This window comes from Corvus hawaiiensis, chromosome 4 (assembly GCF_020740725.1).
Source record: "Corvus hawaiiensis isolate bCorHaw1 chromosome 4, bCorHaw1.pri.cur, whole genome shotgun sequence".
In the NCBI taxonomy this organism is placed as follows: domain Eukaryota; kingdom Metazoa; phylum Chordata; class Aves; order Passeriformes; family Corvidae; genus Corvus; species Corvus hawaiiensis.
In genome coordinates, this window is record NC_063216.1 from 60,207,670 (window position 1) to 60,351,848 (window position 144,179).

At 38.5% G+C, this 144,179-nt stretch overlaps 3 protein-coding genes across 9 annotated transcripts; 2 read left to right on the forward strand and 1 right to left on the reverse strand.

Moving 5' to 3' along the window:
• Positions 1–9,359: 9,359 nt before the first annotated feature.
• On the reverse strand, positions 9,360–43,745 carry MOV10L1 (Mov10 like RISC complex RNA helicase 1). Of its 2 annotated transcripts, XM_048302649.1 has the most exons (27): positions 43,584–43,745; positions 39,393–39,574; positions 36,186–36,342; positions 35,678–35,790; positions 34,689–34,879; positions 32,483–32,623; positions 31,355–31,596; positions 31,026–31,221; positions 28,321–28,515; positions 26,090–26,204; positions 24,465–24,642; positions 23,793–23,863; positions 23,324–23,415; positions 22,547–22,605; positions 21,878–21,993; positions 20,748–20,775; positions 19,431–19,609; positions 18,770–18,916; positions 17,934–18,055; positions 17,038–17,137; positions 16,479–16,643; positions 14,925–15,098; positions 14,013–14,162; positions 12,238–12,345; positions 11,407–11,544; positions 10,521–10,612; positions 9,360–10,010 (listed from the first exon to the last, which is right to left on the reverse strand). In XM_048302649.1, the coding sequence occupies exons 1-27, from the start codon at positions 43,660–43,662 to the stop codon at positions 10,001–10,003; spliced, it is 3,540 nt and encodes a 1,179-aa protein (XP_048158606.1). In that variant the 5' UTR covers positions 43,663–43,745; the 3' UTR covers positions 9,360–10,000. The 2 variants fall into 2 exon arrangements, with proteins under 2 accessions (XP_048158606.1, XP_048158607.1); XM_048302650.1 differs by lacking the exon at positions 28,321–28,515.
• A 3,261-nt stretch (positions 43,746–47,006) lies between these two features.
• Positions 47,007–63,595, forward strand: MLC1 (modulator of VRAC current 1). Its single transcript, XM_048302144.1, has 13 exons — positions 47,007–47,073; positions 47,590–47,727; positions 48,396–48,579; positions 50,683–50,772; positions 52,784–52,837; positions 53,007–53,108; positions 56,615–56,716; positions 57,600–57,671; positions 58,095–58,211; positions 58,931–58,987; positions 60,108–60,230; positions 61,662–61,829; positions 63,029–63,595. Exons 3-13 carry the CDS (start codon positions 48,400–48,402, stop codon positions 63,101–63,103), a joined length of 1,140 nt encoding a protein of 379 aa, XP_048158101.1. The 5' UTR covers positions 47,007–47,073; positions 47,590–47,727; positions 48,396–48,399; the 3' UTR covers positions 63,104–63,595.
• A 6,930-nt stretch (positions 63,596–70,525) lies between these two features.
• On the forward strand, positions 70,526–117,738 carry IL17REL (interleukin 17 receptor E like). Of its 6 annotated transcripts, none has more exons than XM_048302313.1 (17): positions 70,526–74,853; positions 90,802–90,829; positions 97,072–97,221; positions 97,974–98,083; positions 99,908–100,022; positions 102,058–102,102; positions 102,937–103,076; positions 103,345–103,416; positions 105,628–105,682; positions 106,335–106,498; positions 108,813–108,857; positions 109,511–109,568; positions 109,896–110,041; positions 112,573–112,632; positions 113,664–113,721; positions 115,768–115,822; positions 116,811–117,738. In XM_048302313.1, the coding sequence occupies exons 1-17, from the start codon at positions 74,752–74,754 to the stop codon at positions 116,836–116,838; spliced, it is 1,431 nt and encodes a 476-aa protein (XP_048158270.1). In that variant the 5' UTR covers positions 70,526–74,751; the 3' UTR covers positions 116,839–117,738. The 6 variants fall into 6 exon arrangements, 5 of the variants coding, with proteins under 5 accessions (XP_048158270.1, XP_048158271.1, XP_048158269.1 ...); XR_007203298.1 differs by lacking the exon at positions 115,768–115,822 and adding an exon at positions 116,031–116,094 and having other exon boundaries at positions 70,528–74,853; positions 108,810–108,857; XM_048302312.1 differs by having other exon boundaries at positions 70,528–74,853; positions 108,810–108,857.
• Positions 117,739–144,179: the final 26,441 nt, after the last annotated feature.

The following is a 144,179-nucleotide window of genomic DNA, read 5'->3' on the forward strand; positions in this document are numbered from 1 at the left end:
TTTGTCAGTCATGTTCCATGGCCTGGAGTACCCCCCCCTGCAGCCACGCCATCCTCCAGACACTGTGGAGCCATTACTGGTCATCCCATGTCAGCGAGGCAGTACTGTCCCACCTACCATGCTGTGTCTTGTTCCGCTGTCCCTGAAGTGTTGACGGATGAGAATGCAGCATTCGCCTTGTTTGCCAGATTTATCGTATGCTCTGTGTTCAGTCTCCATACTCAATGCCTTCACATAATGTCAAAATGTCCCTCTGATCCACTGTCCCAAACCACAGCTGCCAGCAAACACAACCAGGCCCTGCAAAGCCATATGCCTTGGCAGCCCAACAAACTTCTGCCCTTGAGCCTGCTACAAAAAACCAAGTCTCACAATGCACCACAGGAACGTGTCCTCCTGGGAGCAGTTCTGCACTCCCATGGCGGAGGGTGGATTTGCTCCTACCAACTGCCACAAGACTGTTAGGCACAGCATGACCACTGGGAGCTGCTGACTGCAGCCTGTTAGGCATGGCAGCATGCGTGGTGCCAAGGCAATTTACTTTTCTCAAGCTTGGCACCCACATGTGCAGATGTGTGGATACTTGCTAACATCTACCTGGCTTGTAAGGTCAATTATTTTTTGTATATTGAGTTGTGGGGGTCAGGCAGCCTTTCTCACATCTTCTGGCAGATAATGCCTGCATATCAATTTGGGCATTGGCCTACCCACAAGAGATGTTCCAGTGTAAACTGAATATGGTATTGGAAGGACCTTAGTGTCCAGGAACTTTGGCTGGTGACATTCTTCATTTTATATCCCAGAAAAGGTAATGAAGAACCAGAATACAATCTTCAGTGGCTTCTGCTGTCTAATGTTTGCAAATGGGCATGTACAAATGGAGATTTCCTAGCATTAATTTCTAGACATAGGCCTATTTCCTCATGGATGCCAAAATACACATGTTCAACAAGATTGGACAAAAACTCCTAATAAAACCAGTGCTTTGCCAAGTTTATAATAAAGCCGTTTTTAGTAATAATATGGCAACAAAGAGAAAGAGTTAAACTATCTGGTTTTACTATTCAACAACTCATAATCATCTTTTCCCCTTTGACTATAGCTTATACAAGAGTATTTTGGCTTAGTTTCAGCTCAGAGATTTAGAAGTGACTGAAGTAAAGAGCTGAGAATGAAAAAATTCTTGCAGCATTTCTCAAAAATATTAGAACTCAAATATATGTGAGAGTCAATTCTTAACAGCAATGAGCAATATCAGAGCCACAGATAGTCCCTTATGTTTCACAGCTGAAACATGTTTTTGCCCATTAGAACTGGCAGCAGCAGCAGGCAGCACCTACACTGCATCCTGCTCCGTTTCTGACAGAAATGCACAAAATCTGCCACAGATGAGACTCCTCACAACTTCTACATGCACACTGCACCTATTACCTGCCCAGCCCAGTATGGCCTGACCAAGTCAGGTTTGCTGTGCACTAGCAGGCTCTCTGCTACAGCAGTGTTTGTATCTGCAAACACAGCATCCCCAGCACCAGATCTCTTTGTCCCCAGCTGGCCTGTACCTTTGTCTTCAGGATCCCTGCATTTGGCACTGGTGAGGTTGCACCTTGAGTCCTGTATTCATTGAGGTGCTAGAGCAAGTAAAGAGAAGGGCAACAAAGCTGGTGAAGGGTCTGGAGCACAAGTCTGATGAGGAGCAGCTGAGGGAGCTGGGGTTGTTTAGCCTGGAGAAAAGGAGGCTAGGGGAGACCCTATCACTCTCTACAAGTACCTGAAAGGAGGTTGTAGCCAGGTGGGAGTCAGTTTCTTCTGCCAGGTAACAAATGACACGACAAGAAGAAATGGCCTCAAGTTGTGCCAGAGGAGGTTCAGATTGGACATCAGTAAAGATGTCTTCATGGAAAGGGTTATCAAGCATTGGAACTGACTTCCCAGGGAAGCGGTTGAATCACCATCCCTGGAGGTATTTAAAAAAGCTGAAGATGTGTCACTTCGGGACATGCTTTAGTGTTGGACTTCAGCAGTGCTGGACTCAATGATCTTTACTTTTCCAACGTAAATGATTCTATGATTCAATGTCCAGAAGCTGGGTTTGAACCATTGCTGTAACTGAAGTGTCCAAGGCTCAGAAGTAAGTGACAAATTGTGAATTCCTTCTACTCATTCAGTAGCTTTATCCCAGCTTTTGACAAAGCTTAGTAGCTCATGTGCAGTATGGGACAAAGGCAAGAATCCTGTCTGGCCTGAGAAGGAAGGATCAGGAACCAGTACCCTTGAATCTGGAGGGCTGGGCAATGTCACACAAGGTCATTAAGTGTGACTGTCATTTTTGCTGCCAGCATCTGTGTTATCTAGGACTATTTTAGGACTATCTCTCAGAGCATCCTATCCTCCTGTGACTTTGAACTAAGTAAAATTACAGTTCAAAACCTGAATAATAAACATATTTTCTGTAATTTACATCCTCTTGAATAGGTCTACTGATTTTATGTTAAAATGGTGTGTAAGTAAATTTGATGCTTAAAATTATCACAAGGCAAACTAAGCTGATAAATAATACTGAAATAATATGAATTCTATCTTGATCCTGAGATAGTAATTATTAGCACCCCTTCTACAGGACAAAATTGCAAACATATTCTCCCAGATATGTTGCAAGGAATTTCTGCCTGCTTAAGACAGTTTAGACAACATTAACTTTTTTAAATTAACTTTGTCTTATTTCAGATTATTGAAGAAACATTCTTCTCTTCATGTTCCTTTGAGGACACATTTGAACAGTAGATATTCAAATTAGGAATAAGAAAAAAATTACCATAATTGTGGTCAAATGCTGGAAGAGGTTGCCCAGAGAAACTGTGGACTCTGGATCCTTGGAACTACTAAAAATCCAACTGTACATGGCCCTGAGCAACCAGACCCTGTTGGACAGGCTCAGAACAAGGGGGATGGACTAGGTGATCTCCAGAAATCTCTTTCACACTAAACCTCTTGTATGGCCTTATGTTACAGAGGTAGCATTTCATGTCTGTCTTACATCTGGAAAGATGCCCAAACCCAGAAAGCAAATACACCTTGGGGATGCAGTGTGGTTAAGTGCTGTATAGTAGCTGCAAATCATGTTCCTCTATTCCTGGCTGCAAACATGAGCTTTGTAAGGCATGTTCCCCCTAAGAGCTATTAGGGTGAGATTACATGCAACACATCTAATGAAGAGCTGGATTCTCATCTATCAACATAACAGGTTTTTCTTGAAATCCTGTGAATGTAGCCTTGGGCAAAACTTTTTAAATTCATGTGGTGTTTTGTTAGCTTTGGCAAACCTGCAGGTACCGATGGTTACCTCCTTGCTTCTATAACCCGACACGCTTTATTTTATTGCCCCACATAGTCAGCCACATTTAAAAAGTGGAAATTAGTAAAGCTAAACCACTGCACATGTGCTTGTAAATGGTCTGCATTTGTGCATGGCTTAGCTGGGTGCTCTGTAATCTAGGTATAGTAATGTGGAGGTCTCCAGGATTATCCTGGCTGCACTGAACTACTTACCTCTGACTAGCAAATATCAGTGGTTGCATCATTTCTCATTATTTCTCATTATTATTTATATTATGAAATACTAATTTTGACACAAGCCCCTATTGCTAGAGCATGCCTAAAGCTATAAGGAGAAGTTATGGATCAAAGCCATTTTGTTTGTCCGGACAGAGACAAGAGGCAAAGTTTCTTATACAGACTTCGAACAGATGAAACCCTGAGAACTGAAAAGAGGAGACAGTGGACAGGGGTGGTAAAGTTGTCAGTCATGATGCAGAAAATAAAGTTACACTAAATTAGCATTTTCTTCGGAAAGTAGCAGGAAGATCAAACCAATATATTACAGTAAGGGGAGATACTTTATATCTCCTCATTATCTACTAGAGCTTATTAAGAAATAGTCATGTGATTAGAACAGTCATGAAGAATAGTCATGTCCCCACCATATTAACGGAAACAGCTAGTCTGGAATCCATTTATTAAGGACTTAATTAAAAAACAATCTCAATAATTTTCAACCCAAACAACTGCTTGAACCCTGAAGAAGTTCTATTTAGACTGGAAAAACCCCACCATTTTACATGGGGAACTATGGGCCACATAGTCTGCCCTGAAGAGAAACTGCAGAGATCACACAGTGTAAGTATCACAGCTAATGCCAATCAACAAGGAAAGGGCAGACACCCTCCTGGTATGAAGGCTGTGGAATGGATGTGCCTTCTTCCTAACCCTGCTAGTGTCAGATCATGTCGTATTTTCTACTGGCAAGAACTGAAAGCTTTCCAGTTCTTCACCATGCTGTAATGTCTCTATAGCCTCTTGTGACTGATACATTTTGCTGAGAACCCAGAGAGAAGAGCAGGAGTTACACCAGGAACCCAGAAAGCCACATCTGAAGCCAACTGTATCAAATACACTTGGACAAAATGACAAATTTGGTTAATATATTCAGAAATAATTACCTGATGTACTAGATTCTTTTGAAGGCTTTTCTAAGATATTAAATATTTATTTGTTAGCTTTTTGATACAGAAAATTACAGCATATGAATAACTTTCATGCTGATTCACAAGCTGCTAGATATATGACAACAGCAGCATGGATATTTGATGGAGAAAGGTTATAGGCATATGTTTTAAAATAAAGCTTCTGCTGGAGCAGAATTAAATTAGGATATAATGATATTTTCACGTAAGAAGAAAAACTAAAAAAATTACAGTCAAGTCAAGCAAGACAGGTAATATCTGCAGAAAATATAATGCTGCCCCTGGGCATTCAGCTGTTTGTGGGCTTGTAGCTGTTCATCATGATCCTAAAGCCACAAAAGGAAAATTAGTCGTTATGATATTAGATCACAGTGTATTTTCTTATATGAATGTAAGAGAAATACAAATTTTTGATTAGTAAAAGAAATGAAACTGGAAAATAGTGTTAAAGGAATGTCAACTAGTAAAACGTGCAAAAACCTGTTTTCTGAACAAAGGAACAAGGTGCTGTATAAACCTTGCTCTGCATCACACAATGGAAAGCAGGAGTGACTCTACCAAAATCTGAAATACATGGCATGGAACTGCTGGCAGCAGGAGCTGGCTCAGGCTACATGGTTTCTTTAAACACAATGCATTTGCAGCTCGGCAGAGGGTGTGCAGCAATTCCTTGCTCTGCCAGGGACAGGGAGGTGTGTGCCTCCCCAGGCGCTGCTGATGCAGATGATGTCAGTGAGGTGGAATAATTGCTGAGGTACCTGTCTCATTCTATCTCTGCTAATGGAACCACTCAGGTGTTAATGGATCAAGATACTGCATACATGTACCACAAAACAGGCAGCAGCTGCTCAAAAATTCGCACTGAAACTGTAATATCCTGGTAAAAAGGGAGAAAGATTCAACGTGTACCTGCCTGAAAGTCATAATTTAAATGTTTTCAGCCCCATGCATGCAAATACACACTGATGTAGAGACAGTGCACTTCCTGAAAACTAAAAAAAAAAAAAAAAAAAAAAAATCATATTACCTCCTGGGCTTTTAATGGGATTTTTAGCTTTGCAGTAAGTGGAGAGTGGAAAATGTCCTTACACAGAGCCTGTATCTGCACTGCATAAAGCAGCTGCATTTCAAAGTATCAAAAATACTCAGTAAGAAAGAAGATTACACAGCAATATACAAACAGTAGCATTAGTCTGCTTGTAATTAATTTTTATTTCTACTATTAATAAATTCAGTAAAAATTAATTCTGCCTTTTTTTTTTCCTTACATGTTCTGCTGTGAGCCACCTTTTTTTTTTTTTAAATCTGTTCTTTAAGTTTTCTCTGGCTAGATTTTTCTATGGTGGTAGCAATGACTCCATACACAAATGAGGTTCATGTACAGGGCACTACCATAGAGGCCACACATGCTTGCAGCACACAATCATTTTAAAGACTTAATTTCTGGATATAATAAAGTAAAAAGGGATAAACTATTGTTACCATTTTCAGTGCAAACAGGACAGAATGTATCTGGGATGACTTACTGCCTGGCTAGCAGTACCTAGTATAACACACTTAAAAAACCCCTTGATTGTATTATTCAGATGAAGAAATCGAACAGAAGACTGGCAAACAGGTTGTTTTTAAAAATGGGTGATAGCTTAAGTAAAATTAGTGAACAGCCTAAGAAAGTTAATAGCAGGTATTTTCCAGCCTATTACCAGCAATTCCTTGGGTCTAAAGTTAAAAATCACCGCATCTGACAAATGTCACGTCTTAAAAGAGGCAACTCCAGCACAACCTCAAGACTACAGAAATTTGGACAGAAGAAACTGCATCACCAGCCAGCAAAACGACAGTCCAGCACATGCTGGGCTTGACTGGCTCCACATCCATGCCAGCACCTGCCCTTCCTGCACAGGCTGCTGTGCTGGTGGCAGAGGTAGGGAGCCTAAGAAAACCAGCATGCTATTTCAAGGATGGAAATACTCATCTGGAGGGCTACAGGCACAGTTCTTTTCTATAACAAGACCTGAACAATCTGCAGAGAGCTCTCCCCAAAACAGAAATGATGCAAGGTGAAAATGCCTTTTGGTCACTATTCTGTTCCACAGAAAGAATGGCTTCATTTTAGGCAGTCTAAACGGAATGTTTGATTTCTTCTTCTGCCTCACATATCCCATCTGGGAAGTTTGCTCATTAATTTAAGGGAAGCCAAAAGTGAGACTTTCACTACCTCATCCTCTTTATTGCCCCAGGGCACAGCTCTTAGAAACAGAATGGAAACCACCAAATACCCTTGACTTCCCAAAAGCTATTTTCAGCAAATTGCCAAGAGCTGACAATATGCATACTTTCATGTTTCTTCCCTCCCTGCTCCCTGCTGCCAGGGCTGTGTATGGGTTTGGCTCAGCTCTCTGTCCCAGCTGGCCTGGCCAACTGCTCTGTGCCAAGGGCAGGCCTTCCAGTGCAGCAGGAACTGCACCTTGCTCCAGCTGGGCTGCTCTGCCAGGTCATGCTGCAGGCCCTGCCACCCTCCCTTGCCCCAGGGCCACTCTGCTGTCAAGGACCAATTGAAACAACAAATTTGCAGCATTAGCACTTGCTCCCTTTTGGAGCACAGTTTTGTCTTTCTGTCAACATGGGACACATTGTTGCTTAAAGTCTCACTATGAGGCACAACACTGCATCCCCTTTCCCCTTACAGCAGCTTCATTGCTCTTTTGGTTGCTACGCACCCTCTAAACCCACACAAATATTGTGATAGCCATCACCTTCCAGGTTGTCAGTGACTGGGATCATCTCTCTAGTACTCATACAGAGACATGTTTTATTGTTTGACAGACAGAGCACCACAGGCTATTGAAGAGCCTGGGCTGGAAGGGACCTTAAAGATCATCTAGTTCTACACCCCTTTGCACGGACAGGAACACCTTCCACTAGACCAGCTTGCTCAGAGCTCCATCCAGCCTGGCCGTGAACACTTCCAGAGATGGGGAAATGTTATATTGTTAGGAATACGTGGACCTCTAATGAAAACACAGACTTCTGCTAAGCATCATTGTACTAAAGGCACATTAACAGAGAGCTCTGTGTTCACACCAAATACCCCAGCTTTTATTGAAGCAAAATAGTTTTTGGGACCTTAGCTTTAGCGTGTGCTAGTAAAGACGTGCCCAAGCATGTTAGGACCTGACACACAGGATATGTTTCATGGACCTTCTGCATTATCACCTGTGTGATTTTATGAAAGAACTGAGAAGCCACAAAGCACCACCCAGCTCCCTCAGCCACCCGCTAGAATAGCACCTTCAGGTACCCATGTGCAGATTCAATGCTACTACTTTTCCTTAAGAGGAGTGCACATGGAAATACTTCTCCATTATTTATCTGTGCAATCATTCCTACTCTGCATTTCCACCACTTCTCACCTTCCCTTAATTTTGATATTGTTTAGACACACATTTTTTCCCGAGAAGTGTGACCCATGAACCACATTGACATACTTCTACCTTTTACATTGTGCATACATGTGTAAAAACAAAAGCAGTATTTTCCTTGAAGATGGTAACTGCATTCTATAATATTAAAGTGTACAAAAGCAAGTGCAAAAGGACCCAAGTTTTGTCCAGGACTTGTCTACATGTGAATGTTATTTTGTACTTGCTCTTTAAACTGAGAGCTCTTCTAAAAAAACTGAACACCATGTATGATAATAAGCATTTGTAATCTGACTTTTACTGAGTAATAAATGCCCAATGCTCAAATATAAATCAAGTAGTTTATTTTGCAGAAACTGATGCCAACATGCAAACTATTACAGTCAAAAGGTTATTAAATTGTAGCTATTAAGTATCACAATCAGTCCTTTGCTACTTTGCCCTGCAGATGTCATGGGAATACTAGTCAAAAGTTCTAGATGGTATCTTGCAATACAGTAAGCACAATCCATCTCCATTATGATCTCTTCCCTGTTCTCTCAAGAGAGCATGAGCACACTAACAAAATCCAAGGTTGGAAGCAGTGGTTTGTGAGATGTGGTACATTCTAACACAATCCTGAAGCAAGAGGTCTTTCCGAAGGCAACTAGAAGAGATCTTAGTTAAACAATTTCTTGAGTTGAATGTAGAATATTGACATGGCATCAGTGCTGGTATTTTCAGCACCATACTGCAACAACACAAACCATCTATCCTGGCCTGTCATGAACGAAAGCAATTTAAGCAGCATAATACAACATCAAAGATACTGGGCTGAATAGTCTGGAGTGCTGCTCAAATGCAGCTGTGACACCCTGGATACACTCTGACAGTGCAGTCTGGGCGAGAGGCAGATCTGGGCACTCCACCCTGTATCACAATAAGTGCAGGTACCCTATATCCTGCCTGGCTTTGATGTTTTACCCCACTTGCCATCTTGTAAGTTGCAGTATCTGCATATTGTGCATTGCAAGGGAAAGAAGCACAGTGCACACCAAGAACAGAAGTGACATGAGAGGACTGTAAACAAGGCAAACAAAAGCTTTCTTTCTTCCTTCATTTGTTTCTCTGTAGCCTATAGTCCTATCTAACACACTTCTGTTTGTTACAGAAAGCCATCTTGTTGTACTGGCAATTCTTAAACACACTGTCTAGTTGTCCAGCTACTCCTAAAGTGCAAGACTTAATCACCAACGAGAGGACAAGGAAGAGAGAAAAATACTGTTTAATGGGAAAGCACAGTGCCAAATTAAGCCAAGAGCAGAAATACTGCTAACCTATCATTTTGTTTTAATTTTGACAAAATAAAACACAATACTTTATTTTATACCTTGTTTACAGAAAGGCAAAACACAGTTTTAATTTTCTTTTTTTCTTTAACTGCCACTTAAGGCATTGCTCTGACATACACCACAGCAGACGGATGGACTGCAGTGGAAACCAAGAACACCCTGTGTGATCTCAGCTGTATATACAAAGGCCTTAAAAACTAGGAGTAGGGTTTTGGCTTAAGGTACTCAGCATCAGTTGAATGGAGACATTTAATGTATCATTCCAGTTCACATCCTAGATATGTTACTGTAACACTCCCACAACAATGACGTGACACATCTACGTTCTTGGGACAGTCCAGTTTTAGGTGGCACTACACAAGTCCAAGAAAACTGAGAAGCTGAAACAATTACAGAATAAGGAAAAGCTTACATAGGAGTCCTTCAATACTTTTCTCCTGATGCCTGAAGGATTCAGGCATCCTGTTCTTTGCAGAGGCACAGTAATACACATTTTAAACACAGAAGCTAGTAAGTTGCCAGTACTATTTTATCTTATAATTACAACTTTTTCACTTCTTTTAAAAAAAAAATCTTGTTTGCAGAAACTTCTATCCATTTCAGAACATATGCCTCTCTCTGAGGACAACAGGCGCTTGATCTGCTCAGGACTGAGTTTCTGTTAAGTGTTAGTTTCAAAACAGATGAATACTAAAACCGTGACTGCATCCTGAATACCAAAAAACTAGTCACACCTGTCAATTAAAGAGAGTCACATAAAAATCTTGCTTACCTTTCCATAAACAACATGATTTTTTGATTATAAAAACTCAGTAGTATAATCTGGTGTATAATACCCATTTAACACTGTATTTATTACATGTTATCAGAAGGGACATACTTAAATCAAATTCCAAGCACTTCGTTTTTAACTACAGTGAAATCACCTTAACCATTTCTGCTGTACACCCCCCCACCTTATGATCATCAAATATACCATCATCATTTGGGGATACATAAGATACCAAAGTCAACAACAGCTCATATTTAATAATTAATACTCAGACTCTCTTATGAGATGGGAGAAAACAGAGTTACATTACATGTCATTATGTTCACATAATATTTACTTAGGAATGCAAAATCCAATCCTACTATGATATCACAGGTTGTTGTATTGATCAATCTTTCAAATGACACTAGCTCTAAAAATACTGTAAATGGATCGATATCTAGCAAGGTTAAAGTGAAGACAAGACACTTACTTCTGCAGGTGTTCCAGCTCTGCGGGGAGGTCACAACCTATATAAACTCTGTTCATTAAACTGTATTCTAACAGTGCACAAAAACAGGGATCCTACAAGAGAAGATTAATATGTAACTGTAATCACGGTGCACTGTGAAGTGAATTTTCAAACAAATTAACATGGCACATGAATGTAAGAGATTTAATAGGACCTCTTCCAAAAACAACTCTACAAATGGTGCAAGCATGGTGTAACATGTGAGGAAGGTATCTACAGCTGCTCTAAATTACATGTAATTACATGTTAGGTATGGGTGAATTAAATTTTTACTCAGACCATTTCTGGAATACTGTTTTCCTTCTTGTTCCTGAAGTAAGACTAAATAATAAAACAAATAAAATAGAATAAAATGAGATATTAAGACAAGCTCAACTTATTCCTGTGAAAGGACCATGCATGAGTTCAAAAGGAGTCCTCTTCCCTGGCACTCATTGCATCAATTGGGAACAATCACTTCTGCCACACTCCATTTAAAAAGTGAAGCAATTACATTTTGTGAAGAATCTGATTGCATGAGTTTATTCGGAACATGCTTACTGGACTTGCAGGCTGCTGGAGAACTTTAGAGGAGGTCAGAGCCTCCATGCTGGAAACAAAAAGGAGCTAGGAGTCTGTATGCACAGAGCACCACTTCCTTTGCGCTTGGAAATCTACTGCATGTGTGCCTGAACTGTCCTTTCGTATGGGAACCCAAGGAGTTCAGATATTCCTAAATGCAGACTGAGGACAATGTACAAATTCCTAGCATATTCTGATGCTCCCTCACATCAGGTTAAACCACAAAATCATTCAACTGCTGTGGCAAATAACACATGCAATTCAAAGATATGAACCCAAAACTTACTTTCACAAGAACGTGAGGGTTTCCCACGACAATCAGCAAAGCTTTTGCTCTAGTAATTGCTACATTAAATCTCTTTGGGTTACAGAGAAAGCCCAAACAGTGTTTTTCATCATCAATTAGGACTTTCTGAGATCGCACCTAAAATTAATTATAGATAGTTTTAGAAATAAAATAGTAAGACCACAACACAGGGTAACTTTAACATATTTCCTTACTCCAACAATCCACTCAGGTGAATGACATTTCACAATGTGTCTTTCAGTACGCCTTCTTCAATAGCCTCATCAGTGTGCTTTGACTTAGCATAGGAAAAACAGCCAAAGCAAGTAGTGTGCTAAAACTATGACTCATTAGATTTTCACCCATATTTCATCTATATTTGAACCTATCTTTGAAAAAAGAAAGTTTTCATAACCTAAATAACGAGTTCTTATAAATAAGAGCATAGTACATACTTAGAACTACTTTAAGAGAGATCCAATGGTGGATTGAAAAGCTATGGTACGATGTGGAACACTGAAAGTAAGCTCAGTACCACTGCCCTCAGGAAAAAAACCACAAGCGAGAAAACCCCAGACTCTTCCTCCAAGCTACAAATGTGAAATACTACTACCATATTTTAAACAGAAAGCAACAGATTTTTAATAATCCAGATTTTAAAGAGCAAAATAACTCTACATGCATGCACTTAATAAGCTCTGCTTTCAAATACTGTGACAGACTGACAAAAATATGGCTTCTAAATTTTCTTTTAGAGGCCTATATCAAAAAGGAGACACAAAGAATTACACATGTAAAAATTCTCAAAAGGACCACAGTAAATTTACATACTGTTGATAAGATGATAACCATGTACTCCTGCCCTTGAAACTCTTCTACTGTGCCAACTTTTATGTCTTCCAAATCAATACTTCTGAGAAGAAATCTAATTTTTTCCACCTACAAAAAAAAAAACAAAAAACCAAGGCAAAACCAAAGGGTTTGAATTTAGTTTTACATTTGAGAGTGGGCTGCTTTAAAACCAAAACCATACCACATATATATGTATGCGCTTCAACATGGCAATGTCGAAAGGAATGACTACACCGAGCTTAACCATCAATCATTAGCAAGATTTTAGAATAAAATAGTAACTTTTCCTACAAGAAAGTATCACAGTTAATACACAACTTAGAGACTACTCCTTCACCTTCTACCATAAATTGAGCAGAAGGCGAGAGATTTTTAGTAGGCCAGATTTTAAAAAGAATAACTTAGATCCTTAAACTCTCTTTTTCCAGTATGCATCATATCCGAAACCATGCACACCACAGACGTGGCAGGGCAAGCAGCTTCCCTTAGCCCATCAAGAAGACTACAAAGATTCCACCTTTGCTTGCCAGATGCATCATGCAGAGTGAAAGGCAGATGTGAGATATGATCTTAAGTACCCTCCCAAACCAGAAAGAGAACAAGGAGTTTCAGGCACTGCGATCCTGGTACATGTGGGATTGCTGTGCTGCCATCTGCTAAAAGCTGTTTAGAGATTTTAACTGAAGTGCTCCAAAAGATTTAAGAAGAAATCATGCCTGACTAAGCTGAAGATTATGGTCAAACACTACTTTCTAATCAGTGTTCCTGCAATACAAAGTGACTTTCTTAATGTGGACCATACTATCACATGCCTTGTATTACAGGCAGATGAAGGACACATTAAATCATGTGAAATCATCATTTAGGGAGTATAAGAAATTCAGTCATATCAATTCTATGAATACATATTTGAAAAAAACAAATGACTGCAAACACAGGCAGGTGCATGCACCTGACCAGTCGGATCGGTACAAGCTTTAATTTGCAAGTGAGGTTTCTTCACAAGGGCTTGGTCTTTTCTACACACCTCCCAGTGTTTCCCCCAAGCCACATGTGCAAGGTTACGAACGCTGAGATGTGAGTACCAAAAAGAATTATGTGCACTGTCCAAAACCTTCTCTGCAACAGAAAGGGGATTAAGTTTATTTTTAAAATGAAAGTAAACATCACATATTTAACACACCTGGATACAAATACATTAAAAAATAAAGCACAGCATTTCAAGTTAATGTTCAGCATTCTCTAGAGGTTTCAATAGCAGTACAAACTTCAAGTCTGACTACAGGACAGCTAAGAAGTCACAGTAATTGTTTCCTCTAGTCTCCTCAAGGCCACAACAAGGTGTCATGCCACCTACTTCACAATAATTCCCTTTTGTTCCAGTCTTCAGTGCAGAGAGTGACAGAATCAGACTGCTGTTCCCAGCTGTTGGATAATAAATTCTTGACTTGCACTCTTTAGTTTCAGCAACTGAAAAATCTCTTCTATTTCCAAATTGGTCTCCTTAATTGCTTGATTTTTAAAACTAAAAAACCAGTAGAACGTCACTATTGCTGTCTTTCTCTAGGTTCAGATTTCAAAGGCAGCACCGTTGATGACTGATAATACACTGTGTAACGTCACAATTTCACACAACAGTGAAATTCTGACATACGCCCTCCTGCTTGAACAAACCACAGCCACCATATAAATACATGAGATGAAATACAGCAACTTTGAAGCTCTTAAGACATCAGACCTGTTAAACATTATACCTGTTTACGATATGGTGCAATCACTCCAATATCTGTCACTGATACTGCAGAGGCTTCACTTTTAGCCAGTTGGCAGCAGTACTGCATTACTTGAACTGCTTCAGTTGGATTAAACCATGAAGGACTGCAACCTTCACGTGTTTCACTGCCCTGTATTAGGGGAAAGGAAATGACACGATGGAGATCAGGTGCAGAAATGACTATGTATTTATTAATAGATTATTCTTATACCTCCTGAATGCAAAAAAAGTGATGGAATGTTATATATAATTTCTTTTCCTCTCTATACACCTTTTCTAATGAACAAGTATCACCTCACAATTTATATATATTTTTTATACATTTATAAATATAATTGATATGACAACATTATTATAAGTATGCAACAAAGGAGTTACATCTCAACTCAGAGTAACATGTGTTAACAAGCTGGTATCTTGCTTTTGTGCAAGACAGAAGAGTTCAAAACCAAGCTTCTCCAAGCAGCAGGTATTACCACTTCTTACTAACTTCTTGGAAGACTAAAGAAACCTTACTTTCCAAGGTACTATTTTTTCCTCTGCCAAGTTAAACCCTCATGATCCTTCAGTTTTAGAGGCTTGTATCCATCCTAACATAGCAAACTCTCATCAAAACCAATCTAAAGCAGCTGATGGTAACTCCATCCTGGTCATCTGCTATGAATTTAAACCTGTATGAAAATGTCTCCACAATGCACCTCAAGAGGCAGCTGCTCAAGTTCTTAGCAAACATTTGACTTCAGCAGTTGTTTCTAAAACCAGATGGCTAGGAAGTCACATTACTTGTGAGAGACAGTTCAATCTTTTTCATGTCCTTTCTAGAATTTATTCTAAAGAAATCAGCAAACTGCTAGCAAGCCTATACAGTTCACTGTATGAACATTTTACATACCTTTATTCCATGAAAAATTAATGGAAATCCCTTCCTGGGCAATTTCCCCCAATTCAAAAAAGAAGTTACTACTGAAGTATCTGCACAAACTTCTAGCTCCTTATGATAAAACAATTTAGATGGCAAGGCAAGCAATGCAGAATGCGACCTGTAGTTCTTTGTGAGTTTAGTGATCTGCAAAGACAAAACCCAAAATCAGTAACTGAAACAGGTAATTATTCATCAGACTTCTCAGAACACACCTACTACCTTACCATCTGCTAGCATTCAGCATTTCTAAAGCTGCCGAAGAACTGTATTCAAGGCAAAAACTGCAGGTGTGGTGTTCTGTAAGTAAAAAGTACACCAAAGCAGTGTTTTAGAAGAACCATCTCCTTCCCCTCCAAAGGGGAAACCAAGAGAATTGAATGTACATGATAGATGAATTGGTCATTCTCCAGTTTCTTAAAACATTTGATCTACAGACATATCATCTTTTTTTAAGGGACAGATTATTTCCATGGAGTTTCCATGGATGTAACATGTTCTTCTGAGGAAGTACTGACAGGCAAAAAGGGAGCATCAGAACAGCTGATAGAAGCTGGCCTTAAGACATCTGAAACTATTTGTCTTTAAATGAAAGAACAGTCTCAAGGAAGCATTCCAGACAGTAATAACCAGCTCAAAAAAACCCAGTGCTGTAGAAAGGATAATGTAGGATATTCCAGTTGAAACGTATCCTTAAAGCCCTCACACTTCCTGCTCTCTCACTATGCCAAATCTCCTTAAGCACTGCATATGGAACACAACAACCAAAGTTTGCGGTAACAGATTTGAGGAGGGCCAAATACCCTCACTTTCACCTTAAATCTGCCATCAGATTTCCTGCCTTCTCTACTTCCATGGTCATCTAGTCATCCTTTGCTCTCAGTTTAATTCTTCGAAATATGTTACCATGAGAATAGGAAGGCATCTTAGGAAGCTTAACATCAGCCCTGTTTTTCAGATTCAGACAGTAATTGAAAGCAGCTCAAACATCTGTACATGTTTAAATACTATGCTACCTCTGCCACTTAATGTGGACTTTAGCTACTTGCCCATACAAGAGTCTGGGGAAGCTATCCTTCAAAGGAAGAGATGATCAAGAAATAAGAACAGTTTCTCTTCTTCCCTTTGTGAAACATGATGTTTGCAAAATTTATCATCAAAGAAGAGATTCTGCTTGTCTTTTTACATTAAAAGCAGAAATTGCATTTTTTCATCTTGAAAAAATAAGTTATGATGGTATGGTAAATGCGGACAATGAAGATGAAAGGGAATTTGAAATTATTGTGCACCATATTTGACTTATACTGCTTAAGAATAGAGGACCCCTTCAAGGAAAAGTTTTAACATGCTGGAGGGCTCAGCATCTTTACTGTTCAGACTACATATGCAAACTAATCAAGCTTTTCTAGAAAACTAATGCTCAAGATAGACTTGTCACTAAGCATCAGGGAGCAAAATCATGGTAAGTAACCACAACTTCTCCTTTTTTGACTGAGCTGAAAAGGGCTAATGGAAAGTTTAACTCACCAATAAAGGATTATATGCTCCACAGGAACCAAAAGCATCCTCATCTCTCTGATATAGCTCTCTTGATGACAGTCTTTCTAGCAAGGACATACTTAATCCAAAAGTCTGCGCAAGTTTCGATTTTATTGCTGGCCCTAACTGCTTTGGATCTCCAACGAGAATTATCTGTATACGAAATTTAAAAACATCCATCTTAGATTAAAACAATTGTTATTGAAACTTCATTTTATAATGACATACACATTTCAGAATTCAGAGATCAATTAATATCTGCTTTCCTTCAAACATTTTTTTGCAAAGGACAGAAGTATGTTTTTGTCTTAAACGGAACGCATACTTTTATTTTGGTATCTTCCACACACTGACCCAGTCCTACCAACATAGACTTGTTCTAGATGTAAAGAAAGTTGTTTTAGTGTAGAGAATTGATATTATGCATGAATAATCTCTATTAAAAAACTCATTACGAAAATGGCTGCTTGCTTTCTACATAATTCACAAAATATGAAAATAAAAAACAAGCTTTTTTCCTTTCAGTAAATGATGTTAAGAGAACTACCTGCCCATCAGCTTCTGAAACCAACCCAACTGGAATCAGACTCTCCGGTTCACTTGCTTGGCCTGCCTCATCCACAATCACATGAGTGAAATGTCCAAGCCTGTAATTAAACAACATTAACCTGAAACAGGGCTCTTTTCAGATTACTTCATTCTGCCACCCTGTGGTTGACCTCAGCAATTCTGTTAACATCCTTGACAGGCAAGTATGCCAGGCAACCCCACAGACACAGAACAAAGATGGGTATTTCCAGAAGGAAATATAGAAAAAACAACTCTGTAACTTTAAGTTCTCATCTTTGATTTCACTTACATACTCTGATATACATAACCCTTAATTAAAACATTGTTTGTACCAATAAGCTTCCCTTATTCTCGGTTTCCTTAAGGTATTAAGTTAAAACAATGCACTTGATATAGCAAAGACAATCCCCAAGCTTTGTTTCTGCCAAACAACTCAAGATAGTAAGGCTTCAGAGTGTCCTTTTCCAAAGGTAAAATCCAAGACAGAGACAACCTTGGTTAATAGCACTTGATATGATTGATAGTTGTTTACAGTTAGTAAAGGTGGCTTGGTAAAAGCCAAATACAATATAATTTTTAGTGTGGCAATCATTTTGAGCCAAAATGATTGTCAAGAGCAATACAATTTCCACTGGTGGCAGAGAAGTTATTGTTTCAAAAACCTTAAACACTACTCAAGATAATTCTTAAATTTACCATGAAGAAAGTTCCTGCTGAAACATTACCAAAAACAAGTGCTTTGCTTTCTTCACAATAAAGGTGCACGCAATAAACGATTAAAACAGCCCAAGTTACAGTTCAGACAGTCTTTAAAAGCTCTGGGGTTTGTGTCATCCAGCCATTTCAGTGATATTCCTATCTATGGTACTGTACCGTGTATTTGTTTGATAAAACAATCCTGCACTGCTGCATGTTGTAACTACAATCCTGGACCACAATGCTTTCTGAATATCATCCCCATCTTTGCAGTAAGGTTTCACCATGTCATCAATTTGCTGCAAAACAAAAATGGTGTAACAAAATGCCAGCCTAAACCAGAATTTTAAAATTTGAATAGAAAAGCTCTCTGAAGACTATTTTAAAAGCTGAGCAAAACACATAGATTTAGACCCATTCATACACCAAAATGAATGAATGAATTAGCCTAAGCAAAGCAGTACATATGCAGGACATCTGTGCTTTATTATAAGGATCAATATGGAACACTGGGATACTTCATATACGTATCTATATATACATCCACACACACATATATATATACACAAATATATCTCTATATATATACACACACATATGTATAAATATATATACATATGTATAAATATATATGTATATATGTAATGAACCCACAATGTATGTGTCCTGCATAGAGATGATGGTTCTACTTGCTTACTTTCTGTCTAAGTAGTCTTAACTTGGACTGATAAAAAACCCAAAAACAACGAATCAAATAAAAAATCCCCAGAATGCCTATTTGCTGCTTGTAGAGTTAAGCACTACAAGAAAGAGGTGAAGATCTTATGCTCATACAGTCAAATTAAGGATTATGATCAACATTTTCCACTTTCTGGAAAAGCTGAAGCAATACTTTGGATCCTCAGCAAGCCTAAGCAGCCTAATAGCCACTGAGAGTTAAAATACTAAATCAGCATTTTAAGGTAAAAATATTAAAATGGAAATATTAAGTGGCAGGTATCTGTAATACTTACCTCTGCTGACCTGAAGGCAGCATTAACTCGGACCATAGTTCCTGGTTTTAAGAGATTGCTCTGATGCAGCCGCAAGCAGATCAGATCTGTTGCAGCATTTGACGGTGCACATACCAAAATCCGACTATCTGGGAGACTAAAATGTATCTATATTAAAGAATACAGATATTAAAAAAAAAAAAAAGGTTATTTAAGAAGCATCAATAGCACCAACATTCCCATTTTATTTCATTGAATATGGAACCCAGAAGAGTTTTGCACATGTGTGATATCCACTCATTCTTCTGCAGTTCAGTAACACTCCTGTCAATGGTCACGACTAAGTCCTCTCAAACTGAGTGTATCCACAACAGAATTAATTCATGGTTATCATACCAATGTATACCTGTGCTTCACGAATACATTATGGACTACCGGAATCACAAGGTAGACACTGTTCACTGAAGTTTTAAAGACAAAAAGACTTGAAAATAAGCCATTCAGAATTCTGTTAATCCATATGAAGATGGGATTTTCCTCCTTCATGGAACTATAGAAAATGATTTTAAAAAGAGTATTTTGAAAACTCCTTGAGAAAAATATATGATGGTACTTACGGAAATACTATAAATGTTCCAACATGGAAAAGACTAGAGATGACTGATTTGTCATTCACCACTACCTGTAAAATAGCTTCAATTACTGTTACTGTTTTTCCAGTTCCTGGTGGTCCAAAGAGAAGATAAGGTGTGGGGCGACATTCACCGCTCAGTATCCTTTTCACTGCCAGTTTCTGTTGCACATTCAGCACAGGATTGAAAAATCCACCATCTCTCTGTTTAAGTGCCACAGTTTCACCAACTATAATCAAGACAAGCATATCTCAGAACTTCACATATGTATTTTTAACATATGTAGATAAAAGCAATTCCAATTCATAATATGCTTCTGCAAATTTTTATTTTCCTTTTGTTGTAACAACTAATGAATTTCTCAAAAATCAGTTTTCATAGAATACCAAGTAGAAAATAAGCCATTAATATTTCCGAAGTGTACTGGCTTTTTATTGAAAGCCAGAAAAGGACCATGATTACATAACCCAACAATCCATAAAAGCTCTATTCAGTAATTTTAGAATCAAGCTCACTTTCTTGTCCTAGAATAGCAAAACTTGAGAAACTTCCAGTAACTGGCACTTTGGGGATGGTACCAGTACTACATGATCAGTCCTCTCTTACAACTGCTGGAATTTTTTTCTTAATCCTGTCTGAATTAGTCTAGCTTTAGCTTTCAACAGCAGAATCTTACTAACCCTTGGACAGAAGTGCATTCTAGGTAATTACTCAGTAATTCTTTAGCACCCTTTTGATAAAAAAATGACACAATTACCCTCTTAGGCATTTCAGTACAGTGGTATTTAAAGTCACATTTTCCAAAAATAGCGTAAGAATAATCTGAGATACTTGAAAAAGTTTTAGCATCTTTAGCGAAGCTTTCCCAAAGATGAAAGACAGCATCCCAGTAACAAACTGAAAACCCTCAGTATGACACCAAAAAGTTTTGAATAAATGACTGGGATATGACAATTTATTCATTAAAAAATATATCATCAGATGCTTGCTCCCCCTTCCCCGAAAGTGTTCAAGGCCAGCCTGGATGGAACTCTGAGCAACCTGGTCTAGTGGAAGGTGTTCCTGACTGTGGCAGAAGGGCTGGAACTAGGTGATCTTTAAGGTCCTTTCCAACCCAAACCATTCTAGGATTCTGTGAATTAGCGATGTTTAAGTAATGCACCAAAAGTCTCCACAGAAACCTCCTGTTAGTAGTTCTAGAATCTGTCTTTAAAAGACAGAGCACAAGGACATGTTAAAGGTATCTTACTCAGCCCTGATTTACTGATGTGATACTTATTATTCAAGCACAGAAAATACACCAAGTTGGCTTGTTTGTAGAGTTACTTCCATCACACCTGTTATGTCCACCTCCCTCGATGTCATACCTTTTGTCTGTTTGTTCTTTTTTTTGACCTGAAAACAGTAAGTGAAGACAAATGCATTTATAACCTTAAGAAGACAGGCAACTATCTTCCCTAATACTTTTGAAGTTGCTAAGCTTTAATTTTTTCCCATTAAATAGAATATCTACTGTTAAGACAGAAAGGTAAGAGTAGTAGATGATGGTGCCAGGAATTGGCATTTTAAGTTTAAGATTTCTAATAGCTTGGCTCTGCTAACATTAAACATATATTCCACAAATATTTTGCAGGCTCAGATGAGGATTTTGAAGCCATGACTACACAACTTGTTTGCTTCCACGAAAGCAGCCACATTCCAGACCACTACACAAGATGCACAGATACATGCATCTTCCTTAGTGGACATGTCCTTTCAGACTGTAGCATGGGAGAAAACTGCTTGTAGGGAATGTGGTGTTGGCAAGGTTCTGGACATCATGCCTCAATCATCTTAATAATACTGATTTCAAACCAGATTGATTGATTACTCCTTGTTGCAAAAGACAAATTGCAGCTGAAATAATTAGGGAATTAGGAAAAAATCTTGAGCGTAAAGGTGGTGAAGCATAGCTTATGCAGACGCTGTGAAAACTCTAGACAAAAGTAAAGAAATGCTGCCCACATCTCCCAAGCTGACTGATTTACTGCTAGTGACAGTCCTGCTTCAAAAAGGAAAGAGAATTAGGCAGCCTCCTAAAGTCTGTTCTAAGAAGTATTTCTACATTTTATTAATACAAGTGGCAGCTGAACCTGGGTAAATCTACTCAGAAGAGGATGATTACCTTCTATCACAATATTATTTCCTGCCACAGTGACTGGACTTAAGTATCTACTCAACAGTAGCTATGAAAACTAGTCTAAGGCAAATCTGATAATTCCCATCACAATCACACATTTTTTTAATACGCACTTTCCATTTTGTTAGCTTTATAGTATCAGTTATCATAAAATCCCCTATCTCCAGGCAGCAAACAAAAACTTCTGTCATCAGAATACAGCTTTGATTCTTTGATACTCCATTATGCAATTCCTTCCTGCCAATAGCTGTACAGTTAGTATCTGTAACCAATCTGAATGAAGGTTAACATTTTAAGGAACATTTACAGAATAGATACCTTACTTTCCTGCTGTGAAGGCTGTTTAAGGCCATCATCAACAGCACAATACTCTGCAGTGTTCTGGGTCTTGACAGCTTGTGGTGATTGTAACACAAGCCTTTCCGGAAATAACACTTCACATTTAGCAGAGAAAAAGAAAGTAGAGAAATTTCAAAGTCACACAAACACTTTATGTTTCACTGATTAATGTTACTGTGATACATCAGCTTAGTCTGAGCTGCCAAAATTGATTTATCAGAACTAATGTGGTAAAGACCTGCATGAAGGTCATATGCATCATTCAACTCAACCACAGAACAAAAAAATCAGTGTTTTTTAACAAATTTTGAGATAACACAAAACATGGCCATTTCACTGGCTATTATTATAGCAGTATGTACGAGTCCTACATTTCTTGTTGGCTCTAACAGTTCACAAAGTTTGCTTCCACCCACCCTGCCTGTGATGGCCAACAGATGAAATAATTTGGACAAAACCTTCACTACATTCAGCATTTTTTTTTCTTAAAAACCAAACGAAAAAGCCCCCAACAACACATGGAAAACTCCTGTAAGAACAAATTACAATGCATTCTTCTCAGTATGCCCTGATGTGAAAGCAATAAAACCCACAAGACTCTGCACACAGAAACTCCTCTAGACAACTTAATAGTCAAATGAAGTGTACCTTTTTCACCCAGGTAGAGAGCTTGCTGAATGGCCAACTGGCATCGCCTGCTAGGAATCCTGTAACCACAACACAGATTTGTAGATTAAAGTAAAAGCTTACATTTTCATATACTATGACAGCACACACCTATGAGGTATCTGGTACTTTTTACTATGCATAAAAAAAAAAGTTTTATATAAAATGCGTATTTAAAAAAAAAAACACCTATTGAGAAATATGCTGCAGAAGTATAAACATCTTTGCTATGGATAATATTGATACACATATTCTCTAGCTTTTCAGTGATACAAAGATGGCCTGGTGTTCAACACTTTCAATGAACTTCTTTACAAGGCTGAATTTACAGAGAAGATTATGTAACTTCAAACAGATAACAACATCCCATGAATAAAACAAAAGCATAAAAGAATGGGTGATTATCACCAGCTATTTTTTTGTCCTGCATAGTCTTGCAACCATATTGTTACATTTTTTAAAAAAGAAAAACTAAGAAAAATACCTACGAACACCTCACCTCATTCCCCCTCATTTCACTGTCTGACATCAGTGTGACTATCTAGAAATGATTAAGATAATAGCTCTTTGTACACTTGTACAGTTACAGAGAAGGACATACTTAAAATCTTGCCAATTTTTTCACTTATTTTCCTCAACACAATTTTGCCATCATATTCACTGTTAAAAGACTGTAACTACCAAAATAAATGATCATATTTTAAAAGTCACTTTACTAGAGGAATCATTAAACGCAGCTTTGGAAGCTTATAAAAACACCTGCAATGAACAAATTCCACATCCATGGGTTCCAAGTTGTAAGTCTGTTCAAAGTCTGCATTAACCTTAAGTGTAACATCTTCCTCACATATCTGTTACAAAGATAAAAAAAAAGTCAGGATAATCATGAAGATTTAGTACTTTAAACATAAAGAAGTACCTCTGAAAGCACTGAACCCCCCATCAACACCAAAAAGTACATCTAGGTTTACCTACTGTCAACATATTACAAATCTAGATTATGTTAAAAGTGCTTTCAGAGCAGGCAAAGATTATAATCTCAAAAGAATAGGGAAGGCAGAGTCTTCAAAAATACAATAAAAATACAAAATCACCATTCAAAATATAGATAAATAAACTTAGCTTCTCCGAAGTCAGGTTAAACTAGTCTGTGACTCCATGAATTACAAGCTTCTCTTATAAAACCTGTGGACCACAGTATTTTCAAGAGGAGAGATACTTTGCTTACCTCAGAAACATAAGCGATGTACTCTATGATATGCTCCGAGTAGATCTGACTTTTCAGTATCACCTTATCACCTAATTGTAAAAAAAGTTAAAAGGCAAAATACTGTTACAAGGAACAGCAACATTTTTACTGCAGCATGTAATTTCTTTTTCTCTTCTGCATGTTTAAATTAGGAATTTGAAGAGGCTAACTTCAGCAAAGTTGCTGTATCCATCAGTACTGTTCTGAAATGCCATATGTAGTTGTATATTACATTTTAAAAGACATCTAGTATTGATGCCATCAGACAACACCTCCTGAAAACGCTATCTTGTTTATTATATTACTTGAAATTCTGAATTTAATTTTAGCTGCTTTCACAGCTTTTTGCTTTTTAAGCTATTGCTACACTGCAGTTTATTGTTGCTGAAAACCTCACTGATTTACATTGTAAAAGAAAAATCCTATAGTGTTGAAACATTTGTAAGAACAGACACGTGCAACGCTGCTTCAGATAGCAGCACCTTTAAGACTGAGACACTGTGTTCCTGTGTCCCCAATCACCTAAATGAGTAACTTTATGCTCAAATATGTGAAAGACTTCTTTAAACAAATGAATAAACAACAGAGTTTGCATTGGAGTGAAAATACAGATCAACATGCTATTTGATTTTATCTCATGTTCATTCCTACCTGGAACCAGGCGAGGTCTGCCCTCTTCTACTCCTGGCACTTCCAGCACTAATAAGTTCCCATTCCTTTTTAAAATAACCCCACTCATGTAGTAATCTTTTAAATCCATTTCTGCTTGGATCTCTTCAAGCCATAAAAGAGTAGAAAAGTTTGCTTTATAATTATCTAGGTTAAGACGCTGAAAAACAAAACAGTATACATTATTGTTGTACACTAAGATATGGAACCCACTATTGCTAATGTTATACAAAACACCTCTTAAGATAGACTGCACAGCAACTGGGTTGCCAAATAAAATACCTAAGTACATGCATCCATACACTAGATAGTATTTTAAACTCCCTTAATAGTCAAAGCAAAATTAGTACAGTCCTTGGAGCTCAAATACAATAGCCACTCAGCTAAAGAGTTAACCAAGTCTCTCCCTACTACAGTGGCAGTTTCAACATCTGAATTCAGGGGCACTCTACAAACTGAGTTCTATGCTCAGTTTATTCCCAGAAAGCGTAAAATCTAAATACATGGACAGAGACAGCTGAAAAGAGAGAGCTATGTCAGTCTTGGCCTTGGCTGATGATTATAAAATTTATGGCAAGCTGAAATAACCTGAATTTTCTCACTCAGAGCTTAATGAATCTCACTGCAGAGGTATTCTCCAACAGTACAACGTCCTATCTAAACAATGATAGCACAGAATGCTTTTTACTTGGTATCTTCTCATTCAAATACAAGGCCAATAAGCAGCACCTTCTGATGCAGACATTTAAGTCACCAGTACCAGCCAGAACTTAAGGTGTGGTTAAAAAGAAGTAGCCATTAATAGCAGGCCTTCAGTGTAAAATTATTTTAAACACTACAGATCTTCTTTCAGAGAGAGGATCACTAACCTATTAGCTTAATGCTGGGACCTCAGGTTTAATGTGAGCTGTTCAGTCAGCAGACAACATAGCCTCTTAAAAAAGTGTCAGCTCCAGTTTATAAGTACTTAAAAATTTACCATTAAAAAAATAGAAAAAAAAAAAAAAGTGAGTTGCAGCAATGTTCTACCAGAAATCAGGGCAAAGTTTTGGAAAAGCAATCATTGTAATATTCTTGTTAAGACTTTATAGCTTTTTTGGGGGTGTTTTGTACGTATTCTGAAACTGCTATACTTGTGGAAGAATTTGAACATGCTGTAGTGAATTAAAGCTGAAGATGCTTAAGAAAACAACTTTGAACAACCAGAAAAGAATCCTCTGTTACTGCAGTAATTTAAGAAATTGTGCTTTCATTTTCTATGAAATAACTGTTCTGACACCTCAAAAAACCCTTTCCAGTGATGCCTAAGAAGCGAGAATACAGAGAAATCTTTGTTCAGCTTCTCTGATGTCCCCCCCACATAAACAGAAGTTATACTTCTACTCTCTTTTCACATTTATGCTTTTGTGGTTTTGTAAGCTTGGATTCTGTAACATACTGAAAACCATGGAATTTATGGGATCCAGATTGAAGTCTAAGTCTACCCAACAACAGAGTTATGTCATCTTCTCTTACACTAGGGACTACACATTTTTTTAAGTTAAGGAAGCTTAAAAAAAGCACCATGTAAGAAAATACTTTTTTTTATAAAAGCTACACTTACATACCTCTGCTAGGAGGGGCTGAAAGGTCAGTATGTCCAAGTGCTGTTCTACACATTTTCTTAACTCATCCGGTATGGTATAATGTGGGAGAAAGTTTGAACACCACCATCTCTTATTTCTAAAATGAAAATGTATGACATATCATTTAGCTTTCTCAAGTAATGTATGTGAAAAACAGCTAATTAGCATGCCACATCACCAAGATTATAAAGCCAAAACACACACACATAACAGACTAATGACTCCTTCAAAGGGACAACTGAGAAGTTTGTTACACTGGGAAAAAAGAGATCCTCTACAAAAATGCTACTCGACACTGCAGGGAAAAAATTCATGTGGCCAAAGCTCAATTGAAGGTGAAGCTGTCCAGCATTGAGGGAGACAATAAAAAGGTTTTAAAAATGTGCCAGTAGCCAAAAGCACCACAGAAACAACATCAGCCCATTACAGGATGAGGATGGTCACCTCACACACAGGGACACAGACAAGGCACAGATGTTTAATGCTTTCTTTGCCTCCATCTTCAACAGCAATGAGGGACTAAGGGGGTGCCAGTTCCCTCACCTGGAGGACCATGACTGTGAGAATGATGAACTCCAAGTTGAACCTGAACTTCTGCAGGATTTGCTGCTCCTGCTGGATCCCTATAAGTCTATGGGGCCTGATGGTGTTCATCGAAGTACTCAAAGAGCTGGCTGATGTCACAAGACAGTAAAGCTTTTCATACTGTCTCTCAGAGCACCCTTCAGGACAAAATATCTAGCCCACAGCTGGATAAATACATCATGTGATGAGTGGGCAACGGCTCATAGGTTGGGCACAAAGGGTTACAGTGAAGGGGGTAACATCTGACTGGTGACCTGTCACTAGTGGGGTTATGCAGGGCTCCATCTCAGGGCCAGTTTTCTTCAACATCTCCTCAAATGATTTGGATGCAGGATTTGAAGGTATACGGAGTAAGTTTGCCAATGATACTAAATTGGGAGGACCTGCTGACTCCTTCAAATGCAGAGAGGTACTGAAGAGAGACCTACACAAATTAGAAAGATGGACAACCACCAACTGTATGTATGACACTGAACAAAGACAAGTGCCAGATTCTGCACCTGGTCCACCTGGATGTATGGAGAGACTGGGGGACAAGACACTGAAAAGCAGCACTGCAGAAAGGGACCTGGGGGTCCTGGTGGATGGCAAGTTGAACATGAGTCAGCAGTGCCCTGGCAGCCAGGAGGGCCAAGTGTGTCCCGGCGTGCATCAGGCACAGCATTGCCAGCTGGGCAAGGGAAGGGACTGTCCCACCACGAGGATGGTGAATGGCATAGAGGAGATGCCTTATGAGGAACTGCTGACTCACTTGCTCTTTTCAGCCTGGAGGAGACTGAGGGGAGACCTCACTGCAGTTGCAACTTCCTTGTGAGGGGAAGAGGAGGGACAGGCACCGATCCAGTGACCAGCGCACAGGACCTCAGGAAATGGCATGAAGCTGTGTCAGGAGAGGTCGAAGTTGGATATTAGGAACATATTCTTCACCCAGAGTGTGGCTAAGCACTGGAACAGGGAAGTCGTCACAGCCCCAAACCTGAGAGAATTCAAGAAGTGTTTGGACAAAGCTCTCAAGCACATGGTGTGACTCTTGGGGTGGTTCTGTGCAGGGCCAGGAGCTGGACTTGATGATCCCTATGGGTCCCTTTCAGCTCAGGCTATTGTATAATAAGTGTTATTCATACAGATCATTTGAAAACACTGTTTCTGCTTTTTCAGATTAGGTATATTTTTATAACTAAGCAAATACTGTAATTAAAATGGAAGCTTATTTGCAAAACTAAAGTTTTGAATGAAAGATAGGAGACATTAGCCAGATGTAGACATTAAAGTCGTGTAAACAATTAAGAAGCTTATTTCAGAAATCTATTTTCAGTTTCCTGTTTTTTTCTTAATAACACAGTTGTTACTAAGTAGATAACTAAGCAACAGTGTTTCATCTTGTTTATTACCACATTACACATTAGAGATCCTGTTCGAAAAATCTACAAAGAAATCACAGTTAATTACTTAAACAACCTCTTCTATCAGCAATGTTCACGACCATCTTGTTTACTATATATATATATATATTTTAACATGTACAGATTCTCCCAGTTTCATATCTTCTTTCTCAGCATTACAGAACAGATATAGCAACACCAAACAGAGCAGGGTTAGGTGTTATTTTTTGCTCTAAGTGACAGTACCTTCTGTGTTTAGGGCCAGCCACTGTTGTCTTCCTTGGCTGACAATCTGGAGTAATTTTAGGCTTTCTTGGAGAAAAAGGTTGTACAGGTGCTATAAGTAATTCTTCTTGATTTGTTACAGTGGCTTCAATATAGCGGCCAACAGTAAAATCAGGAAAGCCAAGCAACAGAAGCTCTTTACTGTGTCCCTGAATCCTTCAAGTAAACAGAAGTTATCTTCTTAAAACCAACATGTTCACACTTCATTTTCCCTGGCCATGAGATAGATTCTCATTTCAGTTACATATGAGAATTGCTAATTTAGGGTAATCCCTCACACTTTACTCCCCACCTCAAGTTCAATCCAGGTATTATAAATAATTGAAAAACCCAACCAACCAATCAACCAAAAAGACCCAACCCAAAACCACAGCAAAAATGTCAACCCTACAATTTCATCAAAAAAAGAGCAGGATTCCTCCACTCAACATACTAGGGTACAGAATTAATACTTCTCTCACAAGGAACATCTTGGAATTACTGCTACTGAAAAAGATGAGCCAGACAGCTCCATCAGATGAACCTGATGCAAATCGTTTCCCTGTCTGCAGCAACAGCTTTGCAGCACCTTGCGAAAGGCTACCCAGAAATGAATCCTAACTAAAAACACTTGGAGAAAGTAAGAAAAACCCTTTAATTCTGAAAAACTTACTTTATTTCTACAAGTGTTGCTCGGGGAGTGACAAACGGGAAGAAATCAGGAGGGAAAGGTTTCTTCAGAGTGTTTCTAAGAAACTTAAGCACAACTACAGTGCAATTCTCTAACTACATGGTCTAACACTGCTTCCATGTGTCTGAAACAAATGTATCCCAGAAGGACTCCAGCTTACCTTCTCTTTCGCAGGAGAGCCACTTCTTAAACTTCTGCCAACTAACACTACCTGCTCAGGTTAAAACTATAGCCTGGTTTTCTCTGTTATAAAAACTCAAACCAGACACTGAAGTGTCCAAATTTATGGTCTAAGTTTGCAGCCTCTACGGTCTCTTAAGTGGACAGCAAACACTTGTTAAGTTCATGCTGTAGCCTTCCATGGAGTTTTGTGTGGATTACTCTCTATTATTAGAGTATTCTAAGACTTTATACTTTATGGCTTTTACAGATTTACAGTGAAATATAAATTGTTCTTTCTACATGTCTATCTCCATTAAGGCAAGCCAGGCCCGAGCTCTTCCAAACTAGAGCTAAATCATCCTCCTAAGAAATTTTCTATCCCTTGCTTCGCTATTTAAAATGATAAGAGAAGTAGTGTGAATACTATTGCAGCATTACTTTGATGAATGAAACCTGGTTTTCCTCTGTCCAATTTTTTACTTTACCATCCTAGGAATCAATGGCAGTGGAACACAAAGTCTGCAGAGCTACAGCTGGAAATAAGTGAAAAGTACACAAATGTAAGCTTTGCTGCATAAGGTTCCTACCCCTACATGAATGAAAGCGCTCCCACAAAGGCACCTTCCATTCTTAACTAAATTAATAAAATATTTTGTACAGCAGAGTATTTTTTGTTTCTGAAGGGTTTTCTAAGACTTGCAAACTACTTCCTCTGTGAATTACATCTTCAGTGAAGAAAGCTTTTTCTTTGTTATTTCAGCATACATAACTTTAATCTCCTATCACAAAAAAGGAAAACTTGAAATCAGGGCATGTAGCAATACAAGATACTAAAGACTAGAAGAAACCTATCAGACGTAACACAGCAATTCCCAGGAAATCTGCATTAGCTCTAGTGCTCATGGAACAATGGATATCCTGCAAAGAATATATCCATCTGTAGGCATTATCTTCACCTCACCGTGTCATTTTAGAGATGTTACCTACTCCAACTAATATTGTTTCATTAACTACTACCATTTTCTTTCAATAAATATTCAGGATCAAGCACTAAAATGCTAACTACTTTCAAAGTCTAACATAGTTTTCCAGATAATCTGCTGATATGTATTGGCTTACTTTACACTACACCATGTACTGGTTTTGACTGGGGTAGAGTTATTTTCTGCATAGCTAGTAGCTATGAAGTATGTTAGTATGGGGTTCTGTTTTGGGTCTGTGCTGAAAAAAGTCTTGATAACACAGGGATGTTTTTATTGTGTTGAAAAGGGCTAACACAGAGTCAAGGCTTTTTCCCCTTCTTATATTGCCCCACCAGCGAGGAGGCTGAGGGTGCACATGGAGTTGGAAGGGGACACAGCTGGGACAGCTGACACCAACTGACCCAAGGGATATTCCACATCATAGGGCATCATGCTCAGTATATAAAGCTGGGGAAAGGAAGAAGGGAGGACATTCTGAGTGATGGCACTTTTCTTCTAAAGTCACCATCATGTGTGACAGAGCCCTGCTGTCCTGGGGATGGCCGAACACCTGCCTACCCATGGAAAGTGGTAAATAAATTCCTTGTTTTATTTTCCTTGTGTATGAGGCTTTTGCTTTACCTTTTAAACTTTATCTCAACCTATGAGTTTTCTCACTTTTACTCTTCCCATTGTCTCCACCGTTCTGCTGGAAGGAGTGAGCGAGCAGCTGAATGGGGATTAGTTGCCAGCTGGGGTTAAAGCACAACATGCCAAGAAGAGAACTATGCCCAGAATGAGGGAACTGTTAAGTCTATTTTCATTACTTGTTGCCATTGTGTTAGTTAGAAATAATGGACAGAAATACTTACACAGCTGTGCATATAATCACTACGAATATTTTTTCACCTGGCGGTATCACAATTTCTGCAGTAATATTGCTGTGCTTAATTGGTTGCTCCACATCATCTTTTTGCTCACTTTCTCCATTTTGTAGATTTTCATCTTTCACCCAGGAAATGTTTTCTTTTGTCCTTGATAAATTTGTATCTTGAAAATTAATTCCTTCTGTAGTAAACACATAACAATAGATTTTGTTATCACAATTTCTATTGCTAACATAGGCAAGTCTTCTCCAACAAACCTAATGGTCTTCTGAGGAGCTAACATTCAGCACTCAAATGTTATCATTTCACTGTACCTGGAATGACTGCACTCTTCATAATGGATGTATGGTTCAATGACTCATATGTTGTTCCTCCACTGTTGTTAAATGAATTAATTTCAGCTTTTGAGAGGTTTTCTTGATTTTTTGGAACAGATAGCAGACATGGTTCTGGACTGTTTTCACCTTTTTGAGGAATCTCAACACTGAACTGCTTGTCTTTCACCCATCCAGCTAATCTGCAGCTGATTAAGGACTGTGGTACACTCCCTTTATTCCTAGAAGTAGTTATGTGATTAGTTGCATAATTAAGTTCATGGCAAATGTTCTTATTTGATTTCTACCTGAAGTCAAATAAAATTGTCTGTAGCACGTTAGCTCACCCTGATTTCATAACTGCTATCAGAAAGAAATCGCACTGCTGCTTCTAACTCATGATGACAAGTACCTCTGCTTTATGTTAATATTCCTAGGTCACATCAACTACCATATAAAGCATATACAAATACTGTGTTTAATAAAAACCAATGGGAGCTTAAAATTCATCTTCAGGTAACTAACTCTAAGGAAAGAACATAGAAGAACAAATAATGGGTATTCACGTGTGTATTCATTTAAGCCTTTATACCCAGATGTAAAAAAGAAAGCACCAAAAAAAAAAAAGAAGAACAAAAAAAAAAAAGAAAAACCCACCAAAACAAAAACCTCCCAAGGATACACCAACATAGTTCTTCAGCATCAAAGTTTACAAAAAAAAAAACCCAGGAAAAAAAAAAATCTGGTCTGCTTTTAATACATGAATATGCACCAGTTATCTTGTTCTAAGATTTTGAAGATGGCAGACTATCTGCAGTTTAAATTAAACACACAAGTAATCTATTTTACTTCAATCCTCGTTCTAAGAAGGATTTTACTAGGATTGAAAAGAGATACAGGATTGGGGAGTCTCAAAGCACTATCTGCAGGATAAATGCTCAATATCAAAAAGGCTATCCTACAGACATTAAATTCAGCATGAAATTCTTTAATTCCATAATATCTGGAGGTTAACTGAAGATCACAAACCACAAGGCTCCAGTAGAAAAGGCTTCTGTATGTAAGACAGGCGAACAGACTGCGAAGTGATGGAAATAAAGAAATCTTCAAACAATCAGAAAGGCTTACTCTATCCAAACGATCATTCGTTTAGATTCCCCCTGCTTCAGAGTTCCAAAGTTAGTCATTCTTGATACTTTCAACTCTCCTTTGTCTCTCATTAAGTCTTCATAAGCTTCATCCATATTACCTCCATTAGAGTGAGACTGTCTGTAAAAATAATTTTAGGTAGCAAATTTTAAACACTAATAGAGACTCAGCAAGTATCTTTAATTTAGCACAGGTTTAAGAAACACTATACCAAGGCATAGTCACAATATTTAGAAAGAAGCAGGTGAGACAGTTCATTTTGTTCATTTATTAGATGACAATTAGATTAACTTTACTAATTTAAGCAGCAACAAGTCTTTTGTCAGTAGCACAATAAACCAGCATAAAACTTTGGATGCAAGACTAAAATGATTGAGAAGTTAACTAATCCCTGATGAAGAGCTGAATCAAATGGTGAGTGAAGTCATTATGGCTCTCTTTGGGGGCTGAACAAAGACACAACAAAGACCAGCTCCTTAGCAGGAGTCATGATTAGCACTGCAGCTAAGAGATAAAATGACTAGACTGGAAGTGTTTCAACCTATGCACTTGTGTCTTCTGCTTACTGTTCCAATCTGAAATCAGCAAGCTGAAGACAAAATTAAAAAACAGCTGGAAACCAAAAAGTGCCCTTAAAAACTTTTATCACGTACAACTGATGAAAAATGCCTATGAAACCAGGCACATGCTCTTTCCTGTCAGAAACACTGAGCACAGGTCTAACATCTTGGTGTCTTCTACCTGTAGAAACAATTTTTTACATGGTTTCTATTCTGTAATTAAGAAACTATTCATTTAGATAAAGTGGCATGGAAATAAATTAGAAATATTTTAATAATATCACTAATATGTACACACCCTTAGTATTCCCAAGTTATCTGACATACTGAAGTAGAAAGTGAGTGCAGCTGCTTTTCATTAGCTACATCAATTTACTAGCCAAGCCCACTAGGTGTCTCCCACTGCAGCTTAAGCTGCAGTTTTCGATATGGTAGGATGTACACTCAACCTGAGAAATCAACCCGAAAGTCTACTTTTGTAATTTGGCTTTAGTAATAAATTTATGTATAAAATCCATCACTAAAAATAGGTGCAACTGAACAAAATATGTGAACAGTTTGTACTGTTTTGCAAAATGATGTATGCATTTCAAGTTTCATCTAGGTACAATTTATTGTATCTGTTATCTCTAGAGAAAACAGCTTATTCCATTCTTTATAGATCCTTTGAAGACTTACATACTGCCTTGGCTAAATTTCCTAGAGAACTCCCAAAGACTATGTTTAAAAAATATCAGAATGTCCTTTTGCTCTCCCCTTTGGACTTTCCAATTGATTGACAATTTATTTTTGGCCTGCAGAATTAGACTGTCTAATCCTGCCAAGACCTCAGCATGGAAAGTGATAGATTTTACAGGTAATAGATCTATTTATTTAGGTGATATTTGTGTGTTTCACAGGACAGACACTTAAACTCGCACGTCATATTCCAGATCTTTGCTGAGGTCTGACTAGTTGCCTATTTTACCTTTGTGTATTTGATTATTTCACTAAGTTTTGCTTCTTCTCCATACTGAACACCATCTACATTTTCCAACCTCTTCTGCAGTCTGTTCAGATCCTCCTCACACCACATATAACACCTAAAGTGCCTGCAGAACCTCTCAGTTCAGTACCTGCAAGCTCAATGAATCTCTCATTATTTAGATTATGAAACCTTTCCTTTTAGGACAGATACCTGAACCATCACTGTAACTTAAGCAAAAATCAAATAAAGAAACATGAATTTTATATGAGTTTTGCTGAGAATTGTTTTCAAACAGTAAAGTCTCTTCTGAATTGTGCTCCTCTAGTAGGAACACATGCACTTGGCATTTTTCTAATATGCATGCCAAACTCCTTTCCTGCCTAGCAATATCCCTCATGCTCCTAGTAGCTCTGCTGCTACCAGTTTTGGTTCTCTAGTAAGCACTCATGTCCCCACCTACTGGAAGAAGAAAAAAAAAAAAACAACCAACAAAAAGAGCCAAATCATATCATGTTCTGGTTTTTCCAATGGTCTATTATGCCTTCTAGTCAACTAGGGAAATACTCAGAGTATTTCTTGCTTAACAGATGCAATGAAATGTAAGCTGTATGTAAGCACTATGTCTCTAACAGTTATAAAGAGAACAAAACAATGTTACCCATCCTGGCTGACTGGCACCAAGCAGAGAGCTCTCCAAATGTAACAGGACTGACTGCTCTCCACCACAATCGTGTTCACTAGATCATGCTTATGAGGTGAGTAACCATCAGGAAGTCTCAGTGAATCCAAAGTGAAAAATATACTGTCATCTACTGTCCCAGTTCTTCCACAGATGCTGGAAATGCGAACCTGTAATAGTTTGTATTCACTGTTACTTGATAGTATCTTCTTAAGCTAACAGACGTACCAACATTGCCTATTTTTTTTCCCCTGAAACAGCCCTTCTACCATTAATAAAAAGGCATTCTGAAATTACAGTTATTCACAGGAGGTAAACATAGAGCTCTAACCCAGAATCCCTGTGCTTGTCTTCAGATTTAGAAGTGTAAAGAAACACAAGTACTTCAGACAGGCATTAAGTTTCACTGAAGTGCATACTACAAAATGTGCACTTGACTTAATCATGACTCTTGTAACATATCAACTTATCTAATTTATACTTCCATACTAGCAGTAACGAGAAGAATTTTTTTCCTATGCTTGACATGCAAATATTCAATACATACAGTTAAGACAAAGACAATAAACCATAAACCTAGTATAGCCTATGCATTACTAGAGTGAACAAATACTTTCAATTAAAATAAAAAAAAGGCATAATGGTGGTTTTTAAGCCAAAACACTTGAATAAATGAAGCATTATAAATTCCCCAGTCATGACACATCCTCATTATAACCAACAGTAAGCATACAAATCAGCAATTCATAATAGGTAAGTTACTCTTCCTGTTCAACCCAAAATGTGTATACATTTTCAAAATGCCTTATTATTTTAGAAACATCCTCTAAATGGATGAATTGATACATTTTATCTTTTAATTAAAGATGTGTTATAGAAGATCTGCCAATATTTGTAAACTGAAACCAACTGGAAACCTCACTTCACCCAAGATTCCTCTTGCCAAAAACAATGTGCAGAACATTTACCTTGTTTACTTGTTTATACCTCAAAGGCCTTACAGCAACTGCTTCACTCTTCCATGTTTTAGAGTTAATATAATATTTTGCTTGCACCCAGTCACCCTCACAAGGTTTGAAATCTATACAAAACAGAGCATTTCTCAAGGTTAATTACTATTGATAACATATACAATACTCCTCTACAGAACTAGTGTAAGTTAAATATAAGCCAGAACAATGCTTTATTCAGGCCCACCGAGTCCAAAGTTCTTTTTGCAGACCTTCGCCTTGCTGGTTATGACAAACTACGTAGGAGATGCTAGTGGAAAAATACACTTGCTTACATGTAACTTATGCTTAAATGCAGGTCATGCTCAGTGAGAACCAACAGGCAGCTTTCCTCATCCATGTCTGCCTGTTTCACTGCATACTCCATCAGAACTTATTTGAGATGACAATGGCAACTTTATCAGAAGATATTTCTATTGTATACACACAAATATTAAGAAAGAGGAAACAAGAAGTCCCTACACACCTTCCCAGACATCTTGCATTGCAAAGTAAGTATTCTGATTAATATAGCCACCATCCACAGAGAGAGAGGTAATACTGCCAATTAACGTTTTCTTATTTAGTTCAGAGGTGTCACAAGTAGGACTGAAATCTTCTTGTGTATTCCGGATGGTGTCTACCTATTAATAAAATAAAAACCCCAACATTTAAACAGCTGATACTTAGAATGAAACATATATTGCTACAATAAATATACAGAATTTCAACTGCTTATGGAGGCAAAGCTTCTTATTAGAGAATTACTTACTGTAGCTGTGACTTTGTACACAAAAACAATGAATAACAAACAGTTACTTCCCTTTTAAAGGGTGCTGACAACTCTACACACTGCAGTGCTGACAACTACTATAATTACATGCTGATTTTTCAAATCTTTCTCACACACTCCTCTCTTTAGGTCTGCTTCAGAATTTTCTTCATATTAACAAGAGGACCATCCCCAGCAGTGTGACTACACACAGCTGGAACTAGAAAAATGACTCTTTCAGAAAGCAAAAAACATGTTTTCAAGGTGGTATTTATAAACACTACATGTATTTCAAACTGACTCTCTGCCATTTTTTAATTATTTGATTAAGAAAAGCCCTAGAGCTACTTCTTACAGACTCTTCATATCACCACCTCACATGTAAGTTACTGAAGTCTGATCCAATCTGAAGTATACTATCATACTAATTTTTATATGATTTTGTTGAACATAACGCTTACCATTTACAATAGTAATAAATAGCCTGTGTCTACCGATACTTCAGAGTTTTGCAAACACTACAGTTCACGATATAAAGCTATTTATTTTTTAGTCCATACTGTTTTACTTCATTAAAAGAACTATTATTACATAATATTCCTTTTGATGACAATGACAAGAAAACTTACTGAAAAAAAAAAAAATCTATGTTTTGTTCTAGTCGTATCTTCACATTCACCGAGAAGATCTGAGAATATCAAACTTTCTCCTAAGTAATTTTTATGGCTTCATAGGGATAGAACATGAGTAAGCAAACTGTTCCTCAGAAGACTAGTAAATTTACATTTCATGTAAATTACACATGGAGTTATACTTGAAAGTAATTTGTAGACCTAATGAAATATTTTTAAGACATGAAAACACCTTAAAACTCCCAACATACATTTTCTTTTGATACTTGTCAATTTTTCCTTACCAATAAAACTGTAAAGTTCTTTCTCATACTTGATCAAAATGGCCTTCCTACTACCTCTGGTAGCAGCCTGGTTTTAAAGCTTGCTACAGAACCTATAATCATTTCATGCAAAGTTTAATTAGGACTTGACCTCAAATAAACTGAAATCCAGACTTTCGAGCCAGGATCTTTCCAAAACACATGGCCAGAACCTCCAAAGAGCAGCTGAAACAGTACATTGAGCAGAGAGCCATCCAAGGCTGACCACACTCTTTCTTAAAGCAAGTAACATAACCACACTGACAGCACCAAAGTTTAAACTGCACCTTCCAGATTCTCCCCCCAACTGCAGTGTCCAGGCTGCAGAGCTTGCACTCATCTCTGCAATTAGAGGAGTACCTTCTAGATCACTTAAAAAACAAAGTTAAGTGGTAGTATCTCAGTTATCTGGAAGGAGATAGTACTGGTATCCAAGCATCATTTTGTATAGTATTTAATAATTATGCTTGTCAGGAAGCTAAATTTTCTCCTCTAACTATGGGTTTAAAAGGGACTTAGTTCTCCACCATCCAAGACAACTATTATTCAAATACTGTTGTCTCTTCTTATCAAATGTTCAGAGTATCTCAAGTTTGTGCCTCTATATGGAAAGTAACACAATACATCACAAAGTACAGAACAGTTTAGGGGTTTTTGTTATGTTCTTAGAACAGACTTTGATGAAATGAGCTTTTTCTTCTTGCTTATTGTATTAAGACTGCCCTTGGACTTTGACTTTCTACAGAGTACAGTCAGCTCTTGACATAAACTTGTCTCTAAGCTTTTCACCCAGCCACCAACTTACACTGCCAACAGTCTAAGATGCCTGCAGGATTATGGCTCACGAACTGGAATAAGATAAATCATCATGCTTTTGAAAAGAAGTACTTTTGAAAATTGCCATTATCTAGAACATACAGCAAAACATGCCACAGCTGCTAAAATATTCTAGTTGCTTTGTAGATCCATATGCAGTTTCTCAGTTACCAGGTTTACATATTTTGGAGCAATGACAGTATTTCATCAGTATGGTGAAAGCTGTCAGTCAGAAGAAAAACAAGGAAGAAAAAGTAAGATTTACACTACTCCATTTTCTGACTGTGAGTACTATTTTACCAAATAGCATTGTAATTGCTTGTTGGACAAACAATACTTAGTTTTTATGCAAGAAAGTAATTTAAATTTAAAAAGGAGAAACAGAAGCAAATAAGAAGAGACATAAGGTTATCTTACAAGACACTAGGTTTTTGATAGCACTAGAGCTGGTAATACTTTAGAAACAAGTCTTCCCATTTACTTTCCTCCTACGTTTAATTTTGGATTGCAGAATAAAACTGTCTCCCCACTAAATCTTTCTTTGGTTTTATTTAATCAGTGAAACTACATTTGGTTTCAACATGAAATGGATTCGCTAAGAAAAACTCCCGTCAAAATTTGTGACAAGATATAATCAAGGTTGAAATAGGTTTGCAAATGAAATGTCAAGCAAGAAAGGTAGCAAAAGCTCCATTTTTATAGTTGTCTATAACATTAACTTGCCAATTTTTACAACAAGAAGTTTTGAAATTTCTGTTCTTATTCACAAGAACATAAATTACTTCAGTGCAAAAAGAGCAAACTTTGCACAAGATCAAACTGCTTTGATCTTCTTATCCATTCATATAACAGTAACATAAAATTGACTGTGAAACTCGGAAAACTTGTACAGATCTGGAGTAGCTATGACTAAAATTCTGATGCAACTATCTCAACTAATAGCTTCTTATTCACTACATCTACACGTGTATTCAGAGAATCAGTATTACACATAATTTGAAAGGAGATGGAATAAAACAACCCAGAAAATCCAGCTTATTCCCACTAGGTGAAGGGCTTGCGATTTCTCCTATTTTGTAGAATTTGTGAGGCTAAAACTATAGCAACTTCCAAAACAAAGCCTCAAGGTGCTTATGGAAAAAGTGAGAGTGCTATTTATCTTCACCTCTTACCTTGACAGCCTTCAGGCCACCTGATGTTATATCCTCTTCCACAGTGGCAATGACTTCTTGTCCAACAGCCAGCAGCATGTTTTTTGTAACATCCTTCGTGAAGACTATCATGTCATCTATCATCCCATAATCATGGCAAAGTCTTGTCACTACTCCTTGTATCCTTTTCAATTCCTTATCACCTGCATCAAAAGGAAAAGTGTTCACAAACTCAAATCACTTGTTTATAGAACTATGCAAAAAGTTATGAATGCTACTAAAAGGGACATCCATTCCATCAAAAAGCCAAATGGAAATAGCAACAGTTGCCAACTAATTATTTTCACAATTAAGACTTGAAGTCTTATTGCCATTTATGGTTTCAACCAATTAATAAAGCTAGTTAAATACAAACTACATTTTAAAACCAACATGCTCTAAGCTCCATTTAAAAAAAAAAATCACAGAATATGTCACACTGAAAGAGACCCATAACGATCATGGAGTCCAACTCCCTGCTCCTCACAGGACTACCTAAAACTAAGCAATATGATTCAGTGCATCATCCAGACGCCCCTTGAACTCTGAGAGGCTTGGTGTCTTCCCTGGGAAGCCTGTTCCAGTGACTGACCACCCTCCCAATGGAGAACAGCCTTTTCCTACTGTACAGTTTGAATCTCCCCTGATGCAGCTTCCTTCCACTTCCTTGTGTCCTATCACTGGTCCTCAGGGAGAGATCAGCACCATCTCCCACACCCAAGGTGTTGACTGTGATGAGGTCACACTTCAGTCTTCTTTTCTCCAAGCTGAACAAGCCGAGTGACCTCAGCTGCTTCTCCTAAGTCACAGCCTCAAGACCTTTCACCATCTTGGTTGGCCTCTACTAGACCTACCATAATGGTTTGATGTAGCTCTTACATTGATGCATCTGAAATTGCACACAGGACTTGAGGTGAGGCTGCCCTAGTGCAGAGCAGAGTGGGACAATCCCCTCCCTCACCCAGCCAACGATGCTGTGCCTGAGGACAGGACACAGTTGGCCCTCCTGGCTGCCAGGGCACTGCTGACTCATATTCAACTTGCCATTGACCCAAACTCCCTGATCTCATTCTACACAGGTGCTGTCCAGCCTCTGTACCCATCTTTTTTTTCCATTCAGGTTGAAAAGGATCTTTAAGATCAGGAAATCCAACTGTAAATCTAACATTAACAAGTCCACTACTAAACCTTGTCCCTAAGAGCAACATCTACACAGCTTTTCAAGAATCTTCAGGGATGTTGACTCAATCACTTCCCTGGGCAGCCTGTTCCAATGCTTAACAACCCTTTCCATGAAGAAATAGTTTCTAATATCCAGTATAAAACTCCCCTTCTGCAACTTGAGGCCATTTCCCCTCATCCTATCCCTTGTTTCTTGGGAGATGAGACTGACCCCCACCTCACTACAACCTCCTTTCAGGCAGTTGTGGAGAGCAGTAAGGTCTCCCCTGAGCCTCTTTTTCTTCACACTGAACAACCCCAGCTCTCTCAGTCACTCCTCAACAGGTGCTCCAGACCTTTCACCAGCTTTGTTGCCCTTCTTCGGACACTTTGATGCTCCAGCACCTCAATGTCTTTCTTGTAGTGAGGGGACCAGAATTCAACACAGGATTTGACGTGCAGCCTCCTCAGTGCTGCATACAGGAGGACAATCACTGCCCTGGTCCTGCTGGCCACACTATTTCTGATCCAGGCCAGGATGCCATTGGCCTCCTTGGGCCACCCGGGCACACGCTGACTCATATTCAGCCACTGTTGACCAGCATTCCAGGTCTTTTTCTGCTGGGCCTCTTTCCAGCCACTCTGCCCCAAGCCTTTAGCTCTGCATGGGGTTGTGACCCAAATACAGGACTCATCACGTGAACTTGTTGAACCTCATGCCCGTGGCCCATTGATCCAGCCTGTCCAGAGCCCTCTGCTGACCCTTCCTACCCTCAAACAGATCAACACTCCCACCCAACTTGGGATCATCTGCAAACTAACTGAGGGTGTCTTTGATCCCTTCATCCCTTCAGATCACTGGTAAAGATAATAGTCACAGCATTTTCCTCATCCACTAAGTGGGTCACCTCCTAGGAGGAGATGAGGTTGCTTGATGTGTTTCACAAATCCATGCTGGCTGAGCCTGATCCCTTGGTGTTCTGCACATGCCACACAAGATGATCTGCTCCACAGTCTTCCCCAGCACTGAGGTCAGGATGATAGGCCTATAGTTCCCAGACCATCCTTCCCACCTTTCATTTAGATGACTGTCACTTTTGCCATCTCGCATATGGGGATCTCCTTGCTTAGCCAAGACTGCTGGTAAATGATGGCAAGTGGCTTGGTGACTTTCTCTGCCAGCTCCCTCAGTGCTCTGGGGTGGATCCTGTCCCATCCCATGGACTCATGCCTTTGGGCTACAGGTGCTTCATTCTGCTCCTCACCCCTATCTTCCAGCTCAGTAGGCTGGGTACCATTGGTATTGCTATTAAAGACTGAGGCAATAAGGGCATCAAGCACCTCAACATTTTCCTCATCCTTTATTACTATGTTTCCCTCCAGACCCAAAATAGATGGAGGCTCTCTTTAGTCCTCCTTTTGTTGCTATTACATTTACAGAAACGTTTAGCTGGGCTTTGCCCCTTCTAATTTACTCCCTGCATAACCTCATGACATCCTTGTAGTTATCCTGAGCTGCCTGCGCCTTCTTCCAAAAGTCAAACTCTCTTGTTCTTTTCCTGAGGTTCAGCCAAAGCCTTCTGTTCAGTCAGGCCAGGATTACTCCATTTCAGAATCTGACACTTGAATACAAATATATATATTAAAAAAAATTACTCAAATATGCTGAAAAACTTGAAATAAATAAATAAATACCTGCACACTAAATAGCTTCTCCCAAAAGCTGTGAGGCATCAACTATTTTTAAGATTTCCTACAGCAAAAGAAACTCATCAGCACTGTTTGCATGGGGACTCCAACACAGTTAAGATTTCTATACTGAAAAAGCAGGAAAAGTAAACAAGCTATACAAATTAATTCTTCAGATTTGTTTAAATGATATTATAGTTAATATACTTCTGAACCTAGATGTAGTGATGTTTCTCTGTAAACCTAGAAGTTTTTAGTCTTTTGGATTATACGTACTATCTACTCATGTATCACACAGACAACTCAACTGCACTTCCCTGCAACTTCAGACTTAAACGTGGGCTGAAATATGCTAGTTTAGACTTCGAATATATTACTAGCTACACTCACAGTCAAGACAAAAAGTGTTTTTTTTTTCTTTCAAGCATTCATAAATATGAAAAGGCATTTCCTGCTACATTGAATAATGCTACTAGAAGCATTCTTAAATGTACATAATTTTGAAATATGAAAACTACACTATCATCTCCATTCTACAGCCCAAGTAAAACGAAAGTTTATTCATTAGGATACTAGCACAAGGGAAAGCCCAAAGCTTCACCACAACACTGCTCCTACACCTCACTCCATACTCTCAGCAGCAAAAGTAACCTGTCCTACCCAGGAAACGGCAAAAAAGCACTTCGGGGAAAACTTCCACATGCTGTGTACTCAAAATGATGCCTTATAATCTCAATCTTCTCCTTACTTCTGAAAGGAGTGAGAAGGAGGTGTCTTAACAAACCGTGGGCCTGCTGTAGATAAAGCCAGATACTGAGAGATGAAAGAAGCAATGGGAGGAACCATAAATTCCACAGGAATTCCACTAATTGACACAGACTGTCACTCAAGACTTCGTTAAATCCCTCGATTCAGAGAAAAAGAACAGAGACACAAAAAAAAAAGAAAAGAAGGGGGGGGTACACATTAGAAGAGGGTCTTTACTAGGCAATTCGGGAAGCCTGTGCCTCTCAAGTACCTCAGCCAATGGGGAAAGCGAGGGAAATGCGGCCGGGAAATTAGGATAAAAAGGAGGCCGCGTCCTCAAACAGCCTGAGAGACCTCATAGGAAATGCCCAAGACCTCTCCCTTTATTTGAATAATGTAACAGGACTCCTCCGTCTGCTTTTTGGACATAAACCTCTGGTGTTTGTGGACTAATTTTCCTAACGCTTCTTTTCTTAAGGAAACAGGTCTGCCCTCAATTGCACTCACGCGGGGGACAAGCACACCTAACGGCTCAGAAGCTGCACCACAAACCCGCAACCGGCCCGGAATTCCTACCTGAGGGAGCCCATCTCTTATCTTCGTCATCTGCGCGTCTCCAGAAGAAGGAGACCGCCTTAGAAAGGAAAGACAGCATGCCGGAGAGCCTCAGCGCAGGGTCAGAGCCCTGCAAAGTCCGCCCGGCCGAGGCGTGAAACCTCCCCGGGAGCGCCCCGAGCCCGCGCCGCCGCGGCTAATGGCGCTGCTCGCTGCGGTCACGGGGCAGCGCCGTGCGCCGCGGGGGCTCCCGCGCGGCCGCGCAGGGGTCGCTCCGGGAGCCGCCCTCAGCGCAGCCCCTGGGGAGCGGCGGGAGGCGCGCGGTGTCTGTCCCGGGGTGTTGGCTGGCGGGCTTGGGGGCACTCTAGAGGTGGTGTCGCACGAGGTTACCACAGAAAAGCTTAAAGCAAAGGGGTGCGTGCAGCTTGTTGCTTGCTGGTGGTGCTGTCCGAAATTGTGGTCGTAGTGTGTGACGGGGTTTCTTTGGTAAGACGCCCAGGGAGAACCCAAGGACAGGATCTCACCTCGCCTGGGCTGAGACCTCTCCGTGCCCTTCCGTGGCCCTGGGAATAAGCCAGGAATGGAGTCCTTCCAGTGTGGTGAAACGGAGTGGGTTGGAAGAGTATTCACGTGCAAATGGCATGTTGATGGGGTTTGATGCTCTCTGTAGCAGCCGGTTTCAAAATGATAAGCTCTAGAACATGATAAACTTGCCGAACAGGAAAAAAACCGGTGGTTATGTCTTAATATCATGAATGAAGGAGCTGCTGTAGTGCTAGCGGAAATAGAATTTTACTGACTTGCTTACTATGTCTGTAGTTCATACTTTCGCCAGTTCTCTTCACACAGTGCACTTCAGATATCTCGTATAAGCCCTCTTTGCATTTTGTTTAACAGTATTTCACAAGGCAAAGCTTTTTGAGTTGACGAGCTCAGCATCCCAGTAGTTTCAATAGGAACTGCCATATAAAGCTGTTAGAGGAGGTGGTTTCAGGAGGTTGAGCAGAGCAGTGTGTGCTTTTTTGTAGAAATCACAGAATACACTGCCTAAGTTGTGTGACTGAAGCACCAGTTGTCTTTGGCAACTTTTTGGTTTCTGCTTGTATGGTTCACTCAGCGTTATTTAGGCAAAGAAGGGCTAGGAATGCATTTGAGGTGCTTTAACACTTACAAGGTTCTGTACAGTTCTTAGACCAGAATAAATTCGGGTTGCTAGTAACTGCACAGAGGTTCCAGTTTTCATTCTGAAGTAACTGAGATGGTGCTACTGGAAGGAGAAACATGTATGATTTCTGTAGTCAATGCTGTGTTTAGAAAAGTGCTGAGAGAGTGTTAGCCTCTTTTGATACATTGGTTTAAAGAATTTCAACTACTGTTTTCTTTCACTGAGTTTCCAGTGGAGTTCTGGCAGGGGACTGTTAGTTGGTCAAAATGTGATGGATGAAGAAATTGTGTTTCTGGAGAAGATGATGGTTTACATGAAGGACTAAATTCAAAGAAGTTTGCATTATACTGGGGGAGTAAATGTTATTCTGGGGGAGCAAGACATCAGTTTGAAGCTATTTGCTCTACATTTTGATCTTGGTTTAGTACATGCCCCAAGACAAGAGCTAGGAATCATGGACTGAGGAATAAGCTTCAGAGAAAATACATCCAAGAGCTGATTTTAAAAGAGCTGAAAATATTGAACAAAGACTACAGGTAACGAGCTAAAATAGTGTAGTTAAATATCGTGTGGAAGAATACAAGTGTAGCGCAGCTGTTAACTTACCAGAAAATGGAAGAGTTAGTCAGGATGGTAAACGTAAATTTCACCAGAGCTTCAGGTGCAGTTTTCATTTAGATTTGGGAACACGTGGCAAACCTTTGTTCAGGGCTAGGGAACCTGGCCCAGGACAGAATTCTTTTTCATTAGTCTTTGATAGCAAAAGTAGGACTATGACAAGCTTATGTACCTATTCGTCACACTATCCCTTGGCACTTGAGTTATAACTGTTAATCTATTTTTTATCTTTTGTGATTACTGTGGAGGCATTGCACAGCCTGTGGCAAATGACCAAGTATCTGCTACAGCTGCATTTGTTCAGTGGTCAATCCTGTGGTGGAAGTATGTAGTTCTTCATAGCTGCTCACAGTTTGATTTGATTGTTGTCCCTTGACATTCTTTGGCCTAAGATAGAATTAAAACACTTAATTTTTAAATCCTTTTCAGAAGCCTGTCATGTTGTGTTGGATTTGTTATACATGGAGCATTCTTTGTGTCGGATTCCTATGCATTGTTTAGAATTAGGAGGAATCTCTTTTTACAGCACATTTGTACCTTATTTAACATTACAAGGTCTTGGTCAGTGACTTGTGTTCTAGTTACCAGATCTTGTCTTATAGTTGTGTATCCGCAAAAAAGAGACTTTTTCTGGAATTAGGAACATGAAATGAAGGGAACCTAAAATAAGGGCCCCAGAAAATTTTTAGAGTAGAAGCTGAACTTTGAAGTTTAAGTGTTTTTTGTTGATGCTGATGCAAAGGATACAGTAATTATGTGGTGAACCTCTGTGCAAAAGGGAAATGGGAAATACTGAGAAGTGCACAGGAAAGGGGGTAGGAGGAATTTCACTATAACCTGAGAAGACACTGTAATACCATGCTTTAGAGAGGGAACTTTCAGGTACAATACTGGCTCAAACACTTGGAATTGTGAACAAATTGTTCAGGGTTTGAAGCCTGCTCTGGTCAGTGGTACAGGACTTTACAAATTCTTTTTATTCAAAGAGATTAGATCAAGCAAATACCTGAATATCTCACCAATTTTATTTAAAAAAACCCCAAAACAAACCTTCTCCCTAAACTGGTCAAAAGGGTTAAAATATGATTGTGTTTTGTATCTATGATAATTTTGTTAGCATTCATTGAAAAAGCTGTCAGGTAAACAATACCCTTTTTCCATTAAACCATAGTCTTTGGAAAGTTACAGATAATGGAAATAGTTGTGCAGTGTTCCTTCCATGAGCAGAGGAACAGAAGGGCTTAATTACTTCAGACAATTTTGCTTGACTGTACAGTCTTTTTTCCCCCTCTTTTCTAGCACAGTTTACAGCTGTGTCTACTGCTGTGTATAGTGTAATAATTTCCCTGTTTAAATCTATTAAAACAACTGTAACATTTTAATATTCTTTCAGTATTGGCTGACATGAAAAAAGGAAAATCTACAGTCTGTACAAACTGAGAAGTTGTGCTGTTCAGAAGTTTTTCTAGCATACTTTGAAGGTGATGCCCTTCAGAATACTGAAGATTTAATTGTGTCGTGGTTACAAGAGTGTTTAAAGTTTAGACAAAAGACCCTGTCATTGCTGTAGCTGTCAAGGTGCCAACATCTTCAAGATAAAAATGTTCTTTTTTGTTTCCCTTTTCATTGCCTAATAAGCAGGAGGACTGGATCCAAAGTACGCTGGCCATTGCATGTCACTGCTGCCTGCTAGATTTAAAATATGTTGTTTAGTCATCTGGTTGTTCTGTAAGTATAAATGATGGCACAATTGAAGTGTATGGGGTTTATCTGACCACTCCAGAAGACTGGGGTTAGTGGAAAAGGACAAAGAAGTGTTCTACAGTGAAAATCATAATGTTGATAGATTTCTAACCTCTAACTTTTGAACCTCCCAACTTGTTGAGCTACTGTAATACTTGAATTTTTATTTGTAGTTTTTTCTAGGAGAATATTGCATTGTAAGTACATTTTGCTCTTTTGAAACAAGAACTCGTTTGTTGGATATTGTGATCACTGGCTATTATGGTAGCTAAAACTGTTCAACTGTGAGGAAGCTTTTATTTAAGATGCTAAGTAAGGTGTAGTATTCAAATAAGAAAGAGACATGAAACTTTTAATTTGTTGGTCTGATTTGGAAGCAGCCCTATGGGATGTAGTACAGTCATTTTCTAGTGTGTTCTGTTAATTAAAATTCAGGAGGCATTTTCCTGTTCCCTGGCTTAACTGAAGTTCTTGCTGTGCTTTTGTTCCATATCTGAATAGATGTTGTTGAAAGCCAAAGTGTAAGGGAGAACTTTTCAAAGCCGGCATGACTCACTGAACGGTGAGAATATCACAAAGTGTACAGGCAGCTGTGTCCACAGGGCTGTTTTAAACTGACAGTTAACTTTTCAGTGGAAGGTAAGCACAAAGGTTTTTAACTGTTGAAAAATCTGCAGTAACTTTAATATAAGATACTCCTCAAGGTATTTTAACAGATTGGCAAGCAGTGAGGTGAACAGAAAAGGACGAAGTGAACGAGAGAAATGGTTGATACCGGGTAAATTAGAAACAGTTTGCTGTAGCTGAGTTATTGTGAGTATGTGTGTTCATGGGACTCATAGGGAAGTCTGTCATTTTAGATAGGTGATAAAAAGTGTTGAAATCAAATGGAATTTATATTGAAACCTGTTTGATTATCTTTTCTGTCCTGGAGTTGAAAAAGAAAAAAGCTTTGGTTATAGAGGTATGCACTAACTAAATACCTCTAAAACTGGTTCTTAGGTCTTGAAATAAGAATCTATTGAGGTATCATAGATACACAAACTTTGTTTGTTGGTACTTGTACTGTATTATTATGAACTGTGACTGTAGGATGTAATTTACTTAATGTATTCAAGTAAGTTGTTAGAAAGCTTACATACTTTGAAATGTGAATACATCCAGTAATTAAATATTGCTTTTATTTATTTTGTCTTGAATACACAAAAAAACCTAGTTGAGCACTGATCTGAGTATGTGAAGGATCTAACTAATATTTTTTTCTCTTTCTTCATAATTTCCATTATTATTTAATTGCCTTTCTGAAGTGTTATGACCAGGGAAGAAGGTTACAGAGAAGAATTTAGCTATGACAGGATGGCAACTTTGGAGCGAGGAAAACAAGAGAATGGAAATTATATACCAGATATCAAATCCAGTGACCTTCAGCTGTCAAAGAGGCTGCATCCTTGCTTTAGTTACAAAACATGGATATTTTCTTTGCTGATGGGAGTAAGTACTTTAAATGATACCAAATTAAAAAATATATGTGAGGCCTTAGTGCCCAGCAGTCTGTTCTGTTTGACATCATTTGAAGACTCATAATTTCACTGATAGTGTTGAAAAAAATCTTTGTAAAAATAAAAACGTATTAGCAAATCTGGAATGTAGTAATTCACTGACTACTGGTATTCTTTGGATATTTTTTTACTAATCAGAGATGCTATGTGAGGCTTATTTTTATCATTAACATTAATCATATAAGCAGACAATAAGTGTGATAGTGGTAAATACCAGCCCATGTGTATGTATAAGCTGTGCCTTTTGGTAGAGCATATAGAGTATGCTGACCATATGCATTCTTTTAAAAATATTTTTAACTATTAAATGTACTGTGGCTGCCATGATAGCATTTTGGCGTTAAAAATATACTTGCCACATTCATCTGTCAGGGTTCAATAGCCACATAATTATTTGGTATAATCATTATGTAGTGAGGTGTATACTTGTGTTTCTTACATGAACATCACAGTGATTTGAATTTTTTTTGTCACTGCTAGAATCACAGGATACTCATCTTGCATGTACATCATATGCTTATCCATGTTCTGAGCCAAGTTAATTAAACTTCATTATAGCAATTAGAATTTGATCTTTTCTTTTTCTGTCAGCTCGTGTGTTTTGAAGTGTAATTTTTATTAAGTGCTAAAAGTGTCTCACTGTTAATATGGTAATTGCTTGTTTTTACACAGTGAATAAAAGTATTGCCTTATTTTTGTGGAAACAGCTGAACATTTTTTCCTTTCTGACAAACTGCAAGGCTTGGATTTCCTTTCAGATGTACTCTCACATGAAAAGAGAGCAAAAGAAGTGCTGGCCTTCTTTGCACTAAATTTTCTCAAACTTAATTGTCAAAAAGGACAACTGTCTGTAATTTACTGAGTTGTCGTAAATTTTTGGAGACAATAATGTCTAATGATAATTTGCTGAAGTCATATTATCAAGAAGAATAAACTTCATGGAAAAATGAAAATGCAGTTTTATTAATAAACTAATGGAATAAATTCCTATCAGATTTTTCTCCCAAGCATTTAGTCTCTATCAACTCTACTGAAAGACAGTGTCCAGAAAAGAAAGTCTGTATGCTGAGCAACGTAAGTCATAGTGAACAGAATGATGCTTCAAGGAGCGGTTGCAAACTGTAGAGTGATATCAGAGTGGCTGATGGGCTGGTTTTGTGCAGAAACAATTTGATGAGCTTCAAGCACAATTTCAGCTTGTGGTCCATAGACTGTTCTTCCAGTCTGCCAGAGTTCTCTCTGTGTTTATACATGCACATATACTATCCTTATTTTCTGTCTTTATTTAACAAGGATTTTTAAAGACCTCCAGTAATTTTCTAACATGAAAAAAATACCCAAATAAAACAAAAGAGCCGTTCTCTTACCTTCCCCAGCCCCTTAAAAAAAATGCCTACTCAGAAGAATGACAAAGAAAAACAAAATAATGTTACTAGAAGACTCTAATCACTTATTGCAGAGTGTGTAACTGTGGTAGTTATGAAATAAACAGAAGACTTATTAAGGGAAGAGGAGCAATTGAACATTTTTGGATGTGCAGCTGAATGAAAGCAGGAAGAGAATTTGGAGGGATGCAGGAACATAGTGGAAGAAACCTCATTAATGTATCCCAATACTATTTTTGCTGCTGTGTTCTAGCTGGCAATTGCCCAGCTGCCCATATGCATAATGAATGTTGGTGGAGTCAAGCAGAGAATGCAAAGTAGAGACATAGCTGAGGTTTCGGAAACATTTGTACCAGTAAAGACTGCAGTTACCTTTTCAGTATTTTATTGAGGTATTTGCCAGGTCAGGACAAAATGCTTGATTTAAACATGAACATTATTCATTATTAGGTCTTGGTAATCAGCAAAATATCTCTGGAAGTCAGCATATTTTGATGTTTTTCTTCAAATTTATTCACACAAAACCTGCATTCTTAAAAGTTCATCAGTAGCTCAGTTTGAAAGGGATTGATTACTGATTTTTATCTGACTAGTTGTTATTTTTTAAATAGTTTTATTAATATAAATTTATTTTATTTCTTGCTTTCCAGACTTGCCTCCTTATTACTTCTGGATTTTCACTATATCTGGGAAATATTTTTCCATCTGAAATGGATTATTTACGTTGTGCAGCAGGTTCAGTAAGCATTCTTAATTATTTGCTGCGGCTGTTTGACAGCAAATGGAATAGTAAATATTTTTTGTGGGTTTATGTCTTTTATTCTATCTGTCTTTTTTTTACAACTAATTTTCTTCATGGAAGATTTAATTCTATTTAACAGTTCATTAAATGGATTTTTGTCCCATGGTTAAGGGAGTAACAGTTGTCATAAAGACAACTGGGTTTGTGTTACCATTTTTGTTAATCAGCTCACCACTGGCATGCAATATTCATCTGCTGAGGAGTTTCTCTGTGCTTGATTTTAAGAAAATTTTGATTGCTATGCATTTGGGAAGTTTTCTGGCTATATGGTATCAAAATTTATTTCAGATTGTATCTCAAAGTATTGATTTTTGAGTTTATTTTGCAATAATGTCCAAGTAGTGAAGCAGACTAAAGTTTTGTTGAATATTATTATTTTATTAGTAAAGTATGCATTAAAGATGCCTGACATTTTCCAAAGCCCAGTATTTTTTACTATATTTTTAGGGGTGCATATATATATTTACTGTATTTTACACTTTAGATATTCATGAGTCTGATGTACTTGCTTTATGGCAGTATTCTGTTCTGTCATTGTTATTTTCTCAAATTGACTTATATATTTAAGTTAGGTCCAAGACTAGTGCTTTACTTGGAACAAACAAGTCCCAGGAGTTACTCTGTGAATAAGTTATCACTTGAGTTTCCACTAAAGGTCTTAAAATAAAGTTGGAGTAGTTTTTTGCAGTCGGTATCCTCACAGATACATTATTCTCTGCAACATTAGTGTTAGTTACTGAGATGTCTCTTTCTCTGCCCCTAATCTCGACTCTTTGAACTTCATGTTTATTGAGAATTTCCAAAGACCTGCTGGATCTTTGGATGCAGGTTGTTATCACATTGGGTTTGAAGGTGTATATGTTTGTGTGTCTGTGAGGAAAGTGTTAGAGCTCCTACTGCAGGTAATGGCATCAGTGCAGTCAGAAGAGCCTAGGCAGATGTGGAGCCAGCTGGCCACCAAGTATCTCATTTAGCCTGAAGCTCAATTGCTCTCTAGACATTCACCATCTGGACTAGTACTAGGACTCAGTTGCCTAAACATAGTCCTGTAGTGTTCTAGAGATTCCTATGTATCCAGGACATAAAAGGATGCTTTAATTATGTTCAGTAAAGGTCATTTAGGTGTTAAGGAAGTGCTGCCAAGAATTTTACATATCAGTATTAATCTCTTTATAGTATTCCATTGTTAAGCTGTCAGTGTTCAGATGTGTGGGAGGAGAATTAGAAATGTGGCATTTATTGCATGATTCATTATTTAATATAAGAACATTTTAATTACTATTTTAGGCATTTGTGTAAAATAGAGTTGGATCTGTAATGGAGCCATGTCTGTTGTGGTGGGGAACAGCTAAGGGACAGAGAAATTACTTTGTGAGAATTTTCATTTATGCATGACTTTTCCATTTATCTTTGCCCTCAAGTATGGAAACATAGTTTTTAGTGAACAGAGTGGAGATCCCAGGCACAATTCTCCAAGTGTATCTTGACTCAGCAGATTTTTCGCAAGGTCCTTCGGAACTGTTCTGAGATTGGGCAAATTTTAGCTTACTCAACTGGGATGATGTCTGTTTAAAGAATGTGCAGGCCCAGTTTGGGAGTAGCACTGTTTTCTCCTGCTCAAGGATCTCAGGCCTTCTAGAGTTAATTTAAACTAACAAAGCCATGAAATTCCTCATGAAAGACTTTCTTTCTTTTGTTCATCACGTTGTGCTGGGTAGTTAATCAAAACTGAGGGATATGGAAGGTATATTTAAACTTCTTGTAATCCTCAGACACTGATTGTGATTAATGAGCTCAGTCAAGTAACACATTTTCTTCAGAGTTTTTGGTCTTCTGTTTGTCTAAGTGTACTGAAATATAAATTCAGACACATAAAATACATCTATAAAAGTATATATAAAATTTGTTGTGCAGAATATCCCACTAGTCTTCTCTTTTAATTTTTCCAGTGTATTCCTTCAGCAGTTGTGAGCTTTGCTATAGCAAGGAATAAAATTAATGTGGTAAGTATGAAATTTTATTGTCAATTTTATCTATCTATCTGTCTGTCTGTCTGTATGTATCTGTGTATCTCTCTCTCTCTCTCTATATCTATATCTGTGTGTGTGTGTGTGTTCATATTCCCCACGTGTTTCAAATGAGAGAGAAACCCATTCTGAAACTGTTTTTCAGATACCAAATTTTCAGATTCTGTTTGTCTCTACATTTGCTGTTACAACAACGTGTTTAATTTGGTTTGGATGCAAACTTGTCCTCAATCCATCAGCTATAAATGTAAGTTACTAAAACAATTACTAATTGTGATACATTTATGTTTGTTAAAAAGCAAGGCGGGGCGGGACATTAGGTGGCTGGAGATCACATGTCATTACTTTGCTGCCAATATCCCGGTGTTCCTGCTTGGTCTGTGAGGAGAGATCATATAGCATAACTTTACATTTCTCTTTGACCAATGTTAGTTACTTGCAATAATATTCACAAGATGTCCATGATTATGTGATTTTAATTCTTTTCACTTGCCTATTTCTTGTCCATACTATGTGGTTGATTACTGAAGAAAGATAAGGGAGAATAACTGTGTGTGCAAATCTGGCTCTGATGCTTTTTTTTAACTCTTCTGTCTTAAGAGTAATTCAGCTGCTGACTTGCCCTCCTCTTCAAAGGGTACTGTTCCAGTGAGACAGTCTCACTGTTAGGTGGTTCACTGCCAGCTGTTTTCCATTACCCATGTGATACAAGGAAGATGTGGAATACCATCTCTAACTATTCTTTCATCATCATATTTATTTTGCTTTCCCATGGGAAACTGCACAAGAAACTAATAGTAGGTCTTTGAAATCACTGCTGGTAGTTTAAAAGCAGTAAGACTCATAAAAAGGGTAAGTTTATCCAATTAAGTCAATTCACATTAAAGACCTGGATAATCCCTCATTGGTGTTACTTGTGTTGATACATATTTCCATGAAATAACTTTAGATAGATAGATGGAATGCAAGATACGAGCTATGCCCTAGTCCATGACTGTGTAGGACCACTCCAGGAGGGTACAGTTCTGTCATTAGTTTGCTATCAACATGATGGATGTGATGTGTAAAGATCCAAGCTGCCACTCTGTTCCTTCCCAGCTCTTAAAATAAGAAACCTGGTGGACAGAAATAAGTGGAACCTTGTGCATGCTGGCCACTGCAACTGAAAGTGTTCAGATCTTGAACAGGATTCAAATTAACTCCAAATTGTGTACTTGCATTTTTTTTTTTTTTTGTCCTTGCAAGCTGAGTGTCTGTACCTTCATTATAGTTTGTGGGATACAGTCGGTGGGACCCTGCAATCTTGTTTTCCTCAGCATAGATGGCTAAGTCAGGATTCCCTGGCCTGAACTTACACTTCTCTTCCTTAAAAAGTGCTGTGAGATATTCTGGCTGACTTCTGTGTCTACTCTGGCTGGGTGAGGGTCTCCCCTCAGTCTTGTGTCCAACATCCCATTCATGCAGGCACATTCTCCATGCAGCTGGTATAATTGAACTCCACCTCTAGTTACTGCTTGGCCCAGTAGCTTTTAAGGCTCCCTCTTTTTTCTCTTATGGAAAAGGTCTCCACTGACAGTAATGGAAATATAGAGAATGTGGGTGCATGCATCTACTGGAGTGTAGGTGCTTGATTTGATTGCCTAACCATAAATGTGTGTCTCCATTAGGTGTGTGCTTTCTTGTCCTGCATTGCTGCAGCCACTGGTCCAGGAGGGTACCAGTGTCCTTTAGATCCTCTGTCATTTGTCAGACCTGTGCAGATGTCTTGAAACATCTATAGGATATCTTAAATCATATTAAAAGTGTGGATTTAAACAACTGTATTGAACTTAAAATTATTAAACTTGACATTAATTCAACCCTTTCATACAGTTTCAGTGAACCACATTTTAATACCTGATGCAGGTTCAGAGAAAATTGGATTAAAGTTGTGGTAATTTACTACTTTCTACTCAGTTGCACTTGCATGTTCTTTAGTCATGGAAGAGGGTTAGGGACACAGCTAGTCTGGTTCTCTGTATCTAGTGATGGATTCTATGTACAGTAGCAGTTGTACAGGGAATTTTCTTTAGCTCTTAAAAATCCAACATTGAATCTCCCATTGTTACAGAAGGTACTTCTAGCTTTAGCTGTACTTCTTTTTGAGAAATAAACTCAAGAAAATTATCTAAGCTCTGAAATTGGAGATGAGATAGATTCTTTCACTCATAAAATTAGTTTAGTACACCTAGAACAATATAAAACTATCTGATACTCTAGATATGTCGTATCAGAAAATAATACTGGAAAGATAAAACTCTAATTTGTTTACTGTTGTTTTTTTAATTTTTGTTATTTACTTCTTGTACCTGGTTGTACCTCACTTGTACTAAGTGAGATGGTCCATCAGTTTTGTTACATTGCTTCTGTACTCACACTTGTGCATCTACTTGGCACTGCACTGCCAAGTGTGACGTATGGCCTTGCCAGCTCACATCAGTATTAGTGCTGTACTAAAACATGTCTTAAGTCATGGGAATTTATAATCTGGTTTAAATTGTTCTGCGGGTCACACATTTGAAACCTCTTCTTTTGCCTAATAATTCCTGTATTCTTCACTGTAGCACATTTTCTAGAAGTTTACCACAATGACATTTTTTGCTGTTTGTGGAGTTAGTGCAACTGTACAGTCTGTTGGGTACAGCAAGGCACATAGTTCCAACTATCATTTCCTAAGCAAAAGTGAATTTCAGTGTCCAAAGAAGCCTCCTAAATCTACCACTTACTACTTTTTTCAAAAAACACGTGCTGCAAGATAGGTGTCAGAGAAAAACTGAGATTTCATCATCAACAAAGCAGGTCTGACATGAGGAAACAATATAAATCTGTTCTAATTTGTCGAACAATGGTTTACTATAATTGTATGGTTTGGAATGGAGTCAGTTCTCCTTAGACTTTTGGTACTTTGCCCCAGTGGCTTGACTGACTACCAGATGTTTTCTTGTGCTGCTGGTGGAAAAAACATGGTGCTTTTGAAGACAAGAAAGGGAGATCCACTCTGCCTAACTTGTGTGCCTCTAGGAAATGTTTCTGTCCATTTAGTGTAGGTATCTACCTCTTTTCATAAGAATAATAAGGAACAAAAGAGCAATGTTAAGTATTGCATTTACTTACTTGTCTCTTGGATATGACCAATGGTGGCACCCATGTTTTTGCACAACAATGTAGTCTGCGAGAGTCATGAAACCATGAAGAGTGTCTGTGAATGCTTTACTAGCAGTAGGCAGGCCACAGAACTGGGATCCTTGCTGCAGTTCTTTGGTTTGTGTTTTTGTTCAGCATCCACTATGGTAGCGCACCATTTGGGATTGCAGCCTAGGAGTTGTGACTTGTGGCCCTCCTTCCCCGAAGAATCTTCCATAGTTGCTGCAGTGTTCCAGTTTCACGTGGAAGGGCCTGCAAAAAGCAAATGTGCACAGCAAACGCTCCCTTGTCATAAGCTCCTCTTCCGGAAGACAGCGATAAAATCCAGGCAGAATATTTCCATAAATGAAGTAAATGTTTCTTTTTTAGGTTAGGCACTCTGAATATGATTCTGAGTTGTTCTTGAAATTCATCAAGAGCCAATAAAATAGTTAATGAAGTATGTAATCAATAGATATGACTAAATCTGACAGAAACCAGACAACCTGCCTAATCATGCTAGACTCAGCCCCTTCCTTTATTTTTAGTATGGAAGACATAACTCATTTATGTCTGGGATTTTACTGACAGATAAATTTCAACTTGATTCTACTTATTCTGCTGGAAATCTTCATGGCAACTACTGTGATCATTTCAGCTAGGTCTACTGAAGACTGCTGTACAAGAAAGAAAGTAGGTACCCTTAAGGATTGTGTGTGTCCAAAAATTTTCCATTTTCCTGTATTACATACACTGACAATTTATTGGCAACTCTAGTATATAACTTTGCATGCTAAAACTATATTTGAACTATAAATAAAAGTACCATACAAAACAGTTATTGCTTCTTCTATCTTTTAAAAGTGCAGTGACCCCTCTGCAAAATTACCTGTTCAAAATTATACAGCACAGAGTTCTTTGAATATCTTACGAATGGGCATGGCAAATGTTTTATTTCTGTTTTATAGAATGAAACTTGGTCATGTGTGAAATATTAGAGTATGATAACTTGTATGTATGCAAGCAGTACCTTTTTGAAGCCTGATGTAGAGGAAGTATTTGTCTTGTATGCCAGTTTCGTGGTATCTGGACAATGAATCTTGGCTTCTGGATTTGGGGCTATTGATAAAATTCTTTTTATTCACATGTACTTTCCCAAACTCCACTCATTTTTCTACAACAGTACTTCTTTTAAGTAAGAATGAAGCAAACATGCTATGCCATTGGAAATGCTGACTGATAAAATTGTGTAGTGTCTTGTCCTCCTTTGGCTCCTGCTAGTCCACATCTGTAAAATCTGAAGGCTCAGGAAGAAAGTGGAAAAGGTAGACAAGATGACAATATTTTGTTATCAAATGGTGGCTGTGGAACAACTAATCTGGGACTAATTAATTTTGTTTTAATGTAATTGATGTGGTCTGGCACTGGAAGACATCCTGATGTGTCACTGTCACCTCTTCTGGGCCAACCAGATGTTGCATACCACTGTTAGGATCTGTAGCAGGTTGTACAAGATATTAGAAAGAAATGTATTGCTTTGTATATTTTTTTATCATGATTTTTTTATTCCCTCTAGAATACTGCATATGACAGTGCCATTGTTTTGAGCAATGTCAGCTTTCCTGCTCGAATTCTGAAATCATACTCAGTAAGAAAAGCATTGCTTCATTAAATCAATTTATTACTTCATCTTTCTAAATGCTAAGGTTCTCTAAAGCCAGGATGAGATCAGTGTAGTTAAGAACTTAAAGAATAAAGACAAAATGAGAGATACATAGTAAAATTGCAAGATAAATCATAACTGCTCTTTATTATGGGAAGGAGACTATTTAATGACTTAAGGATAAATAGTGTAAACTGAACTGTTGTTTGGTGGAGCTAATAAATGAAAGCATAAATATGTAAGCTAGGTAGCATTTTTCCATATTTTAGTTGTGAGAAAGTAGACTTCGTGCCTAGCTAGTAGCATAAATGCATTTTTTTCTTTCCAGTGAGTTCCTTTCTATATGCAAGTAGGAAATTTTGCGTTCAAATACGTTGTTAATAATTTGTGTGGTCTTATTTGTTTTAGGTAATTGAGGTGATTATTGGAATTTCATCAGTATTTGGTGGAATAATTGCTTTGAATATGGATGTTCTAGTCTCAGGTCCATACCTCTCAGTAACGTTCTTTTGGATCTTAGTTGCTGTAAGTAGTGCAAATGGAAGGTACTCTTTTAAAACAATGGCTTTTATTTAATGTTTTTTTCACTTTTCTCCTCCCTACCGGAGTATTTATTTGGCTCTAATACTGTTTGGGAATTGCTGCTTAGCAAATGAATTAGTACTTCAATATACTTAATATATTTATGCGATATTTTTGTTCTGTTTTGGTTTGCAATACTTAGGTAAAATGTTCTGATACATTTTCAGCCCTCAATTCAGTAAAATAGAAATGAGTATTAAGGATATTAGAAATGAGGTGTTTTGTCAAAAAAGTCATAGGTTCTAGAATATTTCAGGATGCAAAAGAAAAAGTTGAGTTTAGTTTCAGCGTGGTAAATCCTTAGAACATCTTATTTAACCTCTCAGTTTTAACTGTTTTAAAAGTCTGAGCCTGTGATTGGTAGCCCTTATCTCTAATAACAGCCTGTACCTGTGAGCAATGGATTCATAAAGGATGTTGTGCCACCCTGCTTGCCACAAAGGAACTGACTGAGAAAGAAGACGATGATTAGGTTTATATATGGCTCCTGTGTCTGTAAAATTCCTCTGCATGGAGTGGGAAAAGTTCATAAACAAGCTTTTCAGCATTCAGAATTCACAAAAGAAAAAAAGCTGTGAATAGTGGGAATTACTGTAACTCAATTGTAATTTTTGTAGTTTTCAAGTCAATAAATACTTACTTTGTTACACTTTTTTGTTTAGTGCTTTCCAAGTGCTATTGCAAGTCATGTAGCTGCTGAATATCCAAGTAAATGTCTGGTAAGTGTGTAAAATTCTTGGATTTTGTCATTAGAGTGGAATAATGCTAAGAAAGTCTGCCTGACAGTGGGCACTAATCAAGTTTGCTCACTTGTTTTTAGCTGCTTCTACAAAATGTGACAGAAATGTGTTAGCTGGTATCCCTTAAAAGAACTCTGGTAGATCCTTTGGAGGCTTAATTTCATCAGTTCTAGAAAAGAATTTGAAGAGTTTGGTTTCTTTTTTTTTTTGTTTTGTTTTGTTTTGTTTTTTGTTTTGGATATTTTTTGTTTTTTTTTTTTTTTTTTTTTGTAGTGATTCCTTGGGCAAAGATATTACTATAGAAAAATGACATGCTTCATATGGTATGCCCAGAACTGCTCTCAAGCTTGTGAGATGAGGTTCCCTTTTTCTTTCATTATCAGTTGTGGTTTCTGAAAGAAGAAAATTAGGTGTGCAGGCTACACTGGACCTAGAACCTATTTTAAACAAATTCTTCATGATTAGCAACAAGAACTAAGTATATTTAGTAGAGTGCATTTATTCCTTGAATGTTCTAGATGTGCAGTTAAGGCTCCTTAAAATATCTGTTCCAAGTAATAGTCATGCAACCATATTTGAGTAATGATGCATGACCACAATTGAAGTCAGAATATAATCCCGTAGGGGTGATATTTGAATGAAACTTGGCTGCTGTTGTATGGCAATAAATTTGCCTCAGGGCAACTCAAATTTATTTGCATAAGATTTTTTTAGGTTGCAAGTCTGCAATATCTGTTGTTAATTCTCATGAGTTCATATAAATTGAAGAATAAATGGTACTTCTATACTGGCTCTTCAGATTGGGTATTGCTTCCTCTATGTGCATATGAAAGGCACTTGTAAAATAAAGCAAAAACATCATCATCTGTATTGAATGAAATATGAATTACAAATCAACAGTGTTTTGGCTAGGAAACTTAAGTTATTCAAAGCTTGCTTCTGTATCTCCATGAAATGTGGATGGCTCTTAGTATTTGCCTTTTATGTGTAATCTTACACAGTTTTGCACACTTTTGTTATGCTTGCTTCAAGGAAACAATTCACAAACCAGAGTTAACTTTTAAAATTATTATTTAACATTTATTATCTTATTTTTTAGGTTGAGGTCCTGATTGCCATTAGCAGTGTTACCTCTCCTTTGTTGTTCACCGCTTCAGCATACTTATCCTTCAGTATCATGCAAGTGGTTGACATCTTTAAAAGTTATCCACCTGCTGTTAAAGTAGGTGTTTTTATGCAATTGAAAAATGAACCTCTATCTATTACAGTAGCAAGTTAGTAGTAAATTAGGCAATATATGAAGACAAGGTACTGCATTATAAAGATTGAATGAAATGTTATAGAAAATATTTAACGACTTTTGTTTAACTTATGATATAATTGAAAGTATGTTACATCTATTGGCACCCCAGAATTAGAGTTTAAAAAAAGTAGGATATTATTTTAAAGGCACAGTAAAAATAATATACAATATGCTAGACTCCTTGAGGCTTTTATAATTTGTAGCATTTAAATTAAACATTCTAGGTCTCCTTGAAGAATACATTTTTCTGTTTCTTAGGATGTTTACTAATAGTCGGGATTGTAAGCCTGTACCTGGATTCATTCAAAGTCTGGATTGGGACAGAGAAGAAAAAGTTTGCAAAGTTTAAATTATTTTGGTATGAAGTGTTACTCATGCACTGCTGAAGAGCTTTCCAGGGCTCTACTGGCAGTGTTTACCAATCCCTGACAATGTTCAGAGAACCACTTATGGGCGTTAGACCAGTGTCAGTAAGAGTCTTTACTCTTAGCATCCACTAGTCATTAAGTAGTCTTGTAATTTTAGAAGAAAGGATGGAAAATGTTTATTAAATTGGTATCTCAGGGACTGGAAAATCAGCTTCTGAGTATGTGATCCTGTTCTTATTCTGGAGGAGTGTACTGTGTTGTTGAACCTCAGGAGTGGCCACCGCTTACATACCCTCTTTAAGTAGCTTCTCCTGTCACACATGTTGGAGACAGATGACTGCACTGTCTAGACAGTTGGTATGCCCTGCAGAGCATTTCTTATATTCTTACTCTGTGTCTGGTTACAGCAACAGTGGGCTGCTCTGCACAGGAGGATGAACAATAGAGCAGGAGTAACAGCAAGGCAGAAAAAGAACAGTAACTTCATTGGCAAGCAGGGCAGTCCTACAGCACCCCAAAAAATAGTAAAGCAAGGCAGGTCCAGCCATGGTAGCCAGGTTCAATCAATGCTTCAGTGATTGCCAGGTAAGTCTACAGTACTGAGGCAGATCTAAGGTCATCCAGGAACTCAGGTCAGCAGGGCAAGGTCAGGCCAGCAAGGCACAGGGCCAGGCCCAGGCATAGCTGGGACATTGCTTAGGCCAGAAACAGCAGTAAGACACTGTTTTAGAGGATGATTTCCTCAGTTCTGTTCTGTTTTCAGAGGAAAAGATAATTTGGCAAATTAACATTTTTTTAAAAATTACAGATCTCTTCTACTTTCAGCAAACTCAGGCACTAAAATTTTAGTTGAAACTTTATGCTGAAATAAACTGTAAATGATAATTTGAATTAAAAAATCTAGATATGAATCTTTATAGAGGTGGGGACATTATAAAATATTTTATTCTGTTATTAGTTAAAAATGTATGTCTATTTTCAGCAATCTTATGATGTACTCCTGTTGCTTCTGATGTTGATGCTGCTAATTCAGGCATGCCTTACTATTGGAACTGTAATACAGTGTGTGAATTACAAGACAAAAATGAAACTACAAGATTCATCATGGACACCATCACAGGTTAAAAAACAGGAATACAGAACAACAGAGGTATGTATTTATACCCATGAGAAAATTTGAAAATATCTATTTTAAAATAATCTTTTGGTAATGTTTTGTGGTCTTAATTTCTGATCTTAATTCAGACGACAATTAAAAGCTGTTCTATGAAACAGAATTTTGTAATCAAGAGATAGTAGTTCGCTGGTTGGATGATAACTGGGCATGACATAGGGCACAGAACTGTACCCCTTAGGCTTTCCTCTTTGCTGTACAGAGCTACACCCTTAAAGATTAAAGACCCTTAAGCATGAGTAACTCATGCTTACTGCACTAGAAAGAGAGTGCTGAATTCAGTCCCTGCTCTAAGGAGAGCATCTGGACTGAAACAGCACTGGATCGAAAGCACTGGGAGCAGAGACTGGAATCAGTCAAGTCAGTAAACAGCTGCTAATGGAAAGTGGAAGCTTTGGAATTGTGTCCCCTCAGGCTGCTGAGGGTATTTGGTGTAGGTTGCTTATTTTCTGGATCTGTGTCCTGAGACTTATGTTTTGTATAAAAGATGAAGCACAGCAGCACTTCACTGCTGCAAGTCACATTTTGGAGCATAGGTCATGGCACGGCTGAACACGTCTCTGCTGAGGATTATTTACAAAAATATTCCTGGTTTGTGAGTCACTGAAAAACTGGGCGAGTTAAATGCTAAAAGGAGCACTTTCTCCACAAAAGCAACACTTTTTTTGCTTACCTTTTAGTATTTAAACACATGAATAATGTTATAGGTGAAGTTGCAGGTCCCTTTGGCTTCTCAGAAGTCTGTGTTCTTAGGCAAGGCCTTAATTTGCTTGCATGTATGTAGGTGAATCTTGCTTCAGTTGCACCACTAGGGGCTGCTTCTGGCTTTGGGCTTAAAGGTTTAGGTGTGAGGGCTTTCAGTCATGTTTTAGAAAAAATCTCGAAAAAGTATCTTAAGTAACAAGTTTAAAATAGGAATTTGGCCAAATTTCTTTGACCCAAATGTTTCAAATATTATACAATTTACACTATTATGTTTTATATCCTAAATATAAACTCTGTAATACACAAAACTATGTGATTTACAAACGTATAGAATATTTTAATAGCTCTGGCTGTAACTATTCACATTTGCATTCTCCTAGCTTCTCTCAGCTATTTATTTGCTTGAACTTCAGGTTTTAATCAAAACGTTTTTTCATGTTTGCATTTGTCTGAAATTTTTTTGCTTTTAGGTTTCCAATAATACCTTAAAGGATTTTGACAAAGATAAAGCTTGGAAAGCAGTTGTGGTGCAGATGGCTCAATAGTTTGGATTCTACAAATGCAGCCAATACAGCACAATCCAATACAGTCAATCAACTGAATTAAGGTTTAAAAACTTTTCAATTTTTAAACAGCAATATAGTTGCAGCAGTAGGAGCCATGGAATAACACAGTAAATGATGTATCTTTCTAATAATTTCAAAATACCTTGATAATATTTTTAACGTATCTGTCTTTTCTGTTGGTATCTGTAGTCTAGAGTTGCTTTAGAAGATACCTTTAGAAAAAGGTAATGAGTCACATGGATTTATGCGGATGGCAAAGTAAAATATTGCAATACGTAGTAGGCTTCATATATTTGCAAGAGATTGTTATAACTGCAGTTATGCAGTCAGTGTGACTGATAAATGCTTTTGTAAAGTTATGAGTACAAGTCATAATTGATGTTTTTGCTTATACTTCACTTTTGTAGGAGTTGTAAAGTTGTTCTGCATCTTATTGCTTTTATATAAATAAAAGTCTTTATTATGTGGAAACTTGAGAATGTGGATTGACATTCTAATCAGAGAGGTGACTACAGAATATTCTTTCCCATTAAACTTCAATTTCTGGACTATTAAAAGGGGAAGTGGCATTTTCTGAGTGCTGGGACACAAAAGCTACTAGCCAAAACAAAAACATCCAACAAACAGAAGCAATTGGCCAAATAACGGGAGATAATACTGACATTAAAAGAGGATTTTTTCACATAGGAAAACTTATTTTTAGGTATATTACTTTTCATTTATTTATTTTCCTAACTATCTTGAAAACCTATGAAATGTAGCTGCCCTGAAACAAGGGACATCCCCCATACAGATTACCTTTTCCTATAGCTGAACTGTGTGTATGATCATGTAGATTTCAAACACTATTAGAATTTCCATGTTAATAGGAATTTTGGTGTAACCAGGGTGATAGCTGCTGACAAGATGGTGGTGGGATTATTTTTTCCTGTTTTTATCATTTTATTGATGATTTTTGAGAGGTTAAAGACTTCGAAGTTCATTCTTTTTTTAATCTGAAATAACTCAGATAATTTCATTTGTTCAGAGCATGCTGTGAAGCTTAACTCTTTGCTTTGGAGAAGGGGAAAGAAAAAGAAAAAGGTGTGTAGAGTGCAGAGCCTTTCAGGTACACTAGCATGCTTCTTTTCATTTTGGGAAAGCTGGCAGTTATTATGGGATTTAAATACATGGAGGGTACTCTTTCAAGTTTAGAGCAGTGCTTCTTAAGAGCCTGTACACAGCAACCTCCCTGTCCACCTAAAATAATAGGCTATGCTTTTGGTCCAGAGTAGTACATCAACAACCAGAGGCTGCAGCTGCTGTTTCTTAAACATTGCAAAATTTCATGCCTGTACTGGTGGTACTTGTGTGAACATTCTCTCAACCTAACAGCTAATTGATTTTATATCCGCCATAGTCCTACTGATTTTGCAAGTAGGAAAAGTTAGGGTTTGATGGTACACTATTTTTTTAAAGCTGCAAAGAAATAATGACAGTTCTACCTAAAAATAAACATCTAAACAACTTTCTAAATATCATACATGAAAGTGGAGAAAGACTGTAGACAGTGTAGAATTTCTTCATGAATTATTGTAAAGTGAAAAGATAGTAATATGCAGAATAGTGCAAATGTAACTTAACTGTTTTCTTAGTGCTTTGTTTTCCTTTATGTGGTAAAACATTTTGCCTTTGTTTAACTGAATCTTGTTCTTTCAGAGATTATCTGTTTCTTTTCTGTCAAGTGATGATTAGCTTTGGTTATCCAGGTTAGATATAAGGAGATACTACTTTTGTAAATGATTTGGGTGGGAAAAGAAATTAAGTGAAGTTGCACAGCTGATGGAATTTCCTTTTCACAAAATGCTTATACCAACAAAGCAGACAAAGGCACTTTAACCTCCTTTTGAGTCAAATGGCTCGAGGTGCTCTCTTCTAAAAAGTGAGATTCTTTTAAACAGCTCCTTTTTTTTTTTTTTTTTTTTGCTATTGGGTTGACTGCAAAGAAACTAATGACAGGATATGTAATAGGAGATACTTGCATTTCTTTTGGGGAACTAAAATGATTTAGTGTTTTATTAAGAAGTGAAGAAAATAGCATTCATCAAAAGAAAGAGAGAAACTAAATAGGCTAAACAGGATGATTGAGTTAAAATATGGATTGACCCTGAGTAATGGTTGAGATATATGACTGTATCTGAGGTTTTGTAGTCATCTTAGATTAACAAGGGTAAGGAATAGATGGGAATAAAAAAAGAGGTTGTCATAGAGCTGCCAGCCATAGATTCTGCTTTCCAGTGAAGATGAGCACCCCAGGGCTCTCTGCCTGGCCATGGCTCCCTTCCTGCTCTGTTCAGCACAGTGGAGCCTGGACAATCTGCCAGCTGCCAGGACTTCTCCCTGCATGCCTGGTAAATTAGGAGCCCCACCATGGATACCCCTCCGGAGGCTGAATTTTCTCATACCCTGCAAGAAGGAAAATCATGGAGGTAAGAGGCAGGCTTTTAAAATCATATCTAATGTTGGGCTGGCTGCTGACATGAAAAGCATTTCTCAGGCAGAGAAAGTTTCACTGTAAATATCACTCTGTGGGCCAATGTTTTTGTAACTCAAAACAACACCCTCCCATATGCCCTTCTTTACCAAGGAATTTTTTGTATTGATGTTTGACAAAGAGTAAATCTTGATGGCTTGAAGCTTTAATTAGGGTCTGCTGGTAGATGATCTGTTTCCACAACACAGCTAGAAAGCCTGTTCAAAGGACAAAAATCATACCCCTCTCTGAGGTCAGCCTGGTAAGGTAAATGTGTGTGTGCCAGGTTAGAAGGGTTTCTGCTCGGAAATGCCTGCCTTGCTGGTTATCACTAGAATTAATGCCATGGGCTGCTGCTTAGCTTATACCAGGAGTTAGGTTCCTAGCTTAAAAAAATATAGCCGTGGGTAAAATAAAGCAAAAAAGCAGACTGAAGCATCTCCTGAAAAAAAATTGTGTGCACATGGTGCATGAATGCTTCCTCAGCTAAAAATTTAGCTAGGAAAAGCTAGGAAAGTGAAGGGAAAACTTGCAGTTTTAAGAGCATATTTTGATCCTCTCTGCAGGTGAATTTCTTGCAGCATCTCTCCAGAAACAAGAACACACTGTTGACTTTTGATATATATTTTTTGTTTTCATAGTAACTTGCTTCATAAGAACAGGCACGTGAGGGGGAAAACTGCAGTTTGGATCTAATTTATCAAATCTTACCTTTGGTGTTTCTGTTTAGACACTTGACTAGTTAATGGTTAGAAAAACAATATGTCTGTGGGTTCATTGGACCTAAGCTACTGATATGAACCTGGGCTTACAGTGCCTTTGGGTGCTCAGCTGGAATGAGAGATCTGGATGAAGTGACCCACTGCCTTCCCACAGCAGGAATGCAGAGCTCTCTGTATCCAAGGGTGTCCTTGTGCCAAATGCACCATGCATATGGGGTTTTTTATGCACGTGTGCTCTGCATGGGTAGCTCTAAACTGGTAGGAGTTTTTTAGATATTTTTTATAATATTAAGAAGATGAATTAGCTGATCTAACTCAGTGCTGAATGGGGTTGTCTCCCCTTCCTTTGTCCTAGCTGGGGCTGGTATCTATTAGACTGGCAGAAAATAAATATTGATTAAGAATTGAATAGTATCCTGCTGATTTAGCCAGGTTAGCACACAAGCAGACTCATAGGGGCTATAAGATCTTGGCTATGTCTTCATACCAACTGAATGTAGAACTGGACTTCTACCTCATTGGAGGAAGATCAACAGGTTTTTTGTCTTTTGTTAGCACTTCTTTTGACCTTTCCCATCACATTCCTTGTCTATGTTTTGCCTTGATGATATGCCCTTCTCCATTCCCTGTTTGAAAAAGTAGACTTGCACATGATCCATACCAGGAATGACAACTTCAAACTGACCATGTAATCAGTTTGTCTATAGATCACTGTAAATAATAGCTGGAGTCTCTCAGGTAAAAGATTGCATGTTTCGTGATCTGGATCTTTTGTTTTTAAACACATGGGATCAAAATAACAGAATCTAAATTGGTTTCAGAAACTGGAATAGTCAGGCTTCCCTGGTAGCTGCTTGGGTTTTATAATGATTTCCTGTTTTTTCAAACATTGTAAGTAATTTTGGTTATTACTGAGTGGGAAGTGCCTCAGGGAGACACTGAGGAAAAGGAAAATATTAGTATAATCCATTTTATAAATAGTAGTATCCAAGGTAAAGTATCTTCAAAATATGAATTTTGGATTTTTTTTTTTCCCCTTTACCTGTCTAATTCTGAGATATTTCACAGTAAACTGTTTTTATGCCCATATATTTATAGGAAAGGCAGCCAAGGAGTGAAGTAACAGTGATAGAGCTGAATGTGCTGTGATGAATGAGATTCATGCAAAAGGAAAAACATGCCTTCTATCTTTAAGCAATGAAGAAAGAAATGCCCATGAGAACAGTTTGTGGCTAATTATTTCCTAATCAGTATTTTGTTAATATCTAATTATTTCCATCAAATATAAGAAAAAATTGCTTTTCATACTTATTTTTTCAAGACATGAAAATATCTTTATTTTATATATTTTATATAAAATATCATTATTTTATTTTATAAAGTATAAAATATCCTTATGTAATGCTTACTAGAACTTTTCTCAGAGTGTTTTTTTAAATATTTATTTCCTACTCAATCTTTCTGTTTCATTAGTTCAAAAATTACAGCTTCAGTAATGAACAGATTTTAATTGTTTTCTGTTCTATAAAGATAAACTGTTTCTGGAGGAAAAAAAGCAATCAAAGTGATACTGATTTTTTTTAAAAATTATTTTTTCCCTACCCAACTCTGATTTTAAAATCTGCTGTAGCTCCTTTTTGTGGTTTAGCCCCAGCCAGTAACTAAGCCCCACACAGCTGCTCACTCGCTTTCCCCAATGGAATGGGAGAGGGAATGAGAAAAGTGAGAAAACTCGTGGGCTTAAAGCAAAAACTGCACACACTAGTGAAGCAAAACGTGGGCAGGCAGGTGTTCAGGTATCCTCAGGAAGGCAGAGCTCCATCACATGTAACAGTGACTTGGGAAGACGAATGTCATCACTCTGAATATCCCCACTTCCTCCTTCTTCCTCCAGCTCTATATGCTGAGCATAACACCATGCTGGAATATCCCTTGGGTCAGCTGGGGTCAGCTGTCCTGGCTGTGTCCCCTTCCTACTCCTTGAGTGCTCCCGGCCCCCTTGCTGGTGGGGTGAGGAGCAGAAAGAGCCTTGACTCTGTGTAAGCTCTGCTCAGCCACAATGAAAACATCCCTATATTACCGATACTGTTCAGCACAAATCCAAACCACAGCCCCATACTTGCTACTGTAAAGATAATTCAGTCTATCCCAACCAAACCCAGCACATTCCTAATCCAAGAAACACATTTAAATAGATGTTTGGTAGCGGCTGTTTTCTCAAAAGTGCAGAGTGCTTAGGTTTAAATAATCCCTGGTCTTTCTTCCTCCACTATTTTGAACTACAGAGGCTGAAATCCCAATACTCAGAGTTTGCAGGGATTTGTACTACCTGTATGTTATGGAAAGGGAAAATAAGTGTTAAGGCACCATGTGAATAGGATAATTTGCTGTTTTGTATTGCATGGTTTTCCGCTTTATGCCATCAGACTTTGGACATCCAGAAGGAGCTTGGAAATTTCTGCAGCTCCTGAATCTTCCTGCATTACCAACTCTTGCTTCCCAGCAGCTACAAGAGGCCAACTGCTTCTGCAGAGGCTGAATTGCTAGAGTTTGCCCCAATATTTCTGGTTTTCAGAAGTGTCCCCAGAGAGGAGGTGCTGATGGAGTGCCTCCTCCTTCTGTGTTTCCTACCTCTATACTGTCTGTATCAGCTGGACTTTCCTACTGGGCCCTATTGACAGTGCAGGGATAGTCACAGGTTCTTGGTTGTTCCTGGGATCACCACTTGACAAATAACCAGGATTAATAACTACTCTGGAGCTTGTTTTTCTAGACAAAGGCCTTGACTCACTCAGGCTCAGCTCTGAGGATATGTACTCTTTGCCAGCAATCCTGGTTTAAATTATTCATCATGTTCTGCTGCTCATTTGCCCATTTCCATTGAAGGATGTGGAAAGAGTCTCATTTATTTCAATATGGCTCATCTTGAAGTTTTTGTATTTATTTTGTGTTCTTTCCAACATCTGATTTATATAAAAAATTACATGAAAGCAGAGTAATTTTTATTTGCATTATATAAACACTGAAGATTGAAATGTGAAAGAAAAAAGATAGCATTAAAACTTCAGCCTGCTCCATACTGTCTGCTACTACACTGAGCTTCACTAGGACACCTGTGATGCTTCAAATTGATCTGCCTAAAAAACACCCCCAAACTACCCAAATTGCACAAAATCACTCTTTGTTCTGGAAGAGTTTTAAAGCTGCATTGGTATCCTGACTCAGTTTACATGGCTTCACACTCTCAGTTCAACTGAAGGATTGAGATGCATCAGTGCAGGACAACAGCTAGCATTGTTGCTGCTTACAACATCTTTTAAATCTTACACCAGACTACTTATTTTTTGAGGGCTGCATAACATCAATTTGTTGATGGTTGCCACTCTGCCAGTCTTTCCAGACTTCCCCATATCACTGTCATTTGCCGGTCCATTCTTTTTAAGTGTATAATCTGAAATCTTCCCCTGCTGACCTCAGCTGAAATTTTAATTGTTGGGATAGAATTTTTCTTTCAAACCTTCCAGGATGTTAAAGGGTACTTTCTGTTCTAGAAACTGCTGGTGTCCTTGTGTTAACCTCCATTTTTTTTGTGTGTATCATGGCCCAATACTTTGATATCAGTTCTATTTATAACCTGATCCATAGATCTGGTATCTAGACACAGACTATATATTTTTTTTTTTCTAAAATCCAGTCTGTCCTAATAATGATGTATTAGGAATTAAAAGGTGAGCCATAATTGTACTCATGGAGATGTGTTGGAGTGTGAGAGAATCCCTTCCCTGCTGAACAATCCAAAGCAAAAGAAATGCACAAGAACTAATTTTTACCCCCAAACCAGACAAATACAATTTGGTAGGATTTTTAGAAAGACAGTTAAGATAAATAGATTTAATAATTTATTTACTTTTAGTTGCAACTCCTCCACATTTGCTAATAATTCCAGTTTCTCTGAGCTTTAAGTTCATAAAAGTATAGTTTGTCTACAAAAATTTTGGAGCATCGTGAATATGCTTTATTTTTTATTATTATTTTACTGTTTTTTCTGAGTGGATTTTTTTGAACACTCAATTTTTTGGTTTTTTTTCTTTAATAATTTTATTAACGATTTCATAGTGGTCTAAAATAATTTTCTTAATAATTTAAAAATATTCTTTATTTTATTTCTTTAATAATGCACAGGACTTTCAGCAACCTAATTTGGAACTAGATTATTTTTCAAATAATCTTCTAGCCCAAACCACTTTATGATTGTATGATTCTAATCTTAGGAAAAGAAAGTCTTCAGCATCTGTGGGTTGTACCTAGGCTGTAAGCAGTGCTCCTAAGGTGCTGCCTACTGTGACAGTTGCTGTCATTGCTGAATACTTGTGACTCTTGAGGGAAAAGGTCGGGGTGAGAGAGGAGAGAGAGGGTCCTCTTGAATAACATAGATGAATTGAGTAGTGGTTGTCTTTGGACAGTGAATCAGTAACTTGTTGAAGCTTCTGTTTTACCAGCCTGTCTTGTGGCTCTCTGGGATATAGGTGCCCTGCTGGTACCTCGTAGGCTCACTCTGGACAGGAGATGTAGGCACAGTCCTGGAAAAGTGCAGTTCCCAGGTAGCTCTGAGTCATTGTATTTTGTTGAGATGACAGTAGCACCTCACACAGGTCCACTCCAGAACATGCCTGACATGACAAGAAGCTGTCAAGTTATAAACAGCTGTCCTTTGGTTGATGTGAGTGGTTCTGAGGCAAGATGTCTGTTGCCTGGAGCCGGCAATACCAGTGCACATGGAGTTAAAAGAACAGCCAGGGGACTGTGCTGGCCATGGCCCCTCATCTCTAGACAGCTGTTATAATATAGTATGTGTGCCTGTGTTGGTGAAACTGAAAAGCATGTACTGATATATCACAGGATCCTCTTGCAAAATGTAGTGTGAATGTGGCTATTGTGCTCCAAAGAAGGCTGGGACTTCTCCGATATGGATGTGACAGGGACATGCCTTCCAGGGTAGACATTGACATGGTAATTTAACAAAGTCAGAATATAATGTAGCCAAAGCAGAAATTTCTTTGGAGTTCTGTGCTAAAGCTCCAACACATCAGGTCACAAAATCCATTTCTGGCTGCTTAGGTATGTCTGGCGATGCATCTGTCCTAACTTTCATTTTCAAATAATGTTTCTTGTAGACCCTTGACCAGCAGTGGAATTATATTAGTGTTCTCTTTTGAAGTGGGCCAAGTATGTATCCAAGCATGCAAAATTTGTGAAGACAGACTAAGTAAGAAAAAGAGACCTGAGCTGATGGTCCAGAGATCAAGCTTGACCCAAGAGAAAATGGGGAATACAAAAGCCTGGATTTTACTCTGTACTCTAGGGTCTGCCTCTGCATTTTATTAAAAACACTGAACAACCAGGCCACCATCCTGAAATGTGCAAGTTTTGGTATCAAACCTTCTTGGACCGTGAAATGTTTAGATTCTGGCATTTTTGTGTTCTTGACCAGTGCTCTAATAAAGATTTAGGATGCAAAATATCTGTGTTACCAAAGTGCAAAAGGAGGCCCTTCCTATTAAGGGTTTTTTACGAGTCTTTTTCTGAAGATGGAGGGAACATTGGTAGAAACAGAACAGGATCTTTTGCTATCATCTGTTCTTCAGGGATAAAGTAATGAAAGCATCAAACTAAAGACAAGTGTGGATTAAAATATAGGTAAGGTATAGTAAGTAACAAGGACAAAAAGACGTCTGTTAGGAAGAAATTATTTTCAAAAGTATGAACAAGAGTCCCAGTTGAGCAGGGAGCCTAAGAGATAGTGTCACTGTAAATTTCAAATGCACTGATGTTTCTACATAACTCTTAGTTTTCAAAAAATGTGGCATGGGTTAATTATACTGCCCAGCTTTTGGCGAGAATCTTAACGGGGGTTCCAAAACCTGATGTAATAAAAACAGTGGATGAACATAGTAATTCCAGGATACAAATTATGCAGAAGCTGTAAAGTAGCTAGTTTAGACATTTTTTAAAAAAAGGTTCAAATGAAGCAAATAACAAGGTAGTTGTTGCCTGTTGAACTTAATAACAGCTTCAGTCCACACAGAAACTGTCTTGACTGAAACATTGTTCCTGCATAGAAAGAGTACATTGTTAGAGCTGTGCTACGATCGGCTTTATGCAGAATGTGACCGAGGTGTTCTAAGAAATACCAGAAACAATAAGAGAATCAAATTTCATAAGGTGAATGACACTGTTAATTTCTATGGAAACTGGAGGTAAATGATACACTAAGGAGAGTCAAAATGGTGTTTGTTAGAGAGTAAAACATCCTTGACCTGCTCACTCCTGAATATTGTCTTCAGGACTCCTATCTTACAAAAGAGTATAGTAAAAATGAAGAGGTGTATTACTTATCATAGAAAATATAGAGAAGGTATGCTGGAAAACAATACAACTGTGACTATTTTGGCAAAGGTGAGATGAGAATGGGTATTCCGTGTTTTTTTAAAGCAACAAGGGGGAACCTGACTGAATTATTTGGAAGCAGTTTTAAAATAAAAACAAAGCAAATAAACATAGTTTAATCACACAACTCACTGCTCCAAGAAGTTTTGAAAACCAAAAGGATAAATGATGCAAAGAGCTGTTTTACTAATATCTTTAAGAAAGTTCCAGAAGCAGCTATTAAAACCAGTGATCTCCATGTGGCTTTTGGTTCAGTAAATCCATAAGATCCAGGTCATTGGAACATGTCAGCATACATTGTTAAAATAATCCATGTAAGTAGGATATTTCACTTCTTATTTTTTCTAAGCATCTGTTACTGATACACAGGAGAGTGAGTTGGGCAGATTTTTGATTTGGTGTGGTTTTGTGCATAGATGTGTCACATCCTGCTCCTGTGAGCACTCTGGATTCATTGATGCCCGTGGTCAAAGTTTTCCTGGACCTATTTGATAATGGGTCAGTGGGCTTTGAGGGTCTTTTGGTGGTCTCAATCCACCTCTACTGGATTGACCCTTCCTTGACAGCTCCTGCCTGCTTGTTGATATCACTTCAGTGCTTGCTCTGTCCTTTATGTGGTCACCATGGACCAGAACAGGGAAGTGGGCCCAGAAGGGTGCTTCCCTACCTCCATAAGGCCCCCCTTTCCAGACACAACCTGTTTTAACTTCCCTGCTTGAGTGGCCATTAGTGTTTGAGGCATAGCAATGCAGTAACTGCTTAATGTCTGAGCTTCTGCAAGTTGACAAAATTTAGTCATTTTTTAACAAAAAAATTTAAATTACATTTTGTTCAGTATGGCGATTGATGCTGCTTATCTAAAAATAAAGTATTGGAAAATTGACAAACTGGACTCACATGAAGTATCTAAAATACAAGTACAGTTGATACATTGGCAGAGTAGATGTATTTTATGTGTAAAGCCAAATCCTAGCAGATGCTGTTAGTTGTATATTCCCCACTGTAGCTGATATAAAAGGTTTTGTAAGAGCACTGAGTACTTGGGTCCTGGCACTGTCCTACTGAAAGATATCTCTCAGTGGTGAGCAAGCCGTCTCTGTGGAAGAAAACTTCCCATTCCCCTTGGGCATATCACATGTAGTCTCCATATGAACCAGAGCGTGTGTTTTTGAAATACTTGTTCCTTACGATGGGTAGTGGGACTATGTGAAAGATAGCACCCAGAGAGGCATTCCTGGGCATTTTGTTGTGCTAACAAGTATTGAGGTGTTGTGACTCACTCCTACCCTGCTTTCACAATTGGTGGTGTTGAACTTTGAAAAAACATGCGTATTTCTCAAAGCTGCAGATAGGCTATAGAACAAGACGCTTCTATTGATACAATTAGATAATAACTGAAATAAATTCAAAGCACAGATTTCTAGGGTAAAAGAACCTGGTATTCCTGCTGATGAAAAAGAAGAAACTAGTCTTTCAGGACCCCCACCTCAGCAAAGCTGGTTTTCTTTTTATTAAATTCACTAGAAAACCAGGAAAATAAGAATGCATTTGAATACCCATGAAGTTGCCTGGTACATAAGTCTAGAAACAAAATTCCCATTATATATGGAATTTATATATGGAATTTACAGAAAAGAAATCTGTTGATCTGATCTAATGCTGATGTGATGAAATCCAGAGGGAAGAGGCTTGTACTGTGATTTTCAGAAATCACTGTTTCCTATTTTTCACTCTGAAACATGTGAAATGAGTTGAGCATGCTTTCTATTTCCCAGAACTAGCAATTTTCTGTCTTTGGAAAGTTTTAGAGGGAGGAGCTCAGAGGTGCTGTGGGAGGGACTAAAATTCACATTAAAGTTTTGGCACGAGAGGGAGAATTGTCAGAGTAGAAGGTTTCTTCTGAGGTTTTGCTTTTTTAATTTTTTTTTTTTTTTTTTCAATTTAGGATGATAGGTATTTATGTTCAGATTCTTCTAATCATTCTCTTTTGGAATGCTGATTGTCAGATTATTCCCAGGATTGAAGAATGTGGACTTTCATGTTCTCAGGTAATCTCTTACTTGTTCCAATTTGCTGTCTATTAGTATAGTAGTTATATGCTGCCACAATAATTGTAGGAAAAGCAAAAATAGAAAAATATTTCAGCTGTCCTGAACATTCACTTTATATTCCTGTCATTCTGAATTAAGTATCCAAAGTGGCAAAGATGGCTCTGAAAGGGTGTAAAAAAAAAAGCATCTTTCCACTGTTTTCCACTGCTGCTGTTTGTTTAAAATCTGTCTTTTGTATTTGAAAAAATTATTTTGTTCATATCCACTACTTTTTCAGAGTCAGTTTTTACAACAGCAGTGGTGCCAAAGAGATGAGAGAGGGAGGAATGGGAGGTTTCAGAAATTCCTAATTATGTTAGGAATATTTGAAACACTGACTTTCCTGTGAATAAATGAATTAAGCATGAGAAAGAGTAAAACGTGTTTTTCATTTTGTGGGTTGAATGTAACTTCAGTATCAAATTTAATGACTTCTGTATGTGCATGAAAGGAGTGTGAACCATACCATCTCTTTAATAGCTTTGGATTTTGTATGATTCCAACTATCCCCGCAAAGGGGCAGTATGGAGATACTCTGCTCCTCTTGGCATTCTGAAATTGTAAGCATAGAGTACATTGAAAGAGAAATTTTTAAAAAAGGATTATATAGGCAATCTGACTTTTGGTCTTAGTGGGGTATGGTAACTGTGTACTAGCTACAGAGAAGTGAAACTGATAGTATGAAAGAATCTGGCTGTCTGTATACACTGCTTGAAGATGTCAGTATTTAGGACAGGCAGTGAGACATTCTAAAGATTGTTTAAATGTGGTGGTGCTACTCAGATATTAAGCTAATTCATATTATAGCAATTTTTATATATTTTATATGTGTGGCCTAGAAAAACAGTAGGAATAAAGATGCTTATAAAATACGAGACTGAGCAAAAAAAGCTCTCTCTATATTTAAATATTCATGTATTATAGTTAATGTTCCTGTATTCAAATTCTGTAGTCTATATCTATTTAGATGTTCTTAGAATCATATAGCCATAAGAGATTAATATCTAGATGTACCTGAACACTTTTAAAGAATTTTTATGTACTTAGGTTCGTGAATGCAAATACACATCTATTTTAAATAATTTATGCTCATTGGTCCGCTGCAATGAGAGTTTAAAATAGAGATGATTTACCATTCTAATTTATCCCTCTAAAGAGTGTAGGACTATCGGACTCAGCATGTAAAAATCAATACCAACATTTTTTGATGAGTTTCACTCTAGGGGACAGGATTTACCTCTGGGGACCTTAACAGGTATCTTTCTCTGTCAGACCTTAGGTATGTATGTTACCAAGACTGATTCACTAATTGCCTATGATATAGACACAACCCTGAGGTTTGGCAGACTGGATCCCTTTCTTTGCCATCAAGAGTCTGTCTTACACTTTTTCCAATAATGAAGATTGATTAACTGAGAAAGGTCTTATTTGCAGGGGAAATACATTGTTTCCAGTATAATGGAATCAATCAATCAATCATTTGTGATATTAGGGACAGGACTCAGTTCATGTGCTGTATGTGATGTTTCTGCTAGTTGTATTCAGTAGAATCTGGAATACATTAACGACAAAAATGTTTTCTCAGAGGGAAAAATAATGATCCCAACAGGATAAATTACTGCCAGCATAGCATTTTCAATCTAGTGCAAAGCATTTTAACTAAATGAACTTTAGGGTCTCATGACTGGCTTGTTAGAGGAAACTACTTTTCCTTTTCCTTTGAAAGCAACTTCAAATTCTCTGCATAACTGACCATGATTTGTGGGCTCAGTCCAATTCAGGAATTATTCTAAAAGGGAGCAGTCAATCTTCCCCATGATGTGTAACTCAGTGTTCCTCATAGGGGTACTAGTCAGGGGTTACAGTTTGTCTGTGTGAAATATGTGTGTGCTGCCTTCTGCTACGGCACATCAAGTCACAAAGTAGAGAACCAATGACTTGTTTCTAGCAATTTCCTTAATGTGATAATGAGACACTGTAATTTTAAAATTATCAGAGATTTCTGCAGCTGCTGTTTTTACAAGTGAATATTACAGAAAATTAGGGTTTTTTCTTGTGAATTTTTCCTAAAGTTGGTACAGTAAGTTTATCTTTTGCATTCAAACTTGAGGCTGTGTGGTTTTTCATAAAGCAATAGGGGGATGAAAAGCAATTAGCATTTTTCTGCATTTTTCAAACTATGGGTATTGTCAGAAGGTTTTTAGCAGGTTTAATAACTGAAACTGTTGAGTTTGACCAGTAGACTAGATTTTAGTGTGTCTGTGTCCACTGGATATTTGTGAGCAGTTTTGACCTCCGTGGGTACTCCTTATCGGAGTAAAGCACTGGCTGTACTTAAGAGGGAAATAGTGATATAACTATTTTGAGGCATATGACTTGCAAAGCACCTGCCTTGAACTGTTTAGATTTTGAATCTTATCACAGCTTTATGAATCATTCTTGGTTTACCATGGGTATTCAGAAAGATATCCTTGCATTGCCTTGTATAAGGCACTGTTCAGGTTTCATTACTGTAACACAACCTGTGCATCTGTTCAGTACAGGAAAGGAAAAAAATAAAAGAACATTGGATGTTTATGCCAGTATTACATGGAATTTTAAAGAGCATGAAAAATATGGAGCTGTGGGTTGAATGATGGCAAATGAACGACTAAGCTTTTATTGCATGTTATGATTTTTTCTCTTTTATTTTAAGAGCTTGGCTTTAGAGCTCACGTGATACTCTAGTATTCAAAGTTTAAATGATGTGGGCATGTTCTCCATGCCCCACCCAATAGCAAACACAGTTATCAACCAAGTTTCCTTGTGAAAGCATAGGGGAATCCCAGCCTGCAATTGGAATTGGGTTTATGCCCTACTCATTTTACAATCCACATTGTTTGCAAGCTGTACACAAAGAAATAGGCTTATGCCAAATTTGATTCAACAGCTGGTAAAGATCAAGAGCACTGCATTTAAAAAACAATCCCCAGAAAACGATGAAATAGTATTTCTGTTGTCTGCTATTTAATGCAGTAATGCTTCCAAAGTCTGTGGCTAAAGAAGGAAACCCTAAACTGAATCTGGGATTTCCCTTTAATTATAAAGGTTATTGGCAGCAAATTCTTGATAAAACTGCTGCTTGTTCCTGCTATTCATAATCAAAATGTGTGGTGTTTCTTTACCGGATATTTATAGCATGGATCAGTCCATTCTTGCTGAATATTACATACTGCAAAACCAGTGATATAGTATGGCCCTTAGGCCACAAAGTCAGCTGACATAAATTGGTATTCTTTGTTCATTATTAAGCAATTTATATTTTAAAAGTGATCCCAGGCCTTTAGAAAAGACATGATAATGTAAGCGACATAATTCATTTGTCCTCTAAAGTCTGATTGAAAACATGATTTTAGACATGGAAAATGTCTAAAGAGACTGATCAGAGACCTGACTTCCTCTGGGTGAGTGAGAGAGATACACCATGAAATCCCATCACAGGAATATGATTCAACACACTTTTTTTTGTATGCACTGATATACCTGATGACTGAAGGAGATGCATAAATATATAAAACATATCCTCTGCTAATATTTGCTGAGGTGCAGTACAATCCACCAGAGCATGCCCTAGATGGAAAGCCTGGGGTCTACCTCCCTGCCTGTCATCGACTCACTTGTGTGGCCCTCTTCAAGTCATTTCATTTCTCTGGTTTTCACAAATATAAAAGAGCGCTGACCTTCCTGTGTGGTGTGTCTTAATTATATGTTTTCATTAACTGCTTTGAAAATTATAATTAAGAGTTACGTACTCATTCATCAAAACAGTCATACTTAAGGGGCTCAGTCATTTTGAGTCATTGTATTAGAGTGATACTAACCCATTTGCTTAGATCTCCTTGCTTGCCTTCTCTGCTGGTACTTAGGAGAGCAGCAGTTTAGCAAATTTGGGTGGCTTATCTCTTGGACTGTGTTTCACATTTGCTCTTTCAGTCAAAAATAGCTTGGCAATGACATAAGACAGCTTTCTGTTGTGTCCTATGTCACTGGTTGGGTGCTGTCACATTTCCTCACCCCCTGAAAAGGAAACAGCCTGTGACAGGTACAAACAGGGACTTACTGCAGTGTTCCTCAATGTTACAGCATGTACCACCAGCTCCTGTAAGAGAGGTGGAGATGGAGAAAGCTCTGCAATTCAGATCTAGCAAAAAATTCAATGGTAGATTTTGTGCTTTTTCCCTTCTCTCTTCCTCAGGAACTCTGGAAAAAGGTTGTAAGGTCTGGAAAGAGACTAGCCACTGGAATAGCAAGAGCAGAATACAAGCAGTCGTGAAAGCTGGAGGTGCAGACTTAACAGGTGCTGGAACTGGAGCTGACAAAGTGTCTTGGAACTAAAACAAGGCAGCACTAGAAGCTTCACCATGAGATATCAGCATCAGTTCCGTGCAATCAATACCCATAGCAGGAGACACATATTTAAAAAACCCAAAAAGGGATATATAAGCAAGGTCAGCAGAAGATGGGAGCAGCTGGCCTTTATTATTAGCAGTGAATTTTAGCTCACAAATCTCTCTCAGCCCTATTCTTCGGAATCTGATCTATCATTCGGCTCCATTTGGACCCAAAACTAAGTAGTGGGTATTGAGACTTGGAAGTAGGTGCTTTCCACAGCTGTCTGACTGCTTTGCAGTTGGAAAACTACTCGTGATTTGATCAAATCTGGGTGGGACAGGTTTTTTAGGAGTGGTAATAACTTTAATGAGACCATGTGGTGTGACCTAGCTGGAATTCTTGCAGTAAGGTCTAGAAATAGTTTAATTTGTACTTTTGTGGAGCTGGCAGTCCTGTACCTGTTACATTGTCATGTCTGTTTATACTATTCCATTCTTCCTCTCCTGCCAGAGTGCCTGCGCATGCAAGAGAACCAGGGATGATCAAAAATGAGAAGGACCAAAAAGAGGCTTAAAACACTTCTTTCTAAGGATAGGTTTGGATACTCTCCTGGCTTTTTGGCTCAGCATTGAAATGCTAGGCTTTGGTTATGGATGGATGGATGGATGGATGGAAAGATAGGTAGGTAGATAGATAGATAGATTTAGACCTAAGAAATGATTTTCCTCCTATCTCTGCCTGAAAATGCATTGGTTTTTGGAAGCCATAAATTTCTGTGTGCTGTGTTGTGGCTCAGTGGTTGTTCAAACTAGGATCCCACATTTGAAGTTCTATGAGTTTTGTTACCATTATCCCCACAAGATCCCTAGGTTTTATATACCAATCTGTTACAGATTTAGTTTTCGCAGACTGTTACAGACATAGTAGTTTTCATAATGTCAGAAAAATATATTTCCTTGTAAAACTTTTTTTTTTTCTGATTTTGTTAACATTTATAGGCTATTTTTTGAAAACCAGGAAGTTATTTGCCATCTTAAAAATACAAACCAGAAAGTATGCCCCAAACTGCAGTGTGTTGCTGAGGAAGTTCCAGATCAACTCTGGTCTGCTTGGCTAGGAATGATCACAGAACCAGTAAATTCATGTATACTCAGATGTAATACAGACACATCATAGCACTACCGCTGCATTCACAACCATAGGAATTCACTGGGCCAGAATTTTCTGAGGTCATGAATAAACTGGAAAGTCATAGTAACTAATGATGCTGAGCACTGGGATAGATTGCCTGTGGAGCTTATAGAGATCTCCACACACACTAAGAAACTATAGCTATGTTTAATGTAGCTCACATATGTCTCACATAAAGGTCATTCTTCCTAAGGCAGAAATGCAGAGTAGATGATATCTTGAGTTTTCTTCTAAGACAAGTGTCTCTGATTTCTTTCATTCATTCATCCTCTTCTCTTTTGTGGGCTCTACAGATGGTCTTTCAAATCATATTTGACTTATTCCTTTGAAACAGTCAGCAGAGCCAAAGACCTGTTTTGCTCTATGGCACATCTCATCCTTCCAGCATGCAAAATATAGGACTCACCATGAAAACCATATGGGACATTCAGTCTCATTCAGGAAGTGTCTATGCACAAATGAAGAGAGTTTTAGTTTTAATTTGCAAATTACTTGTGGGTCTTTCTCTTGCAAGGAAATGTTTCAACATAGTTGCTTTGAATAAGTGTGGTAAATTTCAATAATTTCTGGAAAACTGATTGTCTTGCTATTGCCTCTACTTGTCTGCATATTTTCAGAGAGTATGAATCACATAAACAATGCTGTACAGTACTAGAGGTGCATTCATTGTCTTTCCTTGGAAAAACTTTGAGGAAATAGAATTTATTGCAGTTAAGATTTTCACTGCCTCCAGTTTTGTTTTTCCCTTTCATCCCTACATATGCAAACTTCCTTCATCTTTTTCCAACTTCCTCATCTCCCTGACCTGCTGTTCTTTTTTTTCTGCGACTGCAATGAGTTTTTTCCACTGCTTTTTGAATTTTGGTATAATTTTTTCATAATTGCAGTTATCACTGTAGTGTGATGATTCATGCTTAGTTTTGATCAGTAATATGTGTTCTTTGGAGTTTTTTCCCTCTTATTTTTGATGTATTTTGCTTATATATGATACAATAGAATAATTTTTAGAGCATGGTCAGATCGTGTGCCTACTCAGTCAGCCTTTGTAGCTTATTTTCTCTGCAACTTAGAGGTCAAAAATCACATACAATTTTTAAGCAAATGTATGGCATAGGTGTTTTTCAGTAAGTGCTATCATTAGAAATGAGGCACAGTGTGAAGCAGCATATGAAAGTACTAAACACTGATGGGTTTATTCAGCTGAGGCCATGCCCAGGAATTACTGCTGCTTCCAGGGACTACAGTGTGATCAGTAGGGTCAGATGATACAATGCTGCCATTGTGAAGTTGGTAGGATCCTGCTTCTTTGGAAGCCCTTCTCTTGGACCTCTGCCTCCTTTAATTGCCCTGTGCTAAGTTTAGCAACTACAGTATAAGGTTACATTATATAAATGATCTGATTATTCCACAATTTGTTCCCCCTTTCCCGTACCCCCAACAAAATTATGATTAACAGTAAAAAATTTGAGGAATAGATGTATGTAATGACTTTTCAAATGATTTTTTTTTGGTATTTTATATGATTTATTTCTCTTTAAATTTCCCAAATTTATACATAATTAGCTTCTCTCTATCACTTATCTCATACTGCAAATGTTTCATCTACAATACACACTAGATTTTTTCAGTAGGGCTTCTCTACACAGCAAATCTTGAATTTTTTATTTTCTCATGTACTCACATTACTCGTTCTTTCAGGGAAAGGTGTTTTTGGCTTTTGTTGCTCCTGATAAGACAGCAAAGACATGTATGTAGGAATTCTGGTATAGGGTTTCTGATGTAGGATTCGGACTTTCAGACACCCTAATAACACAAATATGAATAGCCAGGAAATAGTAGTCTCTCAAAAATTTTCAAGAGTACAGCTGCAAAAACCTTCACACTCTAAGATTTCCCTCATTTTTCTGTGGCTAGAGTGTTTCTGTAACTCACTATTAGAGCAAGTCAGGCATGTTTAGCATTGTCTTTAATAGAAGAATTTCCTGTACTGATGCTGTGGCACCAGGCAGGAATGCAGAAGCCTCCCAGGACTGTCATCTGAGAGTGTACTACCATGGCTTGTACGATGTCCTGTGCGAACATTTGTATGGCCTTACACCCTTACACAACAACATAACAAGCTAAGGCTAGAATGAAACCAAAGTCAACGTTAAAAAATACTTCTCATTTGGAAGGGCTATAATCAGGAGTAGTTCCAGGATTATTTAGACTTGAAATTTTCTTCTGTTTACGGAGAAGAGGGAGAAACATCATTTTGATGGGAGCTGAGATTACCAGTTTGCTTAAATTATATTTCAGGTACTTAAGTCCTCCTTTAAAATTTGGCTGACTTAATCCTTTTGAAAATGGCTGACAACTTTGGCTTTATGTCACTACCCACTAATAATGCAAAACTCACAGAGAAATTGCCTTACTTGGGAATGATGTGACCTCATGGGCAAAACTGTTTGCATAGGTGTGTTTGGTTTGTGAAGTTTTGGTAGCTGGGGTAGGGTGGCTTCTGTGAGAAGCTGCCAGCCAGCTCCAAGACAGACCCACTGCTGGCCAAGGTCAAGACCATCAGTGATGATGGTAGCACCTCTGGGATATCAGCTTTCTGTTATCACCTGATGGAGCAGGTGGATGCCTGAAGGAGGTTGGGACCCTGTGGGAAGCCTGTGGTGGAGCAGGCTCCTGGCAGGACCTGTGGCCTGTGCAGAGAGGTGCCACACCAGAGCAGGTTTGCTGGCAGGATTTGTGGCTCTGTGGGGGACCCACACTGGAGCAGTCTGTTCCTGAAGGACTGTACCTTGAGGAAGGGATCCACTCTGGAAAAGTTCATGAAGAACAGCAGCCCATGGGAAGGAATCATCTTGGAGAAGTTCGTGGAGGTCTGTCTCCTGTGGGAGGGACCCCTTGCTGGAGCAGGGGAAGGAGAAAGAGTATAAGTAGTCCTCTCCCTGAGGAGGAAGGAACGCAGAGACAATGATGATGTGATGTGTGATGAACTGACTGCAGCCCCCATTCCTTGTTCCCCTGCCCTGCTGAAGGGGAGGGGGTGGGCAAATCAGGAGTGAAGTTGTGCCCATAAAGAAGAGAGGGATGGGAGGAAGGTGCTTTATGGTTTGTTTTTTACTTTCTCATTAACTTACTCTGATTTTAATTGTCAATAAATTAAACTAATTTCCCCAAGCTGAGTCTGTTTTGCCTGTGATGGTAACTGCTGGGTGATCTCTCCCTGTCCTTATCTCAAACCAGAAGCCTTTTGTTAAATTTTTTATTCCCTGTCCAGTGGTGGAGGGGAGTGACAGAGTGTCTATGGTGGGCACCTGGCATCCAGCCAGGGGCAACCCACCACAACAGGCAAAAAAATGTATCCCCACTTGCATCAGCTTCAAAGTTCATCCAAATCAGCGGAATGTGTCTCACCCACAATTTCTGAATATGAGCAGTGTGGCATTTTTCATTTATAAATTTGACAGTGTAAAGCTGAACACTGAGCACTACTCCTGGGACTGACTCTAGACATATATAAAGAATAGTTGCCTAAAGCAAAACAGTGAGGGCTTTGCTGTGTATGCCAGAACACTGGAAAACCAGGCCTGCCGTACATCTCCTCTTTTTTCTGAGCAATGGTGTTAGGATAAATGAGAAGACAGTAACTGGAATAGAAAAATATCTTCAGGCAAAAATAAAAATACATATTTCCAAATGAATTAATTACTGTCTCCCGCAGTAGGAGGAGCAATTCTGTCCTGGAGGGTCTCTTCTCATAATCTTCACTTAAATTCTTGCTTTTTTCTTTCTTTTTCTCCTTGTTTCCTGTTCTATGGCAATCTCACTGCCCACTGGTTTCAGTCACCACTGAGACTGCAAATCTCAGTCCTGTCAGTGTTGCTGAGGAATCTTTTTTCTTGTAGCCTGTTCTGTGCTACAGAGATCATTATAACATCCTAACCTCAAAGCACAGGATATCCATGGTTGTCTGGAGGGCTTGTGGAATCTGTGTCTTCCAGTATTTCAGGAAATGGCCAAAATAATGGCTGACATGATCTGGTGTTGGTGATGGTACTGCTTCTAGCAGGAGGCTGGACTAGGTGACCTTCAGAGACCCCTTTCACCCTAAATTTCTTTGATTCCATTTTATCATTCCCTGTATGAGACCTCCAGTAAGTGATTGAAATAATTAATGTTGTGTCAGAGTATCCCTGTCTCATTGTTATGCCAGAAGTGCTGACTTAGTATATTAGTTCTCCTTTTGTGTAGTTGAGTGGTCTGAAATTTTTGACACATTGTGTATGGGATGGTGCTGATTTATACCAACTGAGAGTATGGCAGTCAAAGTACATTTTAATTTTACTGTGTCTATTGTATGATATTCTGTTTTCTTAACAACTTATATTAATATTTTAGGAAACATGACATCAAAATGAGTGACAAATTTTGGTTGGGTTTTTTTTGTTTGGTTCTTTTTATTTCTGAAAGAAAGAAGTTAATGCATACTGTTGCTTCAAGCAAATTCTTCTTCTAGTCCCGGAGCTGAAGTATACAATAGAACAGGCAGCTTTTGTTTCAGGTAGTCATAGCTCCTTTTGGTCCAATAAACTTAAAAGCAAGTGGTTTATATGTAGGTCCTTTTTGTATCTCAACATTACTTTTAAATAAAATTACTTTAAAAAAATTAGGAGTGGGGAATATTCTTCCCAGCAATATTGTTTTGTCTGGCTATTCACTTATAGGGTAAATGTATGTCACTGCCAGGAGTGAAATTACTGTGCTTCTAACTCTTCCAATTGTTCTGCTCAGGGAAAGGGATCCAGCCATGCAGCCACTGCAAGTGCCAGAAGATGTTATATGCCACGTGCAGTCCTGATAACATATGGAATGGTGTAGTTAAAATACGGGAACAGGATTCCTCTGCATCAGTACAGAGCAGGAGGAAATGCATTCTGACTGGAAAACAGAAATCTCTGTTATACCTGACTAGTAGCAGGTAAACAGAAGGACAAAAATCTAGGGGGGCTGAGGGTCATGGGCTCCTGAAGTACTGCTAAGCTGTGATGGAAGAGTTGGCCTTGTGACAAGGAGCAGGTTGTGGAAGACAGGGTCTGTACCTTTGCATTTACATGTGGAATGGGAGATGGTGCAAAGACGGTGATAGGCTCTGCTTGAGATCCCTATGAAGTCTTACTGGAGAGTGTCCAATAATCTTCAGTAAACACAATCATGTCTTCCCTGTTTGTTCATGGTTGTTTCATGTTGTTGATGAGCTCAGAGCACATCAACAGAGTGTTAACACAGCCAGAAGTTACTTTGCTCTGCTGGACTCAAGCCAACTCTCATCCAAAAAGTGCATGACCTCATTAGCACTGTACTGAACCTGAGCTTGATATCCCACTTCTGAGTACCAATTATCCTCTCAGATTCAGCACTGCACAAATGTGATGGGATGTTTTTTATTCAGCTTAGAACACACAGGGAAAAGACTCGAAGCTGGGTAACGTGTAGGTGTGTCTCAGATGTTTTGTTTTTAGCATTCTATAAACAATCCAGCAGCATCCAGGTGTTTTTGTAGTTTAAAGTAGTCCAAAATAATGCTTTTCCATAAGTTTGGGTGCCTATTTCTTTTCTGCATGATTTCCAGGGTGGAAAGCATCTATTTAAGTGAAACAATAATGAACACAATCAGAAATCAGTAGAAGCTAACCATTACTGTGTTCATGAAAGAAATTAAAAGATTTGGTGCTGGCAGACAACAGGGCTTCTGGAATAGCCTTGGCTCTCACAGCAGTGCACACGAAAGCCTGACTGATTTTAAAATGATGCTTAACCAGTTTTTGAAAGGGATTAGATTATATGGTACCTGTGGTTATCAGGGGACTAGACCCAGTGATCTGGGACACCCTTTCTATTTGTCTGCAGAATGAGATGGATTTTTGCAGAGCATTGTCTCTCAACTGGAAATCAAGAAAGAACAGGAATAAATTAATCATATTTATTGGCCTTTTGGATAAAGTTTGAACATCAATTATTGCAAACCCACCCTTTCCCTGTGTTCTAAAAATCCATACAATCCCATGCTTGCTTTTAGCGATGGTTAAAGAATAGAAATTGTTGGAATAGAGGGACACATCAGAATATGGTCATGTTCCTTTCTCTCTGCCTTCTCTGACAACTGAACCTAAACTAGAAATGTAGCTAATAGCTTTGCCAGTGAAGATCTCTCAAAAGGGGGGAAAACTCTTTGTTCTACATTCACTGACTTTAATGTAGCTATCTTAATGAATGAATGTTGAATGTCTGACAATCTAGTCCCAACAAAAGAATACATTTTAAGGCATTTTCAGGCTTCTTACTATTCCTTACAGAATTGTGGAAGAGCTGCCACCAACCCTTCTCTGAACAAGGTATAACAGAACTAACAGGTAGACTGTGAAACCAAAATTTCCTCAGACTCTTTCCTGCGTGACAGAACATCCAGGGAAGAATTTCCACAATTCTGCACTTGATTTAGTGCCTGGAGATACGAAAGGAAATGGGAAGCAGATCTGATCTTTGTTTCTTTTTCTTGGCAATTTTAACTCATGATAACACTCTCTGTGCCCCCTAATCCAAGTCTTCCTCTGCTGATCTCACTTTCTTCTCTACAGTCGTTAGACAGAACAATGGGATATTACAATTACCTTAGATTGAGGAGAAGTTGCTGTGCTAGCTAAAAAGTTGGCACCACATCTTCTATTCAGAATGCTCCACGGTGGTGCTGTCTGTTCAGATAACCTCTAGCTACAGTTGAGTAACACCACAAATGGGGAAAACCCCAGAGAAATAGGAAAATCCCTAACTGTTTTTGCATTGTGTAAGTATATTTTGCTTAGGCTCTTTGCCAAAGAAGATATGAATCAAAGATTCTCCTTGTATAGGAGTAAAATGTGCCATCATGCTCAGGATCTTATTTTTGCATAAAAGATGCCCTTGGCATTTGTGAAAGGGGAAGAAAATTTCCATTCTGGTTTTAGTGTGTTATGTTTTTCTATTGCACTCATCACTGAAAATTCCTGAAAACAAAAGATATAGAAAGTGGGAGAGGAACTTGGTTAATTCATTTGAGTTATTCTTTCAGACAAATGGTCTCTTTGGACTGTTTTGCAAAATGATTGTAAAAGAAAATACCACCCCCACCCACTTGGTATTGTACAATAAAAAGAAACACTTTTTAAAAAAATAAGAAATTGGGCTGTGACCAAATGTTGCTGTAACTGGTGTTTGTGCAAATATTTGATTATTTATGTAAGCTTTCCCAACAACTCCTCGCCCAGAACACAACCAAGTACCCAAGGATGACAAACCATCTCCCTACCAGAACAAAAGTCACTGAATGACATTTCTTTCTTTCCTGTGAAAAAGGCAAGAAAATAAATGTAAGAGCTCAGATGATAGGATTCCTCTATGCAATACTGAAAACCAAACATTAATTAGGATAGACTAGAAAGTATAAGAGCAGTTCTTTATCATGCCACAGCCCCACAGAAGTGGGTGTTTTGGTTTTCCCCCTGCAATGTATGTAATTTAATTATTCTACATACAATTTTCATTTTTCAGGTGTCATAACAGGGGTATGACCTCTAATTAGAAGGATGAATCCTCTGATTTTTGTGAGATTTTTTAATTGTTTAGTTCAATAGGATCTTGGGTTTTTTTAATGCATTTTTTGCACTAAGGTTGTAACCATAAAGAATGGTTAGAGAAGTCAAAGATGCTGTTCTAAGAAATTTTGACTGACAATTGGGTACTCTGTCAAGCTACCTAACCAAGATATTTTCAACAGTCTGGCTGCAAAAAGGGAAGTTAAAAATATGGAAGTAATTTGCTGAATGATCAGCCTCATGAGAGATTAATTTCTTCCAGTAAGTAATGACTGAGAAATTAGTTGATCCAGCAATTAGGTTTTCTCAACAAAAAAGTGAGCTCCCTAAGTCACTTGATTTTTCGCAGTCATTTTGTATATTTGGCTATTCCACCTCCTAGGGCCATAGAGAGCCTCGAGTAAAGAGAGTCAATTCAAGTTTTCTTGCAGCATACTTCTGCAGGATTTCAGTAGAAATAATCCAAAATTAGGACTTTGAAACAGCAGTTAAATGCCCACTAATTTTATATGAGCTGGCATGTTCCACTTTTATTGGCTTAGTGTTGCACTGAATAATTCAGAAAATGATAGTCTTCTTTCTATTGATGAATGTGCAGTGGGATCATCACCAAACTACCAATGAAGCTTATTTTGGGGAGATGGTGTCAGAAGTAATTAATAACAACCATTTCTGTAATACCGCAGAAATTAGGTTTTATCTGTTACCATTTTCAGTTTTTCATGGGGATTTGAGGAAATTATAAAACCATTGAAATAGAACTATCCCAGTTTTAGAACAGTTATGTAAAGAAGTTTGGTTTATTTTATAGAATCATAAAATGGTTTGTTTTGCAAGGGAACTTTAAAGGTCATCTAGTCCATCTCCACTGCAGTGAGTAGGGATAGCTCCAACCAGATCTGGGTCCTCAGAGCCCCATTCAACCTGGCTTTGAATGTTTCCAGGGATGGATCATCCACCACCTCTCTGGACAGCATGTGCCAGTGTTTCACTGCCCTCACTGTAAAACATTTTCTTATGTCTGATCTAAATCTACTCTCTTTTAATTTAAAACCATTACCCCATGTCTGGTTGCAACAGACCTTAATTTGAGTGTCAAGGTATTATGCTGTAGGAGCAGCCAAAACAATATCTTTAACGTCTCAAATATTTTTTGTAATGTTCAGTCTATGAAAGTATGTTACCATGCCTGTCTTATTATAAAATGTGGTTTAAAATACCACCTTTTACACATTTGCGTTTTTGTGAGTCATAGTAACAAGGTGCCAATAGTAAAAGATGATAACTTATGTCCAAAAGTGAGTGTTAAAAATTGAAGTGCCAAAAGGACAGAAGAATAGGAACTGATACTGGTTAGGTAGTGGTCACTGGTTTTCTAAAGGCCTCCTTTAAAAGAGATCTTATTTAGCTTAAATGAAAAGCTGTGATGAAGGACAGGACACACTCCTTGGGTACACCAGGCAACTGCCTCAGGGGAGCAAACATGCTGCCATTTCTCACCTGCAGAAATAATATGCTTTTGCCCTACAGCTTTGTTTCTGAGGAGCACAGAATTCCCTGTGGATGAAAGCTTCCTGGAACACCAAGCAATAGTTATTTTATGATGTGCTAATGCTTGCCCAGGCTGCAGTCTCTGTGTTTCAATTCAAGTAACTTCTAAATGTCCACCAGAAGACTTTTGCTGGCTCTAAAACTCAGATAGTTGGCTTGTTGACGCGATCCTAAAATGTTTTTGAAGGACTGAGAGCTGCCATCCCATTTGAGAGCAGAGGAGACAAAGCAGTGCTTGCTACTTTTGTGGGTGTGATAGAAGTATCTCTGTCAACAGGACACTGCTTTTAAAGGAAAGAAAATGGGAACATACATTCTGTATGCAAAAAAATACTGGTATAAGGGCTATGCCAGAAACCTGAATGCCAGAACAGCAGCAAACAGTATTTGCTGGCTAAGCAATAGCCTTTCTTTAGAATGTCATGCATAGCAGTCAAAGTAAGATTTGTTATTTTTGTACTCTACAAAATTTTAGTGTGTGGTTAAATGTTTATTTTACTGGGAAAATGGATGTAGTCTGTCTGAAAGATAGCTGGAAGCTTGTCAAAATCTAAATGCCAGGTTCACATTGCATCTTACAAAGACACTTTCCCTTGAACACAATAAGTACTGTGGCTGAGTAATTTAATTTTCAGTCTTCTAAGCCAGATGTCAGAAATAAAAATTCTTATTTCTAGACTTCATTTTCAATTGCCATAATACTTCCTTTCTAGTGGGATCTTCTAAAAATCATATAATATTCAATAATTTTCTAGATATCTTCCATTATAAAATCATTGGGTTTCTTTGCTCTGGTGCGAACAAATCCGTTGTAGAGTTCAATGAAGTAATAAATAAACTCTTGGTCAGTAGGAATGGCAATACCTGATAAAATGATGCCTTTATTTGATGGAACTGTTATACTTGTTAGAACAATTACACACCTCAGTAGGGATACATGAAAATGAGGATAGTGCTGATCTTGTGTCCCCATATGTATCAGTCATATGCAGCACTGATGTGCTTTTTCACTGTATTTGAAATTCTTTGTTTTTAAATGTTGAAAATGATTTCTGTTGTGGACTATGAATATGTTTACCTGTTTAAGGTGTGTTTACTTGTGTACAATGATTGAGCAATATTTATTTTTATTATTACCTCAGCTCTTATAATATTTTGTTTCTGTTTGCAGGGGATTCATTGTAAAAGCAAACCTTCTGGTGAGTATACATTATTCACATTTTTACTGTGTTTGTTTCTAAAGATAATTTATTAAAGATATTAAATCCACTATCCTAGTGACATCAGATCACTGTCATGACAGGGTATTTACCACCAGTTCTTTTGTAAAAAACATTGGAAATTGGTAGGTTTTGATAAATAATAGGTTAATAATGACAATTGCTTTATAATTTTCCTTACCATAGTGAAGGAAATGACTTGGTAAGTCATTTTACATGTTTTTATTGCTTCTAATTATTATTATTGCCTAGAGTAATAATACAGGGTCTTCAATTACCTGAGCTCTGAAGCCTCCATCAGTCACTCCTCCACTGCACACAGTCATTTGCTGGGAAGTATGAGGCAGCTGTGTCACAAACAGTCCCCCCTAAGAGGACAGTCCCAGTTTCCGCTGAGAGGACTGTCACAGTCCCCACTTGAGAAGACAGTCACAGTCCCCTCTGAGAGTACAGTCACAGTACCCTCCTGAGAGGACAGTCACAGTGCCCCCTGAGAGGAGAGTCACAGACCCCCCCTGAGAGAACAGTCACAGTGCCCCCTGAGAGGAGAGTCACAGTCTCCCCCTGAGAGGACAGTCACAGTCCCCTAGCTGAATGTCAGCTGGCATGAGTCCTTACTCAGAATGCATGGCATTTATGGGACCAGTGTTAAGGTGGTGAGAAAGAACATGAGTATGGAGGGGATGCAGTTAAAAGTCCCACCAGAAAGTCTCTTGTCTTCTGCCAGAGAGCAGAGGGAACCTTTGGTGACTGGTTCAAGGGTTGTGAATGAATCTTGTTAGGATTAGGCAGCTGAGCTGGTAGTTGCACAAACTATGTGGAAGGTACAAGAGGAAATAGGGGTGTTGACCCCTGCCCTGCTAGCTGAAGCATGCCTTCATGTCCTTGAGCAGTACAGGCTGAGAAAATCAAGCCCTTCAACCTCTTCTCAAAGGGAAGAACACCTGTAATTCTGTTGGTTAAAAACCTGTGCTGGGTGTTACACAAATGCAGATCTAGATAGTGGAGACTCATAGGTACCACGAGGTGGTGATTCATTCCATCCATTTTAGGGCAAGGGGATTTATATTCTGGGAGGGAGGCAAGAGGGGTTGTCACTCTCTGTTGACTGCCAGAGTTGCTTAGATCACAGACAACGCGTGGCTGAGGTTGGAAGGGACCTTGGGGAGTCATTTGGTCCAACCCCTGATGCAGGGACACGCAGATGATGCATGTCAGGTAAGCTAGATGTTTCACTCATAACTGGAAGGGCACTGAAAGGTTTGTAAATTAAAGATCCGTATCTTTGAAGATGATATATGTGAAGCTAGTTGTAGGTTTTTCAGTGCTGTCTGAAAAACACTTATCAGCTATCTAACACAAGTAACATGTAGGATGACTCAGCCTTACAGGGATGATGAAAAAGCATTTTTTTGTTTTCATACTAATTCACTTGTGCAACAGTGGGTGTACACTCCTTTCCATACTTCACTGTCTATATTATTTTTTTAAATTATTTGTTATTTGAGGTTAAATTACCTTAAAATACCTTAACTCTATAGTAGAGGACTTTGCAGAAGTAATTTCTTTTACCTGCAATGAAAAGATGACTTTATTTCCTAAAATTTGCAACCACCACATCAGTAGTATTTGTCAATATAGCTTTGACTCTGTCTTCTTCCTCCTGCTCTTCTAGACTGTTAGGTAGTACATAAGTGTTGGGGTCCCTCCCCTGCCGTGTAGCCCTGGGAGAGGGGCCCTGAGGGCACAGACACGGGGTTTCCTGCCCCTGCTCAGCCTCGTTCCCATTGGTTGGTTTGTGTTCCCTGCGCGGGCAGAAGGACCCTTGGTCCCGTGACTGGAACAGTTCCTCAGCAGAGCCCCGGCCATGCGGCTGGAGAAATAAACATCTCTGAAACAGCTATCAAGAATCTGTCTGTCCATATATATTTCCTTTCCACGGGACTCCTGGTTTGATATATGTATGTTGCAGGATCCCCACTGCAACACATAAGAACTACTGTAGTATTTGAAATTCACTGTAATATATCCATACATGGATATAAAAATATCCATGATTTTAAAAAAACTTACACTTTCAGAAAATGTGTTTGGCACATTTGGCACATGTAAATCACCATGTTGTTCGATATCTTTGAAAGTTTGAAATGTTTTCTCAACACATAACCATGAAGCCCTTTTAATTTACTGTGCATTGCAATCTATTGTGAAAGAGAGGCTGTCAGTCTGAAATTTAATCAATTTCATAATTGCTGTAAGTACTTTCAAGTAGTGAATTTTGGCACTTATTAACTGAAGTGCACCATGCGGTTATTGTAGGAGAGCATATCTACTTTGTTGATGAATTTTGTTGAATCATCCTAATGAACAGATGCAGCAGATACTGTGGTAAATCATGTGCAAATAGGTTAGAAATACTACTGTCATTTATACTCATGGAATGATGTGCCAGTGAAGCAATTCTAGTAAGCTTTAGAGATGCTCACAGATTTAGCACTGTTAGTATCCTTAAGCAGTTCAGATTCTTACAATACTTGTAGGCAAGACATATCACATGAAGAACAGTTAGGATTTTCTATTGGGTGTTGTCTCAGCCTTGTTAGAATAGGTTTTCTCTGCCTTTTTTTTTTCATGCTGTTCTCCAATTCCATCTTCTTACCTGAGGCTTCAAATTATCCATCTAATAATTTCTATTGCGTATTCATTGCTCAGCTCTGGCTTCTATCATCCAACTGTACATAAGGTGTGATTTTCTGTCATGACAGTTCTAGGTTGATTGCTGCATCATCAGATAAAATCAATCATCAGATTAAAAAAAATTATCTCCTGTGGTTGAGCTGATGGCAAAAGTACAAGGATATGTCTACATGCTGAATAATAAGCCTTGGTTTCCTTATGCTTGGGCTTATATGTGTCCATAATTAAGGAACCTTTTATTAAAGCAACAATCCCTCTCTCATGTAGGGCTAATTACAGCTATTATTCATAAACACAAAATTTAGGTAAGATTTACTCAGCAGATGGTTTGTGTAGCAAGATGCATCTTTGTGTCTTCTTGGGGTATAGATAACACTACTTGTGTGAAAAGGAAAATGGGGTGTGTTCCAGAAGAAAATATCTTAAGGGAGGATTAAAAGATGATAAAGTAGGAGTTTACTGGAGAATTAGTCAGAAATGAGTCTCATACTGTGATGATTTATACAATGAAAATTATTTTCTGTCAGGTCTTCCTTGTATCATGTATTTACTGTAATTCAAAGCTAGTACCCTCATGCATGATATGATCCATTTAAATTATTATTAATGAGTTTTGCAGCATATTTTGCAATTCTTATAATCTATCATAAAATTAATGGGAAAAAATCCAAAGTGTTAGCATAATTTCATTTTATTCAGTGCATTACATATTTGTTCTCAGTTTGAAAGTAGAAACTATGATCAAAGACAACATCTCTGCTGACAGGACAGTAGCCCCTAAACCTGTGTTTGTGCATCTGCCTGATGGTGATCCAATGCCAGTTATGCACCCAGGTTGACTTAGAATTCTCGTGAGATAGTTCCAACCCTGTGACGTCTGATGATATCATACCTCAGGCTGTAATAGCTAAGGAGAAAATTCAGCTAAGTCATGACAGTTTCCCCCAAAAATAAATAAATACTGTCAAATGATATGGAGAAATACACCTGAATAGAATGCTTTGTAAAGAACTGTCAGCTTTGAATATCTATCTATCTATCTATCTATCTATCTATCTAATCTATCTATCTCTAGCTTTCCACATATGTCTACATACGTTGCCTTTCCCTTGAATCATTTCTGTGCAGACATGGGAATGGGTGAAGTTACAAGGTTATAAACCTGGATCAGAAGTTTGCACCGATAACCAAACCTTAAGCAGAAACAGTTACTCCCAGATACCATTGGGTATCCACATCTGCATCTCATACGATGCCATCAGGAAAATGTATGTTTGAGCAAATAGACAGAGCTGAAACTAATCATCACTTATCACATTATTAGTAATAGTTATCAGGTAGTTCTGCAATATGGTGAACTCCCAGTTAGTTGTGGGTGGATTAATTGACTGTTGTACAATAACTTTCCATCCTGAGATACCTTCATGATTATTACACCACTCATTCTTGGAACATGGAATACAGTGTTCATATCCAGCTGCTGGGCACTGTACTTCTAAAGGCTGTCTCATCTCTGTGGAAATGTGTATAAATTCTTCAAAAGTCAATGTATTACAACTGCTCTTAAAGCCTTATTTGTAAATTTTGAGTGATCTGTGTTTTTGATTTGTTTTGCATAAACTGTCTTCTCTAGTTGCCGGTATTTCTTTGGGTAATTCAGAGTTGACCTACTGCCAGGTGAGGTAAAGTGTCCTTGTTTTCCCACGCTTTTCTACGTGGTTCACATCAGCATATCCTGTTGCCTCCAAAATATGCTCAATGACACAGAACCAGGATAACAGAGTGGAGATTCAGGTGTGAAGTGTTTGTCTCTTCTGACTGTATGTGTGTGATATGTATCACGCAGGACTTATTTCTCCTGATACCAGGTGTGAGGGCACTTAAGGCCTAGCAGATTTAAGCCAAGGTGTCACATTTTTGTCAGCCTGTCTTCACAGCCTGCAGTATCAGTATCTGATCTTTGACAAAGAGCTTCAGCTGCAACTGGACACTGGGAAAATGAGGATCTCAAAATACAGGGAGAAGTCCTGTTCAGATTAATGCACTTTCAGTCTTTGAATTTAGAGCACTTTCCTTCACTGGAAGGGTTGGAAGGATAAGTAAGAATAAGCTTTGTCTTTCCTCCTTCTCCACACCCTTCCTTTCTCCTGTGAGAACTGTGGATGTATCTTCCATGCGAGTCAATGAGCATCCACACTTGACAACAGTTCTTAGCTTGACATTGAGGGACGCACCCTTCCCTGATGATTCCCATTAAGAGTGTTATCCTGAATTTTATGGCAAGCACAGTATTTTGGCACTGCTGTTTCATACTTTCATACTCTTTGCCATACTTGTTGAACTCTTTCTAGGAGCATTTTGAACAGTTGACTAATATGAATTTTTTTTTTTTTTTCTTTTTTTTCTTTTTTTTCTTCCAGCCTCTCACCAGGGGAAGGAGAATGTTCAATAAAATACTTTGTTTTACTTGGGTGGTTTTGAACTTTCATGCTATGTACTGAAGGGAGAAGGCTGAGAAATATTTCAAAGAAATAGTTATGTAGTTACAGCTAAAAAGAGGTGTGCTGCATTGCATACCACAAAGCCAAGGGACAAAACCTAATTCCATGGCTATTTTTTCTGATAATTTCTTGAACTCCTAGTTTTTGGGACTACAAACAATGGATGTGAAGTAGAGAAGCCCAAGGAATGCATTGGGGATTAAATCCACTGTACCAATATAAATTAATAAATAAATAACTGATTTATGTGCAGGGCAGCCTGAGAAGTAGAAAGAGATGAAATATGCTGACTGATGAGGTTTGGGGCCTTAAGACTACTTTTTCCTTCTATACTAGCCTACAGTTTTAGCTCTGCAAACCCATTTCCTAAGGCTTTGGAATGACTAAATTTCTATAGGGAAATAGAATGAGACATAGTAGCTGTGTTCTGTGCCTACTGATTACTGTGTTCTGTGCCTTGAAGAAGGCCTGAGTAATATTTATTCTGCTCTTGTTCTGGTCTAAAGCAGAAGGAAATCCTGTAGGTGTAAGGTATTCTTCCATGACTAGGAATGCAATGGTGCCCTCTTGTGTGAAAGAGAAATTTTAAAAGTAATTGAGACCATCAGAAAGTCCTAAAATTAAAATACTACTATGAGAGTGCTCATAATATCCAGGTAATGGTTTTGAGAAAAGTTTATATAAACTATTAGTTTAGCTGTGATCTAGCAGATCTAATTAATTAAAAACAGTATTAGCCTAGGTGTGTTCTGCTGATCTTAGTTGTTAGAAGTGTGATTGCTTCCTCTTGTGGGGTAACATTTCCCTAAGCCTAGAAATTTATACCAACCCCCTACATTGCTAACCAGCCAACCAGCTATTGTTGGCCATGTGAAAGTCTTAGGTAAAGCACTGGCTTTGCTAAAGTCAGTGGTGACTTTCTTACTGATTTCAGGAGACCTGGAACTTCCCCTGTAGCGCTTGCTCTGCCCCAGACATCCTGTGTGCAATGAGGTTTCTCTGTGCTTGTGTTTCCATTTGCAGGTGGCATTTTTAACAGCTTCTGCCATGATTCTCCTGCATCTTTATCTTCTATGGTACTGAAAAGCATGAAGATCTCAACAGTGATGAAATGTGTCCAAGGAAGCCCATGCTCTCTTCATTTAAACATTAAAGGAGCACTGAGTCTAGATGGTAGGAATCAGCTTTGCTACTGAGCCCTTTCTGTTCACTTTGTGTTTACGGCTGTTCAGCCAAAATTTGTTCGATATTGTAATATTTGGGACCAAGCTGTTTTCATGCAATGATATCAGAAAAATGTTTTTGTGAAAGCATTTTACTGCAAAACAGGATGAAATTGTGACCCTTCTCAGGTGAATGAGAACTGAGATAACGAATTCTGCCTTCCAATATAACACACATAACTTGTCCTCTATCAGTGCCCCAAGCACACAGCTGCCCTTTTCTTTCTTGCTCTGGCATCCATGCAGGCACACACAGTAATTCTGTCTGCTCTGATAATCTGGACATGAGTGACTGCCCCAACAGAAGGAGAAACAGTTTAGTCATCTGAAGTTACAGTTCTGCACTAAAATAAAATGAAAGTACACAAACTTCTTGTGCATAGTCTATTTTTACTAAGATCATGCCATTCATGTGCTCCATGTGTTACCGTTTAGACATTTCCTAGCTGCTTCACTTAGAGTTAATAGGTTTATTTTTAAATTTTGCATAATTAAAGCTTCATTTATAGCAATCTGTATTAAATCCTTGTTCCTACTCCCATGTGTGGGTTATATATAATGTCCCTTTTTTAACAGAGATAAAATACATGTTTCTTTCACTTAGAAGGAAAGCTTATGGTATGGTATATTTTAATTTATGTTTTTGTTCTTCTTAAAGATGCTTAAATTATATTTTTGCAATCTGTTCCTAACTCATTTCAGAGAATGTCCGTGGGCTGGAAATATGTTCTTTTTCACTGGACACACAGCAATCTCAGTGCACAAATGTGAGATTCACTAGGAAAAAAAGCAAGATGCTTAATGGAAAGAAGGTAGACTCCTTTTTGGGGGGGAGTAGTGTACCATTTAAATGTTTACAAGCCTTTGGAAAAAAATATCTTTTGTATCTCTCTTATTTTCTTCTTATTGACTTTGTGGAAAACTGCAGTGAAACATATGCTTCAGCATTGCCAGATGAAACTCCACAACAAAATTCCCTTTTATAATGTATACATTCAATTCTCCACCATTTTTGTACTTCTTCCACTTACCTTTTGATAAGGGAAGCTGCCTCTGCAGAGCCTAATTTTCATATCAGTCTTGGTAGCTTTCTTTTTGTGCCCCCCAAATTTTGTGGAAGATTTTCTGACTCCAGTGTCTAGGAAGAACAATGCTACAATGATTTTAAGTGTGTATTACTTCACTCAAGCCATGTCAATGGAGTTTACACACCTAGAAGACAGACAGGTGCCTAAGCACTTGTACTCATCTGTCCTAAGCCCTTGTAAGGGGCAGTATTTGTTAAGGGAAAGTATTTGTTATTAAAATTTGCAACTGGGGAAAAAGAAAAAAAGAACCACCCTTGACCAACTATTTAAAAGGCATGAATTTTTGCAGTTACTGGTGGATAGCTGTTATTAATCCTATACACAATGTGTTGCTTCATGTGCTTTGTACACCTTACACTGATTGCACAAAGAACAAAGTTCTCCTGAGCTGCAAGTGCAGATTGCACTTGGTGTCACTTGATGATGGAACATCCCTATGGGCAATGCAGGGCCACTAGTCAGCAACCAGTATCTTTTAGAGTAAGGCAAGTTTATAGGCAAGAATCAATAAACATATTTAATGAAATTTTCCTAGTTTCAGTTCAGTGACTGAAATGGTGACATAACACATCTTTTACCCTCCAAATGCCTTGTACCAAATAGGAGAATATCCCACATGAAAACCGATATGGAATTTAATAGTTAACTGATAGCAGTGAGGGAATGACCTGGTAGAACTGGACCTCAGCTTTTGTTTCCTAAATTGCTTTCTGTCTCATAAACAGAAATAACTCATGTTATCGTAATTAATAAATTTTCTGTAGTTGCCTTTAAATATTTAAACAGACTTTTTTTTTTCTATTCTGCAAATGTTTGGGCTTGTAAAATGCCTATAGACTGGGGCTTTTGTATTTTCATGCTTTTAGGATTATTCAATATCTTGTAGATATTTGGATTTCCAAAAGTGAAGCTGATAGCAACATCCTGGATTAGAAATAATGATACTTTTTGAAATCCTGTTATTAAGTTGTATCTGCTTTTACATTCCTAATGCTACCTTATTGACTGCTTAATGCTGCTTGTAAATGTAAATATATCTGAACAAAAAATATTTCTTGCTTAAATATCTTAACCAAAGGTTTTTCTGTGTGGATGCTAGCAAGGGCTGGCAGAGGAATTTTCCTATGAAACTTTTCTTTCTCATGAGAGAGCAGTTAGAGAAATCCAGCTTCTCACAGCTCCTCTGTGAAAGCTTTCGTTCTCATGCGAACTGGATGGACAACAGTTTAGAGAATGTAAACCATTTCTACACCTGCAAGTTGTTTTGAGAACTGTGAAAATTATTTTCCTTCTCTAAGAATAATATTTGGAAATGGGTGTCTTACTGCTCAACCTATCACCTTGAGAGGTGGTGGGTCAATAGGGCAATCATGTAATTTCTCTTTTACGAACCATGCTATAAAAGCTATGGGTGATTAAACGAGGTCACTTCGGCCACATCATCTGACCTGGACTTATGTCATGATTTCGCTGTTCTCTGGGGATAACAGCAGCATTTCTGTATCTGGAAGTCATGCATGAACTTGATTTTATAAATGTTTTAAACAGGTACAGGTACAATTCAATTGCTTTGAAGTCAATGTAGCACAACACATCTATGTGACCATGAAAACTGTACCACATTACTGTGAAGTCAAGCTGAGTCAGCAGTACTATGTTGAAGGTAGGAAAACATCTTAAATCAGATGTTTTTCAAGAAATATCTCATAAAAGATAAAAACCAAGCCAAACCAAAGAAAAAAAACCCCTCAAAGGCAAAAGCACATCCAAATCAGGTTCTGGGATACACTGACCCAACTGATGGTAGACTGCATAGGCCAGGACCAGTCTTAGTTTATGTTTCAGTGGGTTTTTTTGTTAGCAAGTAAAGGTCTCGACTTGATGTAAACCCCAGAGTTTGTATGCAAAAGTATGTGGAAAACTGAATTTACACTATGCATTTGTCCCAGTTGCCCTTCTTGTGATTGGCATGTGCTCTTTCTCTGGCTGTAGGTTCAGCCCTGCCTGCTCTCTGTGCCTCCAATGAGCTTCTGCTTCTCTGCATGGGTGGGCCAGGGGTGGCTTCAGAAGCTGAGGAAAGCTTAATAAGAAAGCCTATGAAAATTTGTTTTTACTTTCATTAACTAGCCATTCTATAGCCTGTTTATATGTAACTGGAAAAGATTAGGTAGCATTTTTCCATGTTGTTGGGATGAAGTGATGCCTTTTCTTGGTCTTAAAATCAAGAGTCAAGCACGGTTAGAAGGGGAAAAGGGATTTTACCTTGGTATTTATTTTAAGGATCTTTAGGTGCACCGAAATGCACACCTCAATGCACACCTTCAAAAGATCTGGTATAACATTATAGGTTTTACTAATTAGCATATCTAACAAAGATTCCCCAGTGAGAGGCTTGAATGGGCCCCTCTCCCCAAGGAGCCTTCTCCTGGATGGTTCTATCTTAGTTTACAGAATGTGTTCTGGAGACGACCTTGGGGTCTGGGGCACACTATCTTCTACTTATGAAGCTTCTAAAATGTTTAGTCTCTCAGCTTGACAAACAAGTCCAAGAATGTAGGCAAAAAGCACTAAGAATACAGAAGTTGTAAAAAAGGTATAACAGGGGTACAAAAGAAAAGGCAAAATATCTTCATGGCATCAGAATTGCCTCCAAATTTTTTACAAATTATGCCATGTGCATACAAAAATTGATTCAGCACCGTGGTCCAACCAAAATACAGTGTGGCCAGGGAAGGAAAAAGCAAAAAAATGCCATGACACCCCTTGTTCGATCCCATGCCTGGGATTGTCCTGCTTTCCCTTCTCCAGAGCCCATGGATGGGTGGTTCTTGCCTTTGCCCCTTGGTACGGTGCCATCCCTGCTACATGATTGGATACTTTGGTACAAGTAAAGCATTTTTGTGCTTAAAAAGCCTTTAGTTTTCTTATAAATCCTGATTCACTGTTGATGTATACAAGTACTTTGTGAACAAAGAGTGGGGGGAAACAAGGCCCAGTTTTTTTAATAAAGCCCAGTTTTAAGACACATTGCCAGGGTGAGTGAACAAATGAAAATAGGAAATATTTCTTGGTGGAAAAGAACTTTGTGGGGAAATTAGAGTAATTCTAATACTGTGTTATGCAAGGAGGGGTGAAAGCAGCACATGAAAAGTTGTTTTAATGTTCTTAGGAGTTAAGTTTTGGAGATAAAAATACCAGATGTTCTGAAAACGTTGCCTGGCTTCTAATTCTGGTAAGCTCCCTAGGAGCTAGATAGGGTGTTTCTTTCTAAGGCTGGAGTCAGAATAGCAAAAATACAGAATTATTGATAACAGAGAAATGAGCCTGGTAAACAACGGGAGTTGTTTTTTGAGGAAAAAGTAACCAAAATTAATATTATTGCTTAAATTATTGTTAGGTTCTAGGTGAAGAAGTGTGATGTTATATCCTCAATTGCAGCCTTAACTGCTGATGATGTTTCTCAGTAGAAACCCCAGACTGGGGAGATAGCTCCTTAAGGCATATTGTGATATAATCTCTGTGTGTGGGAAGAGTACTTTCCTTTTTTGCTGTTTATCTAAAAGTGAAAGTAAATCTGCCTTTAAAGAGAGGGATGAGAGAGGTTTCCTGTTGGGAATCTATTGGATAATTTGGCAGTTTGTTTACACAGTTATATGAATAAAGCATCACTGACACAAACTCTGGCTTCTACTTTTCAGATTGCAGAAACAGTGATGTGGGAAAATATATTCCAGCTTGTTCAGGTGAGCTGACCTTCTATGCAACTTAGAGCTGTGCGATATTTCTGCTGACCTATACAATGACATGTTTTCATACTTTGATAAGCAGGGAGAAAAAATTATGATTTCCAACTACCACTACTCATAAGTGCCATGTAGTTGATAGGTAATGTTCTGGAAATACATTTCTACGTATTGAAATGGTACACGGTAGTGTTCTGGAAATGTATTTCTATTGAAAATGCTACATGGCAGGTAAAGATTTTGATAGTCTATTTGATTCCTAAAATTTTGGAAATAGATTTGTGTCATTTTAATGCACTTTGGATTGCTGGTTTTATGTTTTGTCTATAGACAAACCTCATAAATAGACTGAAATTAATTTGCCAAACTGCTGTACTGATTTTGGCATACCCATGAATATATATATATAAAAAATTCCTCTCACATATTGCATTTGTCTGTCATATTCTCTATGTAACAAAATTACAATCTTGGGATAATCAGCCCTTATAGTAGTATTAGCGTGTATATTTCAAATGTTTGTACATAAACTACATAAGATTTCAAGTATTGAGGCTGAGGTGAAATTGGTAGGTGTCTCGGCCTCTCAGTATTACAAGTTCTAAGCTAAATAATGCTGAATGACGATTACATCTCATAAAAAAGAACATGAGGGCTATCAGGTTATAAAAGTAATAATAATTTCAAACATTCTAAGTAAGAATCTATAGATGTTGAGTTTCATCTCCATCAAGTTAAGAAATATATTCTGTGCCTTTTATAAGTAGATAAAATAGAAATAATAAAATTATAAAAAAAATATGTAATAATTTCATGCTTGATTTTTTTTTTCAGCTGGAAAGTTAGATTACAATTTAGACAGGGCAAGGAAAACTGTAACAGTGAATGTATCTAACTTCCCCCGAGATCAAGATTATTACGTTCGCCTCTGCCACAAATGGTTTACCTGTGAAGATGTCGGGGCATTTGCTGTGGTGAGTTAAACTCACGGTGGTTTGGGGAACTGGTGGGGGATGCCTTGCAGGTGCCAATGCTCATTAAGGTCACAGTTATAGGAAATGCCATCTATATCTATATCATCTATATCATCTATAAAATCTATATCTCTATCATCTATATCTATCTATATCTATCTATATAATCTATGTTTATACCTATGTATCTATATCTAATCTATCTGTAATTTAGCTTTATTAAAAGTAATTTACTGTCTTGGATTTATGACCATCTTTTTCATTTCAGATAAAAGGAAAGGAATCTTTTAAATCTGTTTCTCTGAAATATTCTCAGCTACTCCCTTGTCTTTGCGTTGAGGTAATACAGTCTGGAATTTGGTATATATTTGTGTATCTGATTAAAGAAATTTTATCAGGGATTTGTGCTAAGAAAGGAGGAAACACCTAAAGAAAAAGGTTCTAGACTCAAGTTTTTGACTAAGACTTTTTTCACCTTAGAATTACATAAATGTAAGGAAGAGATTTTTAAGGAAATGCTAATTAAAACATGGCAATCAGAAGAAAATGGGATACAATTTACAATAATTTATGGAATGTGTTGTGTAATATATTGACTGATTTTTTATAACCAGTGAAAAGACAGAAAATTTAATCTGACTGAATATCAGCAGCATTTGAGATAGTATTGCATGAGAAACTAAAACAGGAATTGAGGAAACTGAGAGTGAGAACAAGATTTGTATGGTAGATAATACCTAGCTGCAGGGCTAACTCAGCAACTCCTTTTGGATGGGCCTCTGCTGGTAGGGAGGTTACTTGAGGACCACACTGAGAGCCATTCTCATTCAAATGTTTTCATCCAATGACATGGGCACAAAACGCAGGAACGTGTAATGGAATTTGCTGGAACACTGTTGGGACATGTAATCAAAATGGAAGAGAGTCAGGGTAATTGGAAGACAATAGAAGTCTCCATTTGTGACATAACTGAAGGATGATGCAGTTTAAGGTATGAAGTACAAGTTCATGCACTTGCTCTAATAAGAAGAATTCTTGCTGTAAGATGCGAGTCCCCATTTAGAAATAACAGTGGAAGAAAAAAGATCTGGGTGAAATAATTGATCACAGGGTGATTAACTAGCTTGCTTCCATAAAGTAAGCGTGAACAAAAGTCTAGTGAGTTAGATTATTCCAAGCTAACAGGAAAGTATGGGCAAGGCCTTCCTTGAAATACTGTGAGGAATCCTTGTATCCATATTCAAGAAAGATTAATTCAAAAGGAAGATGTACATAAAAAAAATCTGTACTGATTGGGGAATGAAGAGACTGTTTTACAAAGGACATTCAAAGACCATGTTTCCATTAGCCTGGTAAAACACATGGAAAGAGACGATATGCTTGCTGTGTAAAGGTCACTTATAAGGAAAAATAAGATATGTTTAAAAAAAAAGCCATTCTTGCAATGAGATGAAGGGGGATAAACTTCATTCCATTAATATATTCAGGTTAGTTACAAATTTTTCTGATAACCTGAGAAGTGAGATTTTGGAATATCTTTCATACAAAGAATAAAAGGTCCCAAACAAATTTAAAATTATCTTGATAGCATAGAAAGATAGTATGTGAACCTAGTTTCTCACTGAATTTTGGGGTAGATTTACCTTGGGGATTAAGAATCTAAATGTAGATATCCAATACATATTGCTGCATTTGAATTAGGTGTCCAAACTCTTAAAGTCAATGGAGATCTGATTAATGCAGTCAGTTGCTCACCTGACCAAAGGTAGGTGGCCCTTTTGGAATGTGCTGGACTGCACTGTAGATTCCACTGGCTGCACTGGCTAGGTCTTCCCATTACTGTGGTAGTAATTTGGGCACTTTAGTCACGCTTAGATGTCTACATTGTGGGACCTAAAATCACATACCTAAATACACAAGCAGAACCCCAAAATCTCTTCCAAGCCTAGGAAATTTTTTAATTCCACCCTGGAAATATGAGGTCTCTAGAAAAATATTATTCCTCTCAGTATATACACAGAAAATTCTGCAATAGGATTGCTGAGGAAACAGATGGGAAGTCTAAATAACAGAAACATTTGCACATGAATCTAAATAACTAGGGTATAGCAGCACTCATACACATATAGTTGAAGACTGGGTTAAGTGTTAGTCTTCAGATTTTAAGGATGCATCCTTTACCATTGGCCAGGCCAGGAGATCTGATATTATGATTATTGAATGTTTTGTTACCCCTAGAAAGTAATGAAACTGTAAGAAACTTAATGAAAATCAAACTGGAAGACTTTCTAAATGAAATTGGGCTAAATATACGACTTAGCAATAGTAGGAATATAGTGTTAGAAGGGATCACCTTAGTTCAATGCCCCTAATGATGAACAATAAAATAAAAATATAGTTCAAAATTTCTTTTAAAAAATGACTTCCAAAGCTTTCTAACAAACATAGCATCATTATCTTTGGTGGAAAATTTTTCTGTCACATTCTACCTGAAATGTTAAAAACATGTGTGTCTGAGAATCTCTAACTGATGCCTACTTTTTGGCTGTAGGGTTGGCTGGCACTTCCAGATGCAAGGAGGATACAGCTTTGCCCCTTTGAAAATGGTAAGTATTGCGTGATTACTCTTTATGGGATTGATTTTCAGCAGGTCCATTAGTATGTCACAATTTAATCTACAGTGAAAATCATGTATTGCAAAACTTCAAGGAAGTAATCATATTGGTTTATTTTACTGTGGGTAGATGAAATAACTTACTTTCAGACCAAATAGTTCACCAAGTTTATGCCAACATAAACACTAAGTAACTTTCTAGTCATTTCCCACATTTTCTTAAGTGACACACAAACTGGCCAGAAGGAATGAAAGGTCAGCTTAGAAATGATGTGAAAAGAGGTCTTCCAGGAGATGTTTGAAGAAGGTGTACAGTACCCAACTTAAAGGAGAGAGCAGGGGGTTGAAAAAGGCGGTTAATATGTGAGTTCCATGCTTAATGCGAAATTATTCACACAAATATTCCAGCAATGTCAGAATCTGGTCTGAGATGGCAGCTGAAAAAGAAATTGCCTTATTTACACACACATATGAAAGTAAATGTTTTACCAGGCAAATAGAAAAAAGTGTGGCCTAAAAAGTGTTTTATTGTTTTAAGTCCAAGGTTTTGGTTTAAAGCAGATGTAGAAGTACCAGACTTATTAACAGTGTTGATTCATGTCTAGACATCTTGAATAATGTTTTCCCTCTCTCTTTGTGCACAGATACACAAGTTCTGTGGGATAATACTGTTTATAACCCATTGACACAAACCCTTGCTTGGGAGCCAGCCTGTCCTGTCCTTGTCATGGTTAACCTGTGCAGGTTCACCAAGTCGAATGACCATTGTGAAGATATAGAAAACTCTTTCAGAAATTCTCCTGAGAAAGTAAGAGCTATGTGGATTAATTCAAACTGTGAGATTGAAGGCCATCACCAAAGGCGTAATGTGAAGAGCTAGACTTTGGAATAAGAGCAGTTGCAAATTCCTCTCTTCTTCTCAGATACTTAAAACTATTCATAATCACAGTCTGTTCTTGCACACTAATCAAATGATTTATTCAAAATGGTTATTGACTCATTATAAAGAAATAAAAAGTGGACATGACTGGGTAGGTAGTAATGTTTGCTAAATTCTTTGGGGTAAATAAGATCTGCTTTTTATTTATAGTTCATGTCAGATTCCCTTTAAAGTAAGGGAGACAGACACATTGTGAGGACAACTCATCCGTAGATAGGCGTAATATGTTGGAGGGATTTCTCTCTGATGGTACTGCCCTCTTTTTACTGTCACAAGAGTCTATTTTGATTAGATCAGGTTTAGATGGTTAACATTTAGACACTGAAAATGTAAATGAGATGAAGCTAAATCTCTTTAAATATTTCTGGAGACAGCAGTACTTTGGTAGGACACAATTGTTTTGTAATTAAGAACTTTCTGAAGTGCCTTCCTCAACCTGGTCCAGTGTCTTGAAATTGTGGGTGCTGAAATACTGCGTCCCTTAGTTCTTCCAGGACTTATTTTCTCAAGTTGTAGAGGGTTTTCAAATGCATATGTCTTGAATGGCTTAACACTTCAATCTGAAATCTGATGATACTGAATGATCTGGGTTTTTGAGGTTAATTAGAATTCGTTTCATCTTGAAAAGTAAGTTTCAGGCTTGTCTGATTGTGGAGAGAAGGCAGTAAATTTAAAGTAACAACTGAAAAGGTAAATAAGATTAAATACAAGATATTAATTTTTGAAACTTTTGGATTAATATTATTATTCTGATGACATGATTGGGGAGGGGGTGGGGCTGACTCAAGACTGTAGAATGCTTTTGTGATTAGGAACTCCTGGCCTAGCCTTTAGTGATTGTTCAAATCACTATTTTATGAGTTTCGACAAAGCTTTGATCTTGAAAAAACAGATTAATTTAATTTTACATGTGAGTGATCCCTGTGGGTTTATTCATCTGCTGGTAACAAGTACGACTCATTGCTTGCAGGAGAGAAAAAGAAAACAAAAAGAAAATAAGACTGAAATGAGGTCTGGCTGGTAATGATTGTATCTGTTACCAGAACAGAATCCAACTTTGTTACAGAGTATGAGTGTTTTTCTGTATTTACTCGTTGCATTTAATGGCTGAACATTAATATTAATCATAGAATCACAGAGTATCCTGAGTTGGAAGGGACCCACAGAGATCATCAGCATTCATGGATAGAAATAATTCCCTTTTTTCCTCATTAATTCTAGGAAGTTTGATATTGAATTTGATCCATTTATTGTACTATAACCCTGAAAACCATCTCTGTAGTGTGCTGGAAACTACTGCAGATTCCTCAGATAGGGCCAGCTGCCCAGTAAAGCCACACAAGGCCACACACTCTAATACTATGCACATGTACTGACTTAGGCTCAAAAGCTGCATCTCTCCTCTTTAATGAGGCTGGGGCTTTGTCTGTCAGTGACAACGCTGACTCCAGGTCTGAGCAGACTCTTACAGAACTATCTTCTGGAACACCACTGTAGATGTACCTGGGGACATATGTTATGTTCTCAAAAAAAGTTACAGGAAGGAAGTGTTTGGCCGTGTATTGTGCTCAGTCACTTGAGCAACAGGGTTTATTTAAGTAGGATCACTTATATGTCTAGTAATTGTTTATATAAGACAAGGCTTTTTGTGGTAAAGCCCTTGGTGGGTAAACAGTTGTTAATCAAGAAAATAATGTTTTGTGGATTGCTTAAGTGGATTTCTAAAATTCAGCCTACATTTCACTGTTCTGAAATAGGGATATGGAAAACTGAAAGATTTCTCAACTGATGGTGGAATAGTTTTGGGTGTATGTTTAAGTGTTCTGCTGACTTGTTCATGAATGGCAAATAAGGGATTGAAACAAGGTGACTGTGTAATCAGAATTTTGCACAAGCCACCATGGAATCAATTAATTTAGCTCTAATGGGTCAGGCTGACCATAAAAAATACTATATGTTGCAGATAAAAAGAAGCAAATTTTTCAGTAATCCAAAGCAGCAGTTGTTTCTAACTATTTTATGTGATTAACTGCCTGGGATATTTATGAAGTAAACAAACCAGTTCCCTTCTCAGTAATCAAACCATGAAAATTTTGAGTAATTGATTTTACTAGTGAAATTGATTAACTAGTGAAACTAGTTAATAAAACTAGCTAATGCTGAGTTCTTTGTCTTTCAGCAGGTTAAATATTCTCGTGTGGACACTCACCCAAAACTTTGCATGAAGGTAAAGGGATTTCTTTGTAAAACACATATTAACTGCCCTTTTTCTGTCTCTAAAAAAAATGAGCTGCTGATATTCTTTATGATCAATATTTTGTTTCATAGGTCTGATGAATGGGAACTAAGAATGAAGGAAAAGTGAAAGATTAGATTAGAAGGTGATTGTTTTGAAGTGCAACAGCAATGATAGATAGGACACAGGTCAGATTTTGCCCTTCATTTTTTCCGTTTAAGAAAAGCACAAAAAAATGGTTTTCATCAATGCAAACTCTGAAGAATGTGCTAAACTTAACATATAAAGTTTTTCAAATATTTGAAAATAAAGTGATCAATACAGTACATTTAATGGAGTATCTCTTACTAATCTAGTTGAGAAAAAAAAAGCCAAATAAGGCTAACACAGGCATATTATTCTTTTCTTTTCAGTTACTTTTAAGTCAGTGGAACCAGATGTTTCTGTAAAATATACATGATTATAAATATCTGAAGAATCAGGGGATCTAATTTAAGTCAAGGGTTGGAAGATATCATAAAGCAGGAAAGCTGTGAATTAATCTTCTGCAACTTTCTGGAATGTTCTGATCATCACTAGTTGAATATTTTGCCACAGATTGAAATTAAAAATTTGGTTTTCCTAACAGATTTTTCTGCTTTCAGTTTACAACCAAACGAGGATCTTGGATTAAATGTCCATTTGCTCATGGAGAATTTCCAGGTAAATATATGTTTTTAAAATTACATAAAATTATACTATGGAAAATATTTAAATCAGTCACTAGATATGAGCTGTCTCTGTTAAGTGAGAAGTGTTCACAACACTGTAAGTTAAGTCAAAGAGATTTGAAAGCTCGTTACTTCTATGAATCCTCAGTAGATCTAGTGTTCATCAGCATAAAAAGTAACTTGTAGGAATCAAAATAATTACTTGCATATCATTTGATAGCATTTAACAAATACAAAAAGATTTATTTTAGGCATAAATTTTAGAATATAGTGTATGGTCTCTTTACATCTAAAAGTAAGTCTTTTCCCCTAATATCAGCCTGGAAAATGAGGACTGCTGCAGTTGCTGAACAAATACAAGTTTTCTTCACGTCCCAAACCAAGGCACAGTTCTCAGTGCTTGTGTGTAACAGGACGCAGATGGCTTCATGTGAATCTCTTGGGATGCACCATTCAGTCTCTGTGGTTTGTATATATTATTTCTTAAGCACTGTAAGACTTTTAAACATACCTAACTTCATTCATTTATTATTCCATTTATTGTTCTGCAGCTTGAATCCATTAATAAATCATGTACATATTGGAACAATTACTGGAACATTTTAAAAGCATGTAGTTCTAATTCTGATCTCACACTGAAGCAAGAAATAAACAAAGATCCTGAAGTCAAATGAGTCACATCAAAGGATGTGACTATTGAGCATATTCTTCTAATGTCATTTTTGTAGTGTGGTATTTGTATTATGTATATAGCAAATGTTACTGTTAGTATTTCATATATGGGTCACTGATATAGCTGACCTGGCAAATCACACATCATGAAATGTAAGACTTGAGGCATCAATCCATGATGAACTCTAAATGTCACAGCTGCCAATACAAACTCAATATGCAAAAAGGGCTAGTTTTCAGCCAAATTATCTTTTTGAGCCAGCTGATTGTGTGGCTACACAACTGCTTCTTCCAGCAAAGTGGGGACAGAGTGGGAAAAGATTATGGGAGGATGAGATTTCTGTTTCAGGCAGCAGCTAGTCATAAGAGCCTCATTCCTCTCTCTCAGCTGTCTACTTCTCACACATTTTCGGTACATCACTGTGGTTTGCCCTTGCCCATTAACCCTGCCTATCAGTTACCTTGTTGGCCCAAATGGTGGTCTACTGAGACACACATCTGGAAAGTGAGGTCAAACAGCAAAAGAGTGGCCATGGCATTATTTTTCAAGCAGGGGACTATTAGCAGGATATATTCTAGTAACTACTAGGACCACCATGCTGAAAGACATCCCTCTGGTTCAGCAGCCAGCTCCTCAGTAGTCTTATGTCCACTGCTAAATATGTGCTCCTGCTGTCTGCTCCACTGACCAAGTACATGAGGTGTCATATAATGAATTTTGAGAAATTTAAGAAATCTAGATGTTGTGATTTGAATTTTTACTCCTGGCTGTGCCTGTTGACTTCACTATAGGGGGATGTGCTTTTAGAAGATACAAGCATAGCTCCTCCATCTGCCCTCTCTTTAAGATATATTCCAGCTGTACTTATTTGCCACTATGTGCAGGGACACAATGCAGCTGTGCCTTCTTCAAGTACTTGTGATACTTCTAGTGAGAAGGGTGCACATACAAGGGGTTAGCTGATAACCAGGGAGCTATGAACAGGGATTTCTTAAACATAATGGGCTGGAGACTGAATGCTGCATTTGTTTTCTAACAATTCAGTTTAGATAGTTATTGCACCTCTGGTGCTGAATGTAAAAGAGCAGCTGTTAAAAGCAGAGTTCTCTCACTCAGCTCAATCTGAGGACATGTGTAAGCGGAAGGTGACATCTTGCTCCTCTAGGAGATCCCAGAGCTGAATAACCATGGGGGAAGGCCTGGGAAAAAACAGCTATCCTAATTAACCCAGACCACAGAGGGCATTGGTGGTAATATCAAGAGTCTGTCCTAATGGGAAAAGCTGTGTGGAAAATGCTGTATTACTGGCAGAGATAGAGATCTGTAAGGTAGAAGAGTTGTCGGTGCTCAGGGAACGTCCAGAAGCACTTCCCTTCAACTGGTCTATTTCACATGAAATCTGTAGAGTTTATACCTTCTGGTTTTAAAGGTTCCCTGTGTGAATTGCTAAGTGAAAGGAGTAACGGTGGAGCACCAATAAATCACAGCTAGATAATGAAGTGTGTGTTTCATGAAGGCACTGATGCATTTAAAAATGATGTTTTCTTCCCTGTGGTACAAAGTTGTTATGTCCTCTGCTACTGTGACAGAAGGGGATCCCACATAAATTACATACGGTTCCTTTCTCAACACCTTGCACAGTATACACAAACTTTTCATCAAGACCTAACTCTGTGTTCTCAGAAACCAATGTTGATCCCTAACTACTAATTCCTCATCAGTCATGTTTGAAAAAGAATATATTCACCTAATTTTCCCCAAATTACTTTATGAGTTTGCCACTCTGAAGAGAGTGGTGTAGGATTCATAGCTATTGGTGGAGTAACAAACATTATTTTGAGGACAAACCATAATCAATCAAATATTAAATGTCAAGCCAGTCATTTAGGACAATTTTACCCTGAGGCTCAGCTTGTTCTCAGCATACAATGGGATGGGATGTCCAGAAGAACTGTAAAGACAGGGTCATTCCTTCAACTCGTACACCAGAGAAAAGAAATGAAGATGGTGTGAGGAAGCAAACATGGTGTGAGCTGCCACACTGGGGGGAGAGTGTCCTCCTTATGAAGCCCATAAAATGCAGTATCATTAGCCCTCTTCCTGTGCTGCCACACTGTGCTTGGCAGAACTACACCAGCTGCTTATGGTCACTGAGATCTGGGGTTATCTTCTGAAAATAAATAACCTTTCATTAATTTTCTAACACAGCAGAACATGTAGCAATATTGGCAACCAAACCAAAGAGCTGGAGAGACACAGTATGTTTTCATTGTTCTGGGGTATGGAAAATAGTATGTTTCAATTTCTTTTTTTTCTTCATTAGGGAGATTCTGTTTCAATCCCTATGTCACGGGAAATGTGTGGCTCAACAATTTGCATTCAGGTATGTGTCTTGCTTTTGCCAAGTACCCTGTACAAAATAAACTAATAAACAAATCATTAAAAAACCAAGCAAACCAGCAGGTACTCTCACTGCTTTCTCCTCTCAGCTAAATCTGATTACTGTGCAAATCGAGTTGGCAAAGAGCATTATTTATAACTTGGTGTGCTGCCACCACCTTGCTTTGAGACGACATTAATTAACTGAGAAGTTGCTCTCCGTGATCTTGCTCCTCTGTCAGTGGTAGATAAAAGGCTACCACCAGGATATTGCTAATTCTGTCTTTATATGTTCCTCCACAAAAAAAAATTCCAAGCTATCAAAAGATCCAAGTAAATAATAGATGAATTTTCAAAAATTGACATTGGCTAGAAAAGGTGAGGCATATAGCAAACAGCCCAGCACGTGCATGGTATCCTAGAATTAGCACTCATGAAAGTAGAACTGAGCAAATTATTTCTAATATTTCTGCACACTATTTCCATAGCTGAACTTTATTAAGACATTTTATTCACAGAAAATGGGCATGAAGCTGATAGATTTATTCCTCTCTGGAGTTAATGTTCTCAGCAGACACTGAGTGAAATGAAACTGATAGTGCAGCTCTGAGGCTCCAGTAGCTGCCCTGGAAGGCCCTTCTCAGCTTTACTTTCTGCTGCTGGGAAAAAAGAGGCAAGATGAAAGTGAGATTGGCAAGAGCCTTCTGAGTAATGAGAGTAGTTGTTCTTTCCCTAGTGAGAAATGAAATTTGCTGGTAAGACTGATATTTTCCTGCATAAATTATTTATTTTGTAAATAAGACATGTCAGACAAGAACAACAAAAATTATGATTAGCTCTATCATTTAGAGACCTAAGTGATTGCAACTCACTCAATATACACTAGACCAGCAATCTCCATATGTGTTTATTTAAAAACAGATTTAAAATGCAGTCACTTGAGTAAACCAATAAAGCAATCTCGTTTTGTCAACACAAGTGTTTAGTAACAGTTCTACTGAAAAGGGAATAAGCCTCAATTCTTTCTTTTAAAAGGGCTGGAGAACAGATGTAGATTATTCAGTTCCACTGCAGGTCTGTGATACCTACTGTGGTAAGTATGCATGATAACAAAAGAAACATTGGGTCTTGATTCTGTTGAAGAGAACATTTCAGGTGAAGTGTGTTTCCACTGGGAAACTGAGGTGGGATTCACCCGACTGAATGTAGATGTGTGCATGAGAGCTAGATAGGCTCAGGTTCCTTTACAGACAATGGACTCATATACCTCATGAGCTATTTTAATTAGCTCTGCAAGGGCAACTTGTGTGGCTGGCTGCTGCCTCTGCTTCCTGGGTGAATTTTCCACCCTGTGCCAGATTCTGTGTGTCACACCTGTATTTACCTTCCTGTCAGTACATGAAAAAAACCATGCCTTGGCAAGAGGAACACAGTGCTGCCATTGCAGTGACTGCAGCACAATCCTGATGTCAGTTCCCTACCACTGAAAGTGGGACAGCAGCCCTTCCCTCACCTTCCCAACAAGTGGAAGTTTGCTTCTGGATATTATTATTATGATTTGAGGTACACTCAGATACACTATGGAGTCAGAATATTCTGAAATCTCCAAGCCCTGAAAGTAAGGCAGTGTAGAAGTTAAGGAGTTCAGAGCAAACTAAGGCTGTGGGGTTTATGATTAGGAGTACAGGAACGGATTGACTAATTTAGAAATAAGAAGTCTAAAAGGAATCATGCTGAGAGAAGCCTCAATCTGAGCATTTCCAAAAACACCTCCCCAAACTCACACAACCAACCAACATCCCCTTCCAGTTCACTCCAAATATAGTAAATCCTGTGACAGATTTTCCCTGTTGTCTAAAAGCACCTGTCAGTGAACTACAGCTTTAGATCTGAAAGCCTGATAATAAAAAGAAGAGAGCTTGAATTTGTAGTTTGAATGTAGTTCCCTGTGCAATCATTTGTATAATGCCAGTTCAGGTTTCTTCTCCACTGAAAAACTCATAACAAGCCCACTCAAGATGAATAAATTAAATAATCAGAGTGTTGTGTTTCATACAGTGTGGATGAATGTTCATTTTTCATGTTTTCCATTTAACAAATGCAGAGTATGACAAAAACATGTAAAATAATTAAAAGCTCTAGAGCTGGCAGTCTTGGAATTTCCCTGCATCTCATAATAGGAGAGACTATGTGTAGTAAATGAAATTAGGAGAACACTGAAAGCTGACTAAAGAACTTTTTGGGCACAATATTTGATTTAAATGTTGAACATTTTGTCACAAGTTTCTTTGGTTGGTTGGTTTGGTTTTTTGTTTTGCTTGTATGTTTGTGCGTGGCTTTTTTTTTTTTCCTTTTCTTCTGATCAGGAATTTGTAGAGATTCAGAAAAAAGAAAGAGAAATTGTGCACTTACCAAGAATATTAGAACTGTAATATGTCATCACTGTGCTCATTGTACATTAAACTTATGCTTCATGGATTCTGACATAACTTACGTTTTTGGGATAATGGGATCCACATTAGTTGGTAGATAAATCCATCTCTATCTGTGGACCAGTGTTCTCAAAACCTCCTTCTAATGTTAAATGTGCATGTTAAGTATTACCATTAAAGATATCAAGCAGCGTCAGTGTGTCCAAAAGAGTAATGACATTATTAAAAAGCAAGATTACAGTCATAACAACATCTATTATAAAAAAAGTCAGTGTGTCTAACCATCAGGAAGGCTGCTTTTTACCCAGGCTTCAAGAAGAGCTTTCTGGCATGTAGAATTTATTATGCTACAATGGACTGCGTTTTTCTATAAGTAGCTGTGCTTTGGGAATTACAATGGCTTGGTCTTGTTTTTTCTACAATGATGGAAATGGGAAAATAACTTTTTATTTTTTTTTTTTATTTCCATTTAATAGCATTGACTTGGAGGCAAAACTTTGTGTTCTTTTTAAATTTTATATTTCCTTTGACCACTTTTCTGGGTTCTGTTTAATAAAGCCAAGCATTTTGAGACATTATTTCACCTATAAAATAAGAAACTTGTGTGTTTTGTATGAAAAAATAACCAAAATCAGTTACTGTGAGAATGAATATGTGAATCATAATGAAAACAAAATGGCAACCTATATTTGAACTTGTTCCCTCAGGTTTTCATGGTCAGTCATACAGTGATGGAAACCCAGCAAAGGCCATGACACACAGGTATTGATCTAATGCCCAGTTTAAAACATCTGTGGGAATGTGTGGAGTTTTTAGTCTTGAAACCATATCATTGGCCTTGATACAGGAACAGAAGGAATATCTGAATGAATTTTGTATATAGCTATAAGGAATATCAGGTTCTTAACTCTCTCACTGAAGACATTCCTTGGTTGTGTGCTCTCTCTCCTCTTGCTTTCTCTCTTTGCAGTTTAGTCTGGAATCAGAGGTCTGCTGCTAAAGTGAGAAGAAAGGGAGGCAAATAACCAGTGGAAGTGAGACATTTGTAAAGTAAAAAGGCAACCTTTGAGAGCCCTGAAACAAACTCAGATCTGCTGTGCATGATCATGCTGTGCATGATATTCACATTACTAGCACCTGTCCCCTGCTTTCTCACTGATGTTTGCATGCAGATCAGTTCCCCCTGTGCTCTCACTGATTAGACATGTCTGCTCAGCCATTCCAGTGCTGCTTCTTATTGCCACAATCCTTTACAAAATACCTCTCCTAGGCTACAGACAAATCAGTTATTAATGCAGCCCATGGAGGTGCAATTTGGTAGACCCCAAGCCCTTAAAAATTCTCTTCCTTTAAGGACACCCTTTCAGAGCCAACCTAGAAGAGTGTAAGCAACCTAGAACTCCAGAGAAAACAGAGATGGTCTGAAAAAGCCTTGTTAAAAGATGGGGAAAAGATGCAGCCTTGCAAAAGCTATGCAAATCGTGTGGTTGAGAAGGGGCTACCATCCTTGCTTTGAGGCAGTCTTTGGCTTCTCCCTTGTCAGAAGATGCCCTTCAGAATAAAGTATCCTGGTTTTGTTTATTTGTTCATATGAGCACAGTTTGAACTGTGACAGTCAAGAACACAAGCTGTAGACAAATGGTTAGATTTGTTATTTTACACCAACTATATATGAATGCAATGAACTTTTTCACATTTTGGAGAAAATAACCTCACAAAAATCTTCTTTCCTCTTCTGTTTTTCTCCTAGGATGAAGAGTGTGCAGTCCTTGCATTGAATTAAACATGTTCTCAAGGTTCTCAGTATCTTTTCAACATTGTATTTTGGTGCAACTTGCAAATCTTGTCTAACGCTCATGATACTTTCTAAATACTGTGAAATTATTCTCATGAGTGAAGAATTTAGCAACTTGAGCCTACTCTAATATGACAAATTCAGATTATGATTCCTCATTTCCCAAGTATTTCAAAACAAAAAATGTCTTAGATCACTTAGAAAATCAGGTCCACATTTCCCATCTAAAGTAGCATTTTATATAAAACATGCTATACTTGAGTACTTTCATAGTACTGTGTACCTATAGAACAAGTATTTCAGATTTTCTTGTTTGTAACCTTCATTTTTAACCATAAGCAAAAATTTTTGAGAAATGAAGTATGGAGGAAGTTTTCTCAGCTTTGATACATTATTCTTCTTTGCAATTTCCTGTCTTGACTTTCTCATGCCGTTCTGATAATCTCACCATCACAGCCCATATTCCTCAAGTATATCTAACAACTGCTTTCTGTGTTTGCATTTGTGTTTGACATGGAGATAATTTTCCTATTTGTCTGAGGTAGTACATGTCTTTGGTTCAATATCTATTTAAAACTGCCTTGTGGAAATCCACTCTAGAAGGAAATAGTTTAATGGAAATATTTTTTCCCCATTATATCATTATTTATACTCAATTGTTCAGGATAATATTACACAGTGTACTGATTATCAAATATTTGGCCTTTATTTCACTGAATAGTCCTGTCAAACATCCTTCCTATTGTGTAACATGGGAATAAAGGCAACTAAAAGATGATTAATGGCATATCATGAAACCGTGTGGAATTGATCATGTGAGGTCAGGAATATGGGTTAGGAGTATCTGGAACAAGTTGATCAATAAAAAATATTTTCCATCTGAGTGTGTGAGTTTTTAAAATTTGTTTGTTTTGTTTCAAGACATTCATTGAGACATTTACAGAGTATGGGATAAGAGACATATCCACTGCATTGAAACACAAGATTTTTTTGAAGTGCCCTGGAGAGGACAAGTTCTTCTTGACTCCCTTGATATACAACCTTTATTGTTTATACTGCACATCTATTAGATCTAGTCTCATTCCAAGCACTGCTGCAGCTCCAAAAGCAGAGGTGGCAGGGCAGCCTTCCTAAAGCACTTAGTTACTTTCTTTGTGAAGTTGAAGCTCTGATCCATCCAGACACATGCTTTTCCTCTAATACCTTTCTGGCCATCCAGCTGAGAGAGCATTATAATACTACTCTCTTCAATTTCTTCCAGTGAAAAAGTCTTTTCTGCAGGAAAGGTTGATTTGTACAGAGTGATTTTTATTGCCATGGTATCTTAAGATCAATTTTATGAATATGTTTCAGACAGAAAATGAATTAAAATGATGCAGGTGTATCTAAGGCTAAAGCAAAACACCACCTCCAATGACGAGCTCATCTGAGGTCCTGAAGCAACAATAGCTGTACTAAGCTCTATGCTTTCAGTGAGGAAGTCCTGTTTCAGCTGCTTAGACACTGAATCTCTTGTACTATATCACCTCTTGTTGGCTGCAGCACTGAAAATACCAAAGAGAATATGACAAAAGAATATGAAATTTCCTGTTTTACAGGAAAATTTGGATGGTGGACGTAGCAGACACGTCACTTAACCTGAAAGCGTTCATCCAAAGATAGTAGTGTAGGCTCCCATGATGGCCACTGCAGAGAGACAGGTAGTTTCCAGGTATTTTTCATTCTGCTTGGATACTTGCTTTAAAGGGAGCCTAGGCAACTCAGCCTAAATGCTTACCACTGCAATGTTCCTGCTTACACCAAATGTTTGCAAATAATCCTTAATAGTATTTCTATACTTTGGCTCAGGTCCGCCTGTTCACATTTCTGTAGTGAGAAAATTGCTGCTAGCTTTTCTGACTGACTCCCAAGCAGATCTGTATGAGTCCTTTTCTAATACTCTGCTTCAGGCAAACATTGTCTCTTCTAATTACAAAATTCCTGGGACCAGCTCTTCCTGCTCTTTCAGATGGTGACTGGACCACCCCATATATGTAACACATTTGGAAGAAGTTTCATGGTATTTTCTAGAGAAGTTACAGCCTCTACTATTCTTGTGACTTGATAGCTGCAAAAGTAAAGGTGTTTAAAATTTTCACAGGACATTTTAAACACTGGCAGACCAGTCCTGAAAGAAGGTGGTACTAAAATCTTTCCCAACTCTAAAAGTATTCATTACACTCTGCTGACCACTGAAATGTTTTCTTTTTCTCACCCAAAATACGTAACAGTTTTGCAATGTTGACCAATGCACAAGTAAACGTGTTGTAGCAATAGTCAAATGCAAAAATCCCCTATGTGCTGCCTATAGACTTGGCTAATTCTCTAGAGCCTCCACTCCTTTGTTGAAGGAAATTCCCTTCTTGCTTACTGTGGGCCCAGTCTAGTCACCCTATTTTGAAATAACCTGCATGTATTTTTTATTTTTTTTCATTTCATGTGTACATTCTTACTAATATCACAGAGCATCAGTGTCCTAGCTCTTCTGCGATATTAGCAAGTACCAGAATATCATTGAGATATAGCAAAAAAATATTACTAAAAAGCATCTTATCAGTGTTTAAGACTTTCTGTTATGTCTAGTGCATTGCACAAACCTGAAACTAATATTTAAAGTTAACACATAAATTAAAGCAGTTTTGTTCTGCTTACTTAGGGACTTATTTTCTTGCTATGCTGACATGTGGTCTGGTGTGGGAAACCAGCCTGGTGCTGCTGCAGTATTCTGGACATCCTTGCAGTAACAGATACATTTCCTTGATACCAGCAAGCTACAACTGAGTGGCATGCTTGAATTCCCACATCCCACATTAGAGTAGCTGTGTACTCACCAAGTTGTAACAACAGCACAGCAGAACTAGTCATGCTCTGCAGGCTGTGTTCCTGACATAAATCTTTTTGACTTCTGATAAACTACTTCAAGGAAATAAATGGGAAGAGAAATAATGACTACTTTTGTAGGGCTATTTTACTGCTGATTTCACTTTCTGGACTACAAAATCAGGCCTGTGTGAGCCAGCAGAAGGGAAGCAGCCCAGCTCTAGGGGAGTGCAAACAGTTCTGCTCATTAGGTCCTTAGCTGGCAGACTGACTAAATTGTCATACCTGACAATACACTGCAACCTGAACACACCTGTGCTTAACAAACAGAAGGAAATGTATTTGCTTCAATTTAGTGTGGAAAAGTTCCCCTTACTCATATCCTGTAACAGTTGGCCTCAAAAAATGGTGACTTATATCTCATATCCCCTGTAACTTTTTTTACTGTACACAGAAATATCTTTCCTGGATTACGAAAACAACTTCTGTCTCTTATCCATAAAGCCCTTTAGTGCAAACATGTAAAGCTGCTTTGTTCAGTGCAGCACTGGAACAAGTCCAGTAACGTGACAGGAGCTATTCGTCCCACCCCCCTGCTGGTTTTCTACTGCTTCAAGCCACTGTCATTATCACTGACTGTTATTTTGCAGAAATAGGCCCTTTCATGTGGCACTAAGGGCCATTTTTGAAAAACTTTCACTAAATGTAGAAGGGTCAGTTCTGGTACTAGATTCAAAAACACTCTAGAAATTATTATTTTCTAGGAACCATCAGACAGATTAACTCTCCATCATATATAGGTCTAAATGACTTCTTAATATATAGCTGATACAGTAAAACCAGGACAGTTTATCTACTGAGAAACACATGATAATTTCTCTAGACTGCTTTTTTTAATAGGTGAAATTTGTCAGATTTATTTTCTATCATTGACTACATTCTAAAGAATGAAACCTAAAACATCCTCTTTTAAAGCTGTGTAAGTTTCTATCTAACTTCTAAAAGTCAGTTTTCAGTATCAGCTGTGGATGGGATTGTGTTGCCTATTGCTGTCTCCACATGAGTGCTATAAAGTTTTGCACCTTTTCGTATCATAGCCAATAGAACAAAAAACCTCTTGCCTTTAACTTGATAGCCACTATTCTCATATATTTCACAGGTTCTAGTGTCTGACCACACACTGCAGAGATTTCCAAGCTTTGCTTACATTGCTTATGTGCATTCAGAAGCTGGATTTGTGCTTGATGAACAGTTTTAGCACGAGAGATTCCTTGATGGGATGTGTTTGGAAGAAGAAAAGATGAAAAACAAAAAGAATGCCCAGAGATAGGATGACTAGGTAAAAGATAGGGAGAATGTACTTTGAGTCATCTATGGGCACAGGTAGGGAGAAGCTCTCAGAAGGAAACACTGTATATGAAGCCTGCAGAAGAAAGCCCATAAAGGATGAAGAATGACGCAGACATGCAAAAGTTTAGGCAGGGGTGACTGGAGGTGGGGCAGGGGAGATGGACTGAAGGGGACAAAGACTGTGAGGCAGGAGAGGGAAGGGGGAGGTGAAGTTGGCCAGCCCGGGTGTGATTCACATTCCTGACTCACAGCTACTCCCACTCAGAACCTAAAATAGGAACACAAGTGCAGAGTAACCACAGATGTACTGCTCTGCACCCAATATATACATTTTCCCTACCTGGCTGCTTCTCACCTTTATCCCTGTTATATTCTTGTCTCGTTCTTCATGGGGCACAATGCCAGAATGAGTGGGAGGCAAACTGACCCAGGACCTCTCTGTATAGCAGGGAGTCCTCTCCAGTGAGACTATGGGCTTCTTACCTATGGGACTTCTCAGTTTGTCAGGTCCTCAACAAGTAATCTTACAACAGCCTGCGGAAACAGCCTGTCATTTTTATTCCTTTCTTCAATAGTAACAGTCCTAACAGTGGTGAGTGCAGGAACTCATGCTTTCTGATCAACAAATCAATATGATTACACAGAAGCATCTTATTGTTTAAAATACACTCCACTCAGACATCTCACAGCTTTGACATTATACCCTACTTAAACATTCTACTTACTTGTACATATTTATACATAACTTATACAGTTCACTTACTTATACATTTTATAATTTATAACTTCCACATATCACACTACTTATACATCTTACTTACACCTTTTACAACTTTTACCTAATACACTACTTATGCATTTTACTTGCTTATCTTATACTACTTATACATGTTACTCTACCTATACAATTTACAACTTATCCATAATACAGTACATATACATTTTGCAACTGCTGTGCATGAGATCTCACATTGCTTGATTGTTCCCTCTATTTTGTCCATGAGCTCCACACGCACTTTTCTGAAAATATGATTGGTTTCAATCCAGTGCAGCACACTCCTTTTTTATCTATTCCTTGCTGTCTTGGTATTTAGTTTTTCAGCTTCCTCTTTTCCAATTCATTTCCAATTTAGAACAGTTTACCTTTCAGTCCTTGATGAATTCCTGAGGGCTCTAACAGATGGGACTCCTGATCCAGGCAAGCAGCATCAAGATGATGCCAGCAACAAAACCCATCCAGTGATGAGCAGCCAGGCTAGTCCAAGAACTGCAAACAACAAGACAGCAAAGGACAGAGAGCAAATATAAACCTGCCCCACCTCTCCCCTCAAACCTTCAGACTGGAGCTTAAAAACAATCTTGGGGCTGATGTGCTGCAGCTGAAGGTGGAAAGGCCAGGTGAAACCAGTGAGGGTAATTCCAGCCTGGTCCCACTCTGAGGGCTCTGGTAAAAATAACTAAAAATGGTTTGGCTGGGGCACACTATCAAGGTTCAAATACTTTACAACAGGTGAGAGAAAGTAAAGGTGGTTCAAACAAGTGGAGAAACACTGAGGTTCACAACAGCCACACACCTTTGATAGTCCTTTCATGACCATTTTCCCCCTTAAAACTAGTGAAACTTGACAGAGATTTTATTTTTTTCATTATGTAAATTTCCCTTTATTTTTTAGAAGTAAATTTTCACTTTCTTTAGTTACTTAATATTATAATGAATCTTACAGCATTGGCCTTCTGTGGCAATCAGCTTCCTTTCAGGTGGCTCTTCCTCTTCTGTCCTCTCTTCACATTCCTTCTGAAATCCAGAATGTCTTTTTACATCTGTAGTTTTCACTCATTGATATTTTTCTGCAAGACCCTGGCCAGCTGAGAGCCTTCACATTGGACTGTTGCCAGCTCATTCTGGAAAGGCATGGTTCTCTGTATGCCTGCAGATACCAATATCATAATAACCCTTGAATGTTCTGCTTGTTCCATTGATGTATTCTTTTGTCTACCCAGTTCCTTATCTGTGCCCTACACTAATGAACCATGAGTGTCTGAATATTTGAGAATATTTCTAGACCATACAAGCATTTTCTCTCTGTTCTAAGATGGCTATGTGTGTAGCTGAGTCCTGGAAGTCACTTAACCGTATCTGTGTGGGAATATGGCTAATTGAAAAAGATTTACTGGAAGTCAGGATAGATTGATTGATCAGCACTAATGTGGTTTCCAGACTGAGGATAACTTGCTCTGGCCAAGTCAGAGCACAGACAGCAATCAGGTATCTGTCCTCACTTTACTATAAAAACAAAAAGCCAGCCTTTTTTTCTGGATATATATTCTGTAGTGTTATCTGAGATGTGTTTCCCAAATTCACGCTTTTTGTCTTGGCTTATTTAAGGTATGAGACTGAGCTGAGCCAAATGAGCTACCTCATTTGGGGTCCTCTCCTTCAGAAACTCAAGCTGAGGCTGTGAGTTAATGATGACCAGAAAACCGTCATAAATATCTCACCTGACTCAAATCCTTTGTCATATTTCCAGGCAGCTGACTTCTGTGGTGTTTTTGACTCTCAAGTTTCTTTCTAGAGGCACATTTCTAGTTCTTTAAGGCTATGCTATAGAAGACATTAATTTGTAAGCACTAAGGTGACCAGATTTTTAACTGCTTCTATGGCCAGGAGAACATTCAGCAAATAATCAGTTGTTGCTGTGCTACAGCATATATACAACCTAGTCTGCACAAGCAGACTAAGATTTACTCCATGAAAAAAATCACAAAGATAATATAAATGTACTTGAGAGGCCTGTTTATTACTGCTTGGTGCAGAGACATTAGGTATCACAGGAAATAGCTGTACAAAAATTGCTGCTGTTGTGTCACTGCCTCAGATGAAAGAGGATTCTGTGATTCCTGAATGGATGCTCTGCTGTACTCCAGTTTAGCAATCCTCTGCTTCCAGTACAAGAGAAAAAGTAGAGATTGTGTTTGAAGAATGTACCATGTGTGTTTCCGGGGAACACACATTCCCATTTTACAAGACCCAAACACTGTAAGCTAATTATTTTGGATTCTCACAAGTTTCTGTTCTCCTTCTCCAGAAAATACTCCAATACATTCTTTCCAGCTCATAGAAATGGAGAACCATTTCATCCAGTCTTTAATGGAGATAATTTGTGTATGACTCAGCATACAGGGTAGCAGCATTCCCTTATCTATTTCTTAAGGTCTGTAAAGAAATGGCTTTAAAATGTAAGGCAATTTTATGGAATTCTGAAAAAGTACAGCACAGTGGGGGTGTCACTTAAAGAATGTTCATTGTAACATAATTCATAACCACAATTCCCTATGTCTAATCTGACAGTTGTGAATTTTTGTGAAGGGTGTGTGCTGTTCATGTGGGTGAAGTGTGAGACAAAGGGAGACAAGGAATGAACATTGCAAGAAACTTTCTCTTGCGTATCATCTGCCCTGTGAACCACTGCCTGACAGCAACAATTTCTATGCCTGACAGAAACAATATTGTTCCCTGCCCACTTAGTATTGTCACGAAGAAAACAGATAGTGTCCTGCTTGAGGAAAGTATGTCTTGTATCTGTAAGTCATTGTAGTTAGTAGTAGTAGAACCCAGTCAAATAGGGATTCCATTTTTCTTTTGTATTACTTTTTGCTTGGCGATATGCGCACACTACTGAGTTTCATTTCCCAGAAGCACAGAACCTCTTAATTCTTCTATGAAGTCCAGTGATTCATTTCTAGGTAAATGGAAACTGAGTTTTTAGACTATGAGGCATACGGAACAGTTTTTGAAATGTGGGTAATTATAGGATTATTTCATAGAGAACAAATAATATGCATGAGGAATCAAATCTATTCCTCACTAGACAAATTTTAATGGGCTCTGGATCAGAACATTATAAGCTTCCATGCTTTTGCTGTCATCCTTGCTTGTTCCTCTAAAGGCTGAAATTTATGTCCCCATGATACCACTCAGGGCAAGATGCTGTTCTGATATTTTGTGGGGTTTGCTACCTTTTCATCGTGTTCCGTGATAAAGATCTCCTCCTTCAACCATGTTGCATCTCACGATGAGACAAGCTGCTTCCCCTTATGCCATCTCCAAATCAAGTCCATCCTGAGGGAGGATTGTGAGGCTAGAGCTAGAGGACACATTTCCATTTTGCCATACAACAATGTATTTTCTTTCCTGTTCATGGAGCCCAGATGGTTGACATCTGGAAAAATTGAGGGTGAGGAGCTGGAAGAAGCAAAAAGTACTGTCTGGGGAAAGCAGGAAAGCACAGACAGTTAGATCTTTTCCTCTGTAAATTCCATCTTTCTCTATCTGTTGCAGGGCACTTCAAACCTAATCTTGATGAGTTAGCCAAGAGCAGAGCTTCTCTGAACCATTCATCACCTTTTCCACATTTCTATGCAGTCACCTCGGGCTTCTGTAACTTTGTATGAGGACATATGAGAGTTGGTACTGTGTCAAATCAAATGTTCATCTAATTTGTACTCTGTCTTCAACAGGTACATCTGCATTTCTTAGGAAATTAATGAATAAATGATTCTTGTGTGTTTAGTATCTCTGGAAGGGTTTTTTGTACACAAATTTACCTAAGTGGTTTTTTGAACTCATGTAAATCTCGTATTTTCTATTCCTCATTTCATTAAACTCCACAGTTTAAGCAGGTGATGTGTGAATTATCTGTCCCTGCTTTAAACCTGTCACCAGCCACTACGACACTCACTGAGCTCTAACGTCCCCTAGTTTATGTCAAGAGGAACAATGAACTGTTTCTCAGTACTTATTTTCTCACATTCCTTATTCTTCATTGACTTCTATGTTATCTTCTCTTGATCTTTTTATCACTTTGAAGAATTTAGGTCTATTTAGTAATTCTTTATATGGAAATCACTTGAACTGTATACAGTATTCAAAACATGAAAGCTTATGATTTTATACAGTGGCATAGAGCTGTTCTGTCCTGTTCTCTCTTCTCTATCTAATAATGCTGACAACTACCTGCCTGTTTTTAACAAGTACTTCTAAGTACTGAACTGTTGACAACATGGAACTCTTAGAAATCCAAGATCTCAATCCCTAGTGCTTATGGCTAAATCAGAATATAGCACTATATTACAAAAAGATGCAGCGTTATGATTTCTTCAGACTCTGCTTCTTGTGACTGGACAGAAGAGACAGATGCTTCATTAATACTCCTTCAACTAAGCAAGTTCATAAGGAGAAATAGACAACTGCTGAAACTTCCCTTGCATTAGACAGTTTTTGGTAACACTTCCATGAACGTTAATACGCCCTATGCCAATCTGCAGGGAAGACCCAGCCAGAGGATGTCCACTCTTTAGTGGGATGTTTGTACAGTAAGTAGGTTGCTATTATGGTATATATGGTGTGGCCATGCAGTCTCTACATAGCTGGGTTTGAAGGGAAAAGAATCCTGATCCTCTAGTCCAAATCACTTCTGCAGCAGGCTGTACCTGGCAATATCATATATGGACTATAATATTTTTCAGCAAGATAGGCAGCTTTAGAAAAGTTCTGCAACTAACTCATTATGGTAGGGTTTTTTTCCATGAGTCTACCAAGACACTGTGAGCCAGCATAGGACACATTCTCCATTAGTTAAGGTTCATGGTAAGAGTGGTGATGGAGGTGGTGGTGTCCATGGTGTTTTCTGGAGCTACAGAGTTAGGATTGTTTTTCCCCCCACAAATCACTTTATTTGTCAGCACTGAGAACCACCTACCTAGCATCATCAGCTTCTCACTGTTGCAAAACCCATTTGTAATTTTTTCAAATTCAGCTTGAATACCTTAGGCTCAAATGTTTTATACTATTAGCTATACTATTTTATAAGCATGTTGAACAGTATAGAAACCAACAGATAGCAGTAAAAATGTACATCAGTATTCCTTCTTTAATTGCTGCATACCTTTTCCATGCCCTCTATCTCATCCTCATATTTTTGTCACTAGAGACATCATTGTCTTCAGATAGATTGATAATAGGACAGCTGGGTCCAAAACTGAAAACTCTGGAATTACATTGCACTTATTTGCAATTAACCATGGAATGCTCCAAAGGGAAGTGCTCCAAAGAGAAGTTCTCAGCAGTGAATGATACATCTCTCTGTAGTAATCTCTTAATTTATGCAAAGTAGTGTTTGATTTGGATTACTCTTTTTCCTTCACCTTCTCAGCTGTGATTTTTATCAAGTGTTTCTTAACAGCTGCATAGGTTTAGCATTTATGTGATTAATTGTGAAAAACTGAACACAGCTTTTAAACCATAATGACTGGTGAGGAAAGAATAGACTACCCATTGGGCCTAGGCTCAAGTCTTGCTGAATTTGGGAGTTTGATGGGGAAATTTCAACCTGTGTTGAAATGTAATACCACAATTGCATGGTTCCTCTGAAACTGCATCACAAAATTCTCCACACAAGATCCAGGACACTTAGTTATCTGCTCGTTTGTTTTCCTTTAATTTATTTATTCATTCCTTGGCATTCTTGACAAATCCCTATGATTTTCCGGACAGTCCATTTGGAAAACTTTCTGGATGCCATTGCTCTGTGTGTTCTCAAAGCCCAACAAGACTCCTCAGCAGCAATTCAGCTTCTCTTTCTCTTAAAAGTGACAAAGAGAAGAGGAAACCAAAAGAAGGCCTTCCCTCTCTTGGTGCACTGGATTACTGAAGGCTATGATGTGACGGTTTGGAAGTTACCTTATCCAGTAGCTTAGTCAGTAGGAGGTGAAGCCAGGTGATTCCCAATGCCAACATGTGTCTGAGCTCTGGTATTGACTTTTTATACTGTCCTGTCTCCACAATTTGGGAATTATGGAAATCACCTTTTGGGTCTGAGAGAAAAAAGGAGGGGGAAGAGGGACTCCCATCCACTTGTGCAATAAAAATGCAAAGCAGGGTCTTGAGGTACAGTGAGGAGAACAAACAAGGCTGGAAACTCCCTCTGGGAACTGATGAGACTGAACTTCAATGCAAACTTGTGATGATCAACACCCTGACACTGATGTGTCTCTGAGCTGCCTTTGGCTGGTGTCTCAGTAACGCATGGGAAGGAGCAGGATTCCTTGGTCAGAGCCAAGAACAGGCCCTGGAGCATATGGCTGTGCAGGGGTACCTGCAAAGGCAGTACTGCAGCTCTGTGGCAGTGACTCTGGGGCAAGTGGGGAGTGCAACATCGTGGCTGAGTGTGCTGGAAATAGACTTCAAAACCTGGTGTCTGAGCCAGATTGTAGATTGAGAGAACTAACAGTGTGCCAGGAAAACACCTCTGAAGCATTTATTGGAAAAGAGTATATATAATAGGTAGATGAAATGCTCTGCCTTCCTGTTCTAACATGCATTTCATAAAGCAAACACATGCACATACAGTGTTGGTTAACAGATGAGGTACAGGGCAGGCCCAGGTGTGGCTCTGTTTTGGCTGCTGCTCATTCCAGAGGAGAGCTCCTCATCCTGAGGTGGAAGGATTACTCTGGGGGTGACTTCCCCGCTGCTTCACAGGAAAAGAAACGTGGGTTCATAAAAGAAAATGAAAGCCAATTACAGATTAAACTGTTATATTCTATTGTTTCATGGTATTTGATACTGAGAATGACTTTCCTCATGAAAAGCAGTGGTGGCTTTGCCATGATGGCTGTGGGGCTTTGTGGCACTTTCCATAGATTTGGCTCTTCTGATTTCCCTAGTGTTACTCCATGTACAGCTTTCAGAGGAAAAATGGGCACAAGGCTGTGAATTTTCACAGAAGTTTTTGCAAAGCTTGAAATCCACAGTTCCCTATTGGTTTATTTTTTTTCTGACAAGGCAGCTAAGAAACTTTTTCACATCCCTTTTGTTTCTCACATCTCTTCAGACACCCGTTTCCCACCCACCTCTATCTATCCTCAGCAGTTTCCTTTTCATGATGCTTCTGTTTCAGCTTCGGGGCTCCAAAAACATTTTTTTCAAACCAAACACTTAACCGCAGTCAAAACACCAAGCGCTGCCATTTTTTTACCTCACAGATCTTGATTTCTGACTAAATTTATTTATTAATATAGCAGCATCAGACCTTGCAGGAGGTCCTTCCACTTTGCAAAAACAAAAATGGGAAGCAAATGCAAGTTTGCAATTTTTTTTCCTATAAAAATCTCAATTCCACTTAGATACAAAGGGAAAAAAGAAGAAGGTTAAAAGCATATATATGAGAGGAATGCACATGAGAGGAAAGTGCAACATATGACTCATGTAGTACCTTTTGAAACAAAATACAAAGGATATATCTGCTGTGAAATTATCCCTTCTTTTGAGGTAATGACTGAGGTCTGAATTGCAGAGCCAAGTCACCAGGGACCACACATGCACACAATAAGACATAGCTTCTAAGGAGAGGAAATTACTTGGTTGTGAAGCCTGGCTTCTTATATTACAGAGCTATTACTTATTAGTTTGTATTAATCTGTCTCCCATTATTGCATAAAAAATTATCTCCGTCTGTTCATAGCATCCTTGGAACCAGCCATGCAGACCAAAGATTGGCTTCTAGCTCTGCATCCTTACTAGTCCTTCTTTTCTCTTAGTTTTCATTTAGTAAAAAACAACAAAAAACCCCCATAGACATAATATTGTTTTATTGCATTGTGATGATGCACTCTCTTTCCTACACTATTTTCCCAGAGACATTAAAATATTTATTTTGCCCTACATGTTCCTTGTGCTGAAAAACTGGCTTCAGAAGTAGTTTTTGTGTTTTCTTCTTATCTTAGCCATTTTACTTTAATAATTAGTTACCTGCTTTACTTTAGTAATTTGCATTCTCCACCTGTTTATGTGGGAAGAGATAATCTGTCACTGGGTAGGAAAAGGTATATAGTATCAGTATTTGTCTTTCAGGTGAATTTTAATTCATTGACTTGTCAGAATTGCTTCACTTTCAGGTAAGAATCTAAAAGCTGCAATCAATAATCTTTTCTTGTCTCTTTCACTATCTCTTTCCTCAACTCTTTTTTTTTCTAGACCTCCCTAAAAATTGTTCCAGTTCTTAACCTTTTTTGTCTTCAGGCTGAATTCATGGACTGATTTTTAGCTGGATCTTCACCACCAATGGCAACCATTTCAATGTAAATTCTCATTCCAGAATTTTATTTTTAGCTTTAGCTGATTGCCGAAGAAGAAGCTTTAAGGTGAATTCCAGAGTACTCTTTTAAGCAGATAATATGAGCAAGAGAATTATGCCAGAGAATTCAGAGGGAAAATTCATGAAATCAATGCCTGTGCTATGGTCGCTGTGACATTGCAGGGAACAGCTGATTGCAGTGTCCAGGTAATGATGTTACTTTCTTGGCTCTGATGGCTGCATGCAAATTTGGGGAGCCAAGCCTCTGTATAGAAACAGCAATAACCACGGTTATTAGCTGACACACAACCCATTATAAAACTGGTTATCTTTTCCCGTTACAATACAGCTTCTTTTCGTTTTCAGAGGATGGTAACTCAGGGAAAGTAAACCAGGTAATTCTGAAAGCACAACCTGTTCCCAGCTTCCTATAAGGAAATGAAGCAAATATAATGTAGACTGTAATCTGTGTAAATTTGTTCAAAGTTGGGAATTTCCGCTTGACAAATGCTTCTTGGTGCAGTAATAACTGGTGCAATAAAAACAAATGATGAATTCTGTGAAGAATAACAGCAGGAACAAAAGTTTCCAGTAAGGCTATCATGATAAGACCAAGCCAGCAAGTGCTGGGAACCACTGACAGAACTACCCAGCAACTGAACTGTCCCAGAGTGACAAAGGGAGAAGCTGCCCCAATGTAGCAAATGCCATTACTGTCAATCACCTTTCATGTGGCTGTGTGAGGAAGTGTGACTTCCTCTTCTTTGCTGGTTATGGGTTATATCAGATGAGAAAATCCCTTGAAATTTGCATAGATAACACCAAACAAATTCTGGCCTTTGCAGACTGGGATCTTTCTGGGCTCCCCAATGAACTGCACTGCTCAGGGTATGCTCATCTGAATGATCTTTACTGGTTTGTCGTAGAACTGAACAAAAGTCGCTGCTCCTATGGAGGGCAAAGGTCAGTCAGGAAGGTCTGTGTCACTGGTTTCTTTGCCATGCTCACCAATCATGTTCTTACCCAGTTACCAGCTACTCAAATAGCAAGATGAATGACATTAAATTAAAAAACACCCAAACGTTAAAGACGTCTACAGATTTTATTTTTCTTAATGTTATCCCATGAAGGGAGCAAGACAAGGAACCTCCAGAGGAGGAAAAGTAATATGGTATATCAGCTCCCTGGGTATTTGGAACAGCTGTAAGGAGAAGAGGAGGCTTTAAATGTAGCATCATCTAGCCTGTACCCTGCTGTCAGAAACGACCCCTTCCAGTTGGGTGCTTTCTGTAGAAGGGGGGTGGAAGGCTTTGCAATGGCTCAGCTGATGGTTACCCACTTACATTTTACACTGCTGGGATTTTGAAATGGATATTTGGGGTTTGCCAGAGGATCACACATGGATTTCCTGCTCTTAAGCTGCAGCAGTCAGGAGATCCTGTAATAGTTCCATTTTCCACAGAGCTCCAGCTGTGTCAGGGATCTGGGCAACTGAGGACACTCATGATGAACACACTCTAAGTGTGTGGTTTATCATCGCACCTCTCCACTGTGTGTTGCAGGAATGAACCACCATTTTCACTTTTAATAAGGCATATTAACTGTGCAAGTTGAGAGAGCGATTGATTACAGGCAGATCTGCTCCATTTACTGTAGATGTTTGCCCTTTTGCAGGCCAGCTTCTGCCAGATTTTTGGATGATGACACACTGATCTGAATTATGGAAATACTTAGCAGGAATTTATTGCTGATATGCAGTAAGCCACAGGAATGTAAGCAAGTGAAGGGTGATAAGAAATGTCTACTTCCTCTTTTGGGTGAACTTCTCAGCTTTCATGTGTAGGCTGAATTAATTATGCAGTCCTAGGTATTAAAATGTTGTTCCTTGGCTAATGTACTGTGGAATGACTTTTTGGAGAAATAATTACCTATGAATACATTGTTCTGATTAGATCTATCTGAAATACCAGTGACAAATTTATGCTAAACAGGAAAGGACAGTAATTTTTTTCCAGCTTTTCAATCATGATAGTGTTGATCACAGTTATAACAGACAATTCAAATATGGTATAGAATGGGAAAATTGGACTTTTTCCTTCTGTAAAAACTCATTTGGAGTGTATTTTTGATCAGTTGTTCTGGTCAAGAGTCCTCTGAGACAAAAAGATTGCTAGTAGGTATTTTCATAAAGGACTGTGTCCCCTAATGTAATTTCTTAAATAGAGCTAAGTAGGAAAGTGTAAGTGTATTGTGAGCTTCTTTTTTCAAGAAGGAGCAGACACAGCTAAGCAGCAGAAGAAACTTTACAATTTCTGTGCAGATACAGGCAGTTAAAAGTCCTCAGGGGACTGTGAAATAAAAATAGAGGATAAGGCCAATTCATAAAAGTTACCAGGATTTTTAAGACCTAAGTACAACCTGCTGGTTTTTGGTACAGATAGAAGTGACAGTGAAGCATGTGGGATTATAGTTCAGGAACAGGCTTGGGAATTGGAGTGTAGGTATCATCAGCCTGTCACCCTGTGAACATTCCCTTCGTGCAACACCAGCCATGTGTCCAAAAGCTTTTTAAGGGGTATCCTCAGGCAGCTGCTGACTTTTTGGCATGCTGAATGTGTGCTGTGTTCCTCTCTCTCTCTCTAGCTAATTCTAGTAAGGAGCTGCCTCCTGCAGCTGGCATCTTCTCACCAAATTACATGGTTATTTATAGAAATTCTTCCTTCTCCCTCAGAAACCCAATATCTCCACTTGTTTTCTTTTACTCCCTTCCTTTCCACGGATATGTTTTAGTGGTAACATGGCAGTGCTGGGTTAACAGTTGGATGTGGTGATCTTGCAGGTTTTTTCCAGTCCTAATGATTCTATAATTCTATGAAAGATGGTAAATTTTTGCCATCTGGCAAGACCAAAAAACTGTCGGTTTTTTTTTTGTTTGTTTTTTTTTTGTTTTTTTTAATGTGGACTCAGATGTGATAACACTGAGTTACAGAGACATAGTGATATTGCTGTTATGTTTGCCTGTATGTGGATTATGGGGATGAGGGAGAGGTGAAGGCAACCTATTTGTCAGCATGCTTGTTACCTATATAATATAATGAACAAGTATTGCAACTGGTTTTTAGCCATATGCCTCTCATATTTGGTTTCCCGTAGCTCACAGTTGTTTCCATACCAGCAGAGCTACATTCTAATCAGTCGCTTTCCTTTCTTACTAGCTTTTTAAAAATACTTACATGCAATTCCTTTTCAGTAGTGTAGATGATCTGACTAACGAACTCACTTGGATGATGCCTCATTTTATCTTAATCACAATATTTTTGCAATATCCGTTCTTCCTAGTACTTCTGTGTCACCTAATTCCTAGCATGAACTTTCCCAACCTGGTTTCTGGTTATATCCATCAGGTCATCACACTCCTCGAGGCTTTGGTTTATTTCTGGTGCTCTCTCTCTTCACCAAACCAACTGAAAAGGAAACCTCAGCCTGCAGAGTGTAGTGACCGTGGCCAGTGCATGGCCAGCAGATCTCCTGGGGTGGCCTTGCTGCACAGCAACTCGTGGCTCTGCAGCCCTGTGGCTCTGTAGCTGGCAATCACATGGCTTTGCAGATGAGCACCACAGATCTGTCAGCAGATAAAGGATCTGCCATGAGAGACTACACATGGGACTGGGCATTGAGACACCTGATGACAGGTGGGAGGCAGTGCCTGTGGGGCTGAATGGAGTGGGCATTGGAGGGCTCAGGATTAGATAAGGTTTTTTGGGTGATGCGTAAGAGAAGGTGATGAACTGGTACACTCGGAATTTTGGAGGCAGTCTGCAGGTGCAGCTGCTGGGTCTGGAGAAGCAGTCTTGGGAAACAGAGACTAGATGCGAATATCTACTTGTGCCTGGCCTGGCAGGTAGGGGCCCTGCCAGGAAAGTGGGCTAGGTGCTGCTGTGCATGAAAAAAAGAACTCTTCATAGAATCATGGAATCATAAAATAGTTTGAGTTGGAAGAGACCCTAAAGGTCATCTAGTTCTGACCCTGCTGCCCTGGACAGGATGCATTTCATTAGATCAGGCTGCTCAGAGCTCCATCCAATCTGGTCTTGAACACTTTCAGGGATGGGGCATCCACCACTTCTCTGGGCAACCTGCTTCAGTGCCTCACCACCCTCACAGTAAAGAATTTCTTCCCAATATCTACTCTCACTCCACTCTCTTTCAGCTTGAGGCCATTCCTGCTTGTCCTGTTACTACAAGCTCTTGTAAAAAGTCCCTCTCCAGCTTTTCTGTAGGCTCCCTTCAGTTACTGGAAGAACACAATTAGGTCACCCCGAAGCCTTCTCTTTTCCAGGCTGAACAACCCCAATTCTCCCAGGCTTTCCTCACAGGAGAGGTGCTCCATGCCCCTAACCATCTTGGTGACCTCCTCTGGACTTGCTCCCACAGGTGAACATCTCTCCAGAGCTGGATGCAGCATGCCTCATGGGGTCTCACTAGAGTGGAGCAGAGGGGTAGAATCCCCTCCCTCAACCTGCTGGCCATGCTGCTTTTGATGTAGTCCAGGATACAGTTGGCTTTCTGGGCAGAGAGTTGGCTTAATTGACATAAGATGCTATCATACAGATTTGAAGTGATTTCACATTTTTTGCATTGTTTATTGCTATTGTTCTGAACCATAGTTCTCTGCGAGAAGTCTCCAGTCAGTCTTTAAACATAGAAGTGTAAAAAACCCACTATAATTCCTCAGGGTGTTTTTCAGTGTGACAAACCTGTATCTACAAGATTTTGTACAGAATCTTAGTTATAGTAATTAATATTTTTACAAAGACAATTAAAATGATGTGCTTGCACAGAGATGGAATTTGGCTGTGAGAAACCACTCCTTCTCACAGATTTATTGGTCCATAAAAATTACAGGCATAGAACCAGCCTTCTTTTGGGTTTTTATGAAATCTGTTAAAAAATCTAGCAATATAAAAATGTGTTATAATTTGTCGCATCCCTTAAGTTACCAAAAAAGACTGAATCAGGGCAAACCAATTCAAATTTAAACACAGTGTCTATAGTTCTGCCAAAAGATAAAATCATGCTTGAGTGCCACAGCCTTATTTTATAGCTCATGCTCGAAGATAAATTTTATGGTTCCGATAAGGCCCTTTGAAAATAGACATTTATGACTCTTTTATTAAAGACAACTCTTCACTGGGCACCACTGTAATAAAATCGTATCTCTGCAAAACAGATGATAGTGTCCCTTCGACTTTTACCATACAATAGAGTGCTGCTTCAAAGCCTGGCCACAAACCATACACAAAAATGCTCCAGTTTGGATCGGCAAATATTTATGTTATTCTTTGTGTGGAAACTGTACATTCCCTTTAAGGGCAGTTGTCCTAAAATTAAAAGTGAAATTTTGACATTGGAAAGTTTTGGCTTCAGAGAACTTATGAGCTAAGCATGGTGACTAGATTCCAGTTCTCCAATCTATGAGTTCCGAAAGCCAATGATGGACCATTGTTAAACATTTTATTACAATCTGAAAATGCTACTGCTGCTAAATGCACAAGGGCAAGGGAGAGAGACTTTGATCATTCAGTCTGTTTAGCTGTAGCTTCACTGCATGGCTCTGGTTTGTCTCTCTCCTATCTGCTTTAGCAGGGACACAGCCCAGGCATAGCTCTGGGGACAGTTCACTCCAGGCTCTTTTCTCTCAGGTATATGGAACTACCCTGTCTCTCTTCCCCTCTATAGTCATTCCATAATATGCCAGCATCTTTTGCCCTCCAGTCACTGCTGCACTGTATCCCTGGGTATGCAATACACACACTGCATCCTTCCCTATCAGAACACCCTGATGGACTGCAAAACACCCCTTACCTTATTTTGAACACTTTCAGCTGAAAGCAGCATCTTAGAGCCACCAAGGTATGACAGAGGCATGAGGATATCTGCTCTGAAGGGAGCTAACCTTTACTGGTGTGGCCATGAGCTAGTCTACACTTTTACTCAGCAGAAGTGAACTAAAAGCAAACTGCAAGCAAGCTAAACAGTGCCAAGGCATTGGATAGAGAAGTAACATCTATCAGTACTGTTTGGTGTTTACTAACCCCCTACCTGGCCCAGTTTTGCCACATGACCTTTTAACCAGAACTGCTTCAGAAGATGGCCAGGAGTGGCTTGAGGGATAACATGAGGTCAGGGGCTGGCTGCAATACAAGGTATAGTGAAGACCATGCTGTGGAAAGGATCCAGCTGTGCTGCTGTAAGCAAGCCAGGCCATCCCATTCATTTGCATGGTCAGAAAACATACCCCAGTCATCCAGCTGTAGCCAGTATTTCATTGTAATCAACCTCATGGTTTGCTATAGCAAATGTGGAAGGAAAACACAACAAAGCTGTTTAAATATGGTAGGTTCTCCTTTGCTGTAATGTCCTCGTGTAACTTGGTGACCTAATTGGCTGAATTCAGTATGATTTTAGTACTGTTAAACAGAGCCCAGTTTCAATCCCAAGAAAAGTTCCAACATTTCAATACTGTTTTTTATTACACATGAAGAAAAAACGTGACCATGTAGTTCTCCAGAAAACAAGATGTTCTCACAAAAGTTTAATTAAAAATCTCAACGTTTTCCTGCTGTTTTTAAAATCTAAATGAAAAGTTATCATAGACCACAATCAAAAAAATCCACTTTGGTTTACTGAAGTGAGCCCAAATGATTCATTTTCAGGTCTTCACCTCCCATCATACATCCAGCTTAATGAAGTAGTGTGACTATGCAGAATGATCAAAAGAAAACATATATTCACAATGAAAAATGTAAGGATTGAGAAGCCTCTAATCTAGTAGCTGGGGCAACAATTTTTCTGATGATGGGTTTCATCTGATCAGGTGTAGACATCGACTGCTGAGCTGGTTGTCTGCTCTCTTATTAGAGTCACTGGAAGGCAACAGGCACTGTTTGGAAAATGAACAAGGTTCAGTTTCTGAATTTAATTTAACCACGCAGACTGAACTAATGATCTAATTCTAGGTAATTTTAATGAGTAGAAACAGGCCTTTTGGAGTGAAATCCTTTGCCAATATTAACTTCAGATTGAGACATAAAAGGACCCAAAGGCAGGCACAAAACATATTTAACTGGCATTTTATATTTTTTCATACTTGTGTAAATTTCTGTCAGGTATTTTACTGCCAATGTTGCCCAAGACACAGACACTCTTTGCAGACTCCTCTGGCACTGGAGTCTGAAGCAGCCCAGAAAGCCTGTGAATGATCTTCGTAGCATCTCTCAGGTTAATCAGTGTCAGTAATGATAGACAATGACAATGAAGTGAAAAACAGAAAGAGTTTTTCTGAATGCCAGGAGGTAATGAAGCTTTTGAACTCATGCATATGGCATCACTCTGTGCTGCAGTTATTAGAACAGTCTGGTGGATCATTTAATCAGGCACATCTTTTAACACCACAAGTGAACAGTCACAGATTCTGGACAAAAAGGATTTTCTTTTTACTTGCTGTAGTGATGCCTTAGGTTTTAACTTTTATATTTTTCAAATCCTGGACTGCCTAGTGTGTAACTCTGAAGTTTCATGTAGCCTGTTAAGTACTGTTCTCTCATGCTGGTTAGACATAACAAACCCTCTCTAGGTTTTCACTCCAAGGACACCTTGATTGTCCCAGGCCCCAAAATGTGTAAACTAAAAGCCTTTGAAGAGGAGGGGCAAATGTGGGGTAATTACATCATTAACTGAAGTTACAGTTGGAGAATTAACCCTGATATGCAAATGGACCAAACTTATAAAAGTGTGAAGAAGCCATGACCCAGGGTCCATCTTGGATGTAGCCTTTTGACTGCCCAAGGTCTATCTTTGAAGGCCCTTCAAATAAATACCTACTTTTATTCTCTTATTTTTGTCTAGCCTCTGTTTTCAGTTAGCCACATCAAGGCATCAGTTCCTTTCAGGACTCACCAAGAAGAAATTGTTTTCATTTCTGAAGACCTCAAGAGTAAGGAATACCTTGCCAATGTCTCCTGGGCAATGGAGGAATTGCTGTAAGCTTGCTCTCAGCTCCTGATTGCTACAGCTTTTTAGAAAATCAGAGGGTAAGCCCATCAGTCCACCCAACCCAAACTTTCTGTACACTATTCTGTTGTCCCAGAATGGAGGTGGGAGGAAGAGCATCCCATCACCCATAGCCTAAAGCTAGATGGTTGCTGCGATAAATGAAAATCCCTTCTCTACTAATCTTTGCTACGTTAATTGTCATCAGCAAAACCTTGATAGGCAGAACTGCCCAGCTTTATAAAGAGCTTTTTATGTCTGAAAGACATTATCTCATACGGTGAGACATATTGCAACTCTTCAACTACTGTCTGGAGATGTAAGAAGCACTGAAGCAGCCTGTTCCTAAATTTCATCATGCTATGATAGTAGATCCTGACTAACTGGACAAGACATTTCTTAAAAATCCACTCCGTTGAAAGTGAATGGAGAATCTTGGATAACCTAAAAAATTCAGTTATGTTCTTCCCCAGAGCTATTCTTCCCATACTTCCCATATAGGAATAGTGGCATTGAATTTATATATCCCATGTTTTGACTTTTGGATTCTATGTTTTGGCTTTGTTTTTGAGTGTTGCTGTTGGCCATGGTGGAGGCAGAGAGTGTGCCAAGCTCCAATGCTAATCTCCAACTATTTAGAAACTCTCAAAAAGGATCTTAGGTTGTATAAAGAACTCTTACAAGATGGTCAAGATTGACTTAGTTGTGAGTCGAAGAGTATTTTTTTCATTTTTAATGGACCATTTTCTGTAGATGTTACCATATTTACACTTTTTTTTTGTATGCAACAAAACAGAGCACCAGAGATGTCTCAGCAGTGCCAGTGAAAAAAAGATATTTGAAAAAGAAAACCTAAGTCTCTGATGACACTTTAATTTACAGAAGCCTCTGAATTTAACAGTTGGCAAAGCACACCCATACTCACTGTTCTCCTTTGCTTCTGCATATTATGAGTTTGGTGTTGCCTACAACAGAAAATCCCTCAAAGGGCTTCCCTTTTGAGATGTTTTCTTAAGGTAACTTCTGTTACAGTAGCTGGAGTTTTTCAGACTCTACTGCTGCTTACTCTTATAAGCTTTGTTTTCCTCAGCAAGGGAACTGCTATGTTACAGGCACAGGGTGTCCTTTGTGGGCCCATCATGCAGCGTGAACCTCCACAGAGTGCATGATCTCTGTGAGTTGATATAGGCAGGCATAGATAATTAAATATTCACACTGTTATCTCTTGAATATACACAGCAAAGAGGCCAGATATGAGTGCCATGCATATGCCATGAACTCTCGCACAGTTCCACAAACAGCTAAAATGACTTCTCACTTCTAAACGTGCTTTCCTCTTACAATCTCACTGCTGTCTTGCAGCCCAGTGTGATGGTAGCTCTGGTATTGTCACTCATGTGACTTTTCTGCTAGGGACTGACTGGCAGAAAGGCATGATTCAGTCACTGGGCTAGCTCAGGCCCTGGGGTCCCTAAAAAGTAGGCACAGGCACACACTGTTTGGCACTTCCATGCAGAATGGTTGAAAAATTAAATTAAATTGAGTAAATTAAACCGAAGTCTATAGGCTTTGAAGAAAAGGTTTTTCTTCAGTCATAAGCAGTGCACAGTACAAATGGGTGTAAAAAAAGGAAACATGGGAGGAGAGAAACAAAATATGTCATGAATATCCCCAAAGGCAAATTACCACCCCAGAACATACCAATGCCAGGATAAATCCAAGTTTTTCACCTTGTCAGGGTGGAAGCAGAACAGTGACTCACCCCAGACAACCACAACAGCCATCACCTTGTTTGCTTGTTGTGCTCTTGGAGTGTATTTTTCAGGTCATGTCTGAAAATGAAGATCTAGATTTTCCTGAACAACTCTTTGAAATTCTTTTTCTCTAAGCCAGTTGCCAGTGGATAAGTAAAGCCATCCTCACCTGTGATACAACACCTGAATGGAAAGCAAGTCACTTTATCAAAATGTTGGTAAAAGATGTCTTTCAAGCTCATGACAAAGAGCTTGAAAGAAAATATCGCAACAAGAAGAGCAAAAAAAATTACATTTGATGCATGAAACAGCTTCTGATTCAACTTTTCCCACTGCAAATGGCAAAAGACAACCCCCTTCATAGGAGGTATTGACCAGTAATTTTTCCATGGTGAACACTTTGCTCTGTATTGTCTGTCTAATATATTGCTCTGTTGTCTAATATAGACTGGGCCATCTTTGCTGGGCTCCCAGGAACTGGGGATTAACTTCAACTGTGGCAGTCTTAGCTCATGTACAGGAATTTTAGTGGTTGTGGAACTCCCCTTTAAAGTTTTTAGTTTACATGGTGACTAGAAATTACCTGGCCAACTTCATAACCAACCGAGAAAAGATGTAAACTTGAGAGTTCCTCCTTTGCATTTCAGTGACAGTTTCTTTCTGTACCTTCCTGCATAGGCGAGGTTTTGAAATGTCTTATGCGCCACAAGGTGCTCATATGACTTGGATATCCCTGATCAGAGACCAGTCTTAGCTGCTTCCCCCACTTCTCCCAGTCTCTCACACATATTCCAAGACTCTGCTCAGAACAGCTATTTTTGGCTGTTTCAGAAAACTGTGTTGTTTATTCCAAGAATCTGTCTGAAGAATTTACACACCAGAACCCATGTTGCCAGGAATATGGAAATTATAACTGCAATACAAAGGACAGTTAATAAAACCAAGACATGATCCTAATGAAATAAATGCCTATTTGTGTCCACTCTAGGAAGCAGGAGATCTTTGTGTGTGTGAAGGTATAAGACAAAAATTCTTGCTGCTCAAAATGGTGGCATAATTATTTTAATAGGATAATAACTAGGTGAAGACACATTCAGATGATGTCAATGAGATGTATCTTTTTCAAGCGGAAGTGCAGTAACTGCGCCTGTGAATGAGTTCCTGTGACTTGTCCATAAACTGTGGACATGGTCCTGCAGCAGCTGAAATGGCTGGAGCTGGCTTTAAGGGAACCATGGTACTAGCTCTGTTTGTGGAAATTTGTTGAGATTGCACATGAGAATTAGTATCCCAAGCTGGTAATAGTTATTTTCTGCCAATGCAAGGCACATTTCAGGATTGATATCTTACGAGACTTGCAATGAAATTAAAGCAGTGGTAAAGTAGTACAATGAGAAGCATCAAACAGTGTGATGTGAAAGGGTGTGAACTGCTGCAGAAGTATGGTACTAGAGTTAGGTGTTGGACAGGAAGGTGGGCTGGATTCAGAATTCTGGCTTGGGCTTTGTTCATTACTTAATTTATGACCTAGAATGGGACACTCAATTCTTCTGCTTGTTACCTTGTGTACAAATGATACCAAATTGTTATTCAGTTCTTGCTTGTACACTAAGGAATTAAAAAAACCCCAACCCTTATGCAAATGATGATTAGTGCAGTTCTCGGACCCAGGACGCTCCTGGAAATCATGCCTTGGGTGGAATGCCCTTCTCCTGAGTCAGCTGCTTCCCCAGACCCACCCCGCGCCTCCAAACACAGAAACTCCGTATGCAGAAACACACAAATTCGTGCGGAGTTTCGTCCCTGAGACGACCCTCGACTCCTGCAACTCATTATGCCATTTCGACTTGCTCAGTACCATCTGGCAACGGTCTGGAAATGGCATTCCTGGGATTCCAGCTGTTCTTGCCTAGGAAAAACAACAGCAGGTCGCGGTACCGAGGAGGCTCGCTGCCCTGCCCACCTCCCCGCGCCAGCTGCCGCTCTCTGTGGAAAGAACGTGGCTCTGGCTCAGCAACACGGACTCCTTTCGGCAGTGACTCGCCGTGGCGGAGACCGAAGCAGCCGGGAAAGGGCCCGTTCGCGATCGCCGCGCTACGAGCGCGGCCTCTGCCCCCGGCCTTGCCGAGCCGCGGCCTTCGCGCTCCCCCTGCCGGAGCCCGCCGTGCCCGCCGCGGGGGAGAGCCCCTGGGGCACGGCTGAGCGTGTGCCGGCCCGGGCACGTTATACCGTGAATTAGCCGAGACGACTGAACAGAAAGTGCTCCCAAGTCTCTCGGTGTTCATCTGGGAATGAGATTTCCTATGGGTTGTTTAATAAAGCTGAGCTGTGTAAGAGTAGCAGCATTCCCTGCGCGTTCTGAGCGTTCTGACACTACAGGACAGGCCGGTCGTGGGGTCTGTCAGGGCAGGGCTCCACTCCTGAAAAAAACCAGAAGTAGTTTCCATGCTGGTCTTTCCAATGACTGCCAGCTGCAGTGGTCTCCTCATTGGTGAGAGGGGAGGATAATATGAACACACTTGCGAGGCCTTGCACTGGTATTATTGTCTGGAATTATTGTCTGTGCTGTGGGCCAGGCAGGTCCCCCTGCACCTGGGCAGTTGGGGACTGACTGGCTGGGAGACAGCACTGCCAACAGGACCTGGGATACAACAAAAAGTATTATCCAGAAATGCATCCTTCTGCAGGGGTGGCCAGCAGCATCCTGCACTCCACTAGGCAGGGCACCAGCAGACTGAGGGAGATGTTACTTCTCCCACCTTGGCTCAGCCCTGGCAAGACCACTATCAGAGTGTTCTGTCCAGGCCAGGGCTCTCCAGGACAAGAAGGACATTGACATACTGGAGTGAGTCTTGAAAAGGATCACTGAGGTGATTAGGGGATTCGATCCAATCCTGATGTGTAAGAAGCTGAGAGAGTTGGGATTGTTTAGACTACAGAAGAGAAAATTCAAGGAATTATTATCAATGTGTGCAAATATCTGAGCAGGGACACTAAATGAGATGGAACTAGACTCTGCTAAGTGGATCCAGTGAAAGAACAAGAGGGGATTGGCACAAACTGAAGTATGAGAAACCCCACTTGAATATAAGGAAAACTTTTTAACAGTGAGGGTGCCAAACACAGGCACATGTTGCCGAGACAGCCTGCGAAGTTTCTGTCCTCACAGATGCTTGAAATGCAGCTGGACATCGTCTGCAAGAACCTGCTCTAGGTGACTGTGCTTTGAGCAGAGAGATTGGACCACATAGTCTCCAAAGGTCCCTGCCAACCTCAGCCATGTGTCTTCTTTTTAAAATAAATGTAAAGAAGAAAAAGGCAGTAGGAGAGGAGAAGATTTCTCTTGCCCTCTGGATTCTAAAGACTGAAACAGATAAGAGGGTTTTTTTTTTCCTCTTTTTTTTTTTTCTCTTTTGTTGTTGAATTGAATTAGGTGAAAACATGAATAAGAATGGGAAGGGCACTGGTAAACATAATACTTCTGTTATTACTCAGTCAAAAGGATTGCAAGCCTGAGATGGGGATTTTTTTTTTTCTGGCCTGTAAACCCATTTGGAATGGATTGTGTTTTGGCTGGCTGCCTTTTTCAGCAGGGAGATTAACAGTAAGTTTATTTGTCATCTTCAGGCAGGTATAAGCCACCTTCACCATTGAAGTGGTATGTGTGGACTTGTTCACTGCAACCTTTTAAAAATTAATTTTAGCTATGTATTTTAAGCACCACAGAAATGAAAATTAAGTTTTAAACTGTAGGTCTGAACATGGATTTAGAACATCTAGCAATACAGAGAGCAGTCATTTGCTTCTGCAGTCCAGTGTCCAATTGGATGCTGCCTGAGGTTAACTGGAACATAGCAATCAAGCTTCTCTTTGTTAAACTACACAGTGTAAGATCCTTATGCAAAGAAAATCTCAGCTTCAGGCTTTGGGTAACTATTAATCCTCTTTGTAGCTTTTCTGTAAATACTGTGTAACTAGTAAATACGCAGGCCTGACTTTTGATCATGTTTGTCTTTTAGGAGATGTCCCAAAACACGTACATATGACCTATAATATATATGATCTATAATATAAATGATCTATCTATTATATGATCTCATTAGGAAAGGTATTGGACCAGTCCTGGTGTTAATCCCCATTCCTTAGTTAAAATGTCAGTGAAAGAAAGTGGTGTG

Coding starts and splice junctions, on each gene's coding strand:
- IL17REL (XM_048302312.1), top strand. CDS start 74,752: ATGATAGGTATTTATGTTCAGATTCTTCTAATCATTCTCTTTTGGAAT. Junction 98,084..99,907: donor AGATGCTTAATGGAAAGAAG/GTAGACTCCTTT, acceptor TGTTTTAAACAG/GTACAGGTACAATTCAATTG. Junction 106,499..108,809: donor TCAGAAATTCTCCTGAGAAA/GTAAGAGCTATG, acceptor TTTGTCTTTCAG/CAGGTTAAATATTCTCGTGT.
- MLC1 (XM_048302144.1), top strand. CDS start 48,400: ATGACCAGGGAAGAAGGTTACAGAGAAGAATTTAGCTATGACAGGATG. Junction 52,838..53,006: donor CAAGGAATAAAATTAATGTG/GTAAGTATGAAA, acceptor ACTGTTTTTCAG/ATACCAAATTTTCAGATTCT. Junction 56,717..57,599: donor ACTGCTGTACAAGAAAGAAA/GTAGGTACCCTT, acceptor TATTCCCTCTAG/AATACTGCATATGACAGTGC.
- MOV10L1 (XM_048302649.1), bottom strand. CDS start 43,662: ATGCTGTCTTTCCTTTCTAAGGCGGTCTCCTTCTTCTGGAGACGCGCA. Junction 32,624..34,688: donor GTGCCAGTCAGCCAGGATGG/GTAACATTGTTT, acceptor TTATTTTTACAG/ACAGTCTCACTCTAATGGAG. Junction 16,644..17,037: donor TTTCAGAAGCTGATGGGCAG/GTAGTTCTCTTA, acceptor TTTCGTATACAG/ATAATTCTCGTTGGAGATCC.